The sequence below is a fragment of the Artemia franciscana genome, chromosome 3 (genome assembly GCF_032884065.1).
Source record: "Artemia franciscana chromosome 3, ASM3288406v1, whole genome shotgun sequence".
NCBI classification, from domain to species: domain Eukaryota; kingdom Metazoa; phylum Arthropoda; class Branchiopoda; order Anostraca; family Artemiidae; genus Artemia; species Artemia franciscana.
The window spans coordinates 52872192-53015984 of NC_088865.1; the positions used below are offsets into that span (position 1 = coordinate 52872192).

The 143793-nt window shown below is 35.1% G+C and overlaps 1 protein-coding gene across 1 annotated transcript; it reads left to right on the forward strand.

Moving 5' to 3' along the window:
* Positions 1-20751: 20751 nt before the first annotated feature.
* Positions 20752-99400, forward strand: LOC136025403 (1-acylglycerol-3-phosphate O-acyltransferase Pnpla3-like). Its single transcript, XM_065701413.1, has 12 exons — positions 20752-20855; positions 22915-23079; positions 31382-31494; positions 38411-38530; positions 50447-50638; positions 59450-59533; positions 69854-70045; positions 79170-79345; positions 86558-86703; positions 91630-91756; positions 94195-94342; positions 97818-99400. Exons 2-12 carry the CDS (start codon positions 22920-22922, stop codon positions 97986-97988), a joined length of 1629 nt encoding a protein of 542 aa, XP_065557485.1. The 5' UTR covers positions 20752-20855; positions 22915-22919; the 3' UTR covers positions 97989-99400.
* The last annotated feature ends 44393 nt before the right edge of the window (positions 99401-143793 follow it).

The window sequence follows — 143793 nt, forward strand, 5'->3', positions numbered from 1 at the left end:
TATTGTCTACAAGTACATTTAAATCAAGTTTCATCAGCAATGATCGAACTCTCAACAGTCAAACTAGTAGACAATCTGGTCAATATTAGTATACAAAAAGGTAATGGATGCTGTACGGATTTACGTGCAAAATTACTAAAATTCTGAAGTATTTCTACGCAGATATTTATGAGGTGGGAAGTCCAAGTGCACCCAGAACACATCCCCGCGCCTCAAACAGCTAATGGTGTGTTGGGGAAAACTATCCACAAATGAACCTAGCTACGTTCTTTATTGAATTTGTAAGCTTCGAGGTAATTATCGCCAAAAAAACTAAGGCATTTTAACCCCTTGCAAATTATGCAAGCAGCTCTTATGACTTTGGATGATTTGCAGCGACGACACAATACGCCGTATAAATATATCCCATTTACACTCAATTTCTTTAGTCACTATGTTCCTATGTAATCTCATTGAAAACTAAGCCTTTGCGGGGAGCTTCTAATTGCTCTGGACTTGATGTTTGTTGAAGGAGAGGTGTACTGTAAAATTCAGATGGATCGGAGAGGTGAATTTATCAATCCATGTGTAAAGAAAGTTCTGCTGATATACAATAAAGAGTTGTATCATAATCATACTTCAGTTCAGGCTTCATTCCCCGAGTGATTGATCAGAACCATTCCCCTTGTCTTTTTCAGATATCGCAAAATCAAGAACACTAAGGATTTAGATATTTTTATGGAAACATATAATGAACGATCTCATCGATCCATGTTGAAGCGTTCACCCAGGGAATTTCATCATAGTGAAAATACAGGTGGCATTTTCTTTGACCAGCGAAAAAGAAATAGCGCAAAAAGTTAAAGTCCTCTGCGGGAGATGTAGTTAGAATTAATTCTACAAGCAATACTTTTGAAAAGGGTAATTATATGGTCAACTGAACCTTTTAAAGTATGGAAAATTCTGTAGAGTGTACCGGTGACCTACCGAATGCGAGACACAAAAGACAATGAGATATTATGGGGAGTTTATGTCTATGAAATGTAAAATATTAAAGACAGTTGATTGTATTAAATTGAAAAGATATTAAAACTCGAATGTGGGGAGGTGAGAAACAGTTGTTGGTTCCCCGGCTTAGGTGCAACTCTGACTTCGATTCTTGGAGTGTTGCTGAAGACGCACACAATGTCCACTTCTAAGGATTTCTCTGTGACTTTTATATCAATATTTCCAATCCCCTCTGTTATGATTTGAAAAAAAAAGTTACTTTTGACTAAACTCTCCAACTATCAAATTTGAAGGCAGTTATAAACTGCTCTCGTTGACTGTATCCTCAAGAATGGATATGGTGTTCTAAGAAAGAGGGTGGCATGTGAAATTAAAGCAAGACTCTTAGATTGGCCATTCCCAACGAGGAGTGGGTGTTAGATATAGATTCTAAAGAATACCACTTTGGCCATCCATACACTAAAGGAATTTAACAATACATATGAGCTTCTCCAATTTATCAAGAACGAAATCTAGAGTAGAAAATAGGCTTTCATGTTCAGCTAATCTGTCGAACAGAGAAGAATTTACACTACCTATCCGATGAAGACAGAAAGAACTATCGTCAACAATAATTTACTTGAGGTACTTGGTTTTAAGATATTGTAACTAATACGAAGAATTTCATTGGAAAAGATCTTTTGATTCATGTAGAGTGTACACCAAGTTTCTCCTCTGACACTTTCATGTTTCTTCTACAATTCGTTTGTGGTGCCCTCCAGAATCGGTAACACCAATGTCTCCTTGCTATAAATTCTGGAGAGATTATCTGTGGAGAACAATGGTCACCACTACAATATAAGTTATCTCCATTATGTCCGCATAAATACTTCATATTTTGAACTCTGTCAATTAATGCTAAGAACTAAATTCAGAGATTTTTCAGCTCTGAAGAGTCATGTATGTCATTATATTTCATTTTATACCCATTCAAGATGAACAATAGAAGAGTCCCATATGCCTCTTCTGATACTGATTGTCACATTTCTGCTCTTAGTCCATATCATATAGGAAATTGATTGGACTATTACAAAAGGCGCACTACATTGTCCGGCTTTAATCTTAGTTGTTTATTTTCTTTGCCATTTCGTTCTGCACTAGCACATGCATCTCCCGATACTGACAGTCACGTTTCCGCTCTTAGTCAATATCAAGTAGGAAATAGATTGAACTATTACAAAGGGCACACCACATTTTCCGGCTATAAGCTTAGTTGTTCATTTTCTAGGCCATTTTGTTCTGCAATAGCACATGCCAAGATATATATTGTACCAGCTACAATAAATTCTGTAGCATTAATACTGTAGGACTGGGTCACGGGTAAATATTTTAAGAATAGTATTAAGAAAAATATTTAATCCCTAGCAAGAGTTCTTGGTGAACATTAAAAATTACAGCAATGTGATAAGGGTTTCAAAAGGGTACTTGGTAGCCATTCACTCATCAGACTCTATTTTCATAGGATGACGTAGAAACCAAATTTTCCTATTATTTGAACAAATGAAACATGAACGATGCTCCATCTCCCGACATATTTTAAATCCATGTTGATACTAACCTCTAGCATGTCAACTGAATTCCTCTCTTGGGTTCTTTACAATCAAACCAGGTTAGATACTCTTTCAATGTTCACATTTATCAGAATGACGATTAAAACTACGGCATTCTCCAAGATGCAAATCACAAATATATTCATCACAATCTAAACTGTCTTTAACCTGAAACGCATACTCTTTATGTAACTTACAAAGGTTTCATAATATCCGTTTGTCGTAGGTATTTTCGAAGACCATTCTACATTTCTACTATTACTACTTCTAAGAACTCCCAATGGCACCAAGTCCCATGTGTCCAACACAGCTACGCAGGCTCCTCCTCCATTCTCATCTATTCAAAGCCTCTCTTTTTAGACTCTCATAAGAAGCACCCATTTTAGGCCTAGACGTCTGGCAGAAAAGGACAATATTTGGCAATATCTCATCTTTTATCTGTTGGATATCACAATTACATCTTCAGTTATTTCCTGCCTTAGCTATTTAGTCTTTAGTCTTCTTAACATTGGTTTTCAAACCTATATTAGCACCCCGAACTCGCAAACTTTTAAAAGTTTATTCATCTTGTTCAAACTTTCATCAAGGATGCTTAAATCATCAGCATATTCTAATTCAAGGAAAGTTTTTCCTCTCCATCTGATTCCCTGTTCTGTCATTGCCTTTTTTTGTGTACCTCAAGACAAAGTCCATCAAAGTGATTCACATAAAGGAAGGATAAAACACACCCCTGCTGAACTCCTCATTTAACAGGGTATGATTTAAAGAATGTGAAAATTGCGACTCGTAAGGCAACGACGTTAAAATTTTGACTGACGTTAAAACATTAATGACGTTAAAACGTTAAAGCATTGTGACTGATTAATTGAAACGCTTCCAAGTGTACTTATTAGGAGTTTCAGAAACTCACATCCTAGGGGTGGAAAACATGAAGTTAGGGGATATTGAATCTATTTACTCAGGAAGGAAGGATAGCGTACATAGACAAGGAGTAAGACCCATGTTTAATAAAAAAGTTGCTAAGTCTTGTTTAGGCTGGGAACTTACTAATAATAGAATGGTAATCGCTCATTTTGCGACATAAAAAGTGCAGGATATCAGTCATAGTAGTATATGTCACTGTGGAGTCGACCGACGAAGATAGTAGGGACTCAGATGAAGTTTACTTGCAGCTGCAGGAACAAATAGACAGGGATCAACGTCGAAACTATATGTCACTGTGGAGTCAACCGACGAAGATAGTACGGACTCACATGAAGTTTACTTGCAGCTGCAGGAACAAATAGACACGGATCAAAGTCGAAACTATTTGTCACTGTGGAGTCGACCGACGAAGATAGTAGGGACTCAGATGAAGTTTACTTGCAGCTCCAAGAACAAATAGACAGGGATCAAATTCGAAACCTTATGTCACTGTGGAGTCGACCGACGAAGATAGTAGGGACTCAGATGAAGTTTACTTGCAGCTGCAGGAATAAATAGACAGGGATCAAAGTCGAAACTATATGTCACTGTGGAGTCGACCGACGAAGATAGTAGGGACTCAGATGAAGTTTACTTGCAGCTGCAGGAACAAATAGACAGGGATCAAGGTCGAAACTATATGTCACTGTGGAGTCGACCGACGAAGATAGTAGGGACTCAGATGAAGTTTACTTGCAGCTGCAGGAACAAATAGACAGGGATCAAAGTCGAAACATGGTGTTCTTATTAGATTTTACGCCCAGGCTGGTAGAAATAGGGGTAAGTGGTATCTTGGCCTAATTAAATTCGCTTTGGGAAAAGGAAACAGTAAAGGCTATAGATTGCTGCAGTTTTGTAGGTATAACAATCTAAGTTACTAAGTAATATAAGAAAACAGTAATGGCTACAGACTGCTGCAATTTTGTAGGTATAATAATCTAGTTATTACCATTGCAGTATTTAGTCATAAAATGGCCCATAAGTTAGCAAGGTATTCACATAATGGTAAACAGCTAACCTTATCGATTATGTTGTTGTAAACAAAAGACTTGCAGGATCAGCACAAGATTCTAGGCTATATAAGAGTGTTGTTATTGATGTTAAAAGAAAAGATCACCATCTAGTAGTGTTAAGGGTTAATTTAAAGCTGAAATTTCGATAGGGTAACTACGTTCCGGGAAGCTATAATGTTGGTAGATTCCAGCATGAAAATTTGAGAGAAACTTTTGAGAATCAGTTGAATATTAAACTGGAGAGTTTAAAATTTAACAATATAAAAGATGGATGGAATAAGTTCAGGAAAATAATGCATGACGTTACTGATGGTGTGTAAGGAAAGAAAGTTAGAAACGCAACTACGAATATTACTGAAAACACTTTAGGTTTAATAGAGTGGGAACCGGTTTGTAGTAGAATTATGAAAAAAGGAGAATGTAAAGAAAGTGGAGAAAGCATTGAAACATGAGCTAAAGAGGTATGATGAACTTAAGTGAAAACCATGGATACAATTGTTGAAGATCTGGAAGATGCAGCTAGACAACATAATAGTAAAATAAAGTACTGGCATGTTCAGAAATTCAGAGGGAGTTGCCAATCTGGACTTGTTCCTGTAAAAGATAAGGACGGGGCCACAAAGAGAAAGAATTAAAGAGAGATGAACAGAATATTTTGAAAATGTGCTAAGCTAGGAGAGAGTTACAGGAAAAGATAAAGAGGAAAATGAAGAAGTTTGTGAAATCTTGTGTGCCTGCAGATTGTTTTCAGCACCCAACTGACTGACAGTATTTGAAACAGTAGGTTGTGCGAAATGTGTAGTTCAGTCTCTCTTTCTATGGCTCTAATAAGAGAAAGGTTGGAATGGCTAGGGCGTGTTCTACGGATTAAGTATGGCCGATTACTAAATATTTTACATTTGGGCCTACCGTCTAGTGCTAAACCGAAAGCGGGTCAGAAGAGGGAATCTCTTGAGAGGGTGTAAAGAGGAAAGCTTTGAAAAGTTTATTATGGAGGTGGGGCTTGTGTAGCTTTGCTGGGCTCAGGTGGTTTTCTGCTGTGGTGAGTCGTTAGTAGCAGTAGTAGAAGTTTCTATCCGAATTTTGCGAAAATAATGTTATTTTCTACTGTGTTGCCTGAAAAAAAAACGAAGAGTATTTTTTCGAATGCGTTCTAGCTTTTGTACTAGCAAGTCCTTTGGTTTTAAAGGGACAGCTAATTTTTAAGACGAGTCTACAGGTTATTATGTACACTGTACAAAAATTAGAGCACGTAAGTTGGCACATTATCATTTCATGTTTGTGCCAATAAACAAGTTTTAGAACGCAATTATGATATCATTCTTGTGATACCGGTTTTGAAGAATATATACTAAGAGTATCATTGGAAGCTGGAGGTTCCTTCCTCTCGATGGAACTCCAAATAATTAGATTACAGTTAAAAAAGGAACATAAGAAAAAGAAACTATTCAAAATAAAAGAAACGAGTCAGAATAGAAACCTTCGTTTTTTTTACAAAAAAATAAAATCTTTAATCAATCAACACTGATCCAAGAAGGTAAAAAACTGAGATTTAATAGAAACCTTTTTTTCATATATATATATATATATATATATATATATATATATATATAGCCAGGAAAAAAAAGCCAAGAGACACAAGCAGATATTTTGGCAAGGATTTCTGCCAAGCTGTTCTAAGTGCTCAGCTGAAAACAAATTATAATTTTTGTTTTTTCTAAACTAAACTTAAACATAGTTCGGATCTAGATGATAATCAGCAACTGTGGCGGAACCTTGCAATCTATGCCCTCTTCATACCTGACTTTACCTTAGACCTTAGATCCTTCTGTGCCACCAGAGGTACAGGCCAACATCAACGAGCCGCTAGTCATCCTACATATGCGCCGCTGTCCAAGCATCTTCCTATTTGGGTTGGATCGTCGTGCGAATTTTGGACAGGTCCCGCTAATAAGGGTGACACAAGATATTCCTTGGTCGACCTCTTCTGTAGATTCCCTGAGGCTACCATTCCAATATTTGTCTCGTGATCCTACCGTTGCTCATGCGGATCACCTGCCCAAGGTATCGCCACCTTCATTGCCGAATGACATCTATAACTATGGGTTGGCCTGAGATAGATCGAACTGTCTGGTAGTCGGGTTTGTCCAGTCGACGTCCAGAATCTTACGGAAGTAGTTGTTCTCGAGAGCAAGAATCCATCTCTCTTGATGCTGATTTAAATTCCAGCTCTCTCTGATGTAGAGAAGTAAAGAAAGAACTTTGCTATTAAAAAGCCTCATTTTTAATTTCTAGGAATACTTTATCGATCGCCATGCTGGTTTTAGTCTTTTAAAAGCTCCATTGGCTTGCCTTATCCTCAACTGCACTTCCTAATCGCTTGACTCTGAATTCTCCACTATATTGCCGAAGTACCTGAACTTTATGTCCTGGTCAATAGTTGAGTTTTGACGCTTTCTATTCAGGGGAGAATCAGTTAATGCCATGCTATTTGTTTTCTCTATTTTAACCTTGAGGCCAAGATAGCCAACCTTTTTAGGGATAGTAATGAAAAGACACTGGAGTTTGTTCTTGTTACTTTCCATCAAGGCAATATCGTCAGCAAAATCCAGGTCGGCTGGTTGTTTGGTTTTTCTAATTGGATGCCAAACCCTGTACAACGACGAAGTTGGTAGCCAACAGCAATGACAAAGAGGATTGGAGAAAGAATACAGCCCTGTTTTACGCCGGTCATATTTGTGTTAATTCTCTTTTTGGTGAAGTGTTGTCTAGTTCTTCATTAATAGTACTTACCCTTTTCTTTTTGGTATACAGCCCATTTTCTGAGAATTATCGACAATAGCCTCGAAAATTTTACTATATATATATATATATATATATATATATATATATATATATATATATATATATATATATATATATATATATATATATATATATATATATATATATATATATATATATAAACATATATATATATAAAAAAATATATATATATACATACGTACATATGTACATATATATATATATATATATATATATATATGTATATATATATATATATATATATATATATATATATATATATGTATATATGTATATATATATATATATATATATATATATATATATATATATATATATATTTATATATATATATATATATTTATATATATATATATATATACATATATATATATATATATATATATATATATATATATATATATATATATATATATATATATATATGTATATATATATATATATATATATATATATATATATATATATATGTATATATGTATATATATATATATATATATATATATATATATATATATATATATATATATATTTATATATATATATATATATTTATATATATATATATATATACATATATATATATATATATATATATATATATATATATATATATATATATATATATATATATATGTATATATATATATATATATATATATATATATATATATATATATATATATATATATATATATATATATATATATATATATATATATATATATATATATAATTTCCCTCCCCAAAGAAAACCTCCCCTTGCCCCAAACCCTGATAAATATCTGCATACTTTCCAATAACCAATAAATCGTGTAATTTTATACGAGAGAAAATTGTCAGAATTCGTACAGAAAATTCGTTTTAATTGACTTATTACTTTTTTTGCGCGGGAGAAACTTTGCATTGGGAGAGATCTCTGGGGAAAATTCTGCGCAGAGGGATTTCCACCTTGACGAGGAAAACAATCAGAAAATAAATAAAAAACAAGTTTTTTCTCTATTGAAAGTATGCAAAGGAGAAGTTTTTCAGGCATAATTTCCAGGGGATGGAAGAATTTTCAGCAAAGATGGAATTGTTCAGGGAAAATTTTGCATTAAAAAATGTGGAGGAGTATCAGCAGTTTCCTACGTCGTGGGGAATCGGACAAGTACCTAATGTATCAAAAAGCATGACCAGGAAATTCAGATAGGTTGGACGTGAACAAATACAACCAGAAGATTTTTTGGACCTTGAGAGGATAATATTTCTCATTTGTCATTTATATACGATGGTTGATGGCATCTTGTTTCTAAAGTCATTGCCTCCTGTTTTGCCCCATTGCTGTTCATAGGAGGTTTCCTCAAAAAGTGCATTTCGAGAAAAAACTACGTTCGAAGGCTTACGCACTTGTGGTAGTTCACGAAAATTTAGAGGAGATGGGATTTTTTTCAAATCCAAGTGGCGATGGGGGGGGGGGGGGGGGGGTAAATTAAAAAAACTTGTTTTTTTTATTTTATTTCTGAACGTTTTTGAATTAATGCATGTTTTGATTTTGGCTCTCTGTACATAAATAATTAGAACAAAATTTCCATATTAATTTTGTTTGGCTAATTGGCCTTCTCATAGTTTTAATCGGAAGATTTTGAGAAAAAAGAAGTGGGGGAGGAAGACTAGTCGCCTTTCAAATTTTTTATTACTTTAAAAGGCAACTAGAACTTTTAATTTTTTAACGAATTTTTCATTAGTATAAAATATACGTAACTTACGAACTAACTTACGTATAGAACTTCTATATTCATATGTTTTTATTACGTATATGAGGGGGGTTCATCCCCTCGTCAATACCTCACTCTTTACATTAAAGCTTAAATTTCTTCTCAATTCCTGAAGAATGACCCCTGAATCACAAAGGCCGTAGAATAAATAGTTGAAATTACTAAAAATTCTTTAGCGTAAAGAGCGAGGTATTACGAGAAGGTGAACCCCTCATATGCGTAATAATTTCTGTTCGTTTTAAGTTTTAATGCTGCTCCTTACTTTCAGTTGAAAAAACTTTTCATATTTATTTTTTCATTTTTTTTAAATAATGCTAGAAAATCCTGCGCTGCCTTCATTGAAATTATCTTCCCCCATGACAAATTCCTCCATGCAAATTTCCTACCACGTAGACCCCTCCTCAACTTTTCCCCTCTCCCAAACCAAAAAAATCCCCCTGAAAACGTTTGTAAACTTCCCAATAACCATTACTATATGTAAACACTGGTCAAAGTTTATAACTTGCAGCCCCTCCCACGGGGACTGTGGGGGAGTAAGTCGTCCCCAAATACATAGTTATTTGGGTTTTCGACTATGGTAAATAAAATGGCTATCCCAGAATTTTGATCCAGTGACTTCGGTGAGAAAATGAGCGTGGGAGGGGGTCTAGGTGCCCTCCACTTTTTTGGTCACTTAAAAAGGGCACCAGAACTTTTCATTCCCGTTATATTGAGCCCTCTTGCAACATTCTAGAACCACTGGGTCGATACAATCACCCTTGGGAAAAAGAAAAAAACAAAAACAAAAAACAAACACGCACCCGTGATCGGTCTTCTGGCAAAAAATATGAATATCCACATTTTTGCAGATAGGAGCTTAAAACTTTTAACTTCTACAGTGGGTTTTTCTGATACGCCAAATGCGATGGTGTGATTTTCGCCAAGATCCTATGGCTTTTTAGGGGGTGTTTTCCCCTATTTTCTAAAATAAGGCAAATTTTCTCTCTCGTAACTATTAATGGGTAAAATTAAACTCAATGAAACTTATATATTTAAAATCAGCATTAAAATACGATTATTTTGATGTAGCTAGAATTATCAAAATTCCATTTTCTATAGTTTCGGTTACTATTGAGCCGGGTCGCTCCCTACTACAGTTTGTTATCACGAACTGTTTGAAAAAAGGACTAGTAGGTTAACAAAACCATAGTCATATCTCTCGACAAAAAGACAAAATTTATGAATGACAGGGTGTTTTCTTGCTGTTAATGTCAAACTTGTGTGGCAGAAATGGAAAATTAAAAAGACAAAGAAATTGTTTGGAAAGCTTGTGTCAATTCTATCTTGTTCCTATTTATTTCGACTAAATCTACTTTTTTGTATCTTTTTCCTAAGCTTCCCACTTTTCAAGTTTTAAAAAGCTATGCCTTAAGTTTTGTCTCTGATGGTGCATCATAAATTTTATGCTTAAAAGTTTTATGTATCTTTATGAAAAGTTCAACATGAAAGTTGAGCAATGCTCATCTTCAGAAGATAGGGGATAAGGGGATACATAATTGGTGCTTTAGTCGTGCGCAATTTTGATTTTATCGACTAATGTGACTATAATGCGGCTTAGGCGCTAGAGTTACACAAAAAAGCTTTCCCACAACGAAGCACGTTTTGGGACACGCAGAAACATTTCTCTGACATGTAACAATTTTTTCTTCTTTTTTGTTTCATCAACATGTGCCGAGCGCATTGATATTCGTTGACACGTGTTGAGTATAAATGTAATTGATAATCGGGATTGGTATTTTTCTTCAATTGTGACTTCAGAAATGGTGTCTGTGACGGAATAAGGACTAAGATTCAAATTAAAATTAGTTTGCGTAGGAAAATTTAACCTAGAACTTAATAGACTAATTTGCATCGAAAAAAGTACTGAACAGTGTAATTACAAAGTCCTGTTCGGCCGGAAGAAAAGAAGATTAAAAAAGAATATAAGCAAGGACCGTTTACTCGGTTTTTGGCAGTTCCTTTGATTCTGACTTTAAAGATGGGGCAGATCGTTCGTGACGGAGTATTAACAAAGAGGGAAATTAACATTACTTTGTGCAAGGAAATTGACCTAAACCTTAAAAGGCAATTGAACATTGAAAAAAAAGACTGAACAGTTTAATTACAAAGTACTGTTTGAGAGCAAGAAAAAACAGATTTACAAAACATTCGAGCAAAGACTGCTAACTTGGCTTGGTATTTTTCTTTAATTCTGACTTTGAAGATGTCATTTGAGATCGAATAATGGCTAAGAGTCACATTAAATTTACTTAACGCAAGAAATTGACCTTTAATTTCAAATGACTTTTAATAATGTGGCTGGTGATGTTTGTGCTTGTAATTTGGCCCAGTTAAAGTTGAGTTCTGTTGTATATATTTGAGTTAAACTTTATTTTGCTGCATTTTTCTTTTTTTTTTCTTTTCTTATTTAATAGTTGAATTTTGAGTTATTTAATCTGTTATATATTTCTGTGCTAAACTGCATTTTGCTACCTTTTTTTTATTCCTACTCAGCCCCCTATTGTATTTGTACAGTTTTGGCAGGCGATAAATCTATATCATATCATATCATAACATAGTCAACAACTTGATAACGACAAAAAGAACAAAAATGCGGTGTTTTTAATCGAGAAAATAAAATTAACAGTCTAATGATTTTGATCTGCTCCTTAGTAGAACTTTTGGTACTTGTCTGTTAAACGGAACACACTCAAGATATGAAGTTAGGTTAATCCTAATGAAGCAAGACATGATTATAATATAACGGTTGAGGAACAGAATTCTGGAAACTACGGCAAAGGATTATGAAAAGCAGGCCGCGCAGAACGTACTTTATTAAATACCTAACCAAGCTTAACCTAACCCATAACCACCTCTATATATCAAATATTTAACTAAAAATATACCTACATCATAATTTTATCACTCACAATAAGGGAATCATAACCATTTCCAGAGAGGTAAATCTGGTTTTGTCAGATCTTGGACAGCATAATTCTTGAGTGTGTTCCGTTTAACAGGCAAGTACCGGACTTTTTAATGATCTATTTTGTTTTAGTCTGTCTTCTATTTTGCTGAGAATAGCAATTGGTAATGCTGTTAAAATATTGAGATATGTATAATTTTAATTACCGTATCAAAATTTGTATGTAAGTTACATTAGTTTTAGATTCTAGTTGGGTTTTTTTCTTATGCTGATGACGCCTTGTAGCATACAGGCGAAAGATTCATTTGATTCTTGTTCTCTTCGTTTCCTTCTACTGGTCATAGACCCGTTTGTCATTTCCAGATTCAATTCTTCGTTTAATTATCGACATCAGAAAAAGCCCTCAATCCACATAATTTCTTGAATTTTCAAGTTTCACTCTTTCTTTCTTTTTTCCCCTTTTTTAGCTCCTTGGGCCCACTGTTGAGCGCATTAAATATTAATCTGCGACAAAGAAAAAGTGGCCAGCAAATAAAATGAAAAAAAAAATTGTAAGAAATTAATTGAGAAAGTAATATTGATTATCTATTATCAATCATGAATATTTGAGAGAAAAACGATGAGCTTTTTATTCAGTCTCTTTTCTTTTTACTTTACTGTTTCATTTTGGGTTGTGAAAATATTCTTCTGCGAATGATGAAACGCGGCTGACAAATTAACACCAACCAAAAAGAATGGCTACAAAATTAATTCAAAAGTAAGTTTAGACTACATGTTTTCAATCGTTATTTATATTAAACAGAAAAAAAATTGTTTTGGTCTTGGGTCATTTGGTCTTCTTCATTGTCCCAGAATGGGAATTAGTACACATACGTATTTTTGTGCAACTGGCAACATACAGACAATAAATTTACAAAAAAAAACTAATTGCTGTGGTATCAATTGAGAAAACTAATGTTGATTCTAATCTATTGTCAATCATACATATATTCACATTTATGTATGCATTGGGTTGAGGGCGTCTCTTTACTGACAAAGTCATTCCATGAGCCCCGTAGTGAGTTGCTACAGCTGAGTTCCACCGTTGGGTCCCGCATTACCAACCTGTGATCAAACCCACTCCGCCACCACAGGACTATTTTAGTACTCTAAAAATGAAAGCTAAATTAGCTACATATACAATCACAATGAAAACGCAAGGGTACGAAGGAGTTCGCAAATCTTTTCGTACGGCGCCTGACGCGTTGTAGTTTGTTATGATGTCAGTTAAATCTGCTCCTAAGTGTAAAAGTGGGGGGGGGGGAGAATAGGATGGTACTTCGTTTTGCTAATACTACTTTTACAAAATTCAGTATGAGATAAAAAATCATCAAAACAGAGTTATATGAGAGAAGAAAATGAGCTTTCATTTCGGTCTTCTTAATCGACCATATTGAGCGAACACACGTATTTCCATGCAGCTAGTACAACCCATCCAACAAACGATTAAAAAAAAAACAAAAAAAAACAAACATTGGAAACAGATGCAAGATTAATAAACTGTAGCATAGAAAAAAGAGCAGCTGCAACATTATTCTCGCTCAGTTGCTTTTATTTACCTTAGTTATATAATAATTATTTGTTTTCTTTTTCACCTCAAGTACTGAAATACTCCTCTACAAAAAACACGAAAATTTTCGAAAAATATCAATTCAACAATTTTAATGGATTTAACTTGTCATTCCCCTCTATAAAATTCAACCCCTTTAAATGGGAAATGGGTTACCCGCAGCAAGTTCAGGAAATTAAGACACCTGATAAATACCTAATTAATTGCCAGGCTACAAGTCTTCACATGTATATATATATATATATATATATATATATATATATATATATATATATATATATATATATATATATATATATATATATATATATATATATATATATATATATATATATATATACATATATATATATATATATATTATATATATATATATATATATATATATATTATATATATATATATATACATATATATATATATATATATATATATATATATATATATATATATATATATATATATATATATATATATATATATATATATATATATATATATATATATATATATATATATATATATATATATATATATATATATATATATATATATATATATATATATATATGTATATATATATATATATATATATATATATATATATATATATATATATATATATATATGTATATATATATATATATATATGTATATATATATATATATATATATATATATATATATATGCACATGTATAAAAATTTCCCTCCACCAAAGAAAACCTCCCCCTGCCCCAAACCCCGATAAACATCTGCATACTTTCCAATAACCAATAAATCTTTCGGTTATGCTGAACAAAATAGCTATCTAGAAATTTTGATCGGATGACTTGAGGAAAAAGGGACGTTGGAGGGGGGCTAGTTGCCCTGCAATTTTCTTCACTTAAAAATAACACGAGAACTTTTAATTTCTGTTCGAAAACACCCTTTCCGGTCTTCTAGGAAAACTAGTTCGATACGATCCCCCTGGGTGGGGGGGGGGCACCCATCCATAATCTTTCTTCTGGCAAGAAGTACAAAATTCTACATTTTTGCTGATAGAAGCTTGAAACCTCTACATGAAGGTTTCTGATAAGCTGAATCTGATGGTGTGATTTTTTATTAAAGTTACTAGATGTTTTGTGGGCTTCTTAAAAAATTTGGCGAATTTTCTGATGTTCATAACTTTTTATGGGTAACATTAGACTTGATGAATTTTGTATATTTTGAATAAGCATCGACATTCAATTCTCTTGATTTATTTATTGTTATCAAGACACTGTTTCTTAGAGTTTCAGCTACTATTAAGCCGCAACGCTCCTTGCTTACAGTTCGTTACTGTGAACTGTTTGACTCTGGGAAAGGCTGTTTCTTGTGGGTAAGTTGAGTTTGTCCTCATCGTGTTTGTGGCTTATTTATGCATTCTAGAATATTGCGCAGTGTTGGCAATGATAATGTGACAAAGAAATGTTGTTCTACAATATTTAGCTGAGGGCATGTCCTAGATCATTTTGGTTCTTAATATATACACTTTGCCTTATAATACTAATTACTTTTAAAAAATGTTTTTATCCGCCAAATGAGTTTTTCAAACAAAAAGTAAAGAGCTCCATTTAGCCATATAGCTTCTCCATTAGCTGCTCCATAGAGCAGAAATAAAGTCATATAATCTTCCAAGCATAAAACTGTCACAAATGACTATCAACAAACAAATGAAACTCAAAACGAACAGAAATTGCAATAAATAGCTGAGTCAAACTCAAAAACGGGCAGAAATTGACATGAGTAAGGCTGATAACCCTCATGCCATCTCAAGACCAGAACATAATTTGCACTTTACTGAATAAAATGGCCGTGGATTGTCAGTTTAATTGACATATGCTGATATGTATTCCTTAAGGTTTGGATAATTTGTTATTTCGGAAATTAAAAACATTTAAAACGTGTTTTGTTTTCAGTCTTTTTGATCATATCCCTTTTTGGTTTCCTGTTTTTTTTTATCATATCCTTTATCATTTCCTGAATTTCCTAACTTAATCTACTCAGGTATTCCTGTGCTATACCCTTTTGACAATCCGTATACACATAACGTGTTTTGATTTAGTTCAACGATTCTTTGAAAGGCTCAGTCGAATGCCCTTTGTCTTCTTGGAAACTAAAGTTTGAAACAGCCATACCTTTCTCACTAACATATACTATGTATAAACAGTGACCGAATTGCCTAACATACAGCTCTTGTCCTGAGGACCGTGGGGAGGTTGACATGCCCAAAGACATTATTACTGAACCTTTCAACAAAATAGATCTCTTAAAATTTCAATCGGATATGTTTTGGTAATGATAGGCTTGGGGGGCTGATTGCGCTTCATTCATTTTTGATTCTTAAAAAGGGTACTAAACCTTCAGACTTTCAATCAAATGGGCTCCTTCCGATTCAAAGTCTACACAACCGTCCTCTCCATAAAAACTTTAAATGACTCGGGGCATAAGTTACAACTCTGGCCCATCGGCTCTGGAGGATTATGTCCATCCTAAATACATTGTTATATTATTTTCAGACTATTGCTAAGAAAATGGCTATCTCACAATTTCTATTGAACGCATTTGGGGAAAAGAGGATGTCAGGGACGGGGTGCTAGTTGCTCTCCATCTTGTATAAATCTTAAAAGTGAAATAGAACTAAACATTTTCAATCAAATGAGCCTCTTCTACAGTTCACACGGCCACCCCCACCTTTAAGAACTTATATGCCCCTGGGGCATATCTTACAACCCTTACCCCCAGACTCTGAAGGATTCTCAACCTCAAAGGCCTTATCATATGATTTTCGGCCTATTTTCGAACAAATGGTTGTCTCAAAATTTCTATCGGATACATTTGTGGAAAATATGACATGAGGGGAGGGGCTGCTCTTCGATCACCTTGACTTATAAAAACTCAGAATATCGGATTTCCAATCAAATGAGCCCCCTTCGGAATTTTTACGACCACGCTTTCCATATGAACCTTATATGCCCTTGGGGTATAGTTTACAACCTTTGTACTAAGGGCTGTGGGGGGGACTCTCATCCTTAAAGACATAATTTCCAGACCTTCCAACTACGCTGAACAAAATGGCAATTTCAAAATTTTGATGTGTTTTGGGAATTGATGGGTGTGGGGGGGGGGATGATTGCCCTTCAATCACTTTTGACTATTAAAAGAGGAACTAACCCTTTCAATTTGCAATCAAACAAGTCTCTTTCGAAGTTTTTACGACTAGAATTTGCCATCGAAAAATTTCTATCAGATACATTTTGGGAAAGTGCGATGTGTTTGGTGATTCACTTTAAATCTTAAAGAGGGTAGTAAAACTTCTGATTACCAGTCCAATGAGGCCCTTCGAGTTTCTTATGATCACCCTTTCTATATAAACCTTATATGCCCCCAGGGCGTAACAACCCTTGCTCTGAGGACTCTGGGCGATTCTTATCCTCAAAGACATAGTTTCCGGATCTTTCAACTACGTTGACCAAAATCACTGTCTAAAAATTTTGATTGGATGTGTTTGGGGAAATGGTGAGTGTGGGAGGGGGTTAGTTGCCCTCCAATCACTTTAGACCATTAAAAGAGGTACTAGCCCTTTCAATTTGCAATCAAACAAGTTTTTTTCGAAGTTTTTACGACTACAATTCGCCATCGAAAAATTTCTATCAGATGCATTTTGGGAAAATATTTGGGACATAGTTTCCGGGTCTTTCAACTACGTTGACCAAAATCACTGTCTAAAAATTTTGATTGGATGTGTTTGGAGAAATGGTGGGTGTGGGAGGGGGTTAGTTGCCCTCCAATCACTTTCGACTATTTAAAAGAGCACTAACCCTTTCAATTTCGAATTGAATGAGCCCCTTTCAAAGTTTCTACGACAACTCCTTCGACTCGAAGTGCCGTGGTCTAAAAAAAATAAAATAAAAAATAAATAAAATAATAATACTGATAACACATTATGCTCACATCGCTCTTTGCTTAAGCACCACTATTGCGCTGCCTATGAAAAGGTTCTATAGTATTATATTCCAACCGTTCATTTGGCATGTGGTTTACGACTGAAAAATTTACAGTTGTAGGTATTTCTTATTAAAAAGACCAGGTTCTTGGGTTACCTGTACCAGCTACAAGAACAATGCTTCCTTCTTCGCATGAAGAACCAGTTAAGTAATGTGATGGGAATGTATATCCTTTTTGTTGTTCAGTTTTGTTGACTCTGTTATACAATTTACATAGTACTTTACACGGGCAAGCATATATTTATGCATTGAACAAGTGTCAGCGAAGCTAAAAAAAAAAGAAGGGAAAATTTGTTGGTAAGTGTATGTTCATGTCACAAGCATGCAGCTAGAGCAGGGACGTTCGCTTCCTTCTTCACTTAAGGACTCACGGAGAATGTTGTGTCTGCCGAACGTAGCTTTTCAATCCCGACATGACTTAAAAATTGGCAGCGGATATAAATGGGGCCAGTCTGGATCAACGGCTTAGTTATTTTAGATGTCAATTCTGAAATTCATGTAAGCACTGAAAATGTGAACATTCATCTTCCAAATAGTAGTTCCGGCAACCTCCACTTCAGTTTACAAACATATATGGTACAAACTAATCTTTTTCTGCACTGTTTATTTTTTTAATTTTAATAGAAAATGAAAACAAAGTTTTCAAGAAAAGTGAGAGCCACAAGACGAGCAGACATGAAATCCTACAATAATTCAAACTTAAAACAACCATTAAATCCTCCTTTTTTATAACCTCTTCCCACTCCATTTGGGGACGGCCTGCTTTTTGTTTGGCCTCAGACGGATGTCACAAAATTTCAATCTTTGACAATTTGTTCTCCTTCATCCGTAAAATGTATTCTCCTTCCGTTCAATCACAACCTTCCTTTCATTATTAATGTAAGAAAAAAAGATTTTCTGACAAAAGTAAAGAGTTAAGTAGAAACTTTAATCTAATATAAACTACTGCTTCGGAGCTTATACAGCATGTTTTAGAAAAACTGTTTAAAAAAAACTGACTCTTGATATTTTCCATGTTCTTTTTATGTTCATCCCAAAAGTGATCGTATCGAACCAATGGTCCTAGAAGATTGGGGGATAACTCATTCGAACGAAATCAAAGGTTCTAGTGCCCATTTCAAATGGCCAAAAATATTGAAGTAGAGCTGGCCCCCCTTCCATGCCCCCCCCAAACCCATTTGATCACAATTTTAAGATAGCCATTTAATGCAGCATATTCGAAAGGTCCAATGGTGATTGTATGATATAGGCCCTACCGCTCAAGTTGTTCACCCATTGACACATTACAGAACCGGTTTTTTTCGTTAGTTTCTTTCAGCTTAGCGTGAGGCAAAACAAAGAAAAGTGACAGAATAGATGGAAAATATATAATTTGGGCTATATATTTGCACATTAGGAGGGGGGGGGGTAAAGTATTTGGACAGTTTAAAGTTAGAAAACAATACTTACTTCATAATATAGAGAATAATTGTACCTGACACATTAGGTCTCCAGACCCTCTTTACTTTACCCCCCCCCTCGCTAATTTGTAAATATATTGTTTCTAAAGTATTATATTTTTATGATATTTAGGTATATTTCATTAGGACTGAGCTTCAGAGAAACATATTAGAAGAATACTAGGTAGGGGCTATATCATACAATTACCTCCTCAATAACTATGCTTTTGATAGACATGACCCTCCATAGTCCCTGAAAAAAGAGCTGTGAGTGACGTAATTTGACCATGTTGTCCATATATATTAATTGTTACTCGGAAATATACGAAAATTTTTCGGGGTAACTTTCTGAGGGAAAGGGGGTATTTTCAACAGGAGAATTTTCCGTCAGGAGGAAATTTCCAGGAGAAATGTTACATAGGGGAGGGGATTCCCTGGCATAAATCGAGAAAAAAAACGCGTATGAAAAAACGAGTTTTTTTCAACTGAAAGTAAGGAGCAACATTAAAACTTAAAATGAACAGAAATAATTCTACTTGCTTAAGTTACACACACATTTTTTTACTTTTTGTCCTGATTGCTTAGGAACGATTACCCAAACACAATAGCCCTTGATTTTGAATGAGAAGATATTTTTAAGAGGCCTTAAAAATTTAGCATAAAGAACGAGTGTTCAGGAAGGGGCAACCCCTTTAATATATAGAATAATCTCTGTTTGTTTTAAGTTTTTGTGCTGTTCCTTACTTTCAGTTGAAAAACTTTGTCTTTTAATTTAATTTCTGAACGTTTTTTTTTTGTTTAAATTGCGCGGGCTGAAAAACTTGTTTTTTATTTATTTTTCAGTTACATTCCACCTCCCCATTAACCCTCTATTTTTAATTTCCATTACAAACATTGGAAAACATATGCCACTAAATATTACTTTACACCAAGGTTGACTGGGATACAACGCAACCTTCTGGTAGACAAGCTGATGGCAAAAGTAGAAACCCCTTGCCCCCTTAGAGGCCGAACTTCCGAAAAGTACAATCACGGTATTAGTTCGGAATCTCCAACTAATTTGGTCGAGATCCGACGACCCATTCTGAAACATTCGACCCATTCTTGATGACAAGAGACTAGGATCGTTTTTTCTCCGCACAGATGTTGAATTGGTCGAATAAGTTTGGCTGAGATCTGAAAAAAAACTCCTATTTTAATGAGCTATGTTTAGGGTTCCCATCCCTCATTCTATCCCCCACTGAGTTTATATCTGGTTCTGATCTTCAAACGGTGTGACTGTAGGATAGGGGGGGGGATATCAAAGAATTTCCACTAAAGGGCTCAGAAATGTTGAAGCTTCTGCACAAATTTAAAGAATCTAGTCTTGCGCAGCATGTTTAATAAATCGGAAGAGTGGGTTCAACAATTTCAAATACTTCAACTTTGACGTAGTTTATTGTCCCTGAAAACCAGTGCCAATATTGTTTTGTTCTGTTTTTAATTCATAACATAGGCTTACTCATTAATCTTTTTTCGTTCCTATTAAACAAATCAGGTTCCAAGTGCGCACGCCTCTGAATTGAACCAATAGGCAAGGGAACAAGCATGGCGTCATAGACACACCTCAGCCATTACACAGAATAGGACAAAAGATTTGTATGTTATTTTACAACTAGTTTATGCCTGAGTTTGAATGATAAAACACTTAAAACAAGAAATGTGAGTTTAGATTGAGTCTACTCTTATAATTTGCTTTATTTTTGTAAGCTCATAACTTATGTATTTATTGCTTGGGGTAGTCCTACAATTACAATAGGATAATTTGTTACATACCTAAGTTTTTTTTTCGCCTAGAAAATGTTCATCTTCTAGGAAAGGCCTAGGCAGAGATTTTTTTAAATATATACCATAAACCTACAAAGAAAATTTTTTGCCCGAGTCACTTCTGACGATGCGAAACCGTATTCTCGAATAATTTGACTAGGATTGGGGAGGGGGCTTCAAATGACCCTGTTCTCCTCACAGTTTTCAAGGGATGTTGACAGCATTGTAGACTCGCTTTGTAATGACTTAAAAAATTGAGACGAACAGACCACAGTGGGCTTGTCCAACAGATGACCCATAGGTTACTGGGCTAGCAATCATTGCCACCAATTCTTAATTGAGAGAAACTAGGTTACATCACTATGATTGGTTGTTTTTTTGTTTTTTTTGAGGGTTGGTGGTGCTGAACCCAAAATTAACCTTGGTGTCCCTCCTTCCCCTGAGATATACGAACTAGCAAATGACTAAACAAATAGCTTTAAAAAATTGGTTAAAGTTATAAAATCCCTCTTAGATGTGTTGTCCAGCCAGGGGCGTAATTTCCCATGGGGCAGGGGGAGGCAACTTCCCCTCTATATCCTAGTTTGTTCACAGATCACCCTCCCTGCTTTTTTTTTAGAAAAAAGCCAAGACAGATTGTCCAATTTAAGTGGGCATCAAGTCAAGGTTGATTTTACCCCTTTGATTGCCGTTTTAGCTGAAATTTAGTTTTTGGAAAAAATCTTGTCAAAACTAAGGTAAGACTGCATAGTTCAAGCATCCAGAGAAATAGGTAAATTTTTTTTTTAGCTTATCTTTGCCTTTGTGGTTGCCTACTATATGGCTCATTTTTATTTTTCACTGTCATTTTGTCTTGATTAGGAGGTAAAGGCTCCAGCTTTGCCCCCTCCCCAGGATTTTGACGAAATTATGCCACTGTGACCAGCTTTCTCATACTTATTTTGGTAAATATTTCGCAGTTCATATACTTGACTTACCAATAAAGTGATCATACCACTCGATGCCTTTTTTATGTTCTTTACGAATATAATAATTGCTTCAATCGTAAATTCAAATTTGAGCACTTTTTGACCTAACCCAACCTAATCCAACTAACCTAACTATAAATAATTTCGGCGCTGAGAAAACGTAGTATTATTTTGTCGAAAACGACCGCTTTAATTTAAAATTCATCATTTTTAAGAGCTCAAAAAGGGCTTAAGTTTGAATTTGCGATAGAAGCGATTATTATATTCGTAAAGAACATAAAAAAAGGCATCGAATGGCATGTTCACTTTATTGGTAAGTCAATTATATGAACTGCGAAATATTTACCCTTAGTTTTATGGAGGCAAAGAGCTGGTAGAAACAACTGTAGACTTCTAGTCACTTGCACTTCAACTAGTCTACTTCGATTGAGCTGGAATTTTTAGTATCTTTTTAAAGTTATTCCAAATGTCCGTTAAGATTTTTTAAGAACTTGCTCCGTTTTCTTAGAATTCGCTTGGAGAAGATTTATTCAGGTTTTAATCCTGCATAATTAAATCAGTCTTGGGACTTACTGAGGTTTTAATTATTAATGTATGCATAAAAGTAAAAAAAGAACTGACAGTCAATTTATCTTTTGACTTATAACTTGCTCATTTACAGTAATTTTTAAACAGATAGTTCTTTGGACAGTGATTTTAATTATTATCTTGAACTAATAATTTTATTAACAGTGCGATAATGAACTGATATGCTAATTTTCTGAATATAACTCAGTAATTAGGCTACTTTTAAATTTCTAGTGTTGAAACAATTTCCATGTATAGGCTAAGGGCTAAAAAAGTATTCAGTTTCATAATAAAAGGTAATCACACATGAATACTGTTTAAAAAAATGTCGTAATAATGCAATTTTGGTGATTTTAGACCCGCCCCTCCAAGTAAGGGATATATACCTCTGAGATAGTTATGAAAGTTTTTCTTTGCAGTTGAGATGAATTTGTCATTTGCTGGATGTGGTTTTATGGGTATTTACCACGTTGGAGTTGCGGCTTGTCTTCGAAAATATGCACCACATCTCCTTCTTGAGCGAATTTCGGGTGCAAGTGCCGGTGCAATGGCAGCTGCGTGTCTTTTATGCGATGTACCTTTAGGTAAGCGCTGAACTCCATTTTCTTGAATCGCTGAATGATTTCGTGCTGTTATAAAAAAGTGTCCATACAAGTATTGGATTAATAAGAGTGATATATTTTTTTTTCAATTACCATGCATTTTGGCGTGCCTGCTAATACTGTGGGTGCTTTTTATAATATAGTTTTATAGAAACAAATTGGTTCAGATAAAAAAACAAGTAATCAACCGCTGCGTTGCCTCCAAAAGTGACGAGGGGGTGCCGACTTTCAGAAATCACTTACAAAAGGTGGCATGTGTCAAGTGTTGTGGGACTGTGCCACGCGTGACGGAACTATGGTACACATTGCTCTCCAAGATATACAATGTGTGGTTGAAAATGGTGGTATCCTACTTGGGGGTGCTTACGTGTTATAGCGACCATACCAAAGAAGTGAAGTTAGGTAAATTCCAATGAAATATACCAAAATATGATGAAAATATAATACTTTGGTAACAAAATAAAGTAAAATATAACTGAGAATTATGAAAAGCAGGCCGCCCAGAACGCATATCAAATACCTAACCACCTCTATATATTAAATATCTAATTAAAACATACCCGCAATTAGTTTCTCTCGGTCAGGCTAAGCTGGTAAGCTCTGAGTGGACACAGAAAACCGGTTTCATGAAATAACACGTAAGTGCCGCATGGGTTTTAGGGGGGGGGGCTTAAAACTGGCTGTGTGCCAAAAATATAGAAACATTGCAATATTGTTTCATATTTTGAAAATTGTTACTTCTGGGAAGAAAAATAATCTTTAAATCTCAGCCCGGAAACCTAAAACGAGCGAATATAAAACAGGATTAGTATTGAATCAACATTTTAGCCGAGAAGACAAAAATATGTAAAAACTGTTTTTTCCTAATAAAATAGATCTGCTCAGTCTGCTGTTTTATTAGATTTGGTATTGTTGACAAGGTTATTTGTTGTTAATTTTTAACATGCCTTATAAAAATGGTATACCAAAGGCCGGGGGCCATTGTTGTGATACCTATAATCCTGTAGCCCTTATAATGTAATGCAATACAGATAATTCATAGAAAAAAAATCTCATGAAAAAATAATTTCATAGAAAATATATTCAGCCATTATTTCTTCTTTGTCGAATCCGTCAATTGTAGGTCAAGCTATCACTTTCACTTGTAACTTCGACTAGACCTTCTCTTTCTTCTTCCATCATTCTTTGTGTTAGTTGACTTCACCCCTTCCAAGGGGTTACGTTCCACGTGGGTTTTGTGTACATTAAAAGTAGGACCAGAGATCCGACTTACGTTAGATACAGGTTCCGGTGTAAAGGGGTAGTTTACAGTTTAAGTGTCAGGGACGCTTATTTGCGAAAATGCGACAAATCGTGAGACTTGTCTCTAGAGTGTTCTACATTTCTAATCTATACTATAACTGTCTCTTTTGTCAGCCTACACAAACTGGGTTCGGAGCCTCCTGTCAACCTAGAAACAACTGATTTGATTTGACTCGTGATTAGAAAGCTTTTAATTCATCTTAGTTTATGAAATTCATAATTTTTCTTGTTTTTTTTTCTTGTCGCTGCAAAACAAGCTCAGAACATTTAGTTTAAAGTTCATCAAATGTGTCTAAAACAGAAGCAAACCTGATAAATTTATATCTGTCATTTGTTCTATACCCCTCGCTTGTTCTATACTATTCCATAAAATGTAACTTGATTATATGCTGCGTCAGTCGACATAACCTGGGTTCGGGGCCTCTTGTCACCCTAAAATACGGCCGAATTAATTTCACTGGTGATTAGAAAGGTTTCGATATATTTTATTGCATCAATTCTACAATTTTTATCGTTTTTTTCCTTTGTTCCTGCAGATAAAGCTAAGAACATTTTCGTTTCATCAAGTCTGTCAAAAAAAGAAGCAATAAAGATTATTTTATACTCATCAGTTAAATTATATTTATTTGGAGTTGCCTTTAAAAAAGAATTGCTTTTTTTATGATCTACTTACTATTTTCCGTAAAAAAGCTAGAAGGGAGGGGAATTTGTAATTGGTGTATTATTCTTACCCAAATTCATATGTCTTTTGAGAGTACATCAATATTAGTGTCAATGTTGTTAATTAATTTTACTTTTTAATTAAATTATAAATGGAAGATCCCAGACTTGGACATATGGTTATCGACGGTAAACTTATTTTATAACCGGTTCAACAGCCTTGTTTAGGCTATAAAAGGTTTCTCTTTGTTTCCTGTTACAGTTCCGCGGAAACACGCTATTGAACGGTAGTTGCTTCAGGCCTATTATGACATTGGACGATTCCTATTGTGTAATCCTTTGTCCTACTCAAAAGTGATCTTTCTTATTGGGTGTATTAGCCAGTTTACCAACAAGAAAAAATTATATTAATATAACCTAAATGATTAACTACAGTTAGGCTACATCCCTGATTATGGCTGATAACCATTTAACAAGACTATGGGTTTAATAAAAGAGTACTTATGCATTATAGCGACCACACTCAAGAAGTGAAGTTAGGTTAACCATAATGAAATATACCAAAATATGATGAAAATATAAGACTCTAGTAACAAAATTATGGAAACTGCAACAGAAAATTATGGAAAGCAGACCACCCAGAACGCATTATATTAAATACCTAACCAACTCTATATATTAAATATTAAATTAAAATATGCCTGAATAGTTGTTTGTCTCACTTTGGCTGAGCTAATTATCTCTGAGTGCACACAGAGAAACAGGTTTTACAGCAGATCAAGAACAAGAGTGTGGTCACTATAATACACAAGTACCAAAAAAGTGATTATATTAATTGTTCTTATGAAAGTTTAGCTTATTGATTTTTTTTTAGAAAAATGAATGGTGTTCCGTACCAATTCTTACCTAATTATTACTGTCACCTTTTCAAATATACCCTTCCCCTCCCCTTTCTCAAAGTCAATACTGATTTAATATTAGCATCTGTTCTTTTTAAGGGGTTAGGATTATTTTGTTGTAATGATGCTTGGATGATTATAAAACCGTTACAATCTAAAATGTATGACGTTAAATTTCACTGAATAGAACAGGTCGCTGTTGTCTATGGTCAGTTTTCTTGTTATTTTATTTGTTTACATAATTCCAGACCTACGGTATGGCCACACCTTCAAAACACGCTTGTTTATTGGCTAAGAGACGGTCGTACGACATGTCTCAATCTTAATTAGCCTTCTTGATTCATTTGACAGTCTATCATTCATTTTCAATATGGATGGTTTGAATATGGAGAAAACAGAAGTGATATTTCTTCCATCAAATAAAAAAAAAACAACTGATAAATGTAAAGAGCTCAGTTGAAACTTGTAACGAACAAAAATTACTGCTTCGCAATTTATGCAATATAAAATGTAAACTTACTTAATTGTAATTGTAGACTTCTGAATCACTAGCGCTTTATAGGAAACACTAAACCGACACAACAAAACAGGATTAGAAGCAGAAAAATCCTAAGTGGCCTGCAGAAAGCAAGGACAAAATAATTTATAAGGCTCTTACTAGTCTTTTACCAGTCATGAAATCAATAAGTTTTACGACGCGATTTTAACTTTCTAAGAAACTCAAGAAAGCTTAGTTTTCATGCCAGTTTTTCAGAATTCTAAATATACAAGGAATCAAAAAGCGAGTTTATTTGAAGTAGGTTTTCAAAAATATGTTGCATGAAGTGCGAAGCAGCAATTTTCGTTCGTTTTAAGTTTCAACTTCGCTTTTTACTTTTATCAGCAAAGCTTCGTTTAAAAAAATACTTTTTTGATCTTTTGATCAAGAGCTTTAAAATAAGTCATTTAACACCGCTGTACGAGGTTGCAGTAGCCTGGTACTTCTAGTAGTCAGCCCGTAATTCATTGGTTTGCTAGGGATGGGAGGGAGAGTATACATGAAGAAAGATTGTAAACTCAGGTTTAAGGTTTTCGATTATGGAGATTGTGACGGTACGTTACTCTGGGTTCACACAGGAGCAAAAATCGCCCATCGGTCAAAAAACTGACCGATGCGATAATCTTATGTGAACAACAAGGCAACGAAAATTGCCAATTGCCGCGATTGACGAAAATTGCCTATCGCAGCAACTTCTTGTGTATGAACCTAAGGTTACCCTTTCCATTTCAGACATGACACCAACAAATGTCATTTGTGATGCCATATGGCACTTCTGAAACCGCTATAAAGACGAATTTATAAAGTGCGTAGGTAAAAAATCTATGGTAATGCAGTAGCCTGCTAGTTCTGCTGGTCAGTAAAAAAAATATGAAAGATATCAAGGGCCTGGGAACGGGGGAATGTACAAGAAAGGGATTCTAAACCTCAAGTCTAAGATTTTGAACCATGAAAGTAGTATGCTTTTCATTATTTTCAGCTTCTCCATTCCAAAAATGGCACCCAAAGCGAAATTTTGGGTGCCACATTGCGCTTGGTGATGTGGCTCTCTAGTCAAATTTATAAAAAGCGATTAGGCATACAAAGTAGCTTTCAAATTAGCCCTTAAACAGCTCTCTTTGATGCTCCAGTGCCCCATTAGTGGTGAAGAAAAAGAAGGACACATTAGGGCTACCCATACAAAAAGCCATTTTTCTTGTTGTTCAAAGCTGGGGGCTGTGATTTTCCTCTATGGAAATTTTGACAAGTTCAAATGCAATGACATACTTTACATTTCTATTCGATGCCATTTTGAGGGTTTCCGGTCCTTTTTCAAAATTTCTATAAATTAGTTTTCAAAATAAGATTTTATTTTCAAAATTCACCGAAATAATGGTTGCCATTCCTGAATCAGCAACAAGCGGAGATAGACTATTTTTTTTCTAGATGGATTTTTAAACTTTTGTTTGTTATGGACTGTGGTTCGTTCCTTTCTAGATTGCAGCTATCGCGACAACAGTGATTTCCTTAAGGTCTTTCATTCAGTTGTAAGGGTTCACAAAAATAGGACTGAACTATATTAATGACTTGTTCTGGATTATGATTGTGGGAGGGTGTCATTCGTGGAGCTTTTCGGGTCGCTAAATTGTCAAAACTGATTTTTTTTGGAAATTAGGGGGAAGGACCGTACAGAGGGATTCAGAACAGGATCTCTTCTGGCAAAGGCTTTGCTATGGACTTAGTTTTATTATAGTACAATTTAATCATAGCTTTAACAATTTCATACTGAGGTTTTTGAAATTAGAAACATCCAGATACTTTTTCAGTTTTTATATAAAGAGGGCAAAAGCCAATACCTTTTGTTTGGGGGGGGGGGGGCAAGACTATAGGAGAAGAAAAGTTATTTCTTCACTTGTTAAAGAAAAACTATCTTTATTGCCAACTATTCCCATGATGCCGGATGTCCATATCTCATTTTGATAGAAATGCACCATTCAACGATTTTCAAAGACCACATAAGCAGGAATCTCAAATCTCTTTGAAGATTAGAAAAAAAAACCTTCAGCAAAAGTTTACCATCATGCAATTATGTCTAGGGATTCTTCCTTTTATGATATTCATATGAATGACCTCCCTTCCCACTAAGACTAAAAGGTGTGGCCCAAAAAAAAAAATTTGAAAAATGTCCACCCTTCTGCCATTCAGAAAAATTGCTTTAAGTAACGACTTCCTTAAGGCCAAGACCTGTGCTGTACCACTGATACAAATTCGTTAGCTTAAAAACGGTTTTAAGAAAACAACCTGATGAAGGAGTTATAATTTGTCTTTTGTGGATCAATGTTATTTTATGCTCTGCAACACTAAAAGCTTAGCCCTGGTAAGGGACGTCACGCTATTCTTCTTATTTATTCTAAATATTCGTATTCATACAATTACATCTCTTTTTTTCATTTTGAAAAATTCATGTATTTGAAAATTTTGAGTGTCTTGTAGAGACAAATTTTGGTTATCTATAAAATCTTTTCAGAAGTGAGTTTTTAATAATACATTCGTGCCATACTCCAAATATAAAACTTAGCATGGGCCTTGAATATCAGAAAAAGATTGCCACCATGCAGCCATTGCTGCAGGCTCTTTCTTTTCTGATTTTGGCATGAATGATCACCCTCCCCACTGAACACTCCACCGTTCAACACTGAAAGTACTGTATTGTCCTATGTCAGACCCTTACGAAGCAATTATTTTGATGGCGGTGATTAATTACGAAAAAAAGTTGTAAACCAGAAGAAAAGAAGTGTAAAAGGAAAGTGAAAGAAAGATTAGTAAAATAAAGTGAAAAGAAGTGTAAAAGAAAATGGAAAATAAAAACTGGAATAAATTGTAAACAGCCTAAGTTTTGCTTGTGCTTTTTTGGGGGGAGGGGGAGGATAAAATTAATACAAACCCACAACAAATAAATACTTCAGCCGATATTAAGCTAAAAATCGGGCATTTCCTGGCAAAGCTCTTGCTTTCAAAACCTTAAAAAAACTTCAGTTTCAAATACAACCCAACTCTGGAAAGATTTATTTAATTCAATCTATTGTTTTATCCCAGTATAGGCTATCTTGGATTTCAAGAGGGAGTTGATCTTTGTCACAATAATGTAGTATAAACAACTGCTTTCCTAATCAAATTTCTTGGATGCTTTAAAGAAAGTAGGAGAACCAGATGACTGAAACTTTCAAGAAACTGCTACCTTTATAAAATTATTGAAAATCTAAGAAAGTTTCGTTCCCCTAAAGCGTTCCTAGTGATACCTTAAGAAGAAATATCCTATTGGAACCTACCCTATCCTGGATTGGAATTTAGATATCTTAGTAGTGCTCAAATTGAGATTTATCTTGTTCCTTTTTTGTAGGTCAGAATTGAGAATCCTACTTGGGGGTACTTACATGTTATAGCGACCTTTCACTTAGGAAGTGAAGTTAGGTAAATCCGAATGAAATATACCAAATGTGATGAAAATATAATACATTAAAGACATAAATGTGGAAAATATAACAGAATTATGGAAAGCTGGCCTCCCAGAACGCATTATATCAAATACCTAATCTAACCACCTCTATATATTAAATATCTAATTAAAATATATACGCAAAGTAGTTTTCTCGCTTATGCTAAGCTGATTATCTCCGAATGGACACAGAAAACCGGTTTCATTAAAGATCAGGAACAAAGTATGGTCGCTATAAGACGTAAGTACCGTTTGGGTTTTAGAAGGGTGGGGGGGGGGGGTGGGAGAGGGTGTCAAACTGGCTATGTGCCAAAAATGTATAAACATTACAAAATCGTGTCACCTTTTGAGAAATATGACTTTTGGGGAGAAAAGCAATCTTTAAATGGTTGAAAGTTGTGATTATCTCATATCAAGAAGAAATGAATGGTCTATGTATAGCATAAAAGATTCGCTTTTTTCTCAGTATTCAGGATTTTTTTTTTTCGCTAAATTCTATGTATCCTACTTGGGGATACTTACATGTTATAGCGACCACACCAAAGAAGTGAAGTTAGGTAAATTCGAATGAAATATACCAAATTGTGGTGAAAATATAATACATTAATGACAAAATTATGGAAAATATAACAGAATTATGGAAAGCTGGCCTCCCAGAACGTATTATATCAAATACCTAATCTTGAAAATTAAAAACATTTTATTGACTATTAATAGACTATTAATTGACTAAAATAGTTAAAAATGGGATCAAACAAGAAAAAGAACTGTCCACTTGACGTAATTGTATCTTCGATCTTTACATCCAATTTCGAACGATTACTGTTTACTTGTAAAACACGCCGAAGAAGTTGTTGAGTACTCTATTGCCTTGGAATATATCGTAGTCAGGGATGTACATATGGGGGGGGGGGGGTTCAGAGGTGTTTTAAAGGGTGGGACAGAGGGGCACTTACCTTGGGCTCATAAATCTTGGGAGTGCAAAATTTCAAATAAATACTCTAACGGCTACGATCATTTTTAATTTTTGGAATTTATTTTAGTTAAAATAAAGTAGAGGGCGCAGTTAGAAAATTATCAATTAAATTTTGAATTAATTGGCAAAACAAATTAAAAAGTTAAAATAATTAACAACAATTAAATAACTGAATAATTTAAATAAAAAACTAAAAATGATTTAAATAATTGCCCTGCCCATATACTAAATTTGTAGAATTTCTAGGCACTTCTTGTTGAATTATTAAATTATTGTTATATGATCAGAGCTCAAATACCATCTCTCCTTCCCCTCCAGATGAAAAAATCATGTGTTTGCCCGCGTTTCTGATTATAGTACCTGCATCCTGATAATGTGAGCTTTTATTTTTCATAACAACGGTATGAGGTTATCCTAAAAGAAATTTATTTCAGATTTCATAACGAAAGATGTATTGGAAATAGCTTCTATGGCCCGGAGTAAGATTCTTGGCCCTTTTAGTCCGTCATTAAATGTCGACGAGCATGTAAGGTCTACCATGCGAAGGGTATGTATTTTTTCGACAGCATAGTATTCCACTATCAATTTTTTCAATGTATTATCTCTCAGTGGAGTGGAGGAGAGGATCTGCAGCTCTGTCGACATCAAGTGGTTGAGTACTGTGATGATTTTTAGTTGTAGCAGTATTATATTGTTACTTGAAGATATCTCCTCCTTAATTGTGTCAGTGGATTACTTGTTAGGTCAGTTTTTGCATACCAAGGTATTAAAATATAAAGCACGGTTTCAAAATTTAAGATTAACTCGCGGGTTAAGTGGAAAAGGGTCAGAGGTACTAAGTCGTGTTATGGGGAAAAATTCAAATAGAAAACGAGTTTTCAACTGAAAGTAAGGAGCAATATTAAAACTTAAAAGGAACTGGCATTATTCCGTATATGAAGGGGCCTGCCTTTTCATAAATCCTCCCTCTTTACGCCAGAGTTTTTAAATTCTTAAAAATAATTCTCATTTAAATTCAACGGGTCTTGTGTTTGAGAAGTATTTCTTTAAAAATTTCTCAGAAGGTCAAACGTTTGCGTAAAGAGCTTGGGTTGAGGAAAGGGGAACCCCTCATGTACAGAAAATTTCTGTTCATTTCAATTTTTAATGTTGCTCCTTGCTTTCAGCTTAAAAAACTTGGTTTTTTATATTTATTTTTAACCGTTTTTCAAATCATGCCAGATTTCGTTCGCTCATAAAGGACACTAGAAATTTTGATTTTCGTTAAAAATGAGCCCTCTCCTGATCTTCTGTGGGTCACTGTTTCGATACTATCATCCCTGAAAAAAAAAATTAATACGTATCCGTGGGTCTTTTGTATTGCCAAAAATGTAAAATTGTACATTTTTTAATTTAGCTGCTTGAAGCCCCTATGGTAGAATTCTCTGATATCCTGAATCTGATGGTGTCATTTTCGTTAAGATCGCTTGAGTTTTTGGGTGTTTCCCTCCTTTTTCGAAAATTGGGCAAGTTTTCTCAGGCTCGTAACTTTTGATCGGTGACGTTAAACTTAATGAACTTTGTATATATTTCAAATCAACATAGTAACAATTCTTTTGTATTGTTACCAATATTTTTTTTTTTTTTTTTTTAGTTGCTATTGGACAGAATCGCTCCTTACTTACTGTTTATTACCACGAATTTTGGAAGTATTTCCTACCTCTATATCAAAGTTATTGCCATTATTTATCGCAGTTTAAGGTCTGATTTAAAGCATTGTTTTAAATTCTTTAAGACTGTTAAGTAAAAAAGGAGTTTAAATGGAAAAATTAATTTGATTATATAACTTGTGCGAAGATAATGAAAATGATGTGCACAGTTTGTCTTTGGGTAAACATCTTTCTGTTTATTTTGAAACTACTCAGGGGCAATCCTCCAGTATTGCCTTAGTAAAGAGCCATATGCCCCTCATTTTTTTTTTTACCCGACCACTCCGTATGGAAGGGGTGTTTGGACAATATTGGGTGGTTATTCAAGAGATTTGAAATTTAAAGATATACTGCCCTTTTAAGAGTTGAAAGCGCTTGAGGGGTAACTAACCCTCTCCAGCTATCGTTATTGGTACCCCTTCATTCCTCTATGGTGTTGGATCAGCATTTTTAGATAACCGTTTTGATCAAAATTCTCAAGAGGTCCAATAGATATACCTCAGGGACACAATGCACCACAGCCGTTTGGGTAAGGGCCATAAATTATGTAAATTGCCAATAGGTTACAGGGGGGTTTTATGCTAGAAGGGGGGGGCGGGTATGTTTGACCTTGGGTGTCTTATTGGTCTGATATTTCTAGGGATTACTCCATTTGGCCAAGAAGAATGTACCTTATTATGAGAGGGAGGGGATTGAAGTGCCAGAAATGGACTAAAAAACTTTTGTCCATGATCAGTTCCAAGCTTACTGCCGTAAATCCTTGAGCCATGAGAAACCTAGTGCAGGGAAATTAGGTTTGAGTGCATTGGTCCCCCAGAAATGGGGCCAGATTTTTTTCCCCATTGGGAAATTAAATCTTTGAATCTTTAGACTGATGAGACACCAAGGCAGAAGGAAAAGTTAAAAAAAAAATACTGGTTTACCCGAAAGCACTGAACAAAGAGCCAATTTTTTCTTTTCTTGAGTGGCTTGACACTTAAAACTATGTCCCTGGGTCAAAACAATTCTAATGTCAAAAATTAATTCTATTTCGGGGCACCAGCCCTCCAAAAAAGGAGCCCTAAAAGATGAAACTTACCTACAACGGGTCAAAATTATCTTTGGTAGTTGGGACAGTGTTCGCACATATGGATCCTGAACATAGCCAGGAGACCTTTTGGTGGATCTGCTTGAAACTTCCAAGAATCGTTGCCTGGGCTATGGGAACCATACATCCTGTGAGGAGGTAGTAGGGTGCTGGAGGCTTGGAAATGGGTGTAAAAATTGTTACCCCTGATCAGTTTGGAACTTACAGCCGTAAGTCCCTGGGTAAAAAACAACAGATCATGGTATTTAGTGCTTTTTTTATATTATTATTTTACTGTTTTTAATATTTGGTAAATCATTTATTGCAGAAAGGCTAACATTTTCATATTATCTTAACGATTCATGTTTTATGCAAAAAAAATCTCGCGTCATGCCTAGACTTTAAATACCAGACTTCAGGTACTTTAAATACCAGTCGCTGTAGTATTACTTGTAAATAATGGGGCAATATTTGATTTTCTGAAGATTTGATTCTCTAGACTGGTGGTTCCCAACGTTTTCCAAATTCAGTGCCCCTTATGTCACAGCCCAATGGCTTCTACATACCCCATCGGGGTCACGGGTACCACAGGTTGGGAAATACTGCTCTGGCCAGACTAAGTTAAATAAAAATGTTAAAGAATTCTATCTGGTTTCACCTTAGGCCTGAGACAAACTAGGCATGTTTTACCGAGCGTTAAGTTCACCAAGCGTTTGTTTTAAAGAGTTTTTGCTACTCTAGCGCCTCACGCATTCCATCGTCGCAACATCAGTCGCCCGTAATAAATCTGAGAGAACCCAATTAGGTCTGAAAAAGTAAGGTGAAGAATAGTTAATAAATCATAAATAGATCTGAAACTTTCAGTTTTCATTGAAAATAATAGCAAAAAAGTAACGAATTTGCCCCCGCCCCCCTCCACCTACACATTGAAAAATACATTTTATTATTCTATATTTTTTGAATTTATTACACGTAAATGCATTGGGGGGGGGGGGAATTATAACTAGAAGGTATTTTGAAAACCAGTAGGTAGACATTTTCTGAATGTAAATGAGCTTAATATAAAGTTTTGTTATGAAATTTTGTTTTAACTTAATGTTTCATGAATTTAATGTTTGATTTGTTTGGGGTTAAAGGCAGGGGCTAATTTGGGCCCAGCCTCAGCACTGAACAAAGAGCCAATTTTTTCTTTTCTTGAGTGGCTTGACACTTAAAACTATGTCCCTGGGTCAAAACAATTCTAATGTCAAAAATTAATTCTATTTCGGGGCACCAGCTTTCCAAAAAAGGAGCCTATATTTTTTGAATTTATTACACGTAAATGCATTGGGGGGGGGGGATTATAACTAGAAGGTATTTTGAAAACCAGTAGGTAGACATTTTCTGAATGTAAATGAGCTTAATATAAAGTTTTGTTATGAAATTTTGTTTTAACTTAATGTTTCATGAATTTAATGTTTGATTTGTTTGGGGTTAAAGGCAGGGGCTAATTTGGGCCCAGCCTCATGGGCATTTCTTTCTTCATTGAATTTTTGGACGCTTCCTAACGAAATTATAGCTTTTATTTCTTGACAATTGTCCTCTCTTCCCAGGAAAAGAAATTCATTCATGACTACATTTGTTTTTATTTATGATATACTCTCTTCAAAAACACTCATCAACAATCATCTGCAGAAAAAAAAAAAAAAAAAAAAAAAAAAAAAAAAAAAAAAAAAAAAAAAAAAAAAAAAAACACCTAGTGTGTGTGCTTGCATTTAGTTCCGTTGACCACCATCTTGCCGTAGTTGTTAAAATAAACAATTGTTTATTTGGCTTTCCTTTTATTGTAGTGACAATGGACGTCTGCATTGCTACAGTCCATTGTCACTACTTGGACGGCTGTATTGTTGCCGTCCACGTTTGTTTTACGGAGCTTTTTTTCCCCCGTCCAATGTTTATGTTGCAATACTATTCTATAATATCAATATCCTATCCTATAATATCAATCCTATAATATCAATACTCTAAGCAACTCCCAGTAAAAAAAAAAAAAAAATCACCACGTGTGTCCCGGGCCTTAGTTGCAGTCAAGCTCATTGTGCGCTTATTACCTTTATATTCATCAAGCTCGAAATAAACGAACGATTTAAAAAGTAGGAAGATACAAAAGTCTGTTTACTTTTATCAAGGTCATTATTACTATGACAGTTTTGTTGTCACGCCCTTTTCTCAGCTGTGTAGTAGAAATTTTGATTCTTAAATGCGGGTGTGGCCAACCCTTCAACACTTGTTTCTTGGCGCTCTTTTCCTCTCAGTTGTGGAGACCACCGATCTTGACACACCTTCGTTTTTAGGATCCATTTTTTAGAGTTCTGGCTTGGTTTCAAGCATTGGTGTGGTTTCTTCCAACTCTGAAATCAAGACAAGACATGTGTTCATTCGATACATTTTTTCGCAATCAAGCATCAACCGCTGGTCAATTCTCATGGGGGAGGGGGAGGGGAGGTGTTTCGTTGGAAGACAAAAATGGAAAGTGGGCGAGGAGGGAATAGGAAATCATTGGAGCAATTTTAAAAATAACGATAGGCAATTTTAGTGGAAAGTTGCCCAAGTCCCCTCCTGGATTTGTACCTGAATAGCAATATTCTGGTGTATTTTATCGTAATCTTGAGATGATGGAATCATGACATAACTTTGTAGACGATTCTGGCGAGGACTCAATAGAAAGGAAAAGAAGATTATAAAAGCTATAGACTATAAAAATTGGCCATTTATTTATTACAAAATGAATACATGAACGTTTTTTCGAGAGCTTCATACACTTGACCCCCTCGCCAAGGATGCTCCCAGTTCATGTATATCTATATATATATAAATAAGTTGTCTGTCTGTCTGTCTGTGGATCAGGTGATTTCGTTAATAATATACCATTTAAAACACCAAAATGAACATGCTGGAGTAGTCACTCGATGAGAGAGGGTGTCAGAACGGAGAATGAAGGTCCCAGGTTCAAATCCTGGTTAGGCTAAAAAAGGTAAAAAAACTAAAAACTAAAAAAAGAACTGAAAAAACTAAAAAAAGGCAAAAACTACAAAAAAAAACTAAAAACTAATAAAAAAAATAAAAAAGCTAAAAAACTAAAAAAACTAAAAAACTAAAAAAAAACTTAAAAAAAAGGAAAAAACTGAAAAATAGAAGAGAAAAAGAAAACTAATAAAATTAAGAATAAAAATAAAAAAAAATAAAAAAGATAAAAACTAAAAAAAACTAAATTAGCAATCACCATCAACAAAGCTCAAGGGCAATCATTAGAATCATGAGGTATAGATCTGAATATGGATTGTTTTTCCCATGGACAATTATATGTTGCATGTTCAAGAGTCGGTAAACCTGACAATCTAAATAAATGACGACACTCAAAGAGAAAGCGACCGGGACAAAAGGAATGTTCGATTAGCAATCAACAAAGCACCGGGACACAGGGAGTATAAATGACGACCAGGACATAAGTAAAAAAAAAACTAAAAAAACTAAAAAGAAGGTAAAAACTACAAAAAAACTAAAAAGAAAAAAACAACTAAAAACTAATAAAAAAACTAAAAAATCTAAAAATCTAAATAAACTAAAAAAGAAAAAAAATAAAAAAGGAAAAAAATAAAGGAGAAAAACAAAACTAAAAAACGAATGTATATACAGACCGGGACACCGGGATACAAATGACGACCGGGACACAGGGAATATAAATGACGACCGGGACACAGGGACACAACTACAACGGGGACGCCGGGGGGCACAGGGGGATATAAATGACGACCGGGACACCGGGACACAAGGAATATAAATGACGCCCGGGACACTCAAAGAGAAATCACAGACTGGGACACCGGGACACAAATGACGACCGGGACACAGGGAATATAAATGACGACCGGGACACAGGGACATAACTACAAAGGGGACGCCGGGGTCCCCTTTGTCATATAATCGTCATATAAATGACGATGGCGACTCAGGGAATGGTCGATTAGCAATCACCATCAACAAAGCTCAAGGGCAATCATTAGAATCATGAGGTATAGATCTGAATACGGATTGTTTTCCCATGGACCATTATATGTTGCATGTTCAAGAGTCGGTAAACCTGACAATCTATTTATATGCACAGACAATGGGACAGCAAAGAACGTTGCATATTCGCAAGTTTTACGTAGTTAAAAACATATATATATATATATATATATATATATATATATATATATATATATATATATATATATATATATATATATATATATATATATATCTATCTATATTCACAGGTGGGACATAGGGACACAACTACAATGGCGCGTAACTAATATGGCGCGTAACGACTTACGCGCGCGGGGGGGCTTGGGGGGGCGCGAAGCGCCCCCACCAACTAGGTGTTGGGGTGGCGCGAAGCGCCACCCCAACAGCTAGTATATATATATATATATATATATATATATATATATATATATATATATATATATATATATATATATATATATATATATATCAACCATATTCTCTTTGCTCAAAAGATCAAAGCGCAGAGCAGTAGACCGGGAACCCTTCCCCGCTGCGTAAATAATTCAAAAAGTGTGTAAAATATATAAATATAAGTTAGCTAAAATTGACAAACAAACAATAAAAAGAAAATATGATACAGATGAATAAAATGTTGATTTTCCTTGTTTATTTTTAAGGTTCTCCCAGAAGATGCCGCTCAGAGATGCAATGGAAAGTTACACATATCCGTCACATGTGTTTATACCAGTGAAAATGTTATCCTAAAAGACTTTGTTTCTAAAGAAGAGATTATTGATGTAAGTTTTCTGATTTCTCCTTTCTAATTGTCTTAAGCCAGTGATTCTAGATTGTAGAAAGTCAAACGTATAACTGTCTACCCCTATGTCCAGCTTATTTCAATTAATTTTCGAATGTTTCTCTGTGGAAAAGACTGCTAGTTGGTTGAAAGCGATGTTTTGTGATCATTTTCAACCAATTAGAGGCTTTTCAAATGACAAACCTACAAGAGTTAAATGCCATCTTTTGAACACGGGGCATGCCTTAAAAAACTAAAGAATTCATGAGTGGTTCAACGGTGGCTCTCTGTACTGTCTTTTTATTGTCGTTACCTGCAGATATTTTTATTATTCAAATTTGCATTATTACCCATATTTGCATACTTCAACTTCAACTTTATTCTTTATTCAACTCAAAAAATACACTAACAATATTATGCCCCAACAGAGAGCAGAGCTCGTAAGGCTGGGACAGTGCAAAAACATAAGAAAAAACATCAACATCTCACCGTAATAATGATTTCAAAATATAATACGGTAAAAGACAAACAAAATAGAAAAAAACTCATAAAAGATAAGTAAATATATAAATATCGGGGCAGGAGGGGCGTGGGAGGCCATCCCAGACACAGGGACACAAAAACAAACACACAAATAAGAAGATCAAATAATTTAATTTTCCATCATCAATGGTGAATAGTCAAAATTTTAGCAAACAATCTTTAATATTTGCTTTTTTAAATTTAGCTGAGATTTTTGGGATGGATCAAACAGAATTTTGTAATAAGGTTATTTTTCATTAAAGATTGAATAATGTGTTAGTAAAACATGAGTATAAAGTGGTGATTTCGCTTACTGCCTTTCGCTTTCCTCTGATATGATGTTTAGTTCAATATTATACAAAATTTAGTGCTGAATAGCTACGCTATTTAGTACCGACCTATAGCTGTCAAATATGATGTTAGGTGGCTATGGCCAATCTATGGGGTCGATGAATGTGTTCCCTGAGCATCCAAAAATGTGTCATTCGTAGCTAAAATATGTCCATCTTGAAATCTCAAAAACTAAGAGTTATTTCTCTTACCAGTTGTATTATTGACCAAAAGACTCTTTAAAACTGACAAAAGACTTTTAAACCTCTTTCAAAGCAGCTAGCTAACATCAAATATAATGAAAACGAAAAAAACAATATAAATATTCATACAAATATGACTTAGTGTGAAAGCACAAAACTCATAAGCATGTAATTTTCTTACTTTGGAGAAAATCCTTTACTTACGACATCTCTGGCAAAACATGGATGATAAAAAAATAAAAATACCGAGTAAGAGCATTACTTTGGGGAAAAGTAACATTTTTTTTTATCAAAATATTTATCCAGCTGGGGAAATGTTTTGTTTTATGTCATAAATCTGTAAAATATGTCCCTTTTTTCTCCAAAATTTCTAAAATTTGTCACCTTTTTTGCCCTTTACCTCATTATCCCGGCACATGGGAATGGGTTCTTTTGACATAAAATGTGTCGAGTTGGCAACCCTGCCCACAGACTGCACTTGGTTAGTGGTGTACTTTTAGCAAACCCTCTGCTTTCTCTTTTTAACTGTAAATAAGGGCTGAAAAGAAGAAAAAAAGACGAAAACAAAAAAGACGGCTGCATTTGCTTTGAATTGAAATCAAGTAGTTGTGGGCATTAAGCCATGTCTAATTGTAGAAAAAGCCAAGATAGATGGTCCGATTGGGTGAGTGGCAAATCTTGCATAAATCAGCTTATCAGTTTTCTGTAAAAAAGAAAAAAAAATCAGTTCGTTTTTTAATATATAATTGTATCTATCATCTTTTAAAAGAAGGTGTAAACTTATTGGTTGACCATTATTGATCTAATATTTATTTTCTTCTTATTAACTTCTTTGTTACGTAGTGAAATAATTCGGACAGCTAATTATGTTAGTGTTATTTGTTTGAGTCAAATGTACGTTTACTGACTAAATTGCTTGTACTGTACATGACATTATCGAGACTAATTTTCTTTTCTTATTCGTTTTTTTCGTACTGTTATACTTGTCAATCAAAAATTCCCGAACGTAAGATTAGAAGACTATCATAGTTGAAGCAATAGCTGCAACAGAGGAACTCAAAAGTTCAAAACGCCTTTAAATAAATCTAATTAGAACAAAGTTTATTCCCAAAATGGGTTTATGGGAATCTCCGAAAAGAGCCTGAAACTTCTCGAAAATTGTGTCAAATCAATATGAAAAGGTGACCATTGGAATCAGAATGGACGGATTAATTCGAAAAAATTAGAAGAAATGAGGTATTTTTTAACTTAGCACAGGTTATCGGATATTAATGAAACGTATTATTTAGAAGGATATCGCTTCTCAGAGCTTTTATTTTAAATGCCGACTGAATCTGGTGACATTGGGGGAGTTGGAGGGGGAAATCTAAAATTTTGGAAAACGCTCAGAGTGGAGGAATCGGGATGAAATTTGGTGGGTAAAATGAGCAAAAGTCCCAGATACGTAATTGACATAACCGGATTGGATCCGCTCTCTTTGGGGGAGTTGGAGGGAGGGAATTCGAAAAATTATTAATTCGAAAAATTAGAAACAAATGAGGTATTTTTAACTTATGAAGGAGTAATCGGATTTTAATGAAATTTGACATTTAGAAGGACCTCGGATCTCTTATTTTAAATCCTGGCCAGATCCAGTGTCATTGGGGGGAGTTGGGGAGGGAACCGAAAAGCTTAGAGTGGAGAGATCGGGATGAAGCTTGGTGGGAAGAATAAGCACAAGTCCTAGATAGGTGATTAACATCGCCGGACCGGACCCGCTTTCTTTGGGGGAGTTGGGGGGGGGGTCCAGTGCTTTGGCGAGTTCGGTGCTTCTGGACGTGCTAGGATGATGAAAATTGTAAGGCGTGTCAGAGACCTGCACAAATTGACATGTTAAAGTCGTTTTCCCCGATTCGAACATCTGGAGGACTGAAAGGAGTGGAAAAATTAGAAAAAATGAGGTATTTTTAACTTACATGTGGGTGATCGGATCTCAATGAATTTTGATGTTTAGAAGCACCTCATGTCTTTGTGCTCTTGTTTTAAATCCCGACCGGCATTAAATCTCTGATTTTCCTTTTAAATCAATCTATTGATCGTTAGAATTTTGCTAGAGCTCGTGCCATATGAGCTCTTGGCTCTTCCGACCTCGTCACAAGTGCCATGTGAGATCTTAGCTCTTGTTTAAATAAATACTCGTTTACTCTCCTAGACACTAAATTAAAATCGTGTAAAATTAAGGTAAATAAATTCAAATGCTTTACAATTTATTGCGAAGTTTAGCTTAAATAAGTAGATACAGGTTGTAGATACAGCTGCCCCAAATCAAACCCGTCTCCTGGAAAACACAAGTCTCAGCCTTTAGTGACTACATTGGTGTATTTCAAGAAAATAGGGGAGTGCTGCACTTTCCTAAATTTAAGGGGGGGGGGTAAATTTGTCAAATTTTCCAATGGTAATGCAAAAAAGTATCTTCAATGAAAATACCATTGAAAGAAGGTATTTTTCAACATCAAAGGCGGATTTGGAGTTATATACCCCCCGCCGTCAAAAGACGCCTCTGAATGAGCACCTTTTTTAAATCAAAGGAAACTAGGAAAATTCAGTTAAATAGATGGTGGTATAAACACTTGTCTGTCTAAATGCGAGCTTGATATTGCAAAGAAGTTGATTCAGCAAAATTAAGCACTCTAAAGAAATGTATGTTGGATGTTTGGCTGTCTAGAAATTTTTGCGAAGATTTTTCTCTTTTATGTGGATATGTTGTGTAAGAAAAAATCCAATTGTGAAGAAGTGTTCTTTTTGTTGCATCTCAGTACTATACTGTTTACATGTTATATCTTGTTTTTGTGATAGATTAAAATCTTATAATTTTTTTGGAGGGGAGGTATTTTGAGGTAAAATTAAATTGTCTATGATGGTGCATAAGAGTTATTGGAAAAACCTTTCTTCACGGAGCAAACTTCAGAACATGTCCCTTTTCCTTCCTGTTTTTCTTGTATTTTGTAATGTGAAAGAACATTTTTTTTTATAATTTCGATTTGAGGATATATTAGGATACATTTTATTAATTAGGACATATTTCTTTTTCTGTAAAAATTGTAAATGTCGATAAAAATTGATATTAAACCAAGTTACGTTCTCAGATGAAGTAAATGTTCGATTGAAGTTGGGTGGGGTTCTTTTCCTTTCTTTAATGAGTGTTTCTAAAGTTATAATTTAATGAGCATATCCTTTGAATCTCAAGGCTTTGGAATCAAATCGAAACTTTCAGGGACATTTTTTTGTGGGGGGGGGATTTGAATTTTGTGCTTGGGGAAAGCAATTTCCTCTGCTGCACAAAAGGTAAACGCTGCGACTTAATTCTTTGTCACGCCTGTCGTTCAGACGGCTTTGTAGTTTGTCAATCATATAAATTGTGCCCAGTAACTATAGAGGGAAAAGGGGGGATTGATAGGAAATAATCCATATGTTGGCGCTGAACTGGATCATTGGCAGTGCTACTGAACTTGTAGTTGTGTGAACATGTTTACTAGTAAACGTTTATTGGCCTTTACTGGTTTAATGCAATGACCGAACTGATTCAAGTTCATCTTCCTCTATCACGAATAAACATGCGGAGTCATGTTTGTGTCGTAGTTTTATTTGGCAATAATTGCGTTCTTTTCACGAGTCTTTGAATAACTGCGCAAAATTTCGATTTCCAGCCTATTGAAATCCAATTAATTTGAATATCCTTTATTTTTCTTAAAAATTCATTTTAGATAAAGTAAAATTTGAATGTGGAATGACAAAATTTGGAATTATGTGTTGAATTTGTCAATCCTTATTTTCCCCACTCGCTGTGAAAACTGCCTCCTAAGGGCAATACAGCATAGACACAAGTGTCTATACTTGATAATCCAGAGTTCCTATTTTTAGACCCCCCCCCCCTTCTAGAACCTACGAAATTCGAGTTGTCCATTATTGTTATTACAACCTAACTGTTCTATTTGGCAGACAAATAATTGATGGAATGTATTGGAAAAAGAGGGAATATAGGCTATTGTAGCTTAAAGGAAATTAATACATGTTTTTTATGGCACTTGGTATTAACCAAGTAACATATAGTGATCGGAAATTCTGTCGGTCTGTCGGTTCCGGTTTTGCTACTTTAGGTACTTCTAGGTAAGCTAGGACGACGAAATTTGGTAGGCGTATCAGGGACCGGAGCAGATTAATTTAGAAATCATTTTCCCGATTTGACCATCTGGGGGGAGTGGGGGGGGGGCAAGTTAATTCGGAAAAAATAGAAAAAATGAAGTATTTTTAACTTGCGAACAGGTGATGGGATCTTAATGAAAATTGATATTTTGAAGGATATCGTGTCTCAGAGCTCTTATTTTAAATCCCGACCAGATCCAGTGACATTGGGGGGAGTTGGAGGGGGGAACCTAAAATCTCGGAAACGCTTAGAGTGGAGGGATCGGGACGAAACATGGTGGGAAAAATAAGCAGAAGTCCTAGATACGTGATTGACATAACCGGAACGGATTTGCTCTGTTTGGGGGAGTTGGGGGGGGGGAGTTAATTCTGAAAAATTAGAAACAATGAGGTATTTTTAACTTACGAATGAGTGATCGGATCTTGGTGAAATTTCATATTTAGAAGGACTTAATTTAAATCCCTACCGGATCCAGAGTCATTAAGGGGGGAGTTGGGGGGGGGCAGAAATATTGGAAAGCACTTAAAGCGGATAGATCAGGATGAAACTTGGTAGGAAGAATAAAAAAAAAGGTCCAAGATGCGTGACTGACATAACCGGAACAGGTCCGCTCTGGATACGGTAACATATGGGGGAGTTAGGGGGGGGGACCTAAAATCTTGGAAAATGCTAAGAGTGGAGAGATCGGGATGAAACTTGGTGGGAAAAATAAGCAAAAGTGCTAGATACGTGATTGATATAACTGGAACGGATCGGCTCTATTTGGGAGAGTTCGGGGGGGGATAATTTTGAAAAATTAGAAAAAATGAGGTATTTTTAACTTACGAAGGAGGGAGTGTATCTTAATGAAATTTCATATTTAGAAGTACCTCGTAACTCAGATCTTTCATTTTAGATCCCGACCGGATCCAGTGTCATTGGGGAGGGGGGGGGGACTGGAAATCTTGGAAAACACGTAAAGCGGAGAGATTAGGATGAAACTTAGTGGGAGGAATAAAAACATGTCCAAGATACGTGACTGACATAACCGGGCTGGATCTGCCCTCTTTGGTGGAGTTAGGGGGGAGGGAGTAATTCGGGAAAATTAGAAAAATTAGGTATTTGTAACGTACGAATGGGTGATCAGATCTTAATGAAATTTGATATTTAAAAGGATCTTTTGCTTTAGAGCTCTTATTTTAAATCCCAACCAGATCCGGTGACATTGGGGGGGAGTTGGAGGGGAAACCGGAATTCTTGGAAAACGTGAAAATTGAGGTATTTTATCTTACGAATGGGTGATTGGATCTTAATGAAACTTGATATATAGAAGGATCTTATGTCTCAGATGCTCAATTTTCAATTCGAATCGGATCCAGGGACATGGGGGGTTGGAGGGGAAACAGAGATCTTGGAAAATGCTTAGAGTGGAGAGATCGGGATGAAATTTGATGGGAAGAATAAGCACAAGTTATAGATTCGTGATTGACAGAATTGGAACGGATCTGTTCACTTTGGAGGAGCTGGGGGGTGTTGATTTGGAAAAATGAAAAAAAAAAATGAAGAATTTTTAACTTAAGAATGGGTGACCGGATCTTAATGAAATTTTATATTTAGAAGGAACTTATGTCTCAGAGCTCTTATTTCAAATCTTGACCAGATCTGTTGACATTGGGGGGAGTTGGAGGGGGAAACCGGAAATCTTGGAAAACGCTTAGAGTAGAGAAATCGGGATGAAAGTTGGTGGGTAGAATAAGCAATTGTCGTAGATAGGTGATTGACGTAACCGTACTGGATCCACTCTCTTTGGGGAAGCTAGGGGTTGGGGTTCGGTGCTTTGGCGAGTTTGGTGCTTCTGGACGTGCTAGGACGATGGAAATTGGTTGGCGTGTCCGGGAGCTGTACAAATTGACTTGATAAAGTCGTTTTCTCCGATTAGACCATCTGGGGGGCTAAAGGGAGAGGAATAAGTAGAAAAAATTAGGTATTACGAGTTAACTTACGAGTGGGTGATCGGATCTTAATGAATTTGATATTTAGAAGGACCTCTTGACTCAGAGCTCTTATTTTAAATCCCAACCAGCATTAAGCCTCCGATTTTCCTTTTATATGAATCTATTGATTCTTAAAATTTTGCTAGAGCTCATACCATATGAGCTCTTGGCTCGTCTGGCCTCGTCACAAGAGCCATATGAGCTCTTAGCTCTTGTTTAATAATATATGTTATACTTGTTTTATTATACTAAAGAAAAGGATAAAAATCCTCCAAAAACACTGATGGCGCATAAGGTGTCAAATCGACGTTTGTGTTGCTGGCTATTTTTTACATTGACAGGAAGTAAGACTGTCACCAAACCTTGCGGCAGGGGAAATCGAACCCTGGGCCCTTATCAATAAACAGAGCTTGAATTCGCTGTGCCGAAGGGTATAATGGTATAGTAAAGCATTATATAATAATCAGCTATGTCTGTAAACTTTTTTTTACCTAAGACCCGGGTACCTGAAGCCAAAGAAGCTATTCTGTTCAGCAAGTCTTTTTGTTTCATTATAAAGTGACATCCTTTAAGATTGTTGAATTTTTTTTTGTTATCTATAATAGAAGTAATTAAGGAATATTGTTTAAGACTAATAATTTATATAACTAAAAAAAAGTATGTTTGTTAAATGCTTTACGTGATAGAAGCCCAACTCTGAGTGATGGGCTGGAAACTCTTTGAAGTTGAAATTTGCGACAATCAACATGGTTAAAAGGACAATATAAATTCCTAGGGAAAAAAAGGAAGAGGCAAAGGCCGAATACTCGAGGTTAATGAGGTTACTTTGGCGAGAGGTGAAAATTCGAGTGAGGGGCGGCAGATGACAAAATACCGGATCCATCATTTTGCTAGAAATATATTTGACAAAAAGACCCTGTGTTAAAATTTTGTGCTTCAAGGGGGAAAATCTTTTCGCAGGTGCTTTCGGTTTTAGGCTTGAAGATGAAAATATACTGTTCCTACAGGACTGGCTTACAATCGAGTAATATACCTAACGAGGGCAATTTCTCAAACCCTTCAATTACGTAACTATTATTGTATTGTATTTCTTTTATGTATGTACCCATAAGTTTCAGAATGGGCAGGAGCGGTGTTGACTTATTTTTTCTCCTTCTAGACAGTGAAAATAAACAATTCAATAAATTTGGAAACGAAATCCTAAAAGAAAAATTCTAAACGTTTGCCCCCCTCAGAAAAGTTTTACAACATTATCCTCCCCCTCCCTGAAAAGTTTCTGCTTGTGTCCTTATGTATAATAGCTTCTATTGAATGTTATGCGTTGTAAATGTGAAACTGTTATATGATTCAACGTTTTGCTTAATGTGACCTAACTGAACTTGGTGACTTGATTACGACACGATTGCGAGCGCTGGCTGGAAACATTAGGGGAGTTTTGATGTTTATAAGAAGTGTTGATATTGATTATTACGGGAAGTGTTTTACAACCGAGATGACGTTTAGGCTATGCATTTTAATCCTTTGAACTGTTTGAACTTCGGAATTTTCCAGAAACGTTTTCGTACTTTTTGAGTCATGTTGCTCTAAAATTTTTCTTGTTGATTAGCATACTTAGACAATTCCGCCGTCAAAAACCAAAATACATTAACGACAAGCAAAAAGGTTTAAACTGCTGCAGGTTTAAAGATACAGGACAGATCATATATAACAGGTGGGACCCTGGGTGAGAGAGGCTCAGAAAAGGGATGTCCAGACAGAAGTTAAATTTTAAGTGATGATTTATAATTTTCTTTCCCCTTGGGAATTGAGATGAGTCGGAAGACATTTTGAGTTATCTCCAAGATTAGTAGGCTGCTCGATGCGGCAGAACCTGAATCGGGAGGTCATTTCAGTTTTCTCTGAAAAAGGTCATAAAAGCTTGAAATCCAAATACTGTAGGGCATGGTATGGCTCTTGTCAGTTACTGGAAATTTAATCCAAGAACATGATTGGAATCCAAAACATGATGATAAGATAATACTTTTTTGTAGTTTTTATAACCTTCTTCATAGAAAATTGAAACGATCTAACCCAACCTAACGTAAACTAATGTAACCTAACACCCCCCCCCCCTCCACCCCTAATGTGCAAATATATAGCCCAAATTTTACAAGTCTAATGCAATCTGTCTTAAGTTCAATGCATTGTACCATCCGTCTCTTGTAGCTATGAAACCGGTTTTTTGAGATGTAACCTAAGCGCATGTGTTTTCAAAAACCGACAGGTACACGTGGAGTTTTGACTCCTTTTAAATTTTTTTCTCATTTTAGTATTAATTTTGTAATTTTTCAAACCTATGGTTCTCTGACAAATGATGTCAGAGCAAACGATCAAGTTACAATTGCTTTTTCTATGATTTCATTTTGTACAGCCTGGAACGATATCTCACGAAATATTATGCACTTGAGAATGGAAAATGTTCTCAAGTACGTCTTAAAATCGATTTTTTCAAATCGACTTCTAGAATTTTTTTTGGGTTTTTATGGCCCCTGGTATTTTACCAAGGGACGTATAAAGATCGCAATTTGTGTCGGTCTATCTGTCTGTCCCGGTTTCGCTAGTTTGGGCACTTTCAGATAAGCTAGGACGATGAAATTTGGCAGGCATATCAGAGACCAGACCAGATTAAATTAGAAATAGTTGTTTCCTCGATTCGACAATCTGGGGGTGGGGGGACGCTTAATTCGGAAAAAATAGAAAAAACGAGGTATTTTTAACTTGCGAACGGGTGATTGGATCTTAATGAAATTTGATATTTAGAAGGATATTGTGTCTCAGAGCTCTTATTTGAAATCCGACCAGATCCAGTGACATTGGGGAGAGTTGGAGGGGGGAACCTAAAATCTCGGAAAACGCTTAGAGTGGAGAGATCGGGATGAAACTTGGCGGGAAAAATAAGCACAAGTCCTAGATACGTGATTGCCATAACCAGACTGAATCGGATCTCTTTGGGGGAGTGGGGGGGGGGTGTTAATTCGGAAGAATTGAGGTATTTTTAACTTACGAATGGGTGACCAGATCTTAATGAAACTTGATATTTTGAAGCAATTCATGTCTCAGAGCTCTTATTTTAAATCTCGACCAGATCTGGTTAAATTGGGGGGAGTTGGAGAGGAAACCGGAGATCTTGGAAAAAGATTAGAGTGGAGAGATCAGGAGGAAACATTTCAGGTTGGTAGAATAAGCAAATGTCGTAGATATGTGATTGACGTAACCCGACTGTATCCGCTCTCTTTGTGGGGTTTAGGCTGGGTCCAGTGTTTCGGTGAGTTCGGTTCTTCTGGACGTGCTAGGACGATAAAAATTGGTAGACATGTCAGGGACTTGCACAAATTGACTTGATAAAGTCATTTTCCCCAATTCGACCATCTGGGGGGCTGAAGGGAGAGGAAAAATTTGAAAATATGAGGTATTTTTAACGTACGAATGGGTGATCGGATCTTAATGAATTTTGATATTTAGAAGGACCTCGTGTCTCAGAGCTCTTGTATTAAATCCTCACCTGTATTAAGCCTCTGATTTTCCTTTTAAATCAATATATTGATTTTTAGAATTTTCCTGGAGCTCAAGCCATATGAGCTCTTGGCTCTTGGCTCTTTTGATCTCGTCACAAGTGTCATATGAGGTCTTAGCTCTTGTTTTAATGGGAGAACAATTTTTCATGAATCTTAATTATTATCTGGCGAATATCCCTGTGACAGTAGGGATTCTAAGACCTAAATAGATAGAAAGTGAATTTCAGACTGGCTTCTAAAAGGTTCATACCTTACGACGACAAACTCGTTTGTTCTCCACCATGTTTGAAGAATATGGATTTTCAAAGCTCTGAGTCCCATATATACATTCACCGCCTATTTAGCTTGAGTATGTTGAGGTCTAAGTGATTAATTTTGGCGATCAAATTTAAAATTATCTTCTGTTGATTTAACAAACTACTTTCGAAGTCTGAAGGCCGTGGAATCTTTTCAGATATCCCATCAAAGACAGACTTTTGGATTGTTCCTCAACAACAAATAAATAAAAACAAATAGACTAGTCTTTTATTACAAAATTAGAAAAGCATGCCCTAGTCAGTTTCAATTAATGCTACTCAATTGTGACCGAGGGGGTGTCCACTTTCCGCTACTCTTGGCATAATTTCTGCCACGCTTAGCACACTTTTTGCCATGCTTGGCACGCTTTCTGGCATGCTTGACACACTCCGCCACACTTGGCACGCGTCAGCTATGTTTACGTAATGTTTGAAAGTGGGCGCCCTCTCGCTTACGGTTTTGTAAAGAACGCTGTATTGACATTATTTTAAATAGCCAATCAATATTGACGGAGCCACGATTTGTTTTTGAGAGCTTAGGCTGCACTCGAAGTGGAGAAGAACAACACTACCCGCTTTCTACCCAGGAATAGATATTCCTTTTCCAAAGATACATCCTCAGAAGCTATTCGGAAGTGTCCCAAAATAGAATCCTGGTTATGTCATTGCCAAGTTGCGTAGATAATCCTATTTTGATCACTTTAAATGATTCATTTGGAAATACGACAGTACAAAATCGACAAAAATCAGTCTTTAAAACCCACGGGTCTCATTCCTCAAACAAGGCTCCATGTAAAATAATTTATTTTATCTTGAATGAATATAACGAAGGTGGAATTAATTTATTTATTTTCAGGCAATTTGTTGCAGTGCCTTTATTCCCGGTTTTTCAGGAATTATCCCACCTAAGTTTCGTGGGGTTAGGTACATGGATGGTGGATTTACCGATAATCTCGTTCTTCTCGATGAGCACACTATGACTGTTAGTCCTTTTTGCGGAGAAAGCGATATTTGTCCTAGAGATGGCGAGTCTTCGAATGCTTTTCATGTAAGTCTGTTCAGTTTGTTGTTGAGATTTTTTTTTTCTTAATCCAAATATAACATTTATGAATTCTTTGTGATAACTAAGCAATTAAGGAATTTTTAAATTAACCATAGGTATTTTTTTTTTATATCAAATAATTAAAGTCCTATCTCCACTGGGTGCTTCACTTGGTGCAAGGTAATCAACCAAAAAAAGGCGATAATTTTTTTTTCAAGACGACAGGAAAACGGTGTTTTAATTTGGCTTATTCATTGTTTTTTTGTCCATGAAACGGCTAGTGAGAACAGGGCTTAAGATCTTTAAAATGTCAAACAGTTCGTGGCAACTGTAAGTAAGGAGCGATGTGGCTCAATAGTAACCAAAAACTCTAAGAAACAGTTTTGATAACAATAGATACATAAAAAGACATAAAATTTTAATGCTGATTCAAAATATGCAAAATTTTCAAATTTAATGTTACGAGCCTGGAATTTAATGTTCGAGTTATGAGCCTGAGAAAATTTGGTCTATTTTTGAGAAAGCTAGGAAGAACCCCAAAACATCAAGTGATCTCAATGAAAATAACACGCATAATATTCAGCATACCAGAGATCCCTATTATAGAGGTTTCAAGCTACTATGTACAAAAATGTGGAATTTTGCTTATGTTTTTTTGCCGGAATAAAGATCACGGATGTTTTTTTTTTAGGGGTGATCGTAGGAGATCGGGAGAGGGTCATTTGATCATAAATCAAAACCTCTAGTGCCTTTTTTCAGTGACCAAAAATACTGGAGGACAGCTAGCCCCCCCCCTCCTGCTTCCACGCTCATTTTTGCCCAAAGTCGCCCGGTCAAAATTTTGAGATAGCCATTTTTTCAGCATAGTCTAAATAGTCTAATAACTGTCTTTGAGGATGACTTGGTCCTCCGCAGTGCCGGGAGGAAGGCTGCGAGCTATGCACTTTTCCCATTGTTTACATATAGTATTGGTTTACTGGGAAGTATACAGACGTTTTCATTGGGGATTTTTCTAATGGGGGGGGGGTACGTCGGAGGATATTTGTATGGAGAAATTTTTCGTGGAGAAAGGGAATTATTCATGGAGAGGGAGCTGGATTTCCCAGTATTATTTAAAAAATGACGAGAAATTAAATAAAAAGACAAGTTTTTTTTAACAGAAAGTAAGGAGCAACATTAAAACTTAAAACAAACAGAAATTATTACATCTAGAAATTATGCTCTCTGCTCAATACATCGATCTTTACGCTAAAGTTTTTTAGAACTTGTAAAAGTGTTCATTATTCTAATTAAACAGCCTGTGTGATTCAGGAGTCATTCTTAAGTAACTGGAAACAAAATAAATAATTAAACTTCAGCGTAAAGAGCGAGGTGTTGAGGAGAGGGCGACCCATCCCATTTATGTAATAATTTCTGTTGGTTTTAAGTTTTAATGTTGCTCTTTACTTTCAGTTGAAAAGAATTCTTTTTTAATTAATTACTTTAAAAAGGAAACATGTGCTTTGTTAACAAAAAAAAAAATGGCTCTAATTTTCTGGATTCAAACACTCCTTAAATGTAGTTTAGTTTAGAATTTTCCATAAACCTGAAATTTATTATTTTGAGAAAGGTCTCCGCATCTACCTTAAATTTAGGCTCTTTCAGAAGTCTATAATGTTTTGAACATGGATATGATTTTATATATCTAGGCTATGAACCATAAAATTCGATTATGACATTACCAAGGGGACTGCTATGAGACTTGTACAGTTTTATTTGGCGTGTGTTTCAAACATATCTGGAGAGACCCATGAAAAAGAAAAAAGGATTAAGATACCTAGCACAAGTCCTCGTTCAAGAGAAGCCACAATTCTTCAAAGGACTACGCACTGGGTATTACAGACATGACTTTTCCGCGACCCAAGCTCATGTGAAGGACTCCGTCAACCATAAGCACAAAAACAATGTTCTCGGGCATCAAGGGATGAGGGTAGCACACTATAATTTTTGAATCAAGATTCATACGGTCTTGTGACAAATACCGTGTTCTTAGGCTTTTATAAAAAAAAAATTAAATAATAAATTGTAATTGAAAAAAAATTCTATTGACCTTTGGTCTACAATAAAAGCAAATGTTTACATTTGTCTAAATTTCGTTAAAAAAAATCTTGCATCTTGTTATTGTTTACGGTACGAATTTACTTCCAAGTCAATGTGTTTCGTTGTGCTTCCATGCCCTCATGCATACGAAGAAACTGTTACTCCTAACTAAGTTTGATCGAAGATCCAGCAACGAATTTTGGTAGATGACTATAATTTAGGTATTTATCACCATGGGACTATGAATATGATTTTTATGCCCCTCATCAAGTGTAATGAAGGGCATGAATCATAATCTCAGCAATGGCTGCATCCTAGTAAAGAATGAACCGACTGCCCATAGTGACCCAAAAATTTAAAACGTGTTTTGGATAAAAAGAAAAAGAAAAAAAAACTGACATATTAGATCTAAAAAAATGGCTTTGCCGCGCGCGGGTCACTAACTAGGTTTTCGATAAATCAAAAATTGTTAATGATGAATTTTTAAGTAACAAGAGATCCTGTTGCAGGAAAGTGGGGTTTTCCGTCATTTTATGCCACAAAATGTCAATTTTTATCAAAAGAAGATAGAACTGCCGGGGATTGCAAAATTTAGGATAGCCAATCGATTTTTTATGGTCAAAAACGTTTTAAGTGGAGGTTTAGAGCACCGAGTCTCGAAAAACGAGGAAAATCGCTTTTTTGCATGGTTAGCTTGTATTATATCTTTATTTTATCTTTATATCCTTATTTTATCTTTTTTTTTCTGCCTGGGCTTGCAGACTGCCGCATTATCACAAGGAAAATTTTAACGGCTTGTTTTAAAGCTTTTCCCTCTGCCTATTTACCTCTTACAAGTTCTCTTAGTAACTTCATCGTAAAGTGCTATATGGTACCAACAATGAAGGTTTTGATGTCATTCTTAGAGTACAAAGGTTGGGGAGCATCATTAGCTTCTTATTATGATCTCCATGGTCGAAAAACTTTCACTGGATGCTTACGATCCCCGCTCTTATATACCCTGCCCCATCCTCCTTAATAAGTGAAAACTAAAGAACGCGTCTTGGAAAAAGTGTCGAGTGAAAAGACATCGTCATTTATTTATTTTTATTTCTACGGAAAACATTTGAATTTTCTGTGTGTAAATTTTCAAAAGTAATAGTAGCAGAATACCCTTAGGACTTTATAAATGAAAACTAAAAAACGTGTCTTGGGAAAAAAAAGTATCGAGAAAAAAAAATTGTCGTTCATTTATTTTCATTTCCATGAAAACAGTTGAATCTTCAGTTTGCAAACTTCCAAACGTAATAGTGGCAGAATACCCTTAGGACTTTAACAAGTGAAAACTAAAAAACGCGTCTTGAACAAAAAAGTGTCGAGAGAAAAGACATTGGCAATTATTTGTATTCATTTCCATGAAAACAGTTTAATTTTCAGCGTGTAAATTTTCAAAGGTAATGGTGGCAGAAAACCCTTAGGACTTTAATAACTGAAAACTAAAAATTGTCTTGGAGAAAAAGTGTCGAGAGAAAGACATTGTCAATTATTTGTATTCATTTCCATGAAAACAGTTTAATTTTCAGCGTGTAAATTTTCAAAGGTAATGGTGGCAGAAAACCCTTAGGACTTAAATAACTGAAAACTAAAAATTATCTTGGAGAAAAAGTGTCGAGAGAAAGACATTGTCAATTATTTGTATTCATTTCCATGAAAACAGTTTAATTTTCAGCGTGTAAATTTTCAAAGGTAATGGTGGCAGAAAACCCTTAGGACTTTAATAACTGAAAACTAAAAATTGTCTTGGAGTAAAAGTGTCGAGAGAAAGACATTGTCAATTATTTGTATTCATTTCCATGAAAACAGTTTAATTTTCAGCGTGTAAATTTTCAAAGGTAATGGTGGCAGAAAACCCTTAGGACTTTAATAACTGAAAACTAAAAATTGTCTTGGAGAAAAAGTGTCGAGAGAAAGACATTGTCAATTATTTGTATTCATTTCCATGAAAACAGTTTAATTTTCAGCGTGTAAATTTTCAAAGGTAATGGTGGCAGAAAACCCTTAGGACTTTAATAACTGAAAACTAAAAATTGTCTTGGAGAAAAAGTGTCGAGAGAAAAGACATCTTTTATATATATATTCATTTCTATGAAAAACAGCTGAATTTTCAGTGTGTAAATTTCCAAAGGTAATAATGGTGGCAGAATACCCTTAAGACTTTAATTATGTTGCAAAGCCTCACGTATCTTGGGGTGAAGTTTAAGGGAGGTAGGAAGTACAACCTGTATTTAATGCCCTATTTTAACGAATATCATGTTGACTTATTAAGTCCCACGAGTTTAATCAAACAAAGATTTTTCTGTAAGGTTTCTTGTATATATTAGAAAAAACTGATTTAAAATTACAAAGAAATTCTTATGGAGATAAACAGCAAAGTTGAAACTTGATTTGGCAAGAAGATATATGTACAAAACTAGTTTATATAAACATACTGGGGACGTTTTCCAATATCTATAAATTTCTAAAAATTTGCGCTTGAAAAACAGTTCGTCGTAACGAACTACTGTAGTAAGGAGCGACCCGGCTCAATAGTCACCGAAACTCTAAAAAACGGAATTTTAATACCAATAGTTACACCCATTTTTTGAGTTGATTTTGTAGTTAGTGCTAGTTTTTAAGATTTTATAAAAACTGGAAAATATCAGGAGTTCTACAGATATATCATGCATAATTTGCGAAGCAATCATTTTTTTATTATTTCAGCTTCGCTCCTTACTTCCGTAAAATATACTTTGTCTTTTTATATTTAGGAAAGAAGCTGAACTATTTACTAAGAAAAGTAAAGAACTCGTAAAGAATTCTCTTGCATAAAAAAGGATTTTAAAGAGATCTTCCGTAACCCCCAAGGCGTGCAGGATCCCTTTCCATTCTTTCAGGAGCATGATGTGAATTCCTGCCTATTTGTTTTGCAAATTTTGTAATTTTTAAGTGTCATTAGTTTGTTAATATGTTGATTGATAAACCGATATTCAATCATCTGATCCTATCCCCTTTGGCATTGCTCATGATACTCACGCGTGTATTAATACGCGACTTGTTTCGTAAAATATGTGAATGATCGATTTGCGTAAGAATCGAACGATAATGTTGTGGCTTGCAAGTATTACGTAAGGATTAAGTAGGCTAGCGGAAACATCATTGCCGGCCCCAAGGCTATCTAATTCAGTGGAAAGTTTCCAGCGACTCACTGTTTGTCTCAAGATATTCACACTAGTTTTAGATAACACCATTTAGGTTAACCGCAGCGTGACGCTCAGTAGAAGGCCAGGGTAAATTGCTATCCCTAGCCTAAAATGCATACCCTGCATAAAATGCTAACATTTTAAAGAAGTCTGTTTTTTTTGCGCTGCCCTATCCCTGGAAAATCTTTACTCTTGACGATCTCTCCCTGAAATAAGGTCTAACACATGTTCAGGTGAATCTCGTATTGTAGATTTAACATTTTTAAACATAAATAAATTGATTAGATGTCTAGCATGCAGTATCACCAGGCATTTTGTCGACTCCTTCGGTTTTTATGGCACTTGGTATTAACCAAGTGACATACAGCAATCGCAAATTCTGTCGGCCCCGGTTTTGCTACTTCAGGCACTTCCAGGTAAGCTAGGACGATGAAATTTGGCAGGCGTATCAGGGACCGGACCAGATAAAATTAGAAATAGTCTTTTTCAAGATTTGACCATCTGGGGGGGGGGGAGTTAATTTGAAAAAATAGAAGTATTTTAACTTACGAACGGTTGATCAGATTTTAATGAAATTTGATGTTTGGAAGGATATCGGGTCTCAGAGCTGTTATTTTAAATCCCGACCGGATCTGATGACATTGGGGGGGGATTTGGGAGGGGGAAACCTAAAATCTTGGAAAACACTTAGAGTGGAGGGATCGGGATGAAACTTGGTGGGAAAAATAAGCACAAGTCCTAGATACATGATTGACATAACTGGAACGGATCCGCTCTCTTTGGGGTAGTTGGGGGGGGGGGGTTAATTCTGAAAAATTAGAAAAAATGAGGTACTTTTAACTTACGAACGGGTGATCGGTTCTCAATTAAATTGGATATTTAGAAGGATATCGTGTCTCAAAGCTCTTATTTTAAATCCCGACCGGATCTGGTGACATTGGGGTGGGGGAACCTAAAATCATGGAAAACGCTTAGATTGGAGAGATCGGGATGAAACTTGGTGGGAAAAATGAGCAAAAGTCTTAGATACGTGATTTACATAATTGGATCGGATCCGCTCTATTGGGGGGGGGGGAGATTAATTCTGAAAAATTAGAAAAAATGACGTATTTTTAACTTACGAAGGACTGATCGGATCTTCATGAAACTTCATATTTAGAAGGACCTCGCTCTTGCGGAGAGATCAGGATGAAACTGGATGGGAAGAATAAAAACTTGTCTAAGATACGTGACCGACATAACCGGACCGGATCTGCTCTCTTTGGTGGAGTTTGGGGGGGGGGAGTAATTTTGAAAATTGAGGTATTTGTAACTTACGAAAGGGTGACTAGATCTTAATGAAATTGATATTTAGAAGGATCTTGTGCTTTAAAGCTCTAATTTTAAATTCCGACCAGATCCTGTGACATTGGGGGGAGTTGGAGGGGGAAACAGGAATTCTTGGAAAACGTGAAAATTGGGGTATTTTTATCTTACGAATAGTTGATCGGATCTTAATGAAATTTGATATTTAGAAGGAATTTATGTTTCAGAGCTCTTACTTCAAATCCCGGCCAGATCTTTTGACATTTGGGGGAGTTGAAGGGGGAAATCTTGGAAAACACTTGGTGTGGAGGAATCGGGATGAAGCTTGGTGGATAGAATAAGCAAATGTCCTTGATACATTTACGTGATTGACGTAACCGTACTGGATTCGCTCTCTTTGAGGGAGTTGGGGGGGAGGGGTTCAGTGATTTGGCGAGTTTGGTGCTTCTGGGCGTGCTAGGACGATGAAAATTGGTAGGTGTGTCAGGGAGCTGCACAAATTGACTTGATAAAGTCGTTTTCCCAGATTCGACCATCTGGGGGGCTAAAGGGAGAGGAAAAATTAAAAAAAATTAGGTATTTATAACTTACGAGTGGGTGATTGGATCCTAATGAATATTGATATTTAGAAGGACATCGTGACTCAGAGCTCTCATTTTAAATCCTGACCGGCATTAAGTCTCTGATTTTCCTTTTAAATCAATCTATTGATTCTTAAAATTTCGTTAGAGCTCATACCATATGAGCTCTTTGCTCTTAGCTCTTCTTGCCTCGTCACAAGTGTCATATGAGCTCTTAGCTCTTGTTTAAACAGCCCTGATGTGATTCCATCTAAAATGAACATGCAACATTTTGGTGGCACAGTGGCGAACAAAATTTATTCTTCATATCTAGGAGAGGGGTTAATTTTTTATCAGTGTTAACTACCAGAGAAGGGCATTTTCTATGAAAATACCCCCCCACAGTATTTTCAAAATAAAGGGGGAATCTTCGCTTTGCCCCCTACATCCCATTGAGTCCATCATCGTACCAGAAAGTGAAATACACCAGTGTCCGGCATTACACCCGGGCAAGGAGCCTTTGGGCCCGTGCTCCCTGAATTTATCAAGGTTTAACGATTATTCCCAAATGTGAATTCAAATATTTTGTATGTAATTTGCTTTGGAAGCTTCACGGCTACATGCATACTACCCCAAAGGGTATATTTGATTTTGTGGGGGGTTTCAGCCTAGTTAATAATTTTATTAAGAATACTGGAAGCTTATTAAAGGTAACCTGTACTTCAAACATTGGTTCAATGGGATTTTAAGTCCGGATTTAGTTGGAGTTGATTTAAAACTAATTAAGATTTAAATAGGAATCAGTTTTAACATTGAAATTAAAAGCCTGCAGTACTACTTAAAGTGTAACAGTATCCAGTTGAACTACGTTTAAACATTTGAAACACACTTAATTTATATTTTTGAAATTCATGTTTCAATTAAAAAGCTAAGCTTATTTAGATAGATCCTTGTAGTGTCTGAAAGTAGACAGTAGTAGATTTAATTATCAAAAAAATTGAGAGGAGGGCAGATTTGTCGTTTTTTCAGTTTCTTTTAATGAAAACACTAATAAAAGCGTCTTTCAACGAAAATGCCTAAACAAAAGACGCTTTCAAAATCTAGCCGGGGGACAAAAACCTCTGCGTGCCTGAACCCCTCGATCCATCCATTTACGCTATTGGTCAGCAGATTGTTTTTTTTGTTTTTTTTTTGCTCTTTGACATTGGTTGCGAATCACCCAGGGCGGCTCTAGAGCAATATCCTGGAGTGGGGCGGGGAAATTTGACAAGGGTGCCGATAAGAAAAATCTGGGGGGGGGGATGTGACAAGATTGCCAACAATTGACCAAATTGACATTTTTTTTTTAAGTGACAAACAGAAAAAACAAGGAATGAGGGCGCCAGAAAAAAAACCTTGGGGCCCAGCCCCCCTGGATTTGCCAGTGCAATCAGCAATCACCTTTCTTACTATTTAAAACATTTCCCTAATTTTTGAAAATATATGATCAACTATTATGTCTTGAAAGGCAAAAACTAATGTCTTTAAATTCTGCCTATTTCACGACACTGGTCACTAATCACGTTGTATTAACTAAAGACACGTTTGAAAATACATACGATCTTGCTTCCGCATGAACACCCATCATGTGGATTAATGTTTAGCATCTCTTTCAGGTGATCTTGGCAAATACAAGTATCGAATTCAGCCGAAAAAATATAATACGGATGGCTCATATTATGTTCCCACCAGCGGCAGAGGTAAACAATTTTGACTTTTGACAGTGTTAAATAAATCTCTTAGATGCGAAGTGCATGCTTTGGGGAAGGGGCTTCGTGGTCCTTCGTGATTTCTCTATTTTTGTTTATTTGCTCTAAATTGACCCCTCTCCTCAGAAATAAATTCCTGCTAACGGGCGTTTGTTTAATCCAATAAATTCTTCTGCTTGAGTTCCTCTATAGAAAAAGAAACATGTACAAAGCTGCATTTTCTTGGCAACATGCCATTTTAATCATCAAAAAATTATCTTTACAAGTACAAAACGGCTGTTTACCCCAAGAGGCTTAGTCTGTTGGAGGAACAGCAGAATATTAATTAAGGACGCATGCCAGAAAAAAAGGGTATAAAATGAAACAGATAAAACAAGTTATATTTAAAAACCGTTTCGGGTTTTGATATTTAATCATTTGCTAAATAGCGACGAAGACCACACTGCCTTTCCATATCAAACAAAAACAACTTAGAACATCCACTGGTGTTGTGCTGAAGACGGCCCTTGGACATAGGGCCAAAATATCCACTAAATTGATTTCCATTGTCTTGGAAAAAAATTTTCCTACTGTTTCTAAGGTTTTTTTTGTTTGTTTCTAAGTTGTTTCTGTTAATATCCACGGAATGGAATTCCACTGTCTTGGAAAAAAAATTTCCTATTGTTTCTAAGTTGTTTTTGTTTGTTTCTAAGTTGTTTTTGTTAATATTCACAGAATTGAATTCCACTGTCTCTGAAAAAAATTACCTATTGTTTTCAAGTTGTTTTTGTTTGTTTCTAAGTTGTTTTTGTTAATATCCACTGAATTGAATTCCACTGTCTTGGAAAAAAATTCCCTATTGTTTCTAAGTTGTTTGTGTCTAATCATTTGCTAACTAGTGTACAAATTAGTATTGAATTTTGGCTATTTGATTTATACCTGTTCGTTTGATTTGATTAAATAGTACAATTCCCAGTAAGACGGGTATACCTAGAGGAAAAACTCTAAAAAACGGAAGGTGTTATTGGAAAATATCTATTGCTGAGTTTCTTATTATATTTTGTCACCTAGATTACCAGATGGTAATACATTGATTATCGTTAATTATCTGGAATATCAGACAGCAATAGGTGTAATCTGGATTACCAACTGGATGTATGGTAATTCACAGTTATCTCGATGAATGGTCATCCACAGTATTTCTGAAGATGTGAGAATATATTGAAAATGTGAGAACAAAAGTAAAACTCATTAAACCGTATTCAGAAAAGAAGGGTATGAAATGAAACAGACAGAATCAAGTTGTATTTAAAGCACCCATTTCAGGTTTCAATATTTAAACATTTGCTTACTACAGTAAAAATTAATGATGAGTTTTGGCTATTCGATGTATATCTGATGCACAGCTTAGATACCAATACAGTTATGAAAACTCGATTTATTTTTGGGACACGGTGCGTGGTAGCGATGCTAGCGGCTGGAGACAGGAGACTGGCAGCACAGCTTAGATAACCAATATTGGTATCTAATGCTGAGTTTACACAGAGAGGAAAACTTGACGGGAATCCTGTCTCGGAGACAGGATTTATGTTTACACACAGAGGGAAAAGTGGGAAAAGATTCTTTTCCCACAAAACATCATTTTACCATAATTTTCAGTTACTAGTTCCTTTTTCGCTGCCTTTAGTTCTGAAAATACAATTCCTGTTATTTGAGTAGAATTTGGAGCCGTATCAATGTTTTTTTTTTTTTTTCAAAATTTAGGAAGTGTATTTGCATATCTTTAAAACCTTATAAAATGGAATTGAGCAAAGTTATGAAGCTGAAAACAATTTTGTTGTACTTCAATTAAGCAGAAGATCTATTTTGCAAGGTTTCACTTTTATAACACACATTTTTAAAGGTCAGGGCCCTCTAGAGGGAGAAGGAGTGGATGTAGTTGCTTCAAAATACCTTCCCAAGACATACTTTAGTCTGTAGATTCATCCCTGAAAGTTTCATTTTCTTAATCTAAACCATTTCTGAGATAGGAAGAAGTCAATTAACTAGAATTTTACCAATAGAACTATAGGGCATACTTTAGCCTGTAGACCATCCCCAAAAGTTCCAATTTCCTAACCTGGTTCATTCAGCTGTTCTGAAATCTCAGCCTTGGGCTGAGATTTCAGAACAGCTGAATCTGAAATCTCATTCAGCTGTTCTGAAATCTCAGCCCAAAGCAAGTCTTTTAGCTTTGTTTTCTTGTAGTCTTGGTGAGCAGTGTCATAAATACAAGGCTTGTCCTGCACCAAACAGATTAAATCAGTAATTTTGGGATGATTCTTTACTGACATGTTATTTGTTTGTCGGCCAAAATCAACAAAACTGTAAATATTCTCGTTCTTCTTGCCTACACATCAAGCAGAATTGGTCAAAAACGGTCTCGGTGAAAGGAATCCTTGCTGGTCGCTAGACTTTTTTTCTACCCGGATTCACGAACGGAATCCTTTCAAGTGGACCAGAATTCCTTTGTCCGCGACGGGAATTCTCGTCCGTGTAAACGCGCTATAAGCTGTGTATGCAACAAAAAAAAATTGCGTTCCGCCTATGGTGCTGTAGTACGATCTACGCGTCGGAGCGCGGGCTTGGAGGAGGCGTCAAGTTCAGATCTCTATACCAAAAGCTTCTCATGGGCAAGGTAGGAGTTTTCATAACTATATATTGGTATCTAAGCTGTGATCTGGTGGTACAATTTGATTAAATAGTACGATTCCCAGTAATAGGGGCATACGTAAAGACTCTTAAAAATGGAAGGTGTTACTGGTAAATCACTATTACTGAGCTTCTTATTATATTTTATAACCTAGATCCCCAGATGGTAATACATTGCTTACTGTTTATTATTTGCGTTACCTGACGGTATTAGGATAATCTGGATTACCAACTAGGTGAACGGTCATCCACAGTATTTCTGAAAAATGTAGGAACATTTATTTTTCATGGCAATTTTCTTCTTTGTTTCTTAAGTTTTCATAATCTTTGGTTCTGTCTGTAGCTGGAAATCTGTGAATCTGTGAATTTGATGCAGACTGAAATTGTAAATCTTCGTGATGGCACTGGAGACGAAATTCGGAAGAGAGTGGAAGACGAGTTTAACAGACTAGGGAGTTAGTCAGGATCGCAACTCAAGGCCGATTTTCTTGACACTGTTACCCAAGGTATTTATGAGGCGATCGAACTCCAGTTTAAGGCCAAATTTGAACGTATTGAAAAAAAAACCTTACTGACTTACGGTCCAAAATCGTTCATAATGGGGCGAAGCTCCAGAAACTTGAAACCAAGCTAGACGATGTAAGTCAGTCCGCGCTTCTTAGCAAGGTTATTGTGTCAGGCATAGACTCTTCTGCTCTGGATTTACCCCGTCTTGGTGAAAAAATACTAGATCGACTCAACATTGAAATGGGACTCAGTTTAGACAAATCCGTTATCAAGAGTGCAATACGTTTTGGATCTGCTTCTGAAACTAAGACTCCGATTGAACTTACTTTTTTTACTGAGCCATCTGCGGTGGAGATACTGCGTAGTCGTAAGAATTTGAAGGGCTCCCGAATCTATGTGAACGAGGCTTTGACCAGGGAAAGGCAAGAAATTTACAAGCTTGGGCGCAATAAATTTGATTAAAAAAATGTATGGACTTTACGTGGTGTTATTTATGTTAAATGTGGTTCACAAAACATTCCGTGTAGATCGATTTCTGACGTAGTTCAGATTCGTAATGTGTCAAAAGAGCCCGTGGCTTAATTACAAAAATTGGTGATTTTTGTTTTCCTTTTTCTTTCTTTATGGATCGTTTTCAGTCTTTTCTTGATTCTCGTTTGAAACTTGATGTTATTCTAAATTCAGCAACTGGCAGTGAGAAAGATATGTTTTATGTGAAAAATCTTCCAGAGTGTGAATTTTCTTCGGGTGGCATTCTAACCAATCAGTCTAACAAGTGTGAATTTCTGATCCAATCGTTACATGTGAATGCGCAAGGGTTGCAAAGTGCATTCAGCGAACTCAAGTTCTTGCTTACATCTAGTCCTAAGGACATTGTCGGGGTTTGTGAAACTTTTTTGTCTGCTAATACACCTCTTACAATGTTAGATCTGCCTGGGATGAAGTGTATTTCACGTACAAGGTGTCAGAATAGGAGGGGAGGGCAGATATTGTATATTCGTGATGATTGGTCTTTTCGAGTTCTCAGTGATTTTTCTGTTTTTGAGGAAGGGTTATGTGAGACAATTTTTGTTGAAGTTGACCCCTTGGGCTGTAACCCATTTATTTTTTGGTCTGTTTATAGACCTCCGTCTGGCAATCCTAGAGATTTTTTTGAAGTTTTAGAGCCGCTGTTAAAAAAACCTAGAAGCGTCTAGGAAACCGATTATAATTTCTGGTGACTTCAATTTTGATTTGTTGAATCTCGATATTGGCAATAATAAGGATTTTCTATGCATGATGCTGTGTTCCAGTTTTCTTCCAAGTATATCTCTCCCAACTCGAGTCACAGCTAATACAGCTACACTATTGGATAATATATTTTATTCTTCTGATTTAGTCCATGCAACAAGGTCGTTTGTAATTTTGTCTGATATGTCAGATCATTTTCCGGTGAGTGTTCTTCTTGATTTAAAAAATAGTAATAAACAACATCGTGATTCAATAAGGAATAATGCGAAAAAACGATTTGAATGGATTGATTGTAAAGTCCTTCGGCAGTTAATTAAGGATCATGATTGGAGTTTGGTTTATAATTCAGATGATGCAAATGCTGCATTTTCGAATTTTATTGATCAAATGATTCGACTGCGGGGTAGGGCTTCTTCGACACGTGTTTTGCATGGAAAGTTTGCGCAGAGATTTGATCCGTGGATTTCAGAGGGTATTTTGGTATCACTAAAACATGAAAATAAAAAGTGTAAGAATTATTTAAAATTGCAGACACCCGAATCTTTTCAGGAGTATAGAGTTTATAGGAATAAGCTAAATTCTATTATAAGACATGGGAAGAGAAAATTCTATAATGATAAATTCCTGGAATATAAATCTGATATGAGAGACATGGCAAATGATAAATGAAAGAATACGTCCTCATAGTCGTAAGAGTACTTGTGTACATTGCCTGGAAATAAATGGGGAAAAAAATTACACAACCTAAAGATACTTCAAATGCTTTGGGAGATTATTTTAGTAATATTGGTTCTAGACTTGCATCGACTATGAGTGCACAGCTGAATTCCCCTATTATTCCAGGTAATGAGCAACATGCGGAAAGAATTTTTACTTTTTCTGAGATTGCGCCTCAGGAGATAGAAAAAATTATTATGAAGCTTAAACAAAATTTTTCTATGGATGAATTTGGATTTTCAGCGCAAATTGTTAAACAGTTAGCGTTGAGCCTTTCCCCTTTATTGGCGCATATTTTTAATCTATCACTTACACATGGGATTTTTCCTGAGCTTTAAAAAAAAACAAATGTTATAGCATTATCTAAAGCCGGTAATTCAACTGATTATTCAGATTATAGAGGTATTTCTTTGCTTTCAGTTTATAGTAAAATTTTGGAAAAAATTGTAAATAGTCAATTACAAAAATATTTATTCGATAATAAGATATTACACACTTCTCAATATGGATTTATAAAGGGAAAGTCAACTGAACTGGCAATTCATGAACTTTTATTGAATATAAATGACTCATTAGATGGTGATCAACATGCTTTGGCTATTTTCCTTGATGTCGCTAAAGCGTTTGACACTGTAAATCATTCTTTGCTTCTTATGAAACTTAAGTCTTATGGATTTTCATCACAAACTCTTAATGTTTTTGCATCTTATCTTTCTGGGAGACGACTAGAATGTATCGATAAGTCCTGTGATCTTCGTTCAGATACTTTTCAGATTAATTATGGAATACCTCAGGGCTCTGTCCTTGGGCCTGTTTTATTTCTTCTTTTTATAAATGATTTACCGGATGTTTTGCCTCTTTGTAACATTATTATGTTTGCTGATGATGTAGTAATTTTTTCCTCTCACCAGGCCTTAGCACTTCTTTTCCATAATCTTGAATGCACGTTACAAGGTGTATCTTTTTGGTACTCAAGGAATTTACTAGCTCTTAATGAGAAAAAATGCCAATCTATGTTGTTTTCGCGAACTGGATCGGTCATTTCAGATGGATTCTCTCTTTTGTTGAATGGTCTTGAATTAAAAAGGGTTGATCAGTTTAAGTACCTTGGTGTTATTTTAGATGAAAATTTGTCGTTTTATAAACATGTGAAAACACTATCGTTAAAAATTTCCCGAAATATTGGTATTCTATCACGTCTTCGTTATTTGTTTCCTAAAAATATTTTATAAGCAATTTATTATTCTTTTGTCCACCCATATTTTCTTTATTGTATTTCTGTTTGGGCTTCTACTTTTTGATCTGTATTTAAATCTCTCCAAATACTCCAGAATAAAGCAATGAGAATTCTTTTTAATGTTGAGCATGGATCTTCAGTTAGACACTTATATGGGAATTCAGGAATATATTCTTTGGATCAACTTCATACAATTTCTATTTCTAATATTTGTCATGATTATTTATACAATAGTTTACCTTCAAATTTCTCTGGTATTTTTTCAACTAATTCCCAATTTCATAACTATCCAACCACTCATCGTTCAGATTTTTCATGTGAATTTCGTCCTACATCAAGAGCGGGTTTCAGCATCCGTCATACTGGGTCAAAAATTTGGAACTCAATTCCAATATCAGTACGAGAATGTAGCAATAAGCACGAGTTTTTAAAATTATTAAAAAAAAACTTAACGAAGCAGTGATGAAAATAATTTTTTCAGATTTAATGAACTTATTATTTATTAAAAAGTTGCAAAATAAAATCGCAAAGTTGAAATCTGTCAAAATTATTGGGTGCGAGGAGTAAAGGTATGACGGATTTATATGTAAGTTATGACGGGTTTTCAAATATTGAATTAAATATCAAATGATAAGGTCTTTTGTGTTTAATATGTTGCGGGGAATTATATTCTTTTGTTTTATATATATATATTTATGCTGATGCTGTAGGCTTGTATTTACTTTGGCTTGATTTATTTTTATTTTGTCAGTGCTAATGTAAGTAACATTGTCAGTGCTAGTTTTTATTTTCGTAGTGTATGTATCATTGTAACATTGTCAGTGCTAGTTTTTATTTTCGTAGGGTATGTAACATTGTAACATTGTCAGTGCTAGTTTTTATTTTCGTAGGGTATGTATCATTGTAACATTGTCAGTGCTAGTTTTTATTTTCGTAGTGTATGTATCATTGTAACATTGTCAGTGCTAGTTTTTATTTTCGTAGGGTATGTAACATTGTAACATTGTCAGTGCTAGTTTTTATTTTCGTAGGGTATGTAACATTGTAACATTGTCAGTGCTAGTTTTTATTTTCGTAGGGTATGTAACATTGTCAGTGCTAGTTTTTTTATTTTCGTAGGGTATGTAACATTGTAACATTGTCATTGCTAGTTTTTATTTTCGTAGGGTATGTAACATTGTAACATTGTCAGTGCTAGTTTTTATTTTCGTAGGGTATGTATCATTGTAACATTGTCAGTGCTAGTTTTTATTTTCGTAGGGTATGTAACATTGTCAGTGCTAGTTTTTATTTTCGTAGTGTATGTATCATTGTAACATTGTCAGTGCTAGTTTTTATTTTCGTAGTGTATGTATCATTGTAACATTGTCAGTGCTAGTTTTTATTTTCGTAGGTTATGTAACATTGTAACATTGTCAGTGCTAGTTTTTATTTTCGTAGGGCATGTATCATTGTAACATTGTCAGTGCTAGTTTTTATTTTCGTAGTGTATGTATCATTGTAACATTGTCAGTGCTAGTTTTTATTTTCGTAGGGTATGTAACATTGTAACATTGTCAGTGCTAGTTTTTATTTTCGTAGGGTATGTATCATTGTAACATTGTCAGTGCTAGTTTTTATTTTCGTAGTGTATGTATCATTGTAACATTGTCAGTGCTAGTTTTTATTTTCGTAGGGTATGTAACATTGTAACATTGTCAGTGCTAGTTTTTATTTTCGTAGGGTATGTAACATTGTAACATTGTCAGTGCTAGTTTTTGTTTTCGTAGTGTATGTATCATTGTAACATTGTCAGTGCTAGTTTTTATTTTCGTAGTGTATGTATCATTGTAACATTGTCAGTGCTAGTTTTTATTATCGTAGGGTATGTAACATTGTAACATTGTCAGTGCTAGTTTTTATTTTCGTAGGGTATGTATCATTGTAACATTGTCAGTGCTAGTTTTTATTTTCGTAGTGTATGTATCATTGTAACATTGTCAGTGCTAGTTTTTATTTTCGTATGGTATGTAACATTGTAACATTGTCAGTGCTAGTTTTTATTTTCGTAGTGTATGTATCATTGTAACATTGTCAGTGCTAGTTTTTATTTTCGTAGGGTATGTAACATTGTAACATTGTCAGTGCTAGTTTTTATTTTCGTAGTGTATGTATCATTGTAACATTGTCAGTGCTAGTTTTTATTTTCGTAGGGTATGTAACATTGTAACATTGTCAGTGCTAGTTTTTATTTTCGTAGGGTATGTATCATTGTAACATTGTCAGTGCTAGTTTTTATTTTCGTAGTGTATGTATCATTGTAACATTGTCAGTGCTAGTTTTTATTTTCGTAGGGTATGTAACATTGTAACATTGTCAGTGCTAGTTTTTATTTTCGTAGGGTATGTAACATTGTAACATTGTCAGTGCTAGTTTTTATTTTCGTAGGGTATGTATCATTGTAACATTGTCAGTGCTAGTTTTTATTTTCGTAGTGTATGTATCATTGTAACATTGTCAGTGCTAGTTTTTATTTTCGTAGGGTATGTAACATTGTAACATTGTCAGTGCTAGTTTTTATTTTCGTAGGGTATGTAACGTTGTAACATTGTCAGTGCTAGTTTTTATTTTCGTAGGGTATGTAACATTGTAACATTGTCAGTGCTAGTTTTTATTTTCGTAGGGTATGTAACATTGTAACATTGTCAGTGCTAGTTTTTATTTTCGTAGTGTATGTATCATTGTAACATTGTCAGTGCTAGTTTTTATTTTCGTAGTGTATGTATCATTGTAACATTGTCAGTGCTAGTTTTTATTTTCGTAGTGTATGTATCATTGTAACATTGTCAGTGCTAGTTTTTATTTTCGTAGTGTATGTATCATTGTAACATTGTCAGTGCTAGTTTTTATTTTCGTAGGGTATGTAACATTGTAACATTGTCAGTGCTAGTTTTTATTTTCGTAGGGTATGTATCATTGTAACATTGTCAGTGCTAGTTTTTATTTTCGTAGTGTATGTATCATTGTAACATTGTCAGTGCTAGTTTTTATTTTCGTAGTGTATGTATCATTGTAACATTGTCAGTGCTAGTTTTTATTTTCGTAGGGTATGTAACATTGTAACATTGTCAGTGCTAGTTTTTATTTTCGTAGTGTATGTATCATTGTAACATTGTCAGTGCTAGTTTTTATTTTCGTAGTGTATGTATCATTGTAACATTGTCAGTGCTAGTTTTTATTTTCGTAGGGTATGTATCATTGTAACATTGTCAGTGCTAGTTTTTATTTTCGTAGTGTATGTATCATTGTAACATTGTCAGTGCTAGTTTTTATTTTCGTAGGGTATGTAACATTGTAACATTGTCAGTGCTAGTTTTTATTTTCGTAGGGTATGTAACTTTGTAACATTGTCATTGCTAGTTTTTATTTTCGTAGGGTATGTAACATTGTAACATTGTCAGTGCTAGTTTTTATTTTCGTAGTGTATGTATCATTGTAACATTGTCAGTGCTAGTTTTTATTTTCGTAGGGTATGTATCATTGTAACATTGTCAGTGCTAGTTTTTATTTTCGTAGTGTATGTATCATTGTAACATTGTCAGTGCTAGTTTTTATTTTCGTAGGGTATGTAACATTGTAACATTGTCAGTGCTAGTTTTTATTTTCGTAGGGTATGTAATATTGTAACATTGTCAGTGCTAGTTTTTATTTTCGTAGTGTATGTATCATTGTAACATTGTCAGTGCTAGTTTTTATTTTCGTAGTGTATGTATCATTGTAACATTGTCTGTGCTAGTTTTTATTTTCGTAGTGTATGTATCATTGTAACATTGTCAGTGCTAGTTTTTATTTTCGTAGGGTATGTAACATTGTAACATTGTCAGTGCTAAAGTATGCCACCAGGCATGTGCACTGGTTTGTCATATTTATTTATTTAATTGTTGCAAATTAAAAATCTTCGATTTTTCTAGACACTGTCCAAAATTTGTCAGCAAGGTTTCGATGACGCTCGAAAGTTTTTACACACAAGAAACTTAGTTGCATGCGGCCGATGCTTGTCGTCTTCTGCTTCATCTTTTTCAAGTTATGCAAGATCATCTTCATGTCGATTAAACATTCTATCAAAACAATCCTCATGTACTGATTGCGAGTCACAACTACAGGTAAAAATAAAACTTATTAAGGCGTATTCAGATCGAGGAAACATTTTTTTAAGTTAATGCAGCCATTTTTAAATCCAGTCATTTCTTTTAACCAGCCTTTCATCAGAAGGCTGCGGGGTCTCACCCCCACCCTCTCCTTCTATGGAAGCTATAACAGCTAAAACATACTATATTGAAAAATTTCGTAATTTTCAAGAAAAATTCTTTTTGGGCAAAAGGAAAACCAACTTTTTTCGAATCCTAGTCCCCTGTAAAATTTTCAGTAACCCCCTCCCTCTCTCTCTCATCAGTGAGTATCCTTGTTTATGAATTGTCTTTTCTTCATGGGACTAGTCTCTTCTGTCGCATCTCTGCTCTTTCATTTTATGTCATTTCTGTTTTGTGAGGTCGGGGAGCAATGAGTTAAACGGAGTGAGTAATTTTTTTTAATGAGTGAGGATGAGGAGATACGAATACTTCTATTACTGTTTACTCTTGCTGTTCTATCCCGAAAAAAAGATATATTGAATACGAGGCTGTTGTAACTCGTGCTTCAGCTACTTTAACTCAAAAGACTGTAGTTGACTCAGCTTGAATTTTGAGAGTAGAGAAACTTTAAAATGTATCACTTTTGTTTTTTGTCTGATATAAATACAATTGTATGTACATGAAAGTAATATTTTTTCTTGGGGGGGGAGACATTAAGGATATGGAATAATCAACTAGGAAATAAAAACTCGCAAAAGAAAGAATATATAAAATATCTTTGAACGCCGGAATAGAATATTTTGATAATAATAAGAGGAGAGTAAAGGATTTGGCCACTTAATAGAGCTAATCTGGTTTGAGTCTATGGGCTACACACAAAGTTGTTCTAAAATTTTTATATAATGTCCTTTGAATTATCATAGCAACGTGTAAGTCTGATTTTGGCATGCTTTGTGCAACTTTAAGTCGTATTAAAAAAAAATGTAAATATACAACCAGGCACGTACAAATATTTTAATTGTGTGGGGGGGGGGCTCAAATAAAAAATACGTCAAGATTTGGCGGAGACTGGGAAAGGACTGCCGTCCCAAAGATCATTCTGCGTAACTGGAATCCTGAATAGCGATTTCCATTTTATAATAATTAAGTCAGATTTTGGAAAAAAAATCCTGATGTGTGTTTTAACGACAGATTTTCAATTCATGAGTTGAGTGTGACGTTTATTTAAGGGAAAAAAACTTATCCCGGAGTAGAACTTCTCAATTTGGAACGCTTCTCAGTTCTGCTATTTTATCGTTGATTTCTGAAAGTGTTCTAACAGTCAACCGTGGATCCAAATTGTTTTGACTCATAAATGATAAAGCTATTCTTCAGTTTTTAACATATAGAAAACAAGAGAAAATATTGTAAATACACTGGTTTATAGTCATTAGGCGAAAAGGAAGAGAAATAATCAAGTTAATTAGACATTCTACTTCAATGGCATTAACTTTGCAATTGCTTTCCTATTCAGCGGAAATTTTTCTTCGTTTTGAAGCTTAATTTCTTCGATGAGCGTAATTGCTTACCAGTTTGACTTTTGGTACTACGCCGCCTTATACACAAGTCCCTTTTTCATTGGTGGGGTTGTAAATCCATAAAAATTAGTAAAAAAGGCATGGTTTACGCAAAGAAATTAAGGATTAACCTCACCTTCTCCCTGGCCATGCCTGTCTTTATCCCTTATTTTTATTCGAATATTCATGTTTTATTATTTTAAGATTGTCACAAGTAATCAGGGGTGTTTGCCGGGTACTTGGGATAAGAATGATAAGGTGAAAACAGATTTCCATGACTGGACAAATTATTTGTAAACTTATTAGAATTTTGGGTAATTTTTTTCGATTGACTCACTAATGAGATAGTCAAGAAATAGATATATCTTTAGAATCAGAATTTCATCCTGAGTCCAAATGTGACAGTCATTTGCGTTGGAAATGAACTTTATCCCCTCCCCCCTCTAATGTTGAAATATATAGCCTGAATTACATATATGTTATGAGTTTTCCATTATTTTGAAAAACTGTTAAATCAATTTGAGGAAAAATGTGACTTACTGAACGTTCAGTTCATATATACAACTCAGGGTATATATATTTGCACACTAGGGGGGTGGGGTTAAAAGTTTATTGCCGACGCAAATGACCGTTGCATTTGGATTCAGGGTGAAATTCCGATTCTAAACGTATGTCTATTTGTTGTTTGTCTCATTAATGCATTAATCGGAAAAAATTACCAATTTCTTTCGTTTACTTACATGTTTTTATCTTTCTTTTAAGGTGAAAACAATAAGATATTGCGTTCAGTGGTGGACGGAAAAGAGCAATGTCATCTGACGTAGAAATGTAGAGGATTTTCTAATTACTTCTAGTAATCCTCAGTTCCGAACCTAAAGTATGAATATTTTATGATTGAAGTTACTTTGCTTAAGAAGAGGCGAAGTGCGTCAGATGTTAATTTTATTCTAACTGATTATCGGTAATGGCTCGCATATAAACAACATCTTGTGGTGGATCTAGAGGCGGGAGGCATTTGCGAAGTTTTCCTGTATTAAATGCGAATCTGGCGATCAAAACCGAAAACATTATAAAATTCTAGCCATCCTCTTTAAAAATCCTGGATCTGCTACTCTATTATGCAAAATTGGAAATTCGCACCTACACAGGGTAATACAACCTTGATTCTTCCCTCGAAATTTTACGATTTTAATGGTAAAATTTATTGTAAAAATTTACGTAAAAACAATAAGATATTGCGTTCAGTGGTGGACGGAAAAGTGCAATGTTATCTGACGTAGAAATGTAGAGAATTTTCTAATTATTTCTAGGAATGCTCAGTTACAAACCTCAAGTATGAATATTTTATTGTTGAAATTACTCTTCTTAAGAATTGTTAATTTTACTCTAACTGATTACCGGTGATGGCTCGCACATAAACAGCATCTTGTGGCGGATCCAGCGGTGGGAGGCTTTTGCAAAGTTTTCCTGTACTAAATGCGAATCTGGCGATCAAAAACGAAAACATTGTAAAATTCTAGCTATCCTCTTCAAAAGTCCTGGATCTGCTATTCTATTATGCAAAATTGGGACATCGCACATACACAAAGTAATACAACTTTGATCCTTCCCTCGAATTATTTTGGTTCTTATGTTTTTTTTTTTTTATATTTTAATATTTTTAATTTTCTTACACAAACACACACATATATATATATATATATATATATATATATATATATATATATATATATATATATATATATATATATTATATATATATATATATATATATATATACATATATATATATATGTATATATAATATATATATATATATATATATATATATATATATATATATATATATATATATATATATATATATATATATATAATGTAATACATATGTATTACATATGAATTCGCCTGTTGTTTTTTTTTCTGTAGTTCTCATATAATTTGCCTGTTGTTTTGTTTTGCCTAAATTTGAATTCCTCGCCGAGAAATTTCCTCTCAAGAAAGGAATTTCTGTATTTTGGTCCAACCAGGGCATTTCAGCTCTGGCAAATTAAGTTGTGTCATGTAATTTTACAGGAACGTAAAAGAGAGTAAAAAAGACAATTGCTTCTGAATTAAATTATAGAAAGCAGTTTTGCTGTTGGGTGTTACATTTTCAAGTAGTTTCGTAAGGAAAAAAAGGACAACGGATTCTGGAGTAATTCTTAACGTATATCAAAATCCTATAGATATTAGATCAGATGATATCAAGGAAGCTGAACTGAACCAACCGATCCAGTGAACTCTTTTTATCGGAATGAGGTATAAACATCAATTGAAGAAAAATAGAACAAAATTTAACATGTCTTCGAATTACCATTGATCCTTTTTTTTCTTCTTTTTTATGGCACTTGGTATTAACCAAGTGACACAGCAATCGCCAATTCTGTCGGTCTGTCTGTCTGTCTGTCGGTCCCGGTTTTGCTACTTTAGGCACTTTCAGGTAAGCTAGGACGATGAAATTTGGCAGGCGTATCAGGGACGGGACCAGCTTAAATTAGAAATAGTCATTTTCCCAATTTGACCATCTGGGGGGGAGTGGGGGCCCGGTTAATTCGGAAAAATAGAGAAAATGAAGTATTTTTAACTTATGAATGGGTGATGGGATCTTAATGAAATTTGATGTTTAGAATAATATTGTGTCTCAGAGCTCTTATTTTAAATCCCGAACGGATCTGATGACATTGGGGGGAGTTGGAGCGGGGAAACCTAAAATCTTGGAAAACACTTAGAGTGGAGGGATCGGGATGAAACTTGATGGGGAAAATAAGCACAAGTCCCAGATACATGATTGACATAATCGGAACGGACCCACTCTCTTTGGTGTAGTGGGGGGGGGGGGTAATTGTGAAAAATTAAAAAAATATATGTATTTTTAACTTACGAACGAGTGATCGGATTTCAATGAAATTTGACGTTTAGAAGGATATCGTGTCTTAGAGCTCTTATTTTAAATCCCGACCGGATCTGGTGACATTGGGAGGGGGAAACCCAAAACTTGGAAAACACTTGGAGTGGAGGGATCGGGATGAAACTTGGTGGAACAAATAAACACAAGTGATAGATACATGATTGACATAAACGGAACGGATCCGCTCTCTGTGGGATAGTTTGGGGGGGGGGATTATTTCTGAAAAATTGGAAAAAATGAGGTATTCTTAACTTACGAACAGGTGATCGGATCTCAATGAAATTTGATATTTAGAAGGATATCGTGGCTCAGAGCTCTTATTTTAAACCCGACCAGATCTGGTGACCGTGGGGGGGGGAGTTGGGAGGGGGAAACCTAAAACTTGAAAAACACTTAGAGTGGAGGGATCGGGATGAAACTTGGTGGAAAAAATAATCACGAGTCCTAGATACATGATTGACATAACCAGAACGGATCCGCTCACTTTGGGGTAGTTGGGGGAGGGGTTAATTCTGATAAATTAGAAAAAATGAGGTATTTTTAACTAACGAACGGGTTATCGGATCTCACTGAAATTTGATATTTAGAAGGGTATTGTGTCTCAAAACTCTTATTTTAAATCCTGACTGGATCTGGTGACGTTGGGGGAAGTTTGGGGTGGGGGAACCTAAAATCATGAAAAACGCTTAGATTGGAGGGATCAGGATGAAACTTGGTGGGAAAAATAAGCAGAAGTCTTACATATGTGATTTACATAATTGGAACGGATCCGATCTATTAGGGGGGGGGGGGGGTTAATTCTGAAAAATAAGAAAAAATGACGTATTTTTAACTTGCGAAGGAGTAATCGGATCTTCATGAAACTTCATATTTAGAAGGACCTCGTAACTCAGATCTCTTATTTTAAATCTCAACCGGATCAAGCGTAATTGGGGGGGGGGACCGGAAATCTTAGAAAATACTTAAAGCGATGAGATCAGGATGAAACTGGATGGGAAGAATAAAAACCTGTCTAAGATATGTGACTGACATAACCGGACCGGATCTACTTTCTTTGGTGGAATTGGATGGGGGGGGGGGTAATTTCGAAAATTGAGGTATTTGTCACTTCCGAAAGGGTGACCAGATCTTAATGAAATTTGATATTTAGAAGGATCTTGTGCTTTAAAGTTCTTATTTTAAATTCCGACCAGATCCTGTGACGTTGGGGGGAGTTGGAGGGGGAAACCGGAATTCTTGGAAAACGTGAAAATTGGGGTATTTTTATCTTACGAATAGATGATTGGATCTTAATGAAATTTGAATTTTAGAAAGAATTCATGTCTCAGAGCTCTTATTTCAAATCCCGACCAGATCGTTTGACATTGGGGGGAGTTGGAGGGGGAAATCTTGGAGTGTTGGAATCGGGATTAAGCTTGGTGGATAGAATAAACAAATGTCCTTGATACGTGATTGACAGAATCCTACTGGATTCGCTCTCTTTGGGGGAGTTGGGGGGAGGGGTTCAGTGATTTGGCGAGTTTGGTGCTTCTGGACGTGCTAGGACGATGAAAATTGATAGGCGTGTCAGGGAGCTGCACAATTTGACTTGATAAAGTCGTTTTCCCAGATTATACCATCTGGGGGGCTAAAGGGAGAGGAAAAATTATAAAAAATTAGGTTTATATAACTTACGAGTGGGTGATCGGATCTTAATGAATTTTGATATTTAGAAGGACATCGTGACTCAGAGCTCCTATTTTAAATCCTGACCGGCATTAGCCTCTTATTTTCCTTTTTAAATCAATCTATTGATTCATAGAATTTTGTTAGAGCTCATATATGATCTCTTGGCTCTTAGCTCTTCTCGCCTCATCACAAGTGCCATATGAGCTCTTAGCTCTTGTTTATCATTAAAACAACCTTATTGTGAAAGCGTCCTGTCTCCAACGATAGGAAGCGATATTTTGAAGATTTACACGGGGTAAGTAGGGTTATATGCCGAATTTTGGTGAAAGGGTTATGTAAGGGTCCACATTTAACCACGAGATATCAAACAGAAGGCAAAACTCGGAAAAATTAGATTGAACGTGCCTACACTTTGATTCTTGGAGAAAAACGTCAAAATATAAATAAAGTTGGGCCTAAAACACCAAAACTTATCCCCCAAAAATAAGTCCCGGCCACTCCTGATCACTCGTAGGCTATGTGCACCTGTGGCCGAAGGAGCTTTGCTAAACGGTGGTTCCAGGTCATGACAAGTCTTGCAGTCCCACTCTCTGTGAGTGCCCGCTACGTGGTAGTCCTCACTATGCTAAATCATCGGTTGCCACTGCATACATTTGTTATTTAACAAAGATATGTAAGTTATTGCTGTTTCATTCAATAAGTAATTTATTATGGCTTAAGTTTTTTGAGTTGACAGGCCCATGTTTGTACCGCTGGAATTAATTTCTCAAAGGGGAACGAGTGGAAAACGGAAAAAACGAAATGAACAAAACACAGAAAAAATGAGGGACAGTTGTAAAAATCATAGGGGTTGGGGGCATGGGTCTGAAGATCTCCCCTCGTCCGTTCATGCTGATAATTGCCCCGCGATTACTCATCTACTCAATCTAATTTTATTAAAAACTGAAAACACGATAGAACTGTGCATTGTGTATCTGCAGTAATTGGAAAACTTGCTTAGTTTACGTAGTCAGAAGCGCGAGAAATACATAACTGAGATATTTCTTCCAAAAACTGAAAAAGGGAGGGGTACTCTTGTCTGCAACCAAGGCATTGATAAAAAAAAATCTTGTATTGGTTCAGAAATTAAAAGAGTAATTAATTGTATTGAATTGTATATTGAATTATATATCATAATATAATTATGTAATTATATAATATTTATATCGTTAAGTATATTGAATTATATATTGTTCATCATATTATCAAGTTCATCGGTTATACAGGAGGGCTGTAGCCCCCAGAGCTGTACTTTATCTAAACCATGTACGTAGCCTCGTATTCTTGAAAAACCTCGTTGTTTGAAACGCATGTGTTTCCAATATTTGTTTTTTATTATTATTATTTTATACCGAATCTACGCCTCAAGAGCTAAAATGTTGGTGCGCATTTCACAAGATCATGAAATCAAACAGAATATTTTTTTTTGTAGCTACTGTCTGGTCAAAGTACGGGACAAGCCCACTTGATTAAATAAACAATGTAAATTCAGCCTACTTAGATTGATGAACAGAAATTAATAGGCCATATCTTTGGCATTTGTCTACAGCATAAGTAAATTGGCACTGCCTTTTTTTATTTACGTAAATGACGTCTATTTAAGCCGTATTTCTAATAATCTTTTGAACCGATAGAAGACTCGAAATTCTTGGAAGTTCTTATGATTGATAGAATACTAGACTTAGAGTAGCTTGAAAAAGGGAATTATGTCCATTCTCTTTCATATTGATTTATCTGTAATTTTTAAAACATTTATGTTAATATAGTAATATTTGAATATATTAAAATTTGATTAAATTTGTTTGATAATATTCAAATATTTCTATTAAAATAAAATTTAGAATATTAAAGTTGTGTTGATTCTTAAATTTAAAATTAATACCAATAAACTAAAAATAAAATTTATTTTATTCAGATAATTTTTTTTTAAATGATTGAAATAACATTTTGGAATATATCATCTTAAACAAAAGTTTTTTTTTGTAATATGTTAAGGATACTTCGCTATATATTGCTTAGACAACGAATCGCAACTGTAACTTGAACTTACTATATGTCGAATAAAACTAGGCATAATGTCTAACGCCTATGTCGAGCAATATTTTCAAGAATGCGCTAACATGTTTTTAATCTAGTTGTCATATTAAAACTATATCGACCTTAAGTGTTGTCACTTGTAGACCACATTTTTAGTTGAGACCGAGGAACTCAGATACTATATATTAGGCTGTTCATTGCTTCTAAGCCGAATGCGTTTTGGCTATTTTTTTAGGCGACACAAAAATATTTAAGGTATTTAATTCTAAAATGTTAAATATTTTAAGTTTTGTAGCTTGAATTTAGTTTGTTTAGCACCACTCAACTTGAAATTAACAAAAATCTCAGAAGCTTGAAAGATACATGAAAAGGGTAGTGTAAATCATTTTAATTATTGCAAATAATTTCACTTAACTATTGAAATAAGTGTAATTTAAGATTCAACTTAATGATTTTTTTTATAGTTAGTTGTCACAAAAAAGGGACTGTTAAAATTTTCATCATGACAATTTTAGTGAGAAAACAAAAATTCATTACTGCCATGTTTAAATGTTTTGTATGTTTCAATGGGATTTTTAGCCTTTAGGATCAAAAATAAACCCCAAAATAATATGAAATTAAAGACACTCACTAACAATAAAATTGAAGATTGAATTGAGAAAAGGTTGGAATAAAATTTAGAAAAACTAACTTAAAATAAAGGGTAAAATCAATTTAAGATACTTTAAGAAAAATGCACTTCTTGCACACGTCAGAGCGACACCATTACTCCAAAATTAGAACCGGGCTTAAATGCCCTGCTCAAAGACAGCTTTACTTAATTTTTTTTTTTGAACCTTTTTACATTTCTGTATGGCTAGGTTACTCTTATCAGCCAAATATTTTTTCAAATTTTTTCTTCTTCTAGCAATTTGTTGTTGATCGTTTACCCGAATCAGTGCAAGTTCTGTTGCAGAGTGCCATTGAAACAGCCAATCGAGGATTCTTCAATTGGGCTTTCAAACATAAAACAATGAAAGTTTTGTCCATTCTGAGTATACCTTATGTATTACCTGCAGACATGGCATTAGCGGCTTTTAACAAGTAAGGAACTTTTTTTTCTTACTTCTTTAAATGCCATCTTCTGGATGTCAAATAATAGGTGCTTTCACCTTTTCTACTGTAAAGCTTTTTTAAAGCTGCTGTTTGGGAGATTGGCTCATCCTTTAAGTTTCTCCCTTTTCTTAATCCGTCTCCATTATCAAACAGACCCAGTGGCAACATCATTACGACCGTAATATATAGAAAATCAAGCTATAAAGTGAAAAAGGTAGACAAGGTAGAAAAGCGAGAACACCCAAGTGATAAAGTTGGACTCACAAAAGAAACGACCCTATGAGGTAACACGTGGGAAACCCTCCCGCGGAACAATGAAGTTGCCTAAAAGACTAGTCAAAATATAGACGGAATACTTTTACCCTGCTTCTAAAAAAAAACTAAGAGGATTTTCATTTTGGTCCTAACGACTAGCTATATTACCGATATAGAAAGTCATTTTTAAAACTAGTCCTTTACAACTAATTTCTAAAAAAAGGAGGCGAGAGTTTTATTTTGAGTCTAACATATTAATGATACATTAAAAAATTATTTTCTCGACAATGAAAGGCTTCTCACTTTTTAACTTCTTTCCAGAAAAAAAAAGAATAATAGATTTCATTCTGGACCTGAAAATTTGGCAGATTCAAAAGTTGGTTAGACTACTAGAAACAAAAATCTACCTGATTTCTAGAAGAAAAATAAATCTAGAATATAGGTAAAGATGATGTAATCGGAGAATATCTAAAGAAATAATACAAAATTTATTTACATATTCACATACATATGTAAATTTGTTGCATTATAAAATTATATAATACATATTTACATGCTTATTTATTTACATATAGAATAATAAAAAAATTCTCCCTTTTCTTACTCCGTTTCAATTATCAAAAATAGGACGACTCAGTCATTGATTTTTATTTAATTTCGTGATATACGCGGCACGCTGTTGTGCCAGGAAGCTTTTATGTGTTCGAGGATTGATGATGAACGGTCATAGGACAGAGTTCTTAATACATTCCCTAGAAATTGTATTATGTATTGCACTTGGTTTCGTCTCGACTGATCATTTTTTAAATTTATGAATAGTTATATAAAATAATGCAATTCCTTTTAAAAAAGTGTATTTGCCCGCATTTTGGGAATTAGTCATAGTTTACTTACTTTTGTTTTCTTTGAACCGGCCCCCTCCCCTCCCACTCAAAATACACTCCTGTGTACCTGCCTGATTATGGCTATCAAGATCAATAATAAAAAATCCTAGATCCTACAGTTTAGCTTTCTACAGTAGAGAATTCTTTTTATTAATTGGCAACAATGACTCTTGCGCTTTGGATGAAAAACATGAAATGAATTTTTAAATGATCTTTGCATCTCTTCTATTGTGAATTAAGTAATAAACTAGTTTTTTAAACTGAAAGTAAGGAGCGATATTAAAACTTAAAACGAACAGAAATTACTCCGTATATGAAATGGGCTGTCCCCTCCGCAATCCCTCGCTCTTTACGCCAAAGTTTTTAATTGTTTTAAAAAGTAGAATTGTGGCAAAGAATCAAACTTTAGCGTAAAGAGCAAGGGATTGCGGAGGGGACAACCTATTTCATATACGGAGTAATTTCTGTTCGTTTTTAAGTTTTAATGTCGCTCCTTACTTTCAGTTTAAAAAACTAGTTTTTTTTATTTAATTTCTGAACGTTTTTGAATTAATGCATTTTTGATTTTGGCTCTCCGCACATTATTTATTAAAATGAAATTTGCATATTAATTTTTTTTTGGCTAAACGGCTTTCTCTTAGTTTTGATCAGACAGATTTTGAGAAATAAGGGTGGGGAAGGAGGCCTAGTTGCCCTCCAGTTTTTCGGTTACTTAAAAAGGCAACTAGAACTTTTAATTTTTAACGAACGTTTTTATTAGTAAAAAATATACGTAACTTAAGAATTAACTTACGTAACAAACTTTTATACTCTTATATTTTTTATTATGTATATGCGGGGGTTTGTCCCCTCGTTAATACCTCGCCTTTTACACTAAATCTTAAGTTTTGTCCCAATTCTTTAAGAATGACCCCTGAATCAGAAAGGCCGTGGAATAAATAGTTGAAATTACTAAAAATACTTTAGCATAAAGAGCAAGGTATTTATCTCCTAAATACCTCGCTCTTTATGCTGAAGTATTTTAAAGCCCCTCATATGCGTAATAATATCTGTTCGTTTTAAGTTTTAATGCTACTCCTTACTTTCAGTTGAAAAACTTTTTCGTGTTTATTTTTCATTGTTTTTTTTTTATAGTAATGCTAGAAAATCCCGCGCCATTTTCATTGAATTTCTCTTCCCCCATGACATATTCCTCCAAGAGAAGATCCTCCCACATAGTCCCCTCCCCTCAACCCCACCCCAAACAAAAAAATCCCCCTGAAAACGTCTGTACACTTCCCAATAACCATTACTGTATGTAAACACTGGACAAAGTTTGTAACTTGCAGCACCTCCCCCAGGGACTTTGGGGGAGTGAGTCATTCCAAAGACATAGTTAATATGGTTTTCGACAATGCGGAACAAAATGGCTTTCTCAAAATTTGGATCCGTTGACTTTGGGAAAAAATGAGCGTGGGAGGGGGCCTAGGTGCCCTCCAATTTTTTGGTCTCTTAAAAAGGGCACTAGAACTTTTCATTTCTGTTAGAATGAGCCCTCTTGCGACATTCTAGGACCACTTGGTCGATACGATGAACCCTGGAAAAAAAAAAAAAAAAAAAAGCACCCGTGATCTGTCTTCTGGCAAAAAATTCGAAATTCCACATTTTTGTAGATATGAGCTTGAAATTTTTGCTAATAGGTTCTCTGATACGCTGAATGCGATGGTGTGATTTAAGATTCTTTGACTTTTAGGGGGTGTTTCCCCCTATTTTCTCAGGCAAATTCTTCTCAAGGCAAATTTTCTCAGGCTCGTAACTTTTGATGACAAAGATTAAATTTGATGAAACTTATATATTTAGAATCAGCATGAAAATTCGATTCTTTTGATGTATCTTTTAGCATCAAAATTCCGTTTTTTAGAGTTTCGTTTACTATTGAGCCGGGTCGCTCCTTACTACAGTTCGTTACCACGAACTGTTTGATTATAGTAGCTTCTAAACAGTTCCTGGTAACGAACTGTAAGAAAGGAGCGACCTGGCTCAATAGCAACTGAAACTCTAAAAAACGGAATTATCATACCAGTAGATATAATAAAAGAATCGTATTTTATGGTGATTTCCAATATATGTTTCATTAAGTTTATTCTTATCCATCAAACGTTACGAGCCTGAGAAAATTTGCCTTATTTTCAAAAAAGGAGAAACACCCCCCCCCCCCCTAGAAGTAATAGAATCTTAATGAAAATCACACATTAGATTCATCGTATCAGAGATATCCTACTGTAGAGGGTTCAAGCTCCTATATGCGAAAATGTTAGAAAAAATTAGAAAAAATGAGGTATTTTAACTTACGAACGGGCGATGGGATCTTAATAAAATTTAATATTTAGAAGGACCTCATCTCTCAGAGCTTATATTTTAAATCCTGACCGGATCCGGTGACATTGGGAGAAATTGAAGGGGGAGACTGGAAATCTTGGAAAACGCTTAGAATGGAGAGATCGGGATGAAACTTGGTGGAATGAATAAGCACAAGTCCTAGATATGTGATTGACATAACCGGGCCAGATGCGTTCTCTTTGGGAGAGTTAGGGGTGGGAGGTAATTCAGTTACTTCGGAAAAGGTAATTCGGTTACATCGTGAAAATGGAGGTAGGTTTTTCTTACGAATGGGCGATCAGATCTTAATGAAACTTGATACATAGAAAGCTCTCATGTATCAGGGGCTCCACTTTCAATTCGGATTGGATCCGAGACATAGAGGGGTGGAGGGGGGAAACGCGAATCTTGTAAGCCGGAAATTTTGGAAAACGCTTAGAATGGACTGATCGGGATGAAACTTGATGGGAATATTAAGCACAAGTTCTAGATTCGTGATTGACATAACCGGATCGTATTCACTCTCTTCGGGGGATTTGGGGGGATTTCTAGTGCTTTGGTGAGTTCGAGAATAAATACAAGTTTGAGATACGTGATCGACATAAGCGGACCGGGTGTGATCTCTTTGGGGGAGTTGGAGGGATTTCTAGTGCTTTGGCGAGTTCGGTGCCTCTTGACTTGCTAGGACGATGAAATTGGTAACTTTAGTGCCGAGTCTAATTTTAGGTTCTGACCTCGTTACAAGGGCCATATGAGCTCTTGGCTCTTGTTTGTTATTAATTAGCTTCTTGTATGATTTATTCGATTGAATCATGAACCTACGCGCTATATTTTGAATAATCACTAGATTTAGGAAAAAATCACTATTTGTAGAACAAAAATCACTATAAATTACTATCTAGACTGAAATCACTAGGCATCATAAAAAATCACTAGAAATAGTGATAAGTCACTATGGGGTGGCAATCCTGAGTACATATGACCCTGTAAATAATCCTACTGATTATCGCTTAATCAGGAAAAACCTTGTCAAGTTTTGCGACTCTTTTCCTGTCGGTACGCATTTAACAATGTTGCGCAATTCATATCTTCTGATAAAGATAAACTCTAACCTGGTGTAAAAAAAAAGTTACAATGAATAAGTGGGTGTTAAATTTACGTAGGTGTTCTGAAAAAGGAAACCGTTATCATTTAAATACAGGAATATTAGAGTTAAGATCAACTTAATGACCTGTTGATTAAAATTCTAATTTATTTTACATGTGCATGTGCCTTCAGAATCTAAGCTTAGTATAGAGAGAGGCACTTTTTATTATACATATATCATCAATATACAAAAGAACCACATCAGCCACTTTAGAAAGTCAAAGACTTGTATAAATTTAGAATACAGCGGAAAATGTATGTACGCCAGAGGGGGGCTTTGGGATGGCCCTTTTCCCAAACTCTCAATGACTAGTTATTTTTGTAATGGGGTCATATGTTTTTTTTATATTCTTAACCAGTATTTTGCTCTTTTTTAATGAAGGCCCCTTTCCTTTTGGAAATAAACTCGTAGGAAACGTAGGTAACATATATAGGGAGAATAGCCACGGTGAGATTAAAAATGCATAAACGAAGCATCTGCAGAAGCGCCATTTGGGCCAAATCTTGGGGTGGGCATGGGGCATTTGACAGAACTTGAGACTTTTATTATGAATCTAACCTACTTTAAAAGTTTATAATGATTAATAGCAAATAGTGTAATTACCCCAAGGGTCGTCAGGTAATTACGCTCTTTTGGCTAATAGGCGTGCAGTTAGTTCAAATCATTTGAACAGAATGGATTATGTTGGATATAATGGATAATTATGGCCGGAAAATGGCCTTTGTGGTGGAAAATCTGGGGTGGGCATTTGCCCCCCCCCCCCAAATGGCGCCTCTGAGCATCTGCTATGTACTTCAATTAATATAACATAGTCGCTTCTTGTATATCCAACTCTTTTTCAATTATTTCATTAAAATACATTTTAATTTCAAGTTTTCTTTCCTTTTCGCAATTGTTAGATACTCATTTTAATAAGTGTCAATGGCTTTAATGTTTTAAGCCAATTTGAATGTTTTAAGCCATTGAAATAGAAGCCAGATTTTGAAAAGTTTGCTGTTATTCCGGAGTCATACAAAATTTTGAAATCATAGTCGCAATTTTAAGAATTTGGTAAAATAAAACTTGATATCATGATTTTTTCACAGCAGCATTTATAAGATTTTATATACAAAATCACGATGAAATTATGATTTCAAAATGAAAAGCGATTTCACAAATCAAAAATTAGCGCCAAAACCACAGAATTTTGCAGCCTGGCTCATTTTTTTCTGAATATGCCAATAGGCTACTAGCTCTGGCCAACTTCGTTGTAAACTTTTCGCTATTCATCGTAACATATTTTTCTCACGGCTCCACTCAAACTCCAGACTTAATGAGCCAAAATAAAAATGGCTATATTGTGTCAAAATTAACGTGTAATGTAAATTCTCAATTGGCGGGTTAAATAAGTTTTTTTTTCTTGAAATCTGGATGGTGATTCTAAGGCTTTGGTTTATTTTAAGTTTATGAATGGGGGAAAAGTTACCCAGAGCTACAATGAAAAGGCAGTCAAAGTTTTTAGGCTAGCGAAGAATTCGAGATATCTTGGTTCGTATTACACAGGTTATTTATATAAGAGGGTTGGAAAAACTTCGAGTGTTCGAAGCTCCACTTTATGGCTTGTCTTAATAAAAAGCCCTAGTTATAAGATTTTAAAATTGTTCTTTGAGTAGGAAATTGTTTTCTTTAAAAACATTATCCAACATTAAAACTAGTTAGAACGAAGTTCTGAGGACTCGGCTGGGCTGATTCAAAAGTGGATATTGAAAAATCTTTGGAAAACGGGGGTTCCTACATGGTTGCCAATTCACGAAAATGTGAAGGCAGAGAGGCGATGATTTTTTAGTTTTTTGAAAAGAAGTAAAAAAAGCTATTTTTTAAAATCAGTCATGGCCAATTGTAGAAAAAAGCCAAGACAGATTGTCCAGGTTAATTTTACCCCTTTGATGGCCGTTGTTACTGTCTCCCATTTATGCTCCGTGCAAACGTGTCCCTTTACAATGCCGAACTAGAGTCGTACCGGTTGGAGGTTCTCGCTGGGGAACAATCGCAGGTTGACTACAAGTTGACTTGGATGAAAATTTTCCTCTCATGCATATCACTCCACAATGCTGAACTAGAGTCCACCCTCTCATGCTAATTCACGGTGGGTCTTGGTTTTTTTTTATTTTTTAATATCCCCTATTGGTGCGTTCCCCCTATTTGTGCCCCTGGATTTCTATTCTACGGTTATCAATGCAAGCTGCATCAATTGATTCAATATGTTTCCTAGTATCTCTTTCGGTTCTTAAGATATTTAAAGCCCCCCCCCCCCCCCCATGTCCGTGACTGTCCTTAAGGACAAAAAAATTTAAACAGTAAGCTAAAAATGGACCTTTAAAATTATTACAATTCTCTCCTTTATGCTCAAGCTCCTTATGCTTCCATCTCAACTATGCCTCTACATCTAAACTTAAATTGTGATCCAGACTAGTTTTTTTCTTCTGTTTTTTTTTTGGTCTAACGTTTGTAAAGCGTGTTAATACTTTTTATGTTGTCGCAATTTCAGTTACTTATGTAATTAATTCTTTTCTATAGGTTCCTAGCGCAAGCTCCTGGTGTTGGCGCAAGCGTAAAAGGAGTAACGGGCTTCGTGCGAGGGTTTATTTCCAGTACAATGGGTTCTATTGGAAAAAAGACGGAAGAATTAACATGCAAACTCTCTATTTCCCAGTTTATTGAAAGTAAGTTGAATTTATCCTCTACCTCCCACTCTATTTTGAATCTAATATCCTGCTACTTTTATGTTTGATTTTTACTAGTCCTATAGATAATATGAAATAGGTAGTAAAGTGGAACCGGAATTCTAATACAGAGAAAATATTATACGCCATCTAGTGTTGTTCTTCAGTTCTAAATGGTTATAATAGGAAAATAGGTAGAATAGCAGAGGAAAGCATCAAATATGAGCAAAAAATGAGGATACAATTAGCAATCTAAAAATACCTCTCTTTTTGTTTAGCATTTCCTCTTCTGGAGAGCTGCTATTTACAACTTTACCAAATGATCTTTTTCTAAATAATTACATTTAATTATTTGCAATCACATTACACGTTTTACGTCACTGTGGCTTGAAGCCGGCTCAAAAAACGACATCAAATTTGATTAGGATTTAAGCCAAAGGGTAAACCATTTTCAGAGAAATAATTTCTTTATTTGAATGACTAATTTTGAGAAAAAAAAATTATACCAGTTTTAAAAATTTGCGTATATCTCTTAATAAAGTCGCCGGAATTTGCGAAATATCTTCATAGCGAATAGATCTGAGCGATGAGTCAATTTTTGGAGTAAGGTACTGGGTTTTCAAAGTCACCTTTATAAGGATATAAGCGCTCATCTTATGTTTCTCTATATGATACCTGTTCGGACGAATTTGTGCATTTTATCTTCTATGAGTGTACCGAACGACTTTCCTGGCTGTGAACCCTGCTTCTAGGTACAATCAACTGGTTTATAGCTACAGTCGAGATACGTTTAACTTTTTTTGCTCTCTTGCAAAATTCTTGTCGTCTAATATAACGCCTCTTGAGCAGCTGCTGCTTAGAGAGTTAGGTTGTTGACGTATTCTGATTTAAGCTCCAACTGCACTGTTAACCTGGCCTGTTAAACTGTTAACCTGGCATAGCTGTGTTGACCTAATGTGGTTTGGCACTGGACGTGGGCTATTCTTCCTCTCTCTTCTCGATTTGAGCAGATAATTAAGAAAATTATACTTACTGCTACTTCTACTACTAACAACTCACTGAAGCGCCAAACCACCTTAGGCCAACATAGCTGTGCACGCTTTGCCTCCCCTCAATCTATTCTCACTCTTTAGAAAGCACGATCCATATTTTCTATAGCTTACTGTTTGACATTCTATCGAATAAACGAGTACCTAAAGCTACCCTCAGTCATTTCCCTGGGAAAACATCCCTCGGCCTTTTTGAATTGTTCTCATTTCAGAGCCATTATTGACTACTGTCGTGGCCGTGCCTTTCAATATTATAACCTTAGTTAGCATACTTATATTCCTATTTTGCAAACTCTTTTCAACTGCATGATGGGAAATAACAGCTATAGCCCTCCTTCCCTTTTTAGTAGAATCGTGGTCATTTGTTATTATACGTTAAATGTATGCTTGTGAGTCACCCGTTAATATCTTAAATTTTTAAACGAAATTATTTATTTTGTAGCAGGCTCTAATGAGGCGAAATGTATCCCTTGGTTACAGTCATATTTAAAGCAATTAGCCATACCGCAATTACAATGTTGATCCAAAGATTATAGTCCATTAAAGCTAATAAACGATTTTCTGTGTACTCAAAAAATAGACATGATAATTTTCAGCAAATCTGCAAAATACTTGGAGATAAGCAAACATTTGATTTATTGCTTTATGACTGGTAAAAAAAAAAACTTGCCTTCCAGACGGATTGAAAAAGATAATAAAACGTTCGTTTTATTATAACGAACGGACTGAAAAGATGGAGCGAGATGGATGTAAGATAGTGGAACGCTCCTGGATTGTTCCTTGGACAATGGAAAGGAGAAACGTTCCTTCGTTCCTTCTTTCCATTTTAATTCTGATTTGTCCTCTAACCGCAAATTTCGTTGTACAACATTTTCATTTGTAATTCCATGTTGTTCTCGCTGTCGCATGGGTCATGGATATCAGAAACAATATTACGACTCCTGTGAAAAATGATGTAAGTAGCTCTTTAAATGCACTTGAATGTGACGCCATGCTGTTCTTTAGTTTAAGTCGTTTGGTGGGAAATTAGTGATTCCAATTGAATTAAGAAACGGCCATGAATTGAATTCCCTCGTCCCCTGTGCCCTTCACAGACGAAAAATGAAACGCTCCTTCATTTCATTGTAATTTTGGTTTGTCTTCTAGTGACAATTGATTTTGGATGAGAGCACACTTGTTCTTAATGTAAACTGGAATGCTCCTTGTGATAATCTGGAGTTGTGATCGCTATGTTATTTTGAATTTTTAGTCGTAGAGTGGCTAATCAGCAATTTCAATTGAATTACGAAATTCTGACGTTTGTTTAGTTCCTCCTTCACACGCACCAAAATAATATGCTCCTTCATTCCATTGTGATTTCGATTTGTTTTCTAATCACAGATTTCGTTGTGCAACATTTTCGTTTGCAATTCAATGTAATTCTCGCTATTACTAGCTTTGTGCCTGTTGCTTCTGCTGTTCAGAGTCATTCGGCATCTTGTATAATTTTGCTTGCTTTGTAGGTACTAAAAACGATACGACCATCCCTGGGAAAAAATTCTGTAGCTTGCTCATGTATGTGAATGTGTTGTCATTTACATGAAAAATGTTTTTTTTTTCAAAATTAAGGCTCTTTACGAACTTTTCCAGGCTCTTGACACCTTATAGGTCGTTTTTTCAAGCCCCAAAATCTTACTGTGCCAATTTCCCAAAAAAAAGACATGGCCATTTTCGAGAAAAAAATACATAAATGTATCCCAGTTTATAATATGTGCATATAATAAACTGAAAATTTAACGCTATGAAATAAATTGACATTTGCGTAAATGACATTGCATAAATATTTTCTTGTATTTAAACTATTTTCAAAAAATTGTACTTACATGAATATTTTCAGGTATTTTATAAATATGTTCGTTTATTTTAATAAGGTAATACGGTAGTGAAACTTTATTTTAAGAAAAATAAAATGCATAAGCCTTTTTTCCAACCCTATAAGAAAAAACAGTTTGTTGGATTTGGATTGCACGACGTTGAGCTCAGAATATGATGAAACTGATGGGTCATTAATAAGTCATCTTGAGCAGAAACCCACAGAAGATTTGAAGGCTTTGGTATCTAATGAGCAACAACTGGCAGGCATGTTGATATACTTTATAAAAGAAAATGGTGGACCTTATGGGGCTCTGGAATCTGAAGGAAAATCGTTAATTGCTTGTAATATGTCTCTGAGAGAAGAAAACCTGGAAAGTTAGCCAAGACTGATCATTTGCCAAGTTAAAAAATGAGAAGAGGGACGTCAATGGAGAAAGCTTTGGATCAACTTGGAAATGCCGCTCAAATAGCAGAAGAGGAGTGAGAGGAATTTGCCGACAAGTTTGTAAGTGGTTACATGGACATTGAAGAATTTTTAGCATTTTTGAGGGAAAATGAAAATTAGCGGTTTTACTACGCATCAAAGCGAAAAAATGGAATAAATGCTACAGCAAAGACGATACGAATCAAAATGTCTACCATCAAGGCCGGGCCCTGTTCCACTAGTGAATGAACAGACACATTATCCGATAATAAGCCCATCTTATCCAATGGTAGGTGCCCCTTGTTCAACTGGTGGCTCTTATACCCACCCAGTTCCCGAGTAGTAACCATTACCCGAGGTATTAACTCTTACATACCTTTAAAACTTCTTTAATCAAATAGTAGCATAGCATAGTATATTGTGCTGTGATTCAGACTAACCGTATTGTGCAAAATGCTATGATTATTTCAGTCATTGATGTATTAAGTGCCTTTAGAAATCGCGATTCAGAAGGGAAATAGTAGCCTAACTTTATAAGTCCCAGTGAAGCATTGGTCACTCCTGTGAATGCTTACTCCGAACTTACCAGCAGGATCAAGAAGTGCTTTATTGAATTAACGGCTATGAGTGAAAAGCTTGGCTGTATTTTAAAACCTTATAGCGCACAATCACCCCTGCACGATTCTGGTACCTTTTCTGCTACTAAGCTAACTAATGCCATAATATTGAAAAGCGGTATCTAGATCTGAATGATCCTTCAACCTAATTTTTGGCTTCGATGATTTTAATGATGTAGTTTTCATTTTTCGATCCGACACCCTTTTTGATGGATTGAATCCTCATAAATCTGTTTTCGTATTTGTTTACCATTTCTAAATCAGCTTCAGATAGCGATTGTTTCTCAGTTGATAGTTTGTTCAAAACACCTTTTTAAATTTTCGATTACTATGGGCTATAGTTCTTTCTTTACTAGGTTATATCTGACACTGTAAATATGATAGGAGGTTGTTGGCTCCCTGCTCCGTCCAGTAGGTGAGATACGCTTTCCTAGGGCAAATTCACCTTAGAATAAAACCCTTTCCTAAATACTGCCTTAACGTCGCTATAAGATCTTAGTTTCTGACATCTTGACTTATCATCCCATTAATTGGTCATCTGGTTCTCTAGTACTCACTTAAATTTATTATTCAAAGCTACTTGGGGATTTGTGAGCCCAAAGCTCATCATTATCTGCGTATGAGGACACCCTTATTGTCAATGTACTCTTTCAATTGTCTATATTTTCTCTAGTGCCATTTTTGTAATATATTTGTTTTGAAAGCATCTATTTATTTACTACTGGTAATATTTTTCAACTCGTTTTCTTATTATCAAGGCTGATGAACTTAATTCTTTATACAAATTGTTTTCGTGAAAGATTTTATTGTAAAACGCTCATCCACATGGGTCAATGATAACAAAACGAGAATGCCTATATATACTGCTAGAAAATTGTTGTTTGTCCAAACTTCAGCGACACGTTTTTGTTTTACTTATGCGATCTGTAACCAGGAAAGCCGATGTAATTGATTTGTATTTATTTGCTTTTACTTGTTTCAGGTGAATTAGACGTGTGTGAGCCCAACAATAACACAGTTGCAGAAGGAAAAGAATTTGTATCCCAAGCCAGTTTGTCATCTCTCAAAACTTTGCTGGATCTAGGATTCACAATTAACGTCGACGAAAAGTAAGTAGTAATAGATGCAAAGCTTTTTTTGTAATTAATCACTTTTCGATGTTTTACCCATGTGTTGAAGACGTTCTAAACGCTACTGCTGGTATTTTTGATCCATTCATAACAATGATCGGATAAATTCTAGAGCTGGCCGGAACCAGCGCCATTTGATCTTATTTAAAATTTAGATAAGGTCAGCCAATTATCAATGAAGCTTTATTATCAATTCTTACATACCTTATCCTCATGACTCGATTGTTGAGAGCGTCACTGACCTTCTTCCCGTATGGCGGTCAGCAGCAAGGGCCTCTGCATCTGACAGCAGAATTTCAGCCTGGTCCTGGAATTCTCCGAGACTGTCACTGCACCGGAACTTGGGCCTTCCTCTTGGTCGTTTCCAGTCGTAACAGATTGAGCCTAAGTCCTAAAAAATCCAGACCAGACTGTCGGCAGGCAGCCGCAGAAGATGTCCAAACCAGCTGAGTGTACGCTGGGGAGCCTGGTGTAAGAAAAAGCGACTGGGAATTCATACCTCGCAGGCTGTCATTGCTGACAAAGGATTCCCTAAATTCTCCAGAGCTAAATTCGCCTGTTAGATCTGGCGTTAGATAATTATCGTTGTGAATTGGCCTTTGACTTCCTCCTTGGTTTAGTGTATGAATTATAGATAAGATAAGATTTATTGCAAAAAAGCCTGCGGGCCATAGCAACACAGAATAGAGTCTACAAACAAAGCTCAGGAACAAAGTACAACTTTAGATAATGTAAATCAAGAAAATCAAAACGAACAACAAAGGGACAAAAGAGACACCAAGGTTCAATAATATGATCCAAAAAGACACCAATCATAAAACAAAATTATAAATCAAATCATAAAAATTGTAACCAGTTATCCCCTCAAACATGCCTGCAAAAAAGCCTGCGGGCCATAGCAACACATAATACAGAATACAAACAAAGCTCAGGAACAAAGTACAACTTCAGATAATATAAATCAAGAAAATCAAAAAGAACAACAAAGGGACAAAACAGACACCAAGGTTCAACAATTTGATCCAAAAAGACACCAATCATAAAAAAAAATCAAATCATAAAAACTGTAACCAATTATCCCCTCAAACATAATTCCCTATGATAAGATTTATTGCAAAAGCCTGTGGGCCATTGCATCACAGAATACAGTTTACACACATAACTCAGGAACAGAATACAACTATACAACAACAATACACTTAACAATCTATCCACTCAAACATGATTCCTTGTTTGAGTAAATGAGTCCTTGTGTTATATAATATATCACATAACCTTGTTTAAGTTAACCCCATTTGAGTCGCAATGTATAGTATCTTCCCTTCTCTAAGTTTTGATGAAAGGATATCCAAGTTCTTTTATCTTTTACTGATACTTTTTGCTGATACTTATTCTAAATATTTTTCTAATTACACTTTTCAAAACTACTAGTGTTCCATTTCTACAAGACACACTTCTGCCAAAATCTTATTTAAATAATGAGAAATCCGTACCTAAAATAGCTTTACATCTAAAAGACTTAACTGAACCGTAACTAGCTATATAAAGATGGATCCTCTCGGCAAGAATCACTTTTATATTTAAAAAGGTTATAGTTAGTAGCGAAAAACCCAAATCCACGGCACTCACATTTTCGTAATAATAAGTAGTAGTAGTAGTAGTAGTAGACAGGTTTAATAGCAAAAACTTGACAGCTGTCGCTGATTTGTGTTTCTTTACAACATATAAAAAATCAAGCTACACTTGTAAATATAAATAAAACTATAAATATTAACTCTTATTATACATTTTGACGAAAACCGGGACGAAAGAATTACCATATCGGTTTGTTCTTGCTTTAACGGGAACTAACTTATCTTGCTTTCTCGTTCTTGATGGTAGAGGTTGATCAGGTAGAATGTCACAGTGCTGAGATTTAGAAAGCAAGTACTTTCCGAAACTCATTATCAAAGTTTCGTACCGGTTTTGGAGTGACGGCAGTCCTAGCACTTCCAGGGCCTTTTCGTAGGGGATGTCACGGCGGCCCAAGATGATCGATACCACTCGCTTCTGAACCCATTCACACATTTTGGTTCAATTTAAATACAAAGTTGTATTAAATGATATTTTATAAATATAACTGGTGATTATATCAGTACCCAGAGGAAGGGGCTCCAGGTCCCCCCCCCTATACAAGAAAAAAAGTGGAAAATTAAAGAATAATATGCACTCTTTGGTTATTTCATAGATATGAAGGATGTAAAAATGATTTTATATAGTCGTCCTTCTCCCATTCGTTAAATACAACTATTCGACCGTAGTTGCATCAACACGTGGGAGCCTTGCTATTGCATTTATTTTTATTTTTATTTTTTTGTCAATCTACGTTGTTTCTTAAAGTGCTCTTAGTCTTATTGGTTTTTATTCATTTTTTTTAGGACTGGTTCACCTTCTACAAATATAATAGAAAGTACTTTGTATCCCAACGCTGGATACTTTGGTGACTCAAGCTTTGAACAATTAATAGAGGAATCAAATTTGAATGACCTAATCGTATCTGTATACTACGATGATCAGCTTGTTGATGTGAGTTAATTTTGTTTTAAAGTTTTGTTTAGAGCCATGTCTAGTTTTACAGTTTCTTTTCTTGGGGGGGGGGAGGAGGGATTAACAGCTTCGAGTTTGACAAAAATGTCTTTGCTAGTAGGTATCCTTCTTGGACAAATAACCTCCAAATGCTCTCCCTACCAATAACCTTTAAATGTTACTCCTACCACCTTCTAGAAATGGTATGTAATTTTAGTTTTATTATTTGTATAAATATGTATAGAACAATATCTAGATCCTTTTCTTTTACTGATTGGCTGGATTAGCTAAAACTAAAAATGAGCAAATATTGCCCCAAGCCTTTCTACAACCACTCCCCTCCCTCCCAACGTTTAAAAGGTTGATTTGATGAAAGCTTAAAAAAAATAGCAGATGCTCAGTTGGCAACTAGAAATGTTTCATCTTTTCAAAAAAAATAAAGGCATTTTTAAGTTTTTACCAAAAAATCGCAACTGTGTTGTATCTTGTAAAATGCAATAAGAAACTGAAGCGTTCATGCATGGAGGGGGAGGTTGAGATCATGACAGTCCTCCTCCGTCTCAGGTTGATTTCTGGTCTATTCAAAGTTTTGATTGCCCTTTATCTGTATTTGAAATAAAAGGTATCTATTTCAGTTAGGATTATGGAGCATTGTTACGTCTTTTATATAAGATAATATTTATTTTCAAAATACTATCACAAGCTCTATAGAGTCGAATTCGCTTTATATGTCTGTAAAAGCTAAGAAAAAAAAATTCAAATCAGCACATTAAGTCAAACATTTAAAATTAAAAAGAAATTAAAAAGACAAAATCATCAAAGATAAATGGCAAATCAGTAAACTTGACTACTAAATTACAAAAACATTACAATAAATCAAAAATAAAAACGGCAATAGAGGAAAAGGGGAATTTGGCAAGTACATAATCACAAATTATTAAGGTGTTCCAGAATAAAGGGGATAAAACTTTTACGAAACCTTCTGTAACAGCATGGATCGGAGAGTAAGTTTGGATTGCTAAGCAGGCTGACTGGGGGAGTGGGAGTCTAATGGGATTGTGAAAATCAGGGAGTAAATCCTCAGTACGGGGATTGAAATGACTGATTTAGCGAAAAGCAGGCAAATGTTTTCCCTCCATTCTTTTAGGGTGGTAATGCGTGCAACTTTAAGGAGGAAGGAGTATGGAATTTTGCCTTCTTTGTAAATGATCCTGAGCGAACGCTTTTGGACGAACTCAATTTTGTCACTAAGTTCACTTGAAAGTTGCGAATGCCAGACCGGACATGCATATTCCAATACCGGCCTGATAAAGGATAAGTAAACACGGAGGGAATGTATCTTAGGACAATTAAATTTGTTTAGCAGCTTAAACATGGATAGTGAAACATTTGCTTGTTTAATAATGTTGGAAACATGTGTGTCCCTCTTAAGATCATTAGAAATCGTGACATCAAGGAGCTTAACATGTTTCACTAGCATTTCGGGTGGGATCGGGTCGCAAAAAACAGGAGTAGATTTCAAGAAGTTGATCGTCATTATCTGTGATTTAGTCGGATTTACTGTCATATTTATATTCTTAGATTCATCCGAACATTGGGTTAGGATTTCAACGGGGTCACTTTTAATATTCCTATGACATACTTCAAGGATCGACAAGTCATCCACATATTTCCATCTTTGGGGGAATTCCTTGCCAATTTCGTTAATCATGACAAGAAATAAGTGGTCCCAATAAGGCTCCTTGAGGTATTCCACAGTACTAGGGAGGGGGTTAGAGTTAGTATTTTTTTATTTTACAACTTGTGATCTGTTTGAAAGGAACGATATAACAATATTTACTAATAGTGGGTCAATTTCAAAGTTATCCTGTAATAAACGAATTAGGATATTGTGGTCAACTAAGTCATACGCTTTTTGGAAATCGACTAAAACCAGGTTTAGCCAAACATTTGGTTTCTCTGGTTCACTTAGGATGGTGTGAACCAAGTGTACAAGGTAATGGGTGGTGGAGGTTTTTTTTAAATTACCAAACTGTCGGATGTCAATGCGTGGTATAATTTTAATTTTAAGCCAGTCACAAAGAAACCCTTCGTAGAGCTTAGAAAAAACTGGAGTGAGTGTAATAGGACGCATGCTGATTATAGTCAGACTGTAAGATTTCTTTGGGATGGGTGTTATAAAACCTAGTTTCCAGCAACTTGGGAATTTGCCAGATTTTGTAATTTGGTTAAAAATATCAGATAAAGGTCCAGCAATTGTGTCTGAAGGGGCTTTAATCAAGTCAATTGGGATGTCTAATGGGCAAGTACTTGATTTTTTGAGCTTTCGGATTTTTTTTTTTAACATCAGAGGGAGAAATTTGGGTGAAAGAGATGGAGGGATAAGTAGTTTGACCTGAGCCAGTGAAAGGGGGAGACTTTGTACTATGGGCGCAAGATGCAGGTTAAAATCGTTGGCTATCTTATAAGGGGGCTCAGGGAGATGAAAATTAAATTCAACAGGTTTTTTTCCGCAAATCTCTTTAATTTCCCTGTACCATTGTTTGGGCTTGTTAGAATGCAGATGCTTAACTTTACTGTTGTAATAATCAGAACTTGCCTTTCTCTATTTTCTCTGCAGGAACTTTCTTAGATTATTAGCCTCTGTGATATGTCCTTGCTTGAACAAATTGATTTTTTTCCTTATTAGTTTTTTAAAAGTCGCAGTAATGTAAGGTTTATCGGTAGAGCATATTTTATTTTTTTTTTTTTCACCGGAAAATGGGTTTCATAATTACTCCTCAATAAATTTTGGAGGGACAAAGCCTTGAAGTCGACATCATTTGTATGGTACACAGGGGACCAATTTTCACTAGTGATCCAAGAGCCAAAATTGTAGAGTCCTGAGTCAATTAGAGGTCTAAAGTCGGTTTCAGTAATAGTAAAGGAATGTTTAACTGTAGCTAGTGGAGATAGGAGTAGGCTAAAGTGGTAACTACCTCCGAGAGGGGGAAGAATGGTGACAGGTCTGTAGAAATTTGACATATTGGTGCATATTAAATCCAGAGTAGAATTGCCTTGGGGTAGTAGGGACTTTTACAATTTGTTTTAGACTAAAAGTATTACATGCAGATTCAAGTTTTAATTCATTTGCATCACCTAAGAGGAAAATTCCAGCATTTGGGTATTTAGATAGTACATAGTCAGCACTGCCATGTAATTTTTCAATAAAATTAACTTTTTCAGCCGCTCTCTGCCCAGGAGAATAGTAAAAACAACAGAGGACAATCAAATTGAAAGGACGTGGTAAGACCTTAGGTCGAAAAAGACCTAGAATAATCATATAATAATAATAGTATAATATATAATACAATAATATATATATATATATATATATATATATATATATATATATATATATATATTGTATATATATATATAAACCACTATTTTATATCTTTTCTATTGTTATCACTAATAAAATAAATTATTCTAGGGTCAAGTTTTTCACGTTGACGAAACTGATTTTGGACAGTGTTCTGTGACTCTTCAAAGGAACAATCCAGTACCATGTATGGACCCGTCTAAGGATATTTTATCTGCATGGGATGATATCCCAGATCCAAAGCCAATTATTTTCCGATGCCAAGGTGTCAACAAAGTTTGAGATATCATCAAAACCAGAATTTTTTTATTTTTATCGCACATTTAGGGAATGAAAGCCTACTGTGTTAAGCGAATGGAAGTTGAAGTGCTGCTTTGTTGACATGGTGCAAGTGGGATCTCGCTTCCACTTGGAAGCATCTTTGTATATAAAAAACATGTATATACAATGTTTGATAACGCTTATTGTTGATCATATGTAGTGAAAATGTCAGTCTTTCAGCGTGACTAGTGACGTTAGTGCATTTCTTTCTTTTTCGTAGCAGTACATTTGCGATCGTAGGAAAGCTGCGATTGCTTTTTCGGGCCAAATTGCCCGAATTCACTAATACTGAAATATAATTAAATTTGCTAATTGGTCCTTAGCTTTTTCTCAATTTTTCTCCGTTCTTGCAACGAAATTTGCCAAGAATAATGTTAGTGGATTTCTGATTCTTTCTTTTTAACAAACTCGCGATCGTAGGAACATGTAATAAGGCAATTGAGACCAAATGCTTGAGAAATGCAATTGAATTTGGTTTGAGTAAGTAGCCCATACTTGCTCTCATTTTGTTTATTTCTTGAAAAAATATTCACAATATTACTAAATTTATTTTTCTTTCTTTATAATGAATTTACGGTTGTACGAACGCTTAAACAGCTGTTTGGGGTCAAAGTACGTGGGATATGATTAAACTTGGTACTAAACAATAGCCTATTTCTGGTCTGATCTTTTTAGTTTTTAGACCAAATTTATTAATAATATTAAGAAATTCATTTTGTTTCTTTATAAAAAAATCTGAAACTCTTAGAACGTTGGAACAACTAACTGGGATCGAAATACCTGCAATATACATAAATTTCGTATTAGGCAACAGTGTATTATCATCTCGATTCTTAGATTTTGGCCTGACCTATTGACCAAATAGGCCTATCTTCGACCGAAATCTCTCCAATATAAAACTGGAAATGAATTGCCCAGCACTGGGTGAGAAAATATTTTTGAAAAGCTGTTTTTCGATAATTATTTGCTTCTTACGATGGCGAAGCCGCCCTATTTCTCTATTTTATCTTTTGTTCCTCTTCTTTTTAATCGGATATAAGTGGGAGAGTGCAGTAGATGTAACCTATTCCGGTATCTAAAGCGGCTTTCATAGCTCTGCCTACTAGTAGATCTTTTCGTTCTTTTTTTTGTAGGATTTTGTGTTAGTCGTGCTATTAGTGTCATAAAATGCAACTAAACTATGCTTGTGCTATCTTGCCCGTATCATGCAATTGTTCTCCTTTTACCCATTAAAATACTTTCTTACTAGTCAAAAAAAGTTTAATATATTATATAAAAATGGAGCAAAAAAAAGAATAATGTCAATATAAAAAAAATAATAGTTCGACAGCGCTTGATTGAGTTGAATATCATTTCACATTTTTAGATTAAACCAAATGAGAATAAAAAAAAAGTTTAATACAATTTTGACTTACTAAAGAATGTAGTCAAACAGTTAATTGTCTATAGAAACAACAAAACTAAATAACTTTTCTTATGTAGCTGATCTTTAGCCCTGCCTTTTCTACAATTTTTACTCAATAATAGCGATATTCTTTTTATTGGTAGTAGGAATCTTGCTTCTTTAATTACTTGTTTGAAAGTATTTCAAAATACTTATGTCTGGTTTAATTTTGGTCCCGGTTCTATTATCTTAATTAAACTTTATCATTTTCTGAAGACGCTCATGTGACAGACGAGCCAATTCACGGAAATATAGGGGGAGGGTAAGTTTTTTTTTTCAATTTTTAAAATGAAGATACAAAAAAAGAGACATTTTTAAAAGTCTAGAGGGGCAGTTCTCCTTTCTAATTGGCGCCCGTTATGTCAATTTTCTCTTTTTATTTCCAAGTCTTTTTTTGATTAACCATTTTGAAGTTTTTGTCTATATTGCTTCTTGATTATCCGCTTTGCCCAATATCAAAACAAAATCTCTGCGAAAAACAAGTTTTCTGTTTTTTTTTTTTTTTTTTTTTTTTTTTTTTTTTTTTTTTTTTTTTTTTTTTTTTTTTTTTTTTTTTTTTTATATATATATAACTTGTCATAATTGATTTTGTTCCTATATCCTAGGGTATGGATTTAAAAGTTAAGAGCTTTCATGCAGAGACATTTTATACCGAACTCAACACTGAACACTCGATGATGGTCTTGTGTTTTATAAATTTCTTCCTATCAATTACCTCTTCGCTCAGCAGTTCAACGTCAAGTTAATTCTCTGTGAAAAACAGTGTAAGACTAGAAGTACCTTATCTGGTTGTTACTTTATCGATTAGTGACGTTTAAGAAAGCTCTTAAATATTTTCTTTTTCTTTATCTTCATTTGAAACCCAAAATTTGATGGTTTCTGCAATGGTTTTACACCACCTCCTAACTTGAAATTGTGGTGGTTCAAAACTGTTTGTTCCAGGAAATGGGTATCAGAATATTTCTTGGGAAGATGGAATTAAAAAAGGACCAAAGGATATTATTAGTTGAAACGGTTCTGGGTGGTCCTTCTGGCCAATCTTAAGGAAGAGGTCAAGAAAAAGAAAGAGTGTACTTTTATATGTTTTTTTTTTCAAGGGAAATGGGTATCCAGATTTCTTTTTCTAAGAAGGAGGATGGGGTCAAGAACATAAACAAAGTGCATTTTTAGGGCAAGTGTTTTGTAGGAAATTCTCCGGGAAGTCTTTGGGGACAGAACCTTCTCATCCCCAACAATGTTTTCTCTGGTACGGCTCTATGTTTCGCCATCCTGTTAATTTAACTAAGTTTTTAAAAATTCAGTGACAAAAAATCGGTACTTCCTCGTAAATATCATTTCAAAATATACCGCTTTAAGAATTGCACTTATTACGGGCAACCCCCTGGGTGAGAGGGGGGGGGGAGCACTAACCCCACCTGGATTAAAAAAAATGTCTCCTAGATTGCGATAAATGCCCTTTATGTATCTTCCTATTAAAACATAACACCCACCCCCTCCCCCTGAATTTTCATGAATTGGTGCCACTGAGATAGTGTTGAAATTTGAAAAGAAAATTGTATGCTACTGACATTACGACTTAAAGGAGCAGCATATTTACTTATTTGCAGGGCCTCAGGTATATTTTACATCATACAGAACAGTTTGAGAAACATATTTTTCGACAACTGGATTAGACTGACTATAAATCAGTTGACTACGGACTATTGGCTATTCAGTTTGGCTAGTTACTAAATAACTAGTATTCAATTTGACTAATACTGACTTTTAACGCTATATTATAAATACCCAAGGGAGATTCATCATGGAAATACCCTGTGCAAAATATACTGTTTTTGAAATAAAATGTTTTACTTGACTGCATTTAAATTCAGTAATAAAGCGAAAGAAGGCCATTTTATGGCATCTTAGAAAGTACTGATGTAGCTGCACTGATACCCAATCTAGCTCTACCAATACCCCATAAAGCTTACGTTCAACAAGACTGAGCCAACTCTATTTTGTTTATCGTTTACAGTCCTTGCCAGAAACATATTTTTCATTGTAACTTAGTCATACAATTAATTACTAGTCTTGTACAATTATAAACTAAAGTAAGGGGTTTGACTTCAGTTACATATTAATGAGCCCTTACCTTGAATTAATGCTTTGTTGAATTACTGATGCTTAACCCTCTAAGCAAGGGCCCATCCGTGATTTTTGTTGGGGGGGATGCACAAAAAAAACATCATTTTTTTATTCGCATTTTGCTACGTTTTTACGAGTCTGGGAAAAATTTGGAAGGGGAGCAGAGATAATACTCCCTAATTGCTCTCCCTTGGATGCGGCCTTGCCTCTTAGGTGTATTTGATTTATATTTAGAAAGGGTCAAGATAATCTTACTGAATGTGAAGATTTTCGAAAATATCACGCAGGGGTGCTCCAGGGGGGGGGGGTTAGGGGCTTAAGATTGGTATCCTTTTCAATACCTTGATAGGATATATAAATAATCTAATAAGAAAGACTTAATTCACATTGTTTATACTGATAACCTTTTTACTGATAAATTAGCATCTCCGTATGATGTTGCTTGTGGTTTTATGAATGTTTTAAAGAGTATTAATTATTTAAAACATATGTGTTTTTTTATTTATTGTCATTCTTCTGAGGAAAGGCAAGTTTGTCAAAACCTCATAAATAAGCGAATTACACGAAATATAAGAGAAGTCAGGGAATTTTTGGTTTTAGTCATTTAGCTATGTTAAGCCTCGTCATTTCATATTTATTGCGTAGAACTAAATGACATCAATAGCTTGTAGAGTTGATTTGTTTTTCTTCTGGCTAGGACTATAACCAATACCATATAGGGTTTATGTTAAATGCTAAAGGTAGCGGCCTGTTTTATTGTCCGAGCTTTTTTGTATTATACCTGTTTTGACCTATATACCTTCAACAAGTTCAAATTCAAAGCAATAAATTCAATAAAGGTTATGTTTAAGAAATAGTTTAGGGTCCAAGAAAAAAAAAGAAGTTGAATTTTGGAGAAAGACGACATTCTAGCAAATTTGACATATTCTAAATGATCCCGGGTAGTCAGTCAAACAACCTCCAGACACGGCTTTTTATTGAAAACTATTGATGTTTGAAGTTTAGTATTCATGAAATGTCTATTATTCTATGAATTCTGATTCCTATCATTCTTCTCTTGTTTTCTTAGTGAATGTTGTCTTTAATTTTCTATATTTATATTTAAGAATTTATATAGGAAATGTAATACTGAAACCACTGAAAGGGCTCTCTTACTGTGATATGTGAGCAGAAATCAGGGGCAAGTGTAAGAAACTTTTCGTTTTCTTTGTAAATATATATATATATATATGTATATATATATATATTGTTTCATTTTTGTATAAGCGGATCTGTTTGTATATATCTGTATACATTATGTACATGAATAAACAATTCTCAAATCTCCTTTTACCATTATTATTAGACGTTTTATTACTGTTATTATTAGATTCCATTTCGATGATTTGATACTATTTATCGGGTGATAATAATCAGCAAAATAATTCATCAAATTAATAAACGAACATAATAATGATTCTAAGTTGTAGAAAAATACATATATTAGCTTTACAGTCTATTTGAGCCATTCAGAAGTCAAATTCATTTACTTACCTTCTTTTTAAAGCATTTGATTGGCTTAGGTGCATGAAAGAGTCTAGGAAACAGATTGAAGATGATTCTTTGGTGTTTTAACAAGGCTTTATTAGGAATTTAGCATTACTGATAGCGTCATTGATAATTTAGCCTTACCTAGCTGGACTAGAAAACTTCAAAACGAGCACAATTTTTAGCTATTAAATTTAGGTAAAACTGATACAAGAAGAATATTTGGTGTTTTAACAAGGTTTTAATAGGAATTTAGCACTACTGATAAGGTCATTGATAATTTAGCCTTACCTAGCTCAACTAGAAAATTTCAAAACGAGAATAATTTTTACTTATTAAATTTAGGTAAAACTGATACAAGAAGATTATTTGGTGCGTTATAGGAATTTAGCACTACTGATAAGGTCATTGATAATTTAGCCTTACCTAGCTGGACTAGAAAACTTCAAAACGAGCACAATTTTTAGCTATTAAATTTAGGTAAAACTGATACAAGAAGAATATTTGGTGTTTTAACAAGGTTTTAATAGGAATTTAGCACTACTGATAAGGTCATTGATAATTTAGCCTTACCTAGCTCAACTAGAAAACTTCAAAACGAGAATAATTTTACTTATTAAATTTAGGTAAAACTGATACAAGAAGATTATTTGGTGCGTTAACAAGGTTTTAATAGGAATTTAGCACTACTGATAAGGTCATTGATAATTTAGCCTTACCTAGCACAACTAGAAAACTTCAAAACGAGCATAATTTTTAGTTATTACATTTAGGTAAAACTGATAAAAGAAGATCATTTGGTGTGTTAACAAGGTTTTAATAGGAATTTAACATTACTGATAGCGTCATTGATAATTTAGCCTTACCTAGCTGGACTAGAAAACTTCAAAACGAGCACAATTTTTAGCTATTAAATTTAGGTAAAACTGATAAAAGAAGATTATTTGGTGTTTTAACAAGGTCTTAATAGGAATTTAGCATTACTGATAGCGTCATTGATAATTTAGCCTTACCTAGCTGGACTAGAAAACTTCAAAACGAGCACAATTTTTAGCTATTAAATTTAGGTAAAACTGATAAAAGAAGATTATTTGGTGTTTTAACAAGGTCTTAATAGGAATTTAGCACTACTGATAAGGTCATTGATAATTTAGCCTTACCTAGCACAACTAGAAAACTTCAAAACGAGCATAATTTTTAGTTATTACATTTAGGTAAAACTGATAAAAAAAGATCATTTGGTGTGTTAACAAGGTTTTAATAGGAATTTAGCATTACTGATAGCGTCATTGATAATTTAGCCTTACCTAGCTGGACTAGAAAACTTCAAAACGAGCACAATTTTTAACTATTAAATTTAGGTAAAACTGATAAAAGAAGATTATTTGGTGTTTTAACAAGGTCTTAATAGGAATTTAGCACTACTGATAAGGTCATTGATAATTTAGCCTTACCTAGCACAACTAGAAAACTTCAAAACGAGAATAATTTTTACTTATTAAATTTAGGTAAAACTGATACAAGAAGATTATTTGGTGCGTTAACAAGGTTTTAATAGGAATTTAGCACTACTGATAAGGTCATTGATAATTTAGCCTTACCTAGCACAACTAGAAAACTTCAAAACGAGCATAATTTTTAGTTATTACATTTAGGTAAAACTGATAAAAGAAGATCATTTGGTGTGTTAACAAGGTTTTAATAGGAATTTAGCATTACTGATAGCGTCATTGATAATTTAGCCTTACCTAGCTGGACTAGAAAACTTCAAAACGAGCACAATTTTTAGCTATTAAATTTAGGTAAAACTGATGAAAGAAGATTATTTGGTGTTTTAACAAGGTCTTAATAGGAATTTAGCACTACTGATAAGGTCATTGATAATTTAGCCTTACCTAGCACAACTAGAAAACTTCAAAACGAGCATAATTTTTAGTTATTACATTTAGGTAAAACTGATAAAAGAAGATCATTTGGTGTGTTAACAAGGTTTTAATAGGAATTTAGCATTACTGATAGCGTCATTGATAATTTAGCCTTACCTAGCTGGACTAGAAAACTTCAAAACGAGCATAATTTTTAGCTATTAAATTTAGGTAAAACTGATAAAAGAAGATTATTTGGTGTTTTAACAAGGTCTTAATAGGAATTTAGCACTACTGATAAGGTCATTGATAATTTAGCCTTACCTAGTACAACTAGAGAACTTCAAAACGAGCATAATTTTTAGTTATTATATTTAGGTAAAACTGATAAAAGAAGATTATTTGGTGTTTTAACAAGGTCTTAATAGGAATTTAGCACTACTGATAAGGTCATTGATAATTTAGCCTTACCTAGAAGAACTAGAAAACTTCAAAACGAGCATAATTTTTAGTTATTATATTTAGGTAAAACTGATAAAAGAAGATTATTTGGTGTTTTAACAAGGTCTTAATAGGAATTTAGCACTACTGATAAGGTCAGTGATAATTTAGCCTTACCTAGTACAACTAGAGAACTTCAAAACGAGCATAATTTTTAGTTATTATATTTAGGTAAAACTGATAAAAGAAGATTATTTGGTGTTTTAACAAGGTTTTAATAGGAATTTAGCACTACTGATAAGGTCATTGATAATTTAGCCTTACCTAGCACAACTAGAAAACTTCAAAACGAGCATAATTTTTAGTTATTATATTTAGGTAAAACTGATAAAAGAAGATTATTTGCTGTTTAACAAGGTCTTAAAAGGAATTTAGCACTACTGATAAGGTCATTGATAATTTAGCCTTACCTAGTACAACTAGAGAACTTCAAAACGAGCATAATTTTTAGTTATTAAATTTAGGTAGAACTGATAAAAGAAGATTATTTGGTGTGTTAACAAGGTTTTAATAGAAATTCAGCACTACTGATAGCGTCATTGATAATTTAGCCTTACCTAGAAGAACTAGAGAGCTTCAAAACGAGCATAATATTTAGTTATTAAATTTAGGTAGAACTGATAAAAGAAGATTATTTGGTGTGTTAACAAATTTTTAATAGGAATTCAGCACTACTGATAGCGTCATTGATAATTTAGCCTTACCTAGAAGAACTAGAAAACTTCAAAACGAGCATAATATTTATTTATTAAATTTAGGTAGAACTGATAAAAGAAGATTATTTGGTGTGTTAACAAGGTTTTAATAGGAATTTAGCACTACTGATAAGGTCATTGATAATTTAGCCTTACTTAGTACAACTAGAAAACTTCAAAACGAGCATAATTTTTAGTTATTATATTTAGGTAAAACTGATAAAAGAAGATTATTTGGTGTTTTAACAAGGTTTTAATAGGAATTTAGCATTACTGATAAGGTCATTGATAATTTAGCCTTACCTAGCACAACTAGAAAACTTCAAAACGAGCATAATATTTAGTTATTAAATTTAGGTAGAACTGATAAAAGAAGATTATTTGGTGTGTTAACAAATTTTTAATAGGAATTCAGCACTACTGATAGCGTCATTGATAATTTAGCCTTACCTAGAAGAACTAGAAAACTTCAAAACGAGCATAATATTTAGTTATTAAATTTGAGTAGAACTGATAAAAGAAAATTATTTGGTGTGTTAACAAGGTTTTAATAGGAATTTAGCACTACTGATAAGGTCATTGATAATTTAGCCTTACCTAGAAGAACTAGAAAACTTCAAAGCGAGCATAATTTTTAGTTATTACATTTAGGTAAAACTGATAAAAGAAGATTATTTGGTGTTTTAACAAGGTTTTAATAGGAATTCAGCACTACTGATAGCGTCATTGATAATTTAGCCTTACCTAGCACAACTAGAAAACTTCAAAACGAGCATAATTTTTAGTTATTATATTTAGGTAAAACTGATAAAAGAAGATTATTTGGTGTTTTAACAAGGTTTTAATAGGAATTTAGCACTACTGATAAGGTCATTGATAATTTAGCCTTACCTAGCACAACTAGAAAACTTCAAAACGAGAATAATTTTTACTTATTAAATTTAGGTAAAACTGATACAAGAAGATTATTTGGTGCGTTAACAAGGTCTTAAAAGGAATTTAGCACTACTGATAAGGTCATTGATAATTTAGCCTTACCTAGTACAACTAGAGAACTTCAAAACGAGCATAATTTTTAGTTATTATATTTAGGTAAAACTGATAAAAGAAGATTATTTGGTGTTTTAACAAGGTTTTAATAGGAATTTAGCATTACTGATAAGGTCATTGATAATTTAGCCTTACCTAGCACAACTAGAAAACTTCAAAACGAGCATAATATTTAGTTATTAAATTTAGGTAGAACTGATAAAAGAAGATTATTTGGTGTGTTAACAAGGTTTTAATAGGAATTCAGCACTACTGATAGCGTCATTGATAATTTAGCCTTACCTAGAAGAACTAGAGAGCTTCAAAACGAGCATAATATTTAGTTATTAAATTTAGGTAGAACTGATAAAAGAAGATTATTTGGTGTGTTAACAAATTTTTAATAGGAATTCAGCACTACTAATAGCGTCATTGATAATTTAGCCTTACCTAGAAGAACTAGAAAACTTCAAAACGAGCATAATATTTAGTAATTAAATTTAGGTAAAACTGATAAAAGAAAATTATTTGGTGTGTTAACAAGGTTTTAATAGGAATTTAGCACTACTGATAAGGTCATTGATAATTTAGCCTTACCTAGAAGAACTAGAAAACTTCAAAGCGAGCATAATTTTTAGTTATTACATTTAGGTAAAACTGATAAAAGAAGATTATTTGGTGTTTTAACAAGGTTTTAATAGGAATTCAGCACTACTGATAGCGTCATTGATAATTTAGCCTTACCTAGCACAACTAGAAAACTTCAAAACGAGCATAATTTTTAGTTATTATATTTAGGTAAAACTGATAAAAGAAGATTATTTGGTGTTTTAACAAGGTTTTAATAGGAATTTAGCACTACTGATAAGGTCATTGATAATTTAGCCTTACCTAGCACAACTAGAAAACTTCAAAACGAGCTAATTTTTAGTTATTATATTTAGGTAAAACTGATAAAAGAAGATTATTTGGTGTTTTAACAAGGTTTTAATAGGAATTTAGCACTACTGATAAGGTCATTGATAATTTAGCCTTACCTAGCACAACTAGAAAACTTCAAAACGAGCATAATTTTTAGTTATTACATTTAGGTAAAACTGATAAAAGAAGATTATTTGGTGTTTTAACAAGGTTTTAATAGGAATTCAGCACTACTGATAGCGTCATTGATAATTTAGCCTTACCTAGCACAACTAGAAAACTTCAAAACGAGCATAATTTTTAGTTATTATATTTAGGTAAAACTGATAAAAGAAGACTATTTGGTGTTTTAACAAGGTTTTAATTGGAATTCAGCACTACTGATAGCGTCATTGATAATTTAGCCTTACCTAAAAGAACTAGAAAACTTCAAAACGAGCATTATATTTAGTTCTTAAATTTAGGTAGAACTGATAAAAGAAGATTATTTGGTGCGTTAACAAGGTTTTAATAGGAATTCAGCACTACTGATAGCGTCATTGATAATTTAGTCTTACCTAGCAGAACTAGAAAACTTCAAAACCAGGATAATATTTAGTTATTAAACTAGCTGTTGGGGTGGCGCTTCGCGCTACCCAAACACCTAGTTGGTGGGGGCGCTTCGCCCCCCCCCCCCCCGCGCGTAAGTCGTTACGCGCCATATTAGTTACGCGCCATTGTAGTTGTGTCCCTCTGTACCACCTATGAATATAGATAGATTTATATATGTGTTTTGAACTACGTGTTATATATGTGATTTTTCTAATGATTGACCTTGAGCTTTGTTGATGGTGATTGCAAATGCTAATCGAATTGGGGATTGCAATCTTTCAAATTGAAAAGGCAGATCCGTTGGAATCATGGGAATGCGAGGAATAAGAACAGCCTCACCCTCAAAAGGCCCTGTCAAGATTGTGGCCTCTATTACGTTTTCCATTGTTTTTTTTACGGCAAGTCGCGTGCCATTGCAAAGCTTTGGTGGGTTGATATTTCTTAACAGTATTATTGGTACGCCTATTTTTAGTTGTAGCACTTGCGGTGGAAACCCTGAAAGATCCACGGAATTTAAAAATTCAGATGGATAATTAGCCGCCTCATTTGGTTCCAAAACTGTGTCGACTGACTTGTAAAGGACTGCCTGGTCTCGAATCTTGGTCAAAACAATATTGTTGATTTCGTGGACGTCTATATTTTTGGGTGCAAGAATCGCTCTTTCACTTATCCATTTATCTATATATATAAAAATAAGTTGTCTGTGTGTGTGTGTGTCGAGTGACGTCATGTTTGTGTGTCGACTGACGTCATTTTAAGGATTGAGCTGTATGCGTCATGAAGTTGTTTGTCGACTGACGTCATGTTTTTCAACTGATGAAATTACATACCGGGACACAAATGACGACCGGGACACAGGGAATATAAATGACGACCGGGAACCTCAAAGAGAAATTACAGACTGGGACATCCGGACACAAATCACGACCGGCACACAGGGAGTATAAATGACGACCGGGACACAGGGACACAACTACAACGGGGACGCCGGGGGCACAGGTGGGATATATAAATGACGACCGGGACAAAGGGATTGTTCGAATAGAAATTACAGACCAGGACACAAATGACGACCGGGACACAGGGAATATAAATGACGACCGGGACACTCAAAGAGAAATTACAAACTTGGACACCGGGACACAAATGACGACCGGGACACAGGGAATATAAATGACGACCGGGACACAGGGACACATCATTAGAATAATGAGGAATAGATCTGAATACGGATTGTTTTTCCCATGGACAATTATATGTTTCATGTTCAAGAGTCAGTAAACCTGACAATCTATTTATATGCATAGACAATGGGACAGCGAAGAATGTTGTATATTCGCATGTTTTACGTAGTTGAAAACATATATATATATATCTATCTCTATTCACAGGTGGGACACAGGGACACAACTACAATGGCACGTAACTAATATGGCGTGTAACGACTTACGCGCGCGGTGGGGGGGGAAGCGCCACCCCAACAGCTAGTTATTTTTATAATTGTTTAGAATATTTGGAAATACTTTTTCAATCAATTAATTTTTGGACGTCACTAAATTACAGAATTCAGCAGGTAGTTGTATACGTCCTCAAATTCAGTCTACTGGGAGCTTTCCGTTTCCAATTGCCAGCAATTGATCTGAAAATGTTTGAACAGAGTCATCGTTTTGCAATCGGACACACATATTTGTAGTTAATTTTAATGTTTTTACGTGTGCCCATAAATTAGAATTTTTCAGGCAAGCATTCATTTCGTCTGCACGGGTTGATCTAGGTATTATAGGTAATGTTTGCCTGAAATCTCCCGCAAGCAATATTAATGTGCTGCCAAAGGGTTTCGAATTCCCTCGCAAATCTTTCAAACATTGATCCAGAGCCTCGAGCGATTTTTTGTGTGCCATTGTGCACTCGTCCCAAATAATAAGTTTGCATTGCTGCAATGCTTTACCCATCCCAGATGATTTGGAAATATTGCTCGTGGGAGTTTCTGTAGAATGCAAATTCAGAGTCAATTTCAAAGCGGACTGAGCAGTTCTTCCACCAGGCAGTAACGTTGCGGCTATTCCGGACGACGCAATTGCCAACGCTATATCATTTTTGATCGAGTTGATGCCAGAATCAATTTTATCACAAACGTTTTACCAGTACCTCCTGGTGCATCCAAAAAGAAAATTTCTCCAACGTTGTTATCGACACAATGCATTATCGTATCATAAATGTCTTTTTGTTCCGACGTTAACTTGGAAATGTTATTTTGTGCATACGACAATAGATCACTCGTACTGTAAATTTGTTCACGATCCAATTCTACACATGTCGAAACAGCAGCGGTACGATTAGGTGAAGGCATTCCCAAATCCTGAAGAGGTTTGTTTGCCATACATACGCACAAATCTTCTATAATAACTAAAGTGTAGTTATAAATTTCTGATGTAAAATCAAAAGTCATATCTGACGTCTCTAACCGTTTTTGATGAAGTATATCTTCGGACATTTTTTATTTATATTTTTCCCATAACTCTGTAGGAGCTGATGGAGAGCAAGTTGTTAGTATGATGCCAAACAATGCACGAATTTGACTTGGAGTTGACGTTTCGCACGCGTCATTGATGCAGTTATCCCAGTGTTGGTCATTCACTAATAAATTCAGAGCTTGGCATGCACTGCGGTAAGTGTCATGTACAGTACCGTTTACAGTTCTCAAATACTCAAAGGACGTCGGGCCGGGTACATTCACCAAAAGCAGGCGTAGAAAGAAGCATTCATGTTGATTGGGGTGAACGGTGTAGAGTCTTCCTATCGTGGTATCTTTGAAGATGGTAGGTTGGCCGTCAACTGACTTACCCTGTTTTCGACGTTCAAATACTTTATTTTTAGTATTCCACGTGTAATACGAAGGCACTTCAGTATACAGCAGTTTTTTGCAAAAGAATCATTTTTGCATAGCGAAAAAAAAACAGTTAACTTTGTATCCGGTGGATTCAGGGCTCTTTGTTGCACGTTGGATTCCGAAAAATAAACACGTTGACCATTCTGTAAATGTACTGCTAAGTGAACAACAGCTGGACTAAGTTCATGTATCGGAAATGAAAGAATTCGTCAAACAGCTTCATTACTGCTTATGTATCTTCCAGCCTGATATTGTACGATTTCGTCGATATCTTTGATTTCGGACTGCAAGCCAAAAACTGCCATGTCACTGCCTTTGCTGACGTATTTACATATGTATTTGATTGCCTTTACGGAGTTACAGTATTCAACGTTTATGTGTGCATTAAATGTTTTTGATAATAATGGGGAATATGGAACAACCCACTGGTTATCTACTTCGATGGTGGTACCGTTACGCTTCTTTGTTATTGCTGTTTTACCGCCATCTTCAGTATATCTTCTTTTATATTGTGGGTAACCATCATTGCCAGTAATTGTGTTGGATACTAAAAGTCGAGGATATTGCTTTGTGCACCTTCCTTTGGCCATGCATGGTGAATTTTCGTTCAGTGCACCGCAAGGTCCATGTATCATATTTTTTACAACAATATCATATAACCCCTTATTGACATTTTCATCAGGTATTTCAGCGGAAATCACATCATCAATTTCGTTAGAAGTAATTTTATAATGTAGCCAGATTAGTATATGTGCGTGTGGCAAACCTCGTTTTTGCCATTCCACTGAGTACATCCAGCATCGCACTGACCCAAACACTTCAAGTTTTACTATGTATTTTATCAGTAATTTCAACTTTTGCCGGAAGACACGGGCCGTAATGTCATGCCTATGAACCGCCGATTGTCCTTGAAGTAAAATCTGCTGTATCTCGTCCCAAGATTGATTATATGTAAATGTAATAAATAAATCTGGACGACCATAGAGACGAACATACGCAATAGCATCTTGAGCATATTCATGCATATGACGGGGACTGCCAGCATGTGACGAAGGTAAAATCGTTAATCTTCCAACGTTTGTGGTATTACCGTCATTTACAACTGCATCTCGCAAATGAATGTATTGTTCAGAGCAGAGCTTGGTCTGATTCAGACGGATAAATAGAAAACTTTCTGATTCAATTTTTGCATACATATCAACGACGTATTGGTGAAACAATTGACGGCATTTTAAAATATAATTGCCTTCATCCTGCCGAATCATTAGTCTATAGGAATAATAATGCATTGCACTGCATTTCTTATTCATTTCTTTGTTAGTGGCTGGATTCATCAATTTAATATTAAAGTGATAGCCGTCGGCTCCATCCCAAAAAATGATAGGATACTGTAGGGCCTCGTAGCATCGATGAGTTTCAGCAATTCTTACCAACTGAGCGTTTCGCTTATGAAGAATAATATCTCGAGGTAAAAACTGATCACCGACCATAACGATTGCCACTTCATCGATAGTTGGAGCATTGTATCTACGCACATGTTGGCCAGGAGGCGTTTTGTCAGCGGAAATAACAATTTTATGCATATCAGTAGGCATCAAATCGATGGCTGTTATGAACAGACGCACTAAATTATTATTTTCGTGGAAAAGATGTTGCAATTGGGAAACGATTGTCCTTTCAACATTGGGAGAAATTTCGCAACGTGCATTCAATTCAGAATTTCTATCACTGATGAAGTACAATTGTAAAAATTTATGATTTTTGCCTGAGAATGGTAGAAGTGACCCTGCTCTATGATAAATTTGCCCTTTTACTTTGAAAATAGGCATAAATTGATCTGGATTTTCGATTTGGGCACCAAACGACGTCATTTGGAAACATGAGTTATATTTTCTGATCTGTGATAAAAAACGCTTAGATTCTGACGTAGTTCCAGTAAGCAAAGTCTTCAATGGCTCTGGTGGTGCAGCCAATAGAGGAAGTTTAACTTTTCCTGAGGCGCAACACATTCCCATTGTTTCACCATTGAATTTCAAGGCCTTGCAGTAGGGACAAATTTTAGACATAGTCCCGATTTGAACATCTCTACTCAAGCTATAATCATCGACTGGGCTGTACCTGAATGCCAGGCGATAATTTTCAGGTTGCTCTTGTGATTCCTCGGCACGCTTTCTTTTCTTACTTTCTCTATCAGCCGCAAGCCTGTTTTCTTGCTGTTCTTGTGATTCCTCGGCACGCCTTCTTTTTTCACTTTCTCTTTTAGCAGCAAGTCTGGTTTCGCGTTGCTCTTGTGATTCCTCGGCACGCTTTCTTTTCTTACTTTCTCTATCAGCAGCAAGTTTTTTGGCATAGACTCTTTAAGCAGCTTCCTCGGCTGTTGACATTGTAGGTTCTTCAGTCATTTTACAATTAAACATTTTTCCGTGAACGAATGTCTTAAATACCTTTAATGACCTCATCGTCATAAATACCTTTAATGACGTCATCGTCATAACAAACAGGACGACAACTAACTTCATGACGACATGACGACCTGATGACATGACGTCACTCGACACACAGACACACAGACAACTTATTTTTATATATATAGATTTAGGTAAAACTGATAATAGAAGATTATTTGGTGTTTTAACAAGGTTTTAATAGGAATTCAGCACTACTGATAGTGTCATTGATTAATTAGCTTTACCTTGCAGAACTAGAAAACTTCAAAACGAGCATAATATTTAGTTATTAAATTTAGCTTTCAACAAAGGTCCGATTACCTTTGTTTCAAATACGAAACTTTGAAAGTGGGTACATTCTCTATTGTTATTGATTATATTATCAAACCGTTAATGGTAAGAAAATCTGTACGTTAATGAGAGTAATCTTTGGAGTTAAAATATGAGAAAATAAATTTAGCAATTTCTGATCTATTCTTTCAGCAAAATCACATTTCAATAGCTCTGTAAAAAAGGACAGTTTAGCAAATAATGATCTGTTAGAAATTGAAATATTGCGCTAGGTTTTAAGTACAAGCACTTCGGTCTTACCGTCATTATACTATGTAAATAAGAATTGCACAAGGGACTGTTATTATGCATTGTTTGTTCTAGATATCTGTTAAAATATTTTTGGATATATATCTTAATTTTTTTATAAATTAAAAAAAAAAGAAGGGTGTGACAAAGATAACACCAAGGCTTTAAAATAATTTAGGATCTTTCCGTGGAGGAATATATCATGGGGGAGGAGAATTTCCATGAAGGATTCTCTAGTATTATTTAGAAAAACAATGAAAAATTAATATGAAAAAGTTTTTTCAACCTAAAGTAAGGAACAACATTAAAAATTAAAACAAAAAATGAACATATGAGGGGCTCGCCTCCTCTTAATACCTCGCTCTTTACGCTAAAGTATTTTGAGTAATTTCAACTTTTTATTCTACGGCCTTTGTGATTCAGGGGTCATCCGTAAGGAATTGGGACAAAATTTAAGCTTTAGTGTAAAGAGCGAGGCATTGGCGTAGGGACAAACCCCCTCATATACGTTATAAAAATATACGAATATAGAAGTTTGTTACCTAAGTTAATTCATAAGTTGTGTATATTCTTTACTAAGAAAAACATTCGTAAAAAATTTAAACTTCTAGTTGCCTTTTTAAGTAGCCAAAATATTGGAGGGCAACCAAGCCTCCTCCCCCACTCATTTTATTTCTCAAAATTGTCCGATCAAAACTATGAGAAATCCATTTAGTCAAAAAAATAATATGTAAATTTTGTTGTAATTATTCATGTGCGGAGACCCAAAATCAAAACATGCATTAATTCAAAAACGTTCAGAAATTAATAAAAACAAGTTGTTTTAAGTGAAAATAAGGAGTGATATTAAAACTTAAAACGAACAAAATTACTCCGTATATGAAAGGGGATGTTCCCTCCTCAACGCCCCGGTCTTTACGCTAAAGTTTTTGTTGTTTTAAAAAGTAGAGTTGAGAGAAAGAGTCAAGTCAAAACCTTAGCATCTATCTGGAGAGTTAATCATTCTTTATTAACCTATGAGAGTAATCTTTGGAGTTAAAATATGAGAAAATAAATTTAGCAATTTTTATCTATTCTTTCAGCAAAATCACACTTCAATATTTCTGTAAAAAAGGACAGTTTAGCAAATAATGATCTGTTAGAAATGAAATATTGCGCTAGGTTTTAAGTTCAAGAACTTCGGTCTTACCGTCATTATACTATGTAAATAAGAATTACACAAGGGAATGTTATTATGCATTGTTTGTTCTAGATATCTGTTAGAATATTTGTGGATATTTGTCTTAATTTTTTTTTATAAACTAAAAAAGAAAGAAGGATGTGACAAAGATAACACCAAGGCTTTAAATTAATTACAGCAAAACTTGGACACAATATGTGGAATATCTTATATAACCTTATGCTAAATATAGTATAATAAATATAATAAACCTTATGCCAGTGCTATAGACCTTATCCTCGAAATCAGAGGTAAAACATCAGCTCCTATACACACTGTTGCTACCTCCTGAGTCCAAAAGCTGACAGGTCTAACATTTGAAGCAAATGTGCAATATAATTGCACCGAAAGGACAAGAAAGGAGCGGGACTTTCAAGCTGTAAACAAGGTGATCATGGGTACTGCTAGGGAGGCATTATTAGCGATTTGAAACACTATAAATTTCATCTTGAGACATGTGTGGCTCTATCTTTGCCCAACCCATCGGATCTATTTGAACAAGTCATTTTCATTTTGATGAACGTACTATGTTTATATATACTAAAAACATTAAGCTGATTTACTTTATTACCGACACACCTAATGATTAACCCCCCCCCCTAGAAATATGCCCCATGCAAGATATCCTGGCAGCATATTTAAAGATCATTGTTTTCTGCCGGATTTTGTTCCGCTTAAGGCTTCAATGGAGTTTTGATCTACGCAATTCACCGTCAAAGAACTTGTCATGGCCTCCGCTGGATGACAACGTGCTTTGCTCCAGGGGCTCTATTATTTGTAATCAGGTACGTACGCAGGAATTTTTTTCGAAGGGGGGCCAAAACCTTCGAAACGGCAGATATAAAGTAGCACGTTTTTTATTTAGTTACTAAATAAATGCAAAAAGCACGTACATCGGAAAATACAGATTAGCCTTAACCTGTAGTATTGTAGCGTATAAGAGGAAGAAGACTGAAGCCTCAAAAGTACGTTTTAGGCTTGGGTTATGTTCATAGCGATTTAGAACCAGTGATTAACCTATTGTATCCCACTAAAAGGGAAATTTTAGGGCTAACAGTGCAATATGGGTGCTTTGGGGGTAGTTCTTCTATTGCAAAAACATTGATTTTAATGAAAATGATAGTTTCCAAAATTAATGCATTAAAAGCTGTACTTTATCCTGAAAAGGGGGGATAAACGCCCTAATATCAAGGATAATTCTATTTTGATGTGGAAAGCAAACTCTCTTTACAAAAAAAAATTACAGTACAATCGCTAATTACTTCAAAGAGGGTAAAAAGTTAGACAGAAAATGGGTTAATAATTGGGCAGTGACTTGACCGGATAATTGCATGCTGTAAAATCCCAAAAAAAGGCTTCACACATGTATCTAGATTCTTAATAAATGTCCTACTTTTGCCAGAAATCCCAAGAAACCATGGGAAAATTAAACATTTCACAAAATTTCGGGGGGGGGGAGGGCTGAAGCCCCCTCCCCCCTGTGTACGTTCCAGTTTGTAATTTTCTCAGTAGTTTACAGTCTTTGTGGGCTTCATCATAGGCATGCCATGTGTTTTAAAACCGCCCTAGGCGAACGCAAGGGGAAGTAATGATCTAGATGAAAACACCTTTTTTTTAAATGAGAGCCCATGTATTCCTCTCAGATAATTCCCCCCCCCCAGGCAAAATCCCAACGAGAATCCTCTCCTGTGGAAAATTTCCCCTGGAAAATTCCCTGCCCGGAAAATTTTTCGTTCTTGAGATTTTGCTTTATCACCGTTTTGAAAATCTGTATTCTCATAGTTCGTTTTGATTTAGTTCAACGTCCACCTAAATGTTCCTCTTGAATACAGCTTATGCAATAAAACAACTGTTGATTGAAAATTTTGACTAAATAATCAGATCTTGTCCAAAATTTTACTTACAATCCATTATTTGAATTCTGAAGCACAAAACTGAAATAGCGGGAAGCTACCAACCAATTCATACCCCCAATTCCCCATATGTAATATTTTCTGTTTGTTTAAGTTTTAATGTTGACTCTTACTTTCAGTTGAAAAAACTTGCTTTTTTTGTTTAGTCACTCAAAAGCAAAAGCAATTATCAGGAGAAAACACTGAAATGCCCCTGATTTCACGCTTTGGATGCGTGAGCCAATTGCATATAGGCTGTTCGATTGCCTCTGCATCGCCATTGCCAACGTCACGTTAATCAGCTATCTAAGGATGGAATGTAACGTAAATTATGCCAATAAGGTAGAACAATTTCTTGGGGTTTTGACCATAACTCAGTTATAGTCTGAGCACATTTTATCAACAGGCTATAAACCCGGATTGGAACCTGATATTATTGATTACGTTCAACTTGTTATCTGTTAGAGCCGCCCACACAGGCAGTGGCGTAGTGGGCTAATATTTTTGCCCCATTAGGCATCTGAATGTAAGATTTTTATAGTACAAGGAGAAATATTTAGTTGCCACAAGGTATTGAATGCATTTAGCTTTTAATATACTATAGGGAGGCTAAAAGTTTGAAAAAGTAAAATTCTTTTTATAATAAATAGAATTAAATAAGTAAAGTTTGGATAGTGTAATATGTATTTTCATTTCAATGCTGTAATAACTGGACAAGAGAATATTTGTAATATAATTCGCTTTTAGTGAAGATCCAATGACGCAGTAAGGTTTAGATTTTTAAAGTTAGGATATGAGGCAGTTTCTAAATTCTACTAAATTTGTCGTTAACGGTCTTGGGAAGAAATAAGGTTAAAATAAATATTTGATATATAGTGATTTCAACTGCTGAAAATCCAATCAGTTCAAAATTTGATTTTACTGTAATTTCATTTTTATTTTTAATGTTGCAATAAGTATGTAAGAAAACGTTTGTAATAAAGTGCCAAATTCAGTAAAGCTCCAATGATGTAGCTTAGTTGGTTTTAGACTAGATTTTTATGGTTGGGGAAGGTGGCAGTACCCATACTCTTCTTTGAATTGATTTTTGTTCGTTTCAATCTTGATTCGCATGTTTAATTAAAGCTTTATTCGTATTAAGGTCTATTCATTCATTTATGTTTTGTACATTTTGTATGTTTGTTTGTTATGATTATTTATTTAGTTTCTATTCGTTTTGGGTTTCATTTATGCTACAATAGTGAACAATTTTTTTTCGTCTTAAGCTTGATGTGCATATTCCTTTCAGTTGAACTCGTTTTAAGATTTATTTATTCGTTTATATTAGTACAACAAAATAATAAAAACAAAAGTAATGCGAAACTGAAAAATGGAACAACAAAAACAGTGCAAGATGATATAAGAAAACTAGAAACAATATTTAAAAAAATGAAACCAAAAAAAATTGACCCCCCTTCCTCCTCCCACACAAAAAAACAAACCAAATGTATTCAAGTTACTCTAATCTCACCCAGGTAATAATAGTTCAGCCTGTTGCAGGTTAGATTTTAATTACTTATGTTTTTATTGACGAGCCATTCTGATTTTTCCTTCTCTTCTTCACTTGATTAGTTGCAATTCCTTTTTTCTTATTTCTAATGTTCTGTTCTTTTCTGGTTTTTAACAGCATTGAGCATGCCTCGTTTGACGCATCTAAGGACATTTGAGGTATTTGTTTTATCATTCCTTGTCCTTTTTCGGTGGCCGGTGCTGACCCCCCCCCCTGGGTGTTTCCCTCCAAAAATTAACACTCTTGGAAAATAATCCCCCAGAAAAAAACATGGAAAATCTCCCCCGGAAAATATGACCCCCACGCAGCTGGTTGGTCTTCAATGCCTTTGGACTTTAAAAAAAGGACTAGAACTCTCAATTTCTGATCTAATGAGCACGCTCTGCAGTTTCTTTGACCTTGAGGTGGAGGTTTGGATAAAGAATGGGCATTCTCCCTCCTGCATGGAATAATGAGTGGGAACAGGGGATGGTGCCTGAAACCACCTTAAAGGAACCAGATTTTCAGGCATGATTTGATTAACAATCAGAGATAAAAATTTTGAAGAATAAGATTTTTCAACTGAAAGCACCGTAAAACATTGAAAAAGACAAAAATTTAGTCCATATATGATTGCGGTTGCGCCCTTCTAAATCCCTTGATTGTTAAACTGTACATTATAACGTAAATTGTAAAATGGTATGTAAATTGATGAAAATTGTATAGTAACGACAACAGTCAAACAGTCCGTGGTAACGAATTGTAAGCAAGGAGCGTCTCGGCTCAATAGTAACCAAAACTTTAGAAAACATATTTTTAATATCAATAGATACATCAAAAGAATCAAATTATTATGCTGATTTAAGATATATAAGATTCATAAAGTTTAGTATTACCCGTCAAAAGTTACTGGCCTGATAAAATTTACCCAATTTTTGAAATAGGGGGGAATATCCCCTATAATTCAAGGAATCTTAATAAAACACACCATCAGATTTAGTGTACCAGAGAACCCAACTATATACGTTTCAACCTCCTATCTATAATTAAATAAACAAAACAATTTTTTTAACTGAAAGTATGGAGCGACATTAAAACTTAATACTAGCAGAAATTATTCTGTATATGAAAGAAGCTGTCCCCTCCTCAACGCCCAGCTCTTTACGCTAAAATTTTTATTGTTTTAAAAAGTTGGGTTGTGAGAAAGAGTTAAACTTTATCGTAAAGAGCGGGGTGTTGAAGAGGGGACAACCCCTTTCATATATGGAATAATTTTTTTTCGTTTTAAGTTTTAATGTAGCTCCTTACTTTCACTTAAAAAGCACTTGTTTTCTTATTTAATTTCTGATCATTTTTAAATTAATGTAGGTTTTGATTTGGGCTCACCGTACATAAATAATCAAAACGAAATTTGCACATTAATTTTACTTTTTTGGCTAAATGGCTTTCTCAAACTTTTGATTCGACTATTTTGAGAAAAAAGGGGCGAGGTAAGAGGCCTAGTTGCCTTCCAATTTTTTTTTGTTCCTTAGAAAGGCCAATAGAACTTATAATTTTATTTACGAACGCTTTTATTAGTAATAAATACACGTAACTTACGAATTAACTTACGTAACGAACTTCTATATTCGTATATTTCTTTATTAAGTATATGAGTGTTTCACCCCCTGGTCAATACCTTGCTCTTTACACTCAAGTTCGAACTTTGTTCCAGTTCTTTAAGAATAACCCCTAAATGACAAAGGCTGTTTAATTAGAATAAATAGCTCTTTTGAAATTACTTTAGCGTAAAAATACTTTAGTGCAAAGAACGAGGTATTCAGAAGAGGACGAACCCCCTCATATACGTAATAATTTCCTTTCGTTTTATGCTTTAATATTGCTCTTTATTTTCAGTTGAAAAAACTTGTTACTTTTTTAAATTCAATTCCTGACAAATTCCTCAATGGAAATTCCTCAATGGAAAGATCCTCCCACGTAGCCCCCAACCCATTCCCCCCAACCATAATAAAAAAAATCCCCTGGAAACGTCTGTATACTTCCTAATAACCTATACTATATGTAAACATTGGGCAAAGTTCATAACTTGCAGCCCTTCCTCAGGGGACTGTGGAGGATTAAGTTGTCCTCAAAGACATATGTTTATTAGGCTTTTTGACTATGCAGAACAAAATGGCTTTCTCAAAATTTTGGTCCGGTGACTGAAGGACAAAAATGAGTGTGGGGGGGGGGGTCTAGTTACCCTCCAATTTTTATCACTTAAAAAGGGTACTAAAACTTTTGATTTTCGTTTGAATGAGCCCTCTTTTGACATTCTAGGACTACTGGGTCGATACGTTCATCCTTAGGGGGAAAAAACAACAAATAAACATGCATCCGTTATCTTTCTTCTGGCAAAAAAAAAATCCACATTTTTGCAAATAGAAGCTTGAAACCTAATTCTGATTTAAAGTCACTATGATTTAATATCATGATCTGTAATACTAATGGTTCAACTGATTTAAAATCAGATTAAAAATCCAATTCGTTTGATGTATCTATTGGCATCAAAATTCTGTTTTTAGAGTTTCGGCTACTATTGAGTCGGGTTTGCTCCTTACTTTCAGCTCGTTATACCGAACTGTTTGAACACATCATCAGATTCAGCGTATCGGAGAACCCAAATGTAGAGGTTTTTGTATTTTTTGCCAGAATAAAGGTCACGGATCTGTGTTAATTTGTTGTTTTTTTCCCAGGGGTGATCGTATCAACCCAGTGGTCCTAGAATTTCACAAGAGAACTCCTTCAAACAGAAAAATAAAAGTTTAAGTGCCTTTTTTAAGTGACCAAAAAATTGGAGGGCAACTAGGCCCCCCTCCCATGTTCATTGTTTTCCAAAGTCACTGGATCAAAATTTTGCCATTTTGTGCAGCATAGTCGAAATATTTAATAGCTATGTCTTTGGGGACGACTTAATCCTCCACAGTTCGCGGGAAAGGGCTGCAAGTTATGAACTTTGCTTTATGTTTGCATATAGTATTTGTTATTGGTAAGTATAGAGACGCTTTCAGGGGGGATTTTTTTCTGGTGGGGGGTTGAGGGATTGGGTTACGTGAACGGATCTTTCCATGGAGGAATTTTTCATGGGGGAAGGTGATTTCTATGACGGAGGCGCTAGATATCCCTGCATTATAAAAAAAAATGATCAGAAATTACATAAAAAAATGAGTTTTTTCAACTGAAAGTAAGGAGTAACATTAAAACTTAGAACGAACAGAAATTATTATTTATATGAAGGGGTCCGTCCCTTTGTCAATACCTTGCTCTTTACGCTAAAGTGTTTTTAGTAACTTCAAAAGAGCTATTTATTCTAATTAAACGGCCATTATGATTCAAGGGTCATTCTTACAGAATTGGAACATAATTCGAACTTTAGGGTAAAGAGCGAGTTAATGACAGAGGGGTGAACCCCCTCACATAACGTATATGAGGACTTCCGACTCCTTGTTAATACCTTGCTCTTTACGCTAAGGTTCGAATTTTGTAAAGTAATGGCCAATACAAGCAATAATTTGTTCGTATTTTTTTCCGTCCAATCTTAGCATTTAATTTTACTTAAACAGCTTCATTACTAGGATTTTTATGTGATAATAAACCAAACATATTGTATATGTTTGGCTTTTGGTTGTTATTAAATAAAAAAACAAGTTTTTTCCAACTGAAAGTAAGAAATATTAAAACTTAAAACGAACATTCATTATTACATATATCTTTTAAAGATCCTTTCTTTTAGTCAGAGCACCTGATTTTGTATCGTGCACCCACCCATGCCGGAAGGTACAAAAATGCTGAGGACGGATCCCAGGGTAGCCGACCATGCTGAAAACGAATATCGCAGGGCGCATGTTCGCCGTTGGGGCGTTTCTGAGATATAGGCCAAAAACGCCAAATTTAGCCTATAACTAAGTGTAAAGATTCAGGATTTTTTTCCGAGTTATTGGGTTGAGGAATCCGGCGTAATGTTATATCAATCGAAAGAAGAGGTCTAGATCTACAAGAATATGATTTTTAAATTGAAAAATAAATACTTTTTTTCTCTATTTACTGCAGTTTCAAAATAAGTGCTGTAAAATTCGACAAATATCTCAAAGATAGGCTTAAAACTCGAAATTTCTTCAAGGTAACAAACATTTTTTTCACATTCGAAAAGAAAGTTCATTCAATTCTGTACAATTTGAGCTAAAAACATATAAACTATTTTTATTTTTAAAAGGTCTGCGATTTTTTTTTGTAGTGTCACTGAAATGATCACTAGCCGTATCGTGAAAAGGGACATATTTTTTTTTCTTCAAAGGGTAGGAATACTTCAAAATTCCTAACTGTTTAAAATTTTTAACTTTTACTTAAAAATAAAAACAGGTTTAAAAAAAATGTCGACTAAAATGTTTTTTGTTTTTTTTAGAATAGACGAATATGTTTTCTGGTGTACTAAGGCGTCTGTAATTACCTTTTTGGGACCTGATTTGCCAGTGATACGACTGAGCAATTTACTACATAAAAGAATCCTGCTTCACAGATGGATTCAGTCGGCGCACTGGAGTTGTCTTACTTGGCCTGCCCGTAAAATTGGGTAATAGTATCTGATCAGGGACCTGTTGTAATTAAAAGTAAAAGGTATCAAATAATACTTTCAAAAATATTCCTCATTTTCTTCTTCCGAGAATTCAGATAGGGCAAGGACAGACTCCCTGCATGCCCTCCTCGTTCTACGGCAGGGGCATAAGCTGCAGCATCCTTTCATTTTTTGAGCAGCCACAGTCTTTCCTGCATCTTCCCACTTTTTTATCTGCTGTAAGATTCCAGGCTTGATGCTTCTTAACAGCTTTAGACGACCGCATCTACTCCCCCTTCAGTCATCTTCCATCCAAAGAGAAGTGGATCTGGAATGCTCGGCCGAGCCTTTACTGACGACAAGATTATCCATGTAGCGAATATGGCTCTTCGTACGCATGGCTCGAAGGTGTTGTCAAAAGGTGGCAGTCTTTTCACATCTTGTTTCTGGCACCAAATGTAAGCCCTTACACTGGCCAGTGAATTGAATCCTGCCTGTTTACCGTACATTTCAATGACCAGGAATTTTGATAGGTCGTAAACTTCTCTAAACGCGTCGACAGAAAGCTTCCCTTCTGCATCCTTGATCCACTCCTTCACAGACAACATCTTTGAGGCAAAAGTTGGAGACACCGCGGTGTTTAAGAAAGAAGCTTTCCCGACGCCGAAGAAAAAGTTAGTTTATGTTAACAGTAACATAATCTGCTCCTCTTTGGACAAGTGGACTCCATTCGCCAGCTCGTATACTGGGATTATGTAAGTCGGGAACTTCAAGAAAAGTTCGCTCAGTCCTTCAGCTTGAAGCTCTTCAAAAAAATGAACACAGGCTACTGCCACGTCTGTGTCGTTGGCATGTACAACGATGCTACAATGCTACAAGCGTAACGGCTAGCGTACTTGGCATGTGTCATAAGGCGTTGGTCAGCCTCTTCGTGGCTGGAGGACAATCATTCCTCGTAGTCACAGCGTTCTGGTAAAGTTGGACAGCAGCCACATTTGACCAGAGACACTTTGAATCTCTCATTGAACCCACCTGAGAGAAAAAGGTTGAGTGCACTCGGCTGCTGATCACCCATTTGCTCCCAGGTTTCATACAACATTTTGCGGCTTTTAGACGCTGAGCTTGCAAGTACGGCATCCCATTCTTCAAATGTGCTAAGAGCGGAAATCTAAAGGGTTTTCCCTTTCCCTCGTCGGAGTCTGCATGCTGATTTCAAGGAGATCGACTCTCTGGTGTCCGTGAGCTTCCCAAACAGCCCATTGTACCGATGTGCGACAATGTGGACTTCAAGAATACCCACTGGAAGATAATTCAGCAATGATAAAAGCAATCTTTCCACGAAGTATTTGACTGTTTCAAACCTGGCAGGCCGATATGACCTTATCTTGGACATTAGGTCAATGATGTGTACTGTAGCTGATGTTGTTTCTTTGGATTTCAAAGTCGCCGGCCAAGCTGCAAGTCCAGAATCTCTTTGTGAGGATCTTGGCAACGGCTTTCTCCTTTTCTTCGCCATAGCTCAACTGAGCAGTAATGATTCTCTTCAAGGCTATTACTTCAGAGCTCAGGAGATCGGCTCTAGGGACACCCTTCACTTTCTGAGTTTTATCTCTGAAGGGAAATTTCGGAGTGCAACCTTTTTCATATCGTCTTTCCTGTTGCACAGACAGTTCTCAACCACCTCTTTTCCTTTTTTGGTTACGCAAAAAATATCAGAAAAATCTTCTTATCGTCCACAACTTCTGACTTCACAATATTCACTAGGTCGAAGTCCACTCTGCTGAACAGATTGCCACATGTAGTGAAAATGTCTCGAACTCTATCTCGTGAAAGTTGTAATCGCGTCGTCGTCGACTGATTGTCTTTGTAATATTTCAATGTCTCTGTGGATTCGTTGACTACTTTCAGGAATCATTGCTGATGGCAGCGAAAATCGGTAAGGTAAGAATCCAAGCTTCAGTCTGTCTCTCATCCATTTGTTCTCCAATTATTCCGGCCGTCGTCTTTGCATCCTTGTTCACTGTACATTCCAGTATCTGATCGGAACAGGTGGCCGTGAACCTGGGGTGCGTTCTCTTCACTGTGAAGTATCCTTTCATGAGCTTCCTGTGTACATCACGAAAGGCTTGTGGTAAACTTAGCATGTCATATAGGTACTGTATGAGACATCTTGTATACTGAGGATGGTCAGCCACCACCAAGTACGGCAACATCCGACTAGTTGCTGTCAAATGAGACTCCCAGTCACAGTCTCGTTCAGCATGATTGAATTGCATCGCTATTTCAAGTATTTCCAAGAACTGTTGCCAGAAAGCAAAAGTGGGTGACGCATTTCGAAGGGTTTCGAAGGCATTCATTATGGGAGCCAAAGTGATTAAGGTATTGTTTGCCTACTGAAGTGCAATGCACGCGTTAGCACCGTTTGCCAATGAAGTCCTGAATAACTCAATGGCACTACCGTGCTGGTCCAGACGGGATAAGTCTTTTTGTGCTTCGGAGTAAAGCTCTTCCAAGGACTCCCAGTAGAGGGCTAGCAAGACCTCGCACAGTATGCAGTAGGCATTGATAGCCTGGTAGTAGCCTTTTCCTTGAAATACCTTTTCGCATGTACCAGGAAGCAGCAGCTTTGCTTGTACTATAATCTCTTTGAGTCCGGAGCTGTCCATTATCTTACCAACTGCCTTGAGATAGTTGAGCAGGAGGTGGAAGTATCCCATCCGTAGGATTACGTTTTTGAAGTCATCTGGGTATTTACTTTGCACTCCCTGTGCTAGCTGATAAATGAAGAGATCTTGCGTGACCACCGTCTCGTCACATCCGACAGCTTTACTTATCGCCATGAACGTTCGCAGAGATTTTTCGACTGTTGCATGGTTGTTTGGTGCTTCATGAAGGAAAGGCAAGTAAAATACGTTGCTTTTAGGAACATTTTCCTTCGAGACTTTACTGCAAATCGTTCGATAGCTTGGTAACGACGGAGGACTTTATTCTGTGGCCACAAGCTGTGTTGGCTATTCTCTAGCCAGCATTCTTGCCTTGTCCAGGTGTCTAATTGCCTTTGGAGTCTCGAGAAGTAAGTTAACAGGAAGGAGTTCTTTCAAAATATTTAACTTTGTAAATTACTTTCATTAAGTCTCTTACTTCTGCAAAAAAAAAAAATCTACACTCCTTTTGCCAGCCAACTTTACAACACCAAAAGTGATTTTAAAAATTCAATTTCTTTCGATTTTTTTTTGATCGTCCAAATTTGTGTCATATTCTTCATTATCATCCATCAGCAAATCAGTATTTGCGTCAGAATCACATGTTGAATCAACCTTAAATAACTTTTTTTTTTTTTATCTTTGCCTACCTGAATCACTTCTTTTTCATCTTCTGCTTATCAATTTCTTCTGCTTAGCTTATCAATCAACTTCCCGCTAGGTAGCAGGTTACTAAACAAAAATTCCTATTATCGGGTACACTCGCTAAAAAAGTTGCAGACCCCCCAGATACAATAATTTAAACTTTTAATCTTAGCTCAATGTGTTGGGAATTAAACGGGCTTTCTTTTTTAATATAAAAAAATACTTTATCTTGAAAAAAATTCGAGTTTTTAGCTTTTCTGTTAGAAATTTGTTGACAAAAATCTGATTTTTTTTTAAAACTGCAGTAAAAAGTGTACTATTTTTTATTTTTTTTACAAACAAAAATCATATACGTGTAGCCCCAAGTCTCTTCTTTTTATTGATGTAAGAGTATACTGGATTTGACCAATCTTATCTGTAAAAAAAAAAATTAGAATCGTCGAACACCATTATAGGCCAAATTTGGTGTTTTTGGCCTATATCTCAGAAACGCCCCAACGGCGAACATGCGCCCTACGATATTCGTTTTCAGCATGTTTGACTACCATGGGATTCACCCTTAACATTTTGTACCTTCCGGCATGGGTACTAATCGAAATAAGCGAGATACAAAATCTGGTGCTCTGACTATTTCATTCATTTGAGTCATTTGAGAATTGCTCAACTTGTGCCTCTTATTTTCATAAGAATAGTTTCAACCTCTTTGCCCGTTTTGTTACTATGCCTTACAAAATTAGTTCAGAAAATATCGCTTATTTAAGTTACGTGGGAGAATCTTTCCATGGGGAAATTTCTCGTGGAGAAAGGAAATTTTCCATGGAAGGGGAGCTGGATATCCCGACATTATTTAAAAAGGATCACCAATGAAATAAAAAACAAATTTTTCAGCTGAAAATAAGAAGCGACATTAAAACTTAAAACAAACAGAAAATATTACATATGTGAAATGGGTTACCTTTCCTTAGTAGCTCGTTCTTACGCTAAAGTATCTTTTTTAACTTTTAAAAGAGGATATTATTCTGATTCGATAGCCTCTGTGATTCAGGAGTCATTCTTAAACAACTGAAAAAAAAAATTAAACTTAGGTTTATTATAAAGTTATTATTAGTTTTAAAAAAAGTAAAAATAATGTGCAAATTTTGTTTTAATTATTCTTGTAGGGTGAGCCAAATTCAGAACTTGCTCAGAAATTAAATACGAAAAAATAAGTTCGTTTAACTGAAAGTAAGGAGCGACATTAAAACTTAAAAAGAACAGAAATTATACTGTATATGAAAGGACTGTCCCCTCCTCAATGACCCGCTCTTTATGCTAAAGTTTTTATTGCTTTAAAAGGTAGAGCTGTAACAAAGAGTCAAACTTTAGCTTAAAAAGTAGGGTGTTGAGGAGGGGGACAGCCCCTTTGATATACAGAATAATGTCTATTCATTTTAAGTTTTGATGTTGCTCCTTACTTTCAGTTAAAAATTAGTTATTTTATTTAATTTTCATTAAGATTCTACGACTTTTGGTTTTTTTTTTACTTTTTTGAAAATAAGGCAAATTTTCTCAGGCTCTTAACTTTTGATGGGTATGACTCAACTTGATGAAACTTTGAAAATTTTTAAATCAGCATAAAAGTCCGATTCTTTTTATGCATTAAATAAAAAAACTAGTTTTTGTAACTGAAAGTAAGGAGCGACATTAAAACTTAAAACGAAGAGAAATTACTCCGTGTATGAAAGGGGATGTTCCCTTCTTAACGCCCCGCTCTTTACGCTAAAGTTTGACTTTTTCTCTCAATTCTACTTTATTAAACAGTAAATAAATTTAGCGTAAAGAGCAGGACGTTGATGAGGATGCAGCCCCTTTCATACACGGAGTAATTTCTGTTCGTTTTAAGTTTTAATGTCGCTCCTTACTTTCAGTAAAAAAAAACCTGTTTTTTTTTATTTAATTTCTGATCGTTTTGAATCAATGCATGTTTTGATTTTGGCTCTCCACAGAGGAATAATTAAAACCAAATTTGCGTTTTTTTTTTTTTGTTTTTTTTTTTTTACTTAATGGCTTTCTCATAGTTTTGATCGAATGATTTTGAGAAAAAAAGGAGCGGGGAGGAAACCTAGTTGTCCTCCGATTTTTTAACTTAAAAAGGAAACTAGAACTTTAAATTTTTTGCGAATGTTTTTGTAAGTAAAAGATATACATAACTTATAAATTAGCTTACGTAACGAACTTTTGTATTCTCATGTTTTTATTACATATATGAGGGGGTTCACCCCCTCGTCAGTACCTCGCTCTTTACACTAAAGCTTAAATTTTGTCCCAATTCAATAAGAATGACCTTTGAATTACAAAAGCCGTAGAATAAATAGTTAAAATTACTAGAAATACTTTAGCGTAAAGAGCAAAGTATTAGGAAGAGGTGAGCCCCTCATATGTATAATAATTTCTGTTCGTTTTAAGCTTTAATGCTGCTCCTTACTTCCAGTTGAAAAAACTTTTTCATATTTATTTTTTCATTGTTTTTTTTAATAATGCTAGAAAGTCCTGGGCTCCCCTCATGGAAATTTTCTTCTCCATGACAAATTCCTCGATGGAAAGTTCCCTAAGCATATCCCCCAACATATTCCCCTCTTCTCAACTCCTCCCCCCAAACAAAAAATCCCCCTGAAAACGTCTGTACACTTCCCAATAACCATTACTATATGTAAGCACTGGTCAAAGTTTGTAACTTGTAGCCCCTCCCACGGGGACTGTGGGGGAGTAAGTGGTCCCCAAAGACATAGTTATAAGGTTTTTTGACTACGCTGAATAAAATGGCTATCTCAGAATTTTTATCCGTTGACTTTGGGAAAATTATTAGCATGGGAGGGGGCCTAGGTGCCCTCCAATTTTTTTGGTCACTTAAAAAGGGCACTAGAACTTTTTATTTCCGTTAGAATGAGCCCTCTTACAACATTCTAGGACCACTGGATCGATACGATCACCCCTGGGAAAAAAAAAAAAAAAAAAAAAACAACAAACAAATAAACACGCATCCGTGATCTGCCTTCTGGCAAAAAATACAAAATTCCACATTTTTGTAGATAGGAGCTTGAAACTTCGACAATAGGGTTTTCTGATACGCTGAATCTGATGGTGTGATTTTAGGGGGTGTTTCCCCCTATTTTTAAGTTAAGATTCTATGACTTTTAGGGGGTGTTTCCCCCTATTTTCTAAAAAAGGCAAATTTTCTCAGGCTCTTAACTTTTGATGGGGAAGACTAAACTTGATTAAACTTATATATTTAAAATCAGCATTAAAATACGATTCTTTTGATATAGCTATTGGTATCAAAGTTCCGTTTTTTAGAGTTTTGGTTACTATTGAGCCGGGTCGCTCCTTACTACAGTTCGTTACCACGAACTGTTTAATTACCACGAACTGTTTGACAACAAGTGAAACACAAGATTCATTAAATAAGAAGCTTTTTGAAATTTAGAAATAATTTTGGCGTGAAGAGCAAGGTATTGTGGAGAGGGTATCCTCCTCATGGCTCTAGAAGTTTTCCTCCCGTGGAAAATACAACTCCCTGAAAACACGTCCCTCTGGAAACGCTGTGTAAAACTCAAGAACATACAAATTACAAAATTAAATACAAAACACTAGTGTCTTTGTGAGTTTCTTTCAGCTTAGCACGAGACAAGACAGAGACGAGTGACAGAATAGATGAGAAATATGTTATTTTTTTCTAATGTGTAGATATATAGCCAAAATTTGCCAATGGCCTCGGGCGATTCAGTGCTGCAATGAGTTGTTAGTAGTAGTAGTAGCATTGAATGTTATAAATAACTTAATAAGAAATACTAAATTATTGAAAACATCAGTGCCGGTCCAGAAGTATTACGGTTTCTGCCAATTTTTTATGTGGAGATGTTCTGGGGGCTTTTTTCCGCGCGTTTTGATTTCTGCGAAATATTTTCCACGGAAGGGGGCATTTTTGGAGTGATCGAGAAACTGATTAGAGAATTGAAGTCTTATTCAAATGAAAGAATGCTAGGGGGAATTTTGCAGGCTGAATCGTCCGCAAGCAATTTTACAGGGAAAGCAGGGTTCTCAGCGAAAATGGAACTATCTGGAGGGAATTTGACTTTACGTTTACTTTACGTTTGATGAAATTTCATCGAAGGAGATTTCCGTGTGTGGGAGGGTTCCTCCCTCCATGTATGAAAGGTGTCCCCCTCCTTAATACCTTGTTTTTTGCGCTAAAGTTTGACTGTTTGTCCCAATTTTGTAAGAGCGTTTACTGAAAAAGGGCTTTTTAATTAGAGTAGGAAGCTTTCTTAAAATTGCTAACAGCTTTAGCGTAAACAGTAAGGTAATGAGGAGGGGACAACCTTTCACATAAGTAATAAATCTTCTAAAATTAATTTGCAAATTTGGTTTTAATTTTTCATGTACGGTGAGCCAAATTCGAACCTGCATTAGTTGAAAAACGTTCTAAAATTAAATACAAAAACAAGTTTCCTTAACTGAAAGTAAGAAGCAACATTAAAACTTAAAACAAAAAGAATATTCTCCGTATATGAAAAGGGGGTGTCCTATCCTCAATGCCTCACTCTTTATGCTAAAGTTTTTATTATTGGAAAAAGTGAGCTGTAACAAAGAGTCAGACTTCAGTGTAAAGAGCGAGGCGTTGAGGATGGAACAGCACCTTTCATATACGGAATAATTTCTGTTTGTTTTAATTTTTAGTGTCATTCCTTGCTTTCAGTTAAAAGACTTGTTACTTTCGTTTAATTCAGAGAAGAAAAGCCTATTGCGTATTGCTTACACCTAGCATTGGCTATTGGAAAGTAAACCGACATTTTTCGGGAGGCAAATTTTCTCTGGGGGAATTTTCAGTGGTGGAATTTGGGGGATGTCCCCTCTTAAATGCTTCGTTCTTTTTGCTAATGTATGATTTTGTATCCCAATCTTTTACGAACAAAAAGTGAAACACAGGGTTTGTTAAATTAGAATAAGATAGCTTTTTGAACATTCTAAATAACGTTCGCGTGAAGAGCGAGGTACTGTGGAGGGGGTATCTTGAATTTATCATTACAAGGATTGATACATAGCTTTAACCGCATTAAATAACTTTCAATTTCCCTTCTAATGAACATCTGAAATTACTCAGAGGGAGTATGGGTGGAAATTATCTGGAAGGATTTCCCACGGGGGAAATTTTCCAGGGGAATTTTTCGAGGGGGGGGGGGGTTGGGAAATTTTCCGCGGTAGGGAATACACTGGGAAGAAATTCTCCGGGAAAAATTCGCCGAGGCCCTTCTTAAATACCTCAATTATTCTTTTTTTTTGCTAAATGGACCATTTATCTACAAGAAAAGGGAATATATATGTGTCACGCAAGTCACATATATATTCGTGAGTCACATATATGTGTCACGCAAGTCACATATATTTTTTAAGGATTGGAGTCACAAGCTCCAATCCTTAAAGCTGAAACTATTTTTCCTGGTAAGAAGGTGCTTCTCACTCTTTCTCACTGGGAGCTGATTACAATAGCGTACAAGAGAAGTAGTAATAGAGGGATTTATGAACTTTTTTTTATTTAGTATTAGCAGAAAGCATGTGCCCCATAAAAACGGCTAAATTTCTCTGAAATACTCAGTGGTTCTCACATTAAACTTGGCAAATATTCTTAAACCACTGAAATATGTGACTATAATCACTATTTAGTCACACAACGACCTTGTTGTCCTCGTTTTTGAAAAATTTTTGCTCTTTTCTTATAGGTTATAAACCAAAAATAGCAACCTAGAGGAAACCTCAAAGTTATAGTAGATACAAGAAAAAAGAAATTCATCATTAATGTATAGCTAATCCAGGTTTTTTTAGTAGATGTACTGAATTCCTGATGGACGGGGAAACTCTAATAACGTTAACAAGCTGAGCAATTTTTTTAGTAATCAAAGAATACCAACAGCAGTTACAGGAGTCTATCCTGTACCTGATATATTTATTCAATTAAACGACAAGTTTGATTGATGGTCATTCTTACATTCACAACAATTGAAAGTAAGGACAAAGTTAAAACTTAAGACGAACAGAAATTGTGCGTATATGGGGGGAAGGAGGCTGTCCCTTCCTCAACCCTCGCTCTTTACGCTATGGCATTAAGCTCTTTAAAAATATGTTTCATTCAAATTCAAAGGACCCTCTCTTTAAGTAGTCTTTTATAAAGAATTGTAATAAAAAGTGAAACTTTAGCTTAAAGAGCGAGGGCTGAGGAAGGGACAGCCCTCATATATGGAATAATTTCTATTCGTTTTAATTTTTGGTGTTGCTACTTAACATCAGTTGAAATTATTCTAATATCTGATTATTTTTCAAATCATACCAGGAAATCCCCTTCCCCCTGTAAACCTCCATACCTTCTCAAGACCAGAACATAATTTGCACTTTACTGAACCCAAAACACATTTTAAATGTTATCACTTTTTCGACTTAAATAAATAAAATTTTTTTGAAACTTTAAGGAATAAATATCATTATATGTACATTAGATAGATTTATTATCCATATAACAGTACAATAATTACCCACCCCAAAAAGGCTCCATGACCTGTAGGAGGGGATTATAGAATAGATCTCATAACATTGGACATTTAAACAATTAACATGTAAAGCATTTGCTTCATAAAAACTGAGATAAAAATGTATAAAAAACACAAGAAAAGTGTGTTCATCAAATAAGCTTTATCAAACTAAAATGAATCACAATATCCATAAATAAATAAAAAATATTCTGCTCTAGAGAAGTTATGGAGGCTGTCAGCCCTACTCATGTTAATTTTTGCTCGTTTTGTGTTTGACTCTGTTATTTGTTGTAATTTCTGTTCGTTTTGGGTTTCATTTATTTATTGATGGTGATCTGTGGTAGTTTTACGCTTGGATGATTATTTGGCTTCATTTCTGTTAATTTTCGGTTTAATGGAGCTCTTTACTTTTCTTTAAAAAACTTGTTTTGTGTAAAAGTTCTGAAAAATAACTCCTGTTCGTTTTTTGTTGATAGTCTTTCTCGTGGAAAAAAATATACAAAATTTTGATCAGATGTGTTTCGTGGAGTGATAGGCTTGTGGAGGAGGGGCTGGCTGCCCTTCATTCCGTTTTGACTCTTAAAAAAGGCCCTAGATCTTCTGACTTCGAATAAAATTAGCCCTATCCGATTTGAAGTTTATACCGACCGCCTGTTCCGTAAGAACCTTATATTCCCCTGGTCATAACTTACAACCCTTTTCTCTGGGTACCGGCGGGTCGTGTCCATTCTGAAGGCATTGCTATATGCTCTTTGGACTATTGTGAACAAAGCGGCATAATTTCAAAATTTTATAGTTTTGATCCGATGCGTTGGAGGAAAAAAGGGCATCAGAAAAGATGGGGGGGGGGCTAGTTGCCCTCATTACTTTTGACTCTTAAAAGGGAACAAGAACTTCAAAATTTCAATCAAATGAGCCTCCTAAAATTCACACAACCACCTCATTCATAAGAAACTCGTATCCCTCCAGGGCATAACTTGAAACCCTTGTCGCCAGACTTGGGGTGGGGGGAGGGGTTGTGTCAACCCCAAAGACCTTGTTATGTGATCTTTAGACTGTTTTTGAACAAATAACTATCTTAAAATTTCTATCGGATATACTTGGCAAAAATACACCTTGAGGGGGGGATAGTTGCCCTCCGATCCCCTTTACTCTCAAAAAGAGCGCTATAACTTCTGATTTCCAATCCAATAAGACCCCTCCAAAGTTTATACGACCACCCTTTCCATAAAAACCTTATATGCCCCAAGGGCATAACTTCCAACTTTGTCCTGAGGGATTTGGGGGGTTGTCATCTTCAAAGACATAATTACTTTTGTTCAACTACGCTGAACAAAATGGCTATCTCAAAATTTTGATTGAGTGTGTCTAAAAGAATAGTGGACGTGGTGGGGTGATTGCCCTCCAATCACTTTTTACTATTAAAAAGGGCACTAGACATTGCAATTTTTAATCAGGTTAACCATTTCCGAAGTTTCTACACCAACTCCTTCTTTATGAAGTGCCCTGTCTAAAAAATAATAATAATACTTTATGCCTACATCACTTTTTATGGCACTTGGTATTAACCAAGTGACATATAGCAATCGCAAAATCTGTCGGTCTGTCCCTCTGTCTGTCGGTCCCGGTTTTGCTACTTTAGGCACTTACAGGTAAGCTAGGACGATGAAATTTGGCAGGCATATCAGGGACCGCACCAGATAAAATTTGAAATAGTCGTTTTCCCGATTTGACCATCCGGGGGGAGGAGTGGGGGCCCGTTAATTCGGAAAAAATTGAAAAATTGAAGTAATTTTAACTTACGAACCGTTGATCAGATCTTAATGAAATTTGATGTTTGGAAGGATAACGTGTCTCAGAGCTGTTATTTTAAATCCCGATTGGATCTGGTGACATTGGGGGGAGTTTGGGGTGGGGGAACCTAAAATCATGGAACACGCTTAGATTGGAGGGATCGGGATGAAACTTGGTGAAAAAAATAAGCAGAAGTCTTAGATACGTGATTTACATAATTGGAACAGATCCGCTCTATTGGGGGGGGGGGGGTAATTCTGAATTAGAAAAAATGATGTATTTTTAACTTACGAAGGAGTGATCGGATCTTCATGAAACTTAATATCTAGAAAGACCTCGTAACTCAGATCTCTAATTTGAAATCTCAACCGGACCCAGCGTCATTGGGGGGGGGCAGTTGGGAGGACAGTAAATCTTAGAAAATACTTAAAGCGGAGAGATCAGGATGAAACTGGATGGGAAGAATAAAAACCTGTCTAAGATACGTGATTGACATAACCGGACCGGATCTGCTCTCTTTGGTGGATTTGGGGGGGGGGGGTAATTTTGAAAATTGAGGTATTTGTAACTTACGAAAGGGTGACCAGATCTTAATGAAATTTGATATTTAGAAGGATCTTGTGCTTTAAAGCTCTAATTTTAAATTCCATTCACGTTTTCAGGGGGATTTTTTTGTTTGGGTGTGGGGTTCAGGGGAGGGGGCTATATGGGAGGATCTTTCCTTGGAGGAATATTTCATGGGGGAAGAGAAATTCAATGAAAAGGGTGCAGGATTTTCTAGCATTACAATTAAAAAAACAATGAAAATATAAACATGAAAAAGTTTTTTCAATTGAAAGTAAGGAGAAGCATTAAAACTTAAAACGAACAGAGATTATTACGCATATGAGGGGTTCTAAAAATACTTTAGCATAAAGAGCGAGGTATTTAGAAGGAGATAAATACTTCGCTCTTTATGCTAAATTATTTTTAGTAATTTCAACTATTTATTCTACGGCCTTTCTGATTAAGGGGTCATTCTTAAAGAATTGGGACAAAACTTAAGATTTAGTGTGAAGAGCGAGATATTAACGAGGGGACAAACTCCCTCATATGTATAATCAAAAATATAAGAATATAAAAGTTTGTTACGGAAGTTAATTCTTAAGTTACGTATATTTTTTACTAATAAAAACGTTGGTTAAAAATTAAAAGTTCTTTCTCTCAACTCTTCTTTTTAAAACAGTAAAAAACTTTAGCGTAAAGAGCGGGCCGTTGGTGAGGAAGCAGCCCATTTCATATACGAAGTAAATTCTTTTTGTTTTAAGTTTTAATTTTGCTCCTTACTTTCAGTTAAAAAAACTTGTTTTTTTATTTAATTTCTGAACGTTTTTCAATCAATGCATGTTTTGATTTTGGCTCTCCGCAGAGGAATAATTAAAACGAAATTTGCATATTTTTTTTTTTTAACGATTTTGAGAAAAAAGAGCGGGGGATGAAGCCTAGTTGCCCTCCGATTTTTTGGTTAATTAAGATAAAGGCAACTAGAACTTTTAATTTTTTACGAATCTTTTTTTTAGTAAAAGATATACGTAACTTATAAATTAGCTTACGTAAAGAAGTTTTGTATTCTCATGTTTTTATTACATATATGAGGGGTTTCGCCCCCTCGTCAGTACCTCGCTCTTTACACTAAAGCTTAAATTTTGTCCCAATTTATTAAGAATGACCCCTGAATCACAAAAGCCGTAGAATAAATAGTTGAAATTACTAAAAATACTTTAGCGTAAAGAGCGGGGTATTAGGAGGAGGTGAGCCCCTCATATGGGTAATAATTTCTGTTCGTTTTAAGTTTTAATGCTGCTCTTTACTTCCAGCTGAAAAAACTTTTTCATATTTATTTTTTCATTGTTTTTTTTAAATAATGCTAGTAAATCCTGCGCTCCCTTCATGGAAATTTTCTTCCACCATGACAAATTCCTCGATGGAAAGTTCCCCCAGCCTATCCCCCTATTCTCAACCCCTCCCCCCAACCAAAAAATCCCACTGAAAACGCCTGCACACTTCCCAATAACCATTACTATATGTAAGCACTGGTCAAAGCTTGTAACTTGTAGTCCCTCCCACGGGGACTCTGGGGGAGTAAGTCGTCCCCAAACATATAGTTATAAAGTTTTTCGACTACGCTGAATAAAATGGCAATCTCCGAATTTTGATCCGTTGACTTTGGAAAAATAATTAGCGTGGGAGGGGGCCTAGGTGCCCCCCAATTTTTTTGGTCACCTAAAAAGGGCACTAGAACTTTTTCATTTCCGTTAGAATGAGCCCTCTTGCAACATTCTAGGACAACTGGGTCGATACTATCACCCCTGAGAAAGAAAAAAAAAAAAATAAACACGCATCCGTGATCTGCCTTCTGGCAAAAAAATACAAAATTCCACATTTTTGTAGATAGGAGCTTGAAACTTCTACAGTAGGGTTTTCTGATACGCTGAATATGATGGTGTGATTTTAGGGGGTGTTTCCCCCTGTTTTTTAAAATAACGCAATTTTTCTCAGGTTCATAACTTTTGATGGGTAAGACTAAACTTGATGAAACTTATATATTTAAAATCAGCATTAAAATGCAATTCTTTTGATGTAGCTATTGGTATAAAAATTCCATTTTTTAGAGTTTTGATACTATTGAGCCGGGTCGCTCCTTACTACAGTTCTTACCACGAACTGTTTGAAACATTTAAAAGGCGTTAAGTTGCCAATATTTGAGGAAATACAGACTCAACCCTGCCAGAAAGTGTTTTCATGAAGTCAATTTAGTATCTGTTTTGCATTTCTATTATTTTCTTCAGACTCACTAATTTCTAAGGTAATTGACCATCAACAGGGAACAAAAGTCTCAATTTCTTGCAAATGTGCTGCTAAGATTACTAAAACAACCAGAATACAGACCATATGCAGCATTTTGAGAGAAAAAACAAACAAGAGACGTTTTGACAAAGAATGTCACCACAAAACAATTCTTTGACCAAAAATGCCCCAAGAAACTGTTTTCAACAACAAGCCTTGATAAACTCAGGCTTCACCTAAAATTGCTTGTTCAGTGTAAGGGTAGCGAAACCCATACTGCAGTGTCAATTTATGTTTACCGGAATTTGGGTTATTTTTAGGGATTATATTAGGATAATAGGGATAGCGAGTGTCGGTTCCATGTTTGAGGTTGGCTGAACAGACTTAAGCTGTCAAGGATCTTTGATAAATCAACAATTCATCAAGAATGATGAATTACGTAGTTAAAATGTAGTAGTACTTGTTCCTTTAAATGTAGAAAATGCTTTTTGATGGAGTCAATGATTTTGCTCTACTCCCGGCTCCACGGACTTAACTTTCAGGGTAAAGCTTTTGTTATACCACCTCTCAGGAAATAGAATAAAGCTTCTTTCTGATAGAAGATTAATTTTGCGTTCATAGCAATATTCCAAGTTGTCTGAAAAAAACTGTCTTCGACTAATGAGAATTCAGTTCGTTTCTGGTTCAAACCAAACTGCAGAAATTTGTTTTTTTGTTCGCAAAATTTGATTCCAAATAATACCAGCCCTTTATTCATCGTCCATTCTACAAGTTAAGATGTGGAGCATCAAAAAAAATGAAAGGAAAAAGACATGTATAGAACAAAAGCAAACATAACAGTTCAAAATAGGAATGAAACCTCTGTCTACAAAAGCAAACTAAACGATAATCGAAATTTCTCTGTTTTTTTCACTATAAAATCTTCTAGTTGCATTCAAATTTTTTTTTCAAATTTATTCTCTATAGATTCTATAGATAGATAGATAAGTGTATTTCAAAAGCCTAAGGGCCATATACACACAACAATATAAATAAATAACACACAAGCAAGAAAATTAAACAACAGTACAAATTACAAGCACGCACAGAAACAGAATACAGCGCGAAAATATCTAAACTAACGACAAAATAAGTTAATCATAAAAACTTTTCTTCTTACTAAGGATTAACGGACTTTTCCCCTTTATTAATAATATTTTCACTCTTAACAACCTATTCTAAAAATATTGCCAAGGACCCCCACGCTTAATTGGTCGTCCCATAAATCTTCCGCTTTCCCGATTGAAAGAGAGAGAAAAAAAGAAGAGAAAAAGAAATTCTTGTGTTTTCTATCATATAACGGGAAAGAGAGAGCACTTCCAATCTTGATGGGAAAAAGTTGACTCTCAACTAGGATTCAACGGAGGAAATTTAAGTTAACATTCTTGTTAACATGAATATTTTTGCCTGAAGGAGCATTTTGTGGCAAGTGCTCAAAGGAGTGTTTTTAATTTTTTTATTTTGCATAAATGTTTCAGTTAATTTCGCATTCATTCAAACTTTCCAGTTTGGGTTCACCTAGTGCCGTCGCTTGTTTGTTTTCACTTGATGATATCTTGCCGTCTTCCGTCAGAGCTTAGCTTATACGATATGGTGCGTATTTTAATTACATTTTACAGGAAATGGATATTCTCAAGGGTGAATTCTACTGGTTGAGAATTAATACGTATATATAGCCCTATTTAATATATTATTTGTTATTTAACACCGCAAATACTATAATATTATTTGCTAGACGACATATGTTGACTGAGAAACAGTGAGAAAGAAAAATCCGAAATAAAAAATGAAGAACAGCTGGATAAGCTCAAAGATAGTGACAGAAAACGGCAGACATTTCAGGCCGATGTTTATGGTCCGTGCTCAGTGTGGGGAGAAAAACTAAAAAGGTCAAGGCTATAAACCTATACAAAAATAAGATTGAAACAGAGAGCTAATAATTGAGGATCAATCATAGATCCAGGGGTTAGATCTATGAGAAAACTATATTTACTTTACTAATTGCCATACATCTTGAATAGAACAAAGCAATTTATCAGCAGCAGATTTTTTTTCCGAAGCTAATTCTCTTGGGGTTGAAAGTAAAATTACCTTCGTGAAGTTGTGGTAAATTCGAACCTTCTGAATCTGGTTGTTACTAATGCTTGTCAGTATAAAATCCAAACCCATTTGCTTGATGATCCTAGGATCTATTGCTTAGACTTTTAAGGTAGTATATTTTACTTGAACGATTAAACTTTAAAAGCAAAACTAAAATTGGGTTAACATATTCACAGGGATGTTAAAAGGAGTTTTTCATAAGCTTTCTGGGTTATCAAAAGCTGTTTGAGTGACAATTAAGAGTACCTTTTAAATGGTCTTACTGCAATTTTGACCAGCACTTCACCCATTCCACTTTGAAATTGAATGTCACCTTGAAAAAGCAGTATAAAATGGTGATATTTTAAAAACATTATTAATTAAGTTGAAGATAACAGGCTAATTTGTGAAAACTAAGCTAAAAATAACAAGAAATAACTCAGTTTATTTTTTAAGTTTTACTTGATTTTAATGTTTGTGAATTCTCTGGGATACGCTGGCTAAAAATGAAAAATGTTAAAATATGCCATTACAAACGTAAATTTGCAAAACAATCAGTAAGGGTGTGAAACAATGTAAGGGTATTGTCCCTACGAATGGTAATTTTTGAAGTTATTGTCCCTACGAATGGTAATTTTTGAAGTTTGAAGCAATGTCAGTTAATATTCAGCATACCTTTATTTCAACCACAATTTTATGTCTCGTAAAAACGCCTTTCTGCTGCTCAGCGATTTTGTCCTAATTTTGCGTCTTAAAACATTAAAATATAAGAGCAAAACATTTTCACCAAAGATCTTGATTCAGCAAATGGGTAGTCGTTCCCAAGTGGCTTTTGTAGTTAGCAGACCAAATGTCTGCAGCCAAGGACATATGGTCTGTCAGTTCAAGCTCACGAATCATAGCCTTCTATACTTCACAGCTGAAATAGCCCATCTGTATCTATTTTTCCCCATCTACATTTAAATATAAAAAAACTGTCCGTTAAAAGCGAAAGGCATTTCAATATACTCTATGGTTTTCTTGTTGAAAATTACAGGTACTGTGCACTATTTCAGAAAAGAAGAATACCTTCTTAAAGGATTCTAAAGTTTCGCAGTGAGTGTCTTCCCAATAAAGTTAGTATTGAAGCCGAACAACGATCTAAATATACTTCAGTTTATCTAGTTTTTACTTAAGTACAAATATTAAGTATTTTTGAGATCTTTTACTGAAGTAGAACATAAGTACAGAGATTAAGCAATTCCTAACACTAGGTTTCGGCCCCCTATCCACATAAATGAAGAATTCTGTTTTTTTTTTGTTTTTTTGTTTTTTAATTTACCCGAAGAAAGATTACGTATGCGTGTTTATTTGTTCTGTTTTCTAGTGTTGATAATATATAACCAATGGTCCTAGAAGATCAGGAGGGGTAAAATTCAAACGGAAATTAAAAGTTCTAGTGCCCTTTATTAGTGACCAGAAAGAAAGAAGAATGATTAGTCCCCCTTCCACACTTTTTTCCCGTAGAGACATCTGACCAAATTTTGAGAAATATGTATTGTTCAGCCTTGTTGAAAAGTCCAAAAACAATCGCTCAGGAGACTATATGACCCCTATAACCTCTTGTTTACATGATTTACCCATCGTTTACATACATAATTTGTTATTGGGGAATGAACAGACACTTTTCGAGGGAGAGTGATTTTCAACGGGGATTAATTTTCCATATGGAGAATTTTCTGTCTGGATAGGGGATAAAATTCATTTTATTTGTCTTATTTTCTCTTTGGCAACTCAATTTTATGTTTGGAAATATTCCTGGGGAACTGCTCAGTGATGATTTTCTTCGAGGTGGGAATTGTTTGGGAGAATTTTTCCGCGGAGGGATTTTCTTCAGAAGAAATTCTCCATGAGAGTACTTCCCGCGGGAGGAAACTTTCCATTTGGGACCCAGGGTTTCTGGGAAAAAATTTTCGAGGATGGATGGATTTCAGGTATAATTTGAAAAAAGACCAGAAATTAACGAAAAGTTTAGTTTTTCCTATAATTTTAAGGAGAATCTTCCAGAGGAATTTTCCAGAGGAAATTTCCTGGGAGAATTCTTCAGCGAGGAAAAAAATTTCCTGAAGGAGTTTTGAGCAGAAGATGAAGTTCCGTATCAGGAATTTAACATGAAGGAATTTTTCGTTTGGGAGGGTCTCCACAGAGGGGGAGGTGGATTTCCTGACATTATTTAACAAAAAATCTGAAATTAACTGAAAAGAACAAATTTTTTAAACTGAAAGTGAGGGGCAACATTGAAACTTAAGATGGATATAATATTATTCTATATATGAGGGGGGCTGCCCCCTCCTCAATTCCTTGTTACGTATGCTAATGTTTGACTTGTTATCCTAAATCCTTAAGGATGACTCCTGAGACACAAGAACCGTTTAAAAAATATTTATGGCTTAAGTAGAATTTTGGAGGAATACTTGATACGCATACTAAAGTAAAAAATTTCCTACAGGACTTGATTCTCGTACTTAAGTAAAAAGTAAAAGTACTTGGCACAACCAGGGGCGTCACTAGCCTTTCAACTTTGGGGGGGGGGCCTGAGATGCGCCGACGAACCTTAGGTAAGTGTCGACAAAAAAATATCTCCAGATGACGGTGCCCTTTGTTAAAATTTAAACTCGAAAAACATGTCATATATTATAGTTTAAAACAATTAAAAAATATGAGACACATGATCAAACCCGTACAAATGAATCAGCTAAACTTTAAGCCAGTGATGCTTTACAACTTTTTCACTTGTCTACAAGAGGATTGAGGTCGATCTTGGTCAGCATGTCTTTTTCTGACATTATAAGCGTGAGATGGTCAAGTCTTTCGTCTCCCATTGTTGACCTCAATCTGTTCTTCACGATCTTCCTTTTACTGAATATTCACTCACCTTTGGCCGATGTTACCGGAATTGCTTTTGCAAATATGAATGCTCTGTACACTAAGGGCAATCCTCGACTATTCTTCTTCGTAAGAGAGAATAGCTGGGCAAACTCAATTACGATTCCAGAAACTCTGTCGTTTTCACGCTTGCAAACTTCTGCAAAATGTTCCATTTCGGACTGAAATGCTTGAACAGGCATATCTGCTATTGGGAACGTGGCACTGAAAGCTTGACACTGCGAAGGTTCAAGATTCGTGAGGCAATTAAAGACAGGAAGTACCAGCTCCTTTGTTTCTTCGATTCGTGAGGCAATTAAAGACAGGAAGTACCAGCTCCTTTGTTTCTTCGAATGATAGGGACAACTCTTCAC

Bases quoted from the DNA above. Each gene is read 5' to 3' on its own strand.
- LOC136025403 (XM_065701413.1), top strand. From the start codon at position 22,920: ATGAATTTGTCATTTGCTGGATGTGGTTTTATGGGTATTTACCACGTT. The intron at 38,531-50,446 runs GTAAGTTTTCTG...ATTTATTTTCAG, and splicing joins CTAAAGAAGAGATTATTGAT to GCAATTTGTTGCAGTGCCTT. The intron at 70,046-79,169 runs GTAAAAATAAAA...TTCTTCTTCTAG, and splicing joins ATTGCGAGTCACAACTACAG to CAATTTGTTGTTGATCGTTT.